Here is a 141,463-nt window from a genome sequence, read left to right as displayed (position 1 = left end):
AATAACAATTAGATAAAGCATAACTTTAAATTCATCACTTGCCAAGAATCCACCCATCATGCACCCTGCCAGTTTGGAGCCTCATCCCAACAATGCGGTTTGTAAAAATGTATGAATCATGGGTTGACCCAGGCCACCTTGCTACAATATTTGTTAGGCGCATTTGTGCATCACATATTATCTGCACATTTATTGAATGGAAATGTTTCCGATTCACATATGCAAATTCTTCTTCAGATGGCGCCTTTATAGCAATGTGTGTGCAGTCGTTCGCTCCGATTACATTTGGGAAACCGGCTATCGCTGCAAATTGCGTTTTAATGTTTGGCTGGTCAACTGCATCATATGGGAACCTTATATACCTGGCAGACATGCGGATGATCCCGTCCCATACCGCTGGCATTGCGTGGCTCAAAGACGACTGGCTTATTCCTGAGCGGTCTGCCAGTTCCCTTTGGAAAGAACCAGTTGCCAGGAAACCAAGTGTTGTCAGCACCTGCAAGGGAACGTGTTACAAAGGACGACCCTTTTCAGACTGATAAAACTGGCTGCTTGAGAATCAGCCAATCAGGAGCGTAAATGTGCCCAGCTCCGGCACGCGGAAGGAGACTGTTTAGTTTCGGTTTCGGGAAAGTTTGAAAGAGAGCGTTGGTGTTGAGAGACTGTGCAGTTTATATTTATATTTGTTCTAATAATGACGGTACTCATTTACAAGTGTCTAGAACTGTGTGCGTGCAACTACCAGTGACTATACTGAAGTTTATTGTTATTTTCACCTCAGATTAATGTCGAGGCATGTTGGTCATTATCGTATAATGGCGGAGCTTAATTTGCATTGCTAGTGGGTTAAATTCTTAAGAAAGCTGATAATAAATGGAGATTTAATCCGCAAGCCTTACATGTCTTAATTGAAATGTTTTTTCTCTGTTGTTCATGCACAAACATGAACAGAAACACTAAGCTTGACACAAGTTACAACAACGAACGAGCACAAGACAATAGACATGAGGGCATTAAATAGGGAAACTAACAAAGGATAATTAACAAGGGACAGGTGTGGGTAATGAAACACTGAGGGGAAGCTAACAAGGAAACGAGAGGGGTGGGGCCAGAGATGAGACCGGAGAGAACACATATTATGTCATAACTGACAATAATATGTTTTCTCCACACAAAACACGTGGACCTGTCATGATCCTGCCAAAGACACGATAAGGCAGGATCATGACATATATTGTATTACTGCATTTCTAAGTTTGTATTTGCATTTATTATAACACTGCATTTAAGTCATACATAACGAAACGTGGATTTCATCTTTAATTGTGTTGGTTTAATTATATACCTGTTAGGCATGTAATAACTATTCAACATTTATATAGAGAGTTTACATTTACTGATTTATGCCTGTACCTCTGTTTCAGAACCACACACATCTTCATATTTAAACCTTTAGTCTTCCCATAAGGCTCGTGTGACAATATATGTTAATTAATAAATAAATTGCTAATTAATAGCAATGCTTCCCACAGGTGGTGGTGCAATGGACTTGTAGAACAATTTGTTGTGTAATATTTACAACTTCACTTCATTGCCTGTAAGAGTCGCCAACGGACAAAAACAATGAGAAATGTAGGTACGCCAGACATGAAATTGGCTTGGAGGACCGCACATTCTTGCGTTAATTTCACTCTTAGTACATTCTACCGTGAGCGTGAAAGTTGGTGTACGCAAAGTTTTTGTGCGTACGCAAGGTTGATACATGAGGCCCCTGAACTCCAAACTGTCAGAATGGGAAAGAAAGGTGATTTAAGCAATTTTGAGCGTGGCCTGGTTGTTGGTGCAAGATGGGCCGGTCTGAGTATTTCACAATCTGCTCAGTTACTGGGATTTTCACGCACTGTAACAGCCCGGTTGAAGCATAAATGATTTAACTCATGCACTGATGTTGTACTGTCTTCTTTTGTTTTTATTACCCTTCTTAACTGCACAACACAGTAAGAGCTAGAATGACAGATAAACAAACATTGTATTACACAGCAACAAAATTAGTAAATTAATACTAACATTTATCAAAGGCATCAAAAAGTTACTCGTAATCAGAAACAAAACATAAAACCGTGTGTATATATGTTCTAAACTACCTTGTTCTCCTTTCCAACCAGGTGTAAAGGAACAATCCAAATTATAATTAAAACATAACTAATATTAATATGAATTAAATTAAATCAGAAAATGATATCAATCCTGGTTATTAATTAAAATAACTATAGGTTATTTACACACACAACCATTTCTAGGGTTTACAAAGAACGGTGTGAAAAGGGAAAAACATCCAGTATGCGGCAGTCCTGTGGGCGAAAATTCAGAGGAGAATGGGCCGACTGATTCAAGCTGATAGAAGAGCAACTTTGACTGAAATATCCACTCGTTACAACCGAGGTATGCAGCAAAGCATTTGTGAAGCCACAACATGCACAACTTTGTGGCTAATGGGCTACAACAGCAGAAGACCCCACCAGGTACCACTCATCACCACTACAAATAGGAAAAAGAGGCTACAATTTGCACAAGCTCACCAAAATTGGACAGTTGAAGACTGGAAAAATGTTGCCCTGCCCCTTAGTGCCAATTGGGCATCGTTTAAAATTCCACGGCCTACCTGAGCATTGTTTCTGACCATGTCCATCCCTTTATGACCACCATGTACCCATCCTCTGATGGCTATTTCCAGCTGGATAATGCACCATGTCACAAAGTTCGAATCATTTCAAATTGGTTTCTTGAACATGACAATGAATTCACAGTACTAAAATGGCCCCCACAGTCACCAGATCTTAACCCAATAGAGCATCTTTGGGTTGTGGTGGAACAGGAGCTTTGTGCCCTGGATGTGCATCCCAAAAATCTCCATCAACTGCAAGATGCTATCCTATCAATATGGGCCAACATTTCTAAAGAATGCTTTCGGCACCTTGTGGAATCAATGCCATGTAGAATTAAAGCCGTTCTGAAGGTGAAAGGGGGTCAAACACAGTATTAGTATGGTGTTCCTGATCAGTAGCGGTTTTAGGCACGGGCGAACCGGGCAGTCGCCCGGGGCGACATTTTTTCATGTCACATGGGGGGCGGCACCGGCACGAGCAGTAAAAGAAAACTCTGGGCCGCCGCGAAGGTTTTCTATTATCTATCATTCATTCATTCTGTGGGTAATCGGCAAATTGGCGCCCCTGCGTGATGAGAAGGTGCCGTGTGTGTGAAGAGTAAAGGGGCGCGCAGGGGACACCTCTAGCAGGGGCGTCACTAGGCCCTTTTTAGGGGGGCTTCAGCCAATACCAGTACGTCTTCGCTACAGTGTGTTAGTTGTTTTTTCTTCCAACAAAAATAAGCGATTAACACCTATGAAAACATACTTTAGAAAACGATCATGATTTATTTTATTTTACTTTTTGAAATTTAAAACATATTATTGTGTATCTCGGCATTACATTGTGCAGCCATGCCCAGAAATGGTTAAATACACACATCATTGTCTGAAAGCAACAAATGGCACAGAGAGAGAAACATCATGTGGAGTTATTTTGTTTTGTAATATTAAATATTTTTTTGTATTAAGTAATAATGAATCATTAGTGTATCATGATACATTAGAGTAAGAGTAGAGTAAAGGGATTTGTGTTTTATTTTAAGTAATTGATTTATAGAAGTGGCAAATTGATAATTCATGTTGTTATTTTTAATAAATAGAAATAAATATAGAACAGATTAAACATATTTCCAATAGACAATTACATCAATACATGTTTAGTCTATATTCTTATACATACACTTAACGAATACAATGAAATAGTGGATAGCAATAAGGTTAGTAGTATACAAACCTACCCTAATAGTCAAATAATATTTTTTTAATCATACCCTTATTGGGGGCTGAGCCCCCCTAAAATGAAAATCCTAGAATCGCCCCTGACCTCTAGGTGTTCAAACTGGACATGAATGAAGCGTTAAGCACGAGTGATTTACATGTTAAGTCAATGCAAAGACATTTTGATGACCTACTTGCGGTGCGATTCGCGCGAATGAGGCGAATTGAGCTTTCGAGTGACTTGCGCGAGTTGAAAAATCTGAACTTTGGCTAAAATTCGCCCTGCCAATCAGGAGCTTTCTCTAGTTGGGCCGTGATTATTTACATTAAGTCATTTAGATGACGCGCTTTTATCCAAAGCGACTTACAAAGAGTTCGAGGAGCAATAAGCGATAGCCTATGTCATACAAAGAGCAATAGTACACTAGGTGCTTATACAATGTTACTAGTTTCAACAAAAGCTAGACCGCTATCTGTTAAGAGAAGAGTGTAAGTCTACGTTAAAAAAATTTTTTATTTGTCTGTCAGGTATTCGCCGAAGATGTGCGTTATTAGGAAGAAATTATTATGACTTGGAGAGCGGCAGAAGCCCCTCCCATGACGCGAATTCAATTAGTGGGCTAAAGTCAGTCACACACCACCTCGACTTTCTTCCAAATAACGCACATTTCATCCATAATGCAATGAATACAGGCCTATAGTTCCTGCACATTTTAGTTTTTCTGAATTGTGTGAAATGGCTAATAAAAAATAAGTAATTCAAAACGATTATGGCCATGACTCGTTTCGTGAGTTGGGGGGGTTGGGAAATCTGTTGATTGTCGAGTGCCAAATAAACAGAGATGGACAGGAAAAGGCCAAAGCCATCAGGTGCACAAAAAAAACTGATTTGTGCAATTGAAAAATATAATTTTCTCTTTCACCTATGTTGTTATAAAAAATATGATGGTTGTCATAATTTTGTGTGTGTGTTTTATTTTTATTTATCAATTTATAAAACGCTCAAAGGTGGTCTCGCCCAGGGTGCAATTCAATGTAGAACCGCCTCTGTTCCTAATAATCCTTTAGGTGTGTCATGAACGTGTTGCGGGAACAGAGACAGAGGACCCAAGCGCAGACAGCAGATGAAGGGTTAACAAGGGATTTTAATAATAGTACAAAACAAACACCCACGAGGGAGTAAAACAAGAGAACAGCACGGGTAGACAAGAACATAAACTGACTACACTAAACTAACATACAACCGCTACTAACATTACACTACACTAGACTAGACTTACTTTAAGTGACCAGGCTGGAGACAAGTGCAACATCTGACACATAACAATGATCCGACACAAGACAGAAGACACTAGGGCATTAAATAGGGAAATAATCAAGGTGAGGACAGGTGCAGGGCATGAACTAATTAACAAGCAATAACGAGGAAACGAGAGGACGGGAACAGAGACGGGACCGGAGAGAGCCTATGGCAAACCAACATAAACCATAATTGCCTCTTTCCACATTAAACATGAGGTCCCAGAAGGGGAAAAACAAGGGAAGTCCAAACAAGGGAAGTCCAAACAAGGGCAGACAGGAACACAACCCGGCAGACACGAACACGAGAGCCAGCAGACACGAACACGAGAGCCTGCAGACACAAACAGCCATGCTCCGGGCTGGAATGGCCGCATGCACCGGGCGGAAATCCCCAGCTCCGCCAGGCGGGAATGCCCAGCTCCACCGGGGGGAATGCCCGGCTGCACCAACCTGGAATGCCCGGCTGGGGATCTTTGGCGGCCACAGGATCCGGCGGCTTCGACCCTGGAGGGAAGACCGGCAGTCTTGACCCTGCAAGGCAGTCCGGCGGCCTCGGCCCTGAGTGGGAATCCGGCAGTCTCAACCCTGAAAGGGAGTCCGGCGGCCCCGACTCAGGAAGGGAGTCTGGCAGCCTCTAACCCTGGAGGGGAACCCGGCGGCTTCGACCGCTGCCGCAACGACCCCTCTGTCCGCTGGGTCCTAATCTTGGTCGGATCATTCTGTCATGAACGTGTTGCGGGAACAGAGACAGAGGACCCAAGCGCAGACAGCGGATGAAGGGTTAACAAAGGGATTTTAATAATAGTACAAAACAGGAACAAAACAAACACCCACGAGGGAGTAAAACAAGAGAACAGCCAGGGGTACACAAGAACATAAACTGACTACACTAAACTAACATACAACTTAAGACAATACACTGGACTGGACCGGACCGGACCAGACCAGACCAGACTAGACCAGACTAGACCAGACTAGACTAGACCAGACTAGACTTACTTTAAGTGACAAGGCTGGAGACAAGTGCAACATCTGACACATAACAATGATCCGACACAAGACAGAAGACACTAGGGCATTAAATAGGGAAATAATCAAGGTGGGGACAGGTGCAGGGCATGAACTAATTAACAAGCAATAAAGAGGAAACGGGAGGACGGGAACAGAGACGGGACCGGAGAGAGCCTATGGCAAACCAACATAAACCATAATTGCCTCTCTCCACATTAAACATGAGGTTCTGTCATGATCCTGCCACTTTACTAAGAGAAACATGACATGATGCAGCAGAATCATGACAAGGTGAGTGTAAGTTCACAACGCAATCAAGCTACCAAACAACGGAAGTTCCCCCGACCACTAGGGGGCACTTTCGGCATGAAAAAGCTACGTCAGGTTGGGTAAGAGGTGCGTGTTTTGCTGGGTGGTTATTATGAATCACCGTATAGGGTTTAAATCAAACTGAGCTTATGAATACATACAATATATAAAAGTGTGCATACACACATATACATGTATAGTATTGGATGTTCAAGCAAACACATATGAAAAACATATGCACACTTTTTCATGCATACATATAAACGCGAGGCGTGCAAACACACCTATACAACATATATAAGGCTGTGGCCTAATGGTTAGAGCGTTGGGCTTGTGATCTGAAGGGCTTGTGATGACTGAAGGGCCCTTGAGCAAGGCACCTTACCCCTGATTGCTCTGCAGTAATGTGCCACTGTATAAAACTACTTGTAAGTCGCTTTGGATAAAAGCAAATGAATAAATATAGATGTAAATAAAAACTCTATGTACGGTGTACGGAAAGGGGAGGGGCAATGATGTATGGTGAAGAGTGCTCATCTCTATGTGGGTTATTCCAGAATTTCGAGTCTTCGAGATAAACCTTCTTTTATTTTAAAGAAGAAGCTTTTTTAAATCAGTCTTCGATAATAACACAAATTATATTAAGCTATCACCAAAAAATTATGCTTTATTTATATTTAGGATTTTTTTAATTGGCAAATATTAACTAAATGACTCCCACATCACCTTTTATTGACTGTCTCTGCCTCCTGATTCATACATTCAACTTGAATTATCACTAAATAATTAAGTCTAATTTTCAAATATTTTTTGTGTTTACTCTATTAAGTTATATAAACAATTGCATAGAATATAAAATTTCTGTATTATTTGTAATTTAATTAATAAAAAATAGATTTTGTGTCTGTCCCTACATTCTGGTCAACTCTGTTACCTCTGTTATAAAACAAAAAAAACCTCCAAAGCATTTGTAGAAAAAGCATGTGACTTGCACCAAGTGATGTCAATTCCTCTTGCGGGAAACTCTGGAAAGCAGTGAGGTATGTCATTATTCTTCTCTCAATAATTTGTACAAAATGTTTAGGATACATCAATAGTAGATTAATTATTTGTCAAATCTGTTATTGTGATATTGCAGTGAATCTTATTCACTTCTTAAAAAACGATAATGTGGCAAAAACTCATACAATTCTGTTTTTAGACATGCCATGTGGTATCTGGTTTGAGGTTAACATTTTGAGCTAAAGCACAAAATGGTGGAAAATGTCAACTCTGTTATCGTCAACTCTGTTAGTGGTTTAAAAAGTTTAACCCGAACAGAGTTGACAATGATTAACAGAGTCAGATGTACCCAATCTCATTTAAGAGTTGTGCATTATTTTACATTTATTATGGATTCTGGGTCACTGATTCTGGATTTTGATACATTTGTTATATATCATTCCAGGTTAAGGAAATTTTATTATAGGCAGATGAAACTGTCAGCAGCAGAAAGGCAACGGCAATACAGGGCACGGCGAGATGCCGACCCTGTAAGGAAGGCAGAAAATTAGCAAAAGGATAGAAAGAGATGGCACAAAAGGGAAAATGCAGGGCAGACAAGCAGAGTGGTTGATCTTGTTGAAAGGGAGAAAAGGTACAAACGCAGGTATTGGAAAGAGGCACAGCAGAGGTGCAGAGCAGAAAAGCAGAGACTTAGAGAGATGACACCATCACAAAGTCTTGAACCAGACCCTGAACCACGGATATCTAGGTAACATTAGGTCCAAGAGTCGATAATTCTATAACGTTATGTATGGTAAGACATAGGTAGATCAAGGGAAGTCAAGGTGAGACACTACAGGTGAATAGGGTAACATTTTAAAATAATACATATCACTATGACGTCCTCAGTTAATTATTTACACAAGTAAATACAAAAAATGTATTACAAGTTTTTGAAATTTGTATGTTTAATTATGCATTTAGACATTATCTCATAAAATATTCGCATGTTTTTTATACACATTTTAATTAATGGTGCGTTATGTCATTTTAGAACTGTATAGGGTTAGGGTAGGGTAAGGTTAGGGTTAGGGCATAATGCACATTTAAATAATGCTGTTGGGAAGTGTAAAGTTTATTTTGTTCACATTTATTTGAATAAAGCTGCACTGTTCTCATTGCAACTTGACTCAGTGGACATTATTACACTGGCAGAAAATGTTCTTTTTTGATCTTTTATCTATAGGTGGTCAACTCTGTTTTTAATGTCAACTCTGTTATGATCAATGTCAACTCTGTTTGTTTAAGGTTTGACTTAAAAAAATCATCATATGTGTTTTATTGTTAACAAATTGATCAGAATCTTATTAGCATAACTAGTATTCTTACTGCATGGAGTTTTAAAGGACTCCGTTAATTTTTAAAGCCATGCTTAGAGAAAATGCACACAATCTTGGCAACATTTCAGTTAAATGTGTTGATATTTTTATTCCAAAACAAAAAGTCTCTATCTTATTATGCTTAAAGTTGCATTAATGGATGAAAAGACACAAGTTCTCTTAGGGATGAAAGGTATTTAAATTGTGTTACATTTGTTTACTGTATATATTTGACACAATTTGTCTATAACAGAGTTGACAGATTTTTCTGTTAGTACATTGATGTAGAGGTCTTCTCGGGTCCAAAGATCTTTACCCGACCCGAAATGACCCGAATCACTTTTTACCCGAACCCGAGACAGACACGATAACGTTTTTATTTTAAAGCCCCGACCCGAGACAGACCCGATAACGTTAGACCCGAGTCCGACCCATCGTATATATTTTTTAAACCCGACTAGACCTGAATGTAAACCGACGTGTATTAATGAAATTGATATGGCAATGAACACGTTGATCCTCTTGTTTTGCTCTGGCAAATTGCGCAAACTGAGGCTAAATGGGTTGTGCCAGTTTTAGCTGAATCAAATCTAAATAAGTGACGACATAGCAACCACTCGCGCGAACATTCTGTCTCAACAATGTGTCCCAAACCGCGTAGTACTGAAATGTGCGCGTCTTTTAATATCTACTTCTGGTCGCCTGGTGGAAGTATGTTTTTCCTGAATACGATGGTAACTAGAGTGCAAACCCCTGCAGCGTTGGAAACTTCGGGATTTCAATTCTAAGGTGATTTCAGATCACCGCGACTTTCGGAAGATTTGCGTGGCTTTCAACCGATAGGCTGAGGGTTGGAGGAGAGTTGGTAACTACACGCACACACACAAGCAACGCGCTGTTATTGTACAGGATAGTTCGGGTCTTCCTCGGGTCAATTAAGCAAAATTTTTTTACTTTATATTACCCGAGACCAGAAGACACTAATAATATACCCGACCCGTGTCCGAAGCTCCCGTGAATCTTTTAGACCCGAACCCGCTCGGGTCTCGGGCCGGACCTCGGGTTTTCGGATCTAAGTGGACCCGTGAAGACCTCTACATTGATGTTCAGTATTCAATATATAAATCTTACAAGTTTAAGATCAGCAAACATTGAAAATGTTGAATTTAAAGTTCATTCTATGAAAATAAAAAAGTTTAACAGAAAAAAATTAATAAATTTTTTGTTTTCTTTCTCTACTTGAAATGTACCCGCAATTCTGGAATGACCCATATGCTTAAATGGACACACCTGTTTGGTGTTGAATGCAGGAAGTTATAAGTGTTTAATGCCTAGAGGGGGTAGGTTCCTAATCAAAGCTGCCGTGTCGGAATGTGGGTCAACGTATGCCGTGTTCGTGAGAATATTGGGGAGGGTAATTTGCAGCTTCGGGCTGACGTTGAACTAGAGTTTGGGTGGCCGCTGTTAATGTTTTCGACCAATGCTGCACGACGTTCGGTAGCGGGTAAGGGAGCCAGCAGTACATCAGGGTTTGTACAGGTACCCGTTTTATTCTGTATTGTGGGATTTATCATGTAAAATGTTTGATGACACGGACAGGTGGTAGTTTAGGATCAGAAAGTGAAGTGAATGTGAAGGTGTGGCATCAAATAAAGTTCGCAGATGAAGCAGGGCAGACAAGTTTTATCTACTGGCCCCAGGGGAAGCGAAAAATCGTCCCAGCACAGCATCATCCCAGCACCTCTATTGTAAAAGAGGCATGTGCACGTATGCGACCTGATTATGGTCTTACTAGAAGCATGTCAAGAAGATGCTTTGCCAGGGCAGTTGCTGGTAGCTGGATGAATAAGTACAGTATCAAAAGGAAGAGTTTGGGTCCGAATCTTCAATCTTTCCCCAGTCCCAATAATGGTTTATCATCGTTGTTGGATAGTGCAGATTTTATGTCGAGTTGTGCCCATCAACATTGCAGGGAGATGTAGAATTAAGACCAGTCGATGATGAAACTATTGAAGTTGGGGTGAAACAGATTATAATGAATGAGGTAGGACAGGAACGAGTGCCGTGACCCGTTACTGTTCCACTGGATCCATTGCAATTTAGTTTTGATTAGCAAGAAATATATGCTAAATACAGTGGTGTGCGGTGGACTTAAAAAATGAGGAGGCAGATTTCTACCCATGTAATTTTTGTTCATCTCTGTACTATTAACAAGTGCGTTTGTCAGTCATTTCAGTGTTTATGTGTGAAAAATTCCTTTTAATTACTACAAGTTCATTACAGTATGTACTTCTGATTTTTGTAGTTTTATATTTTCCCTGCTTTGGGAAAAGGTACATCAACACCACCTTCATCTTCCTCTGGTACTATATTTCCTATATAAGAATTACATCATTACCAGGGCCAGACGGAATCTGCAGACTTTTTTTGTTAATTCTGCGCAGAATTTTTTTCTTAATCTGCCGAATAGTTTTTATATTGTTTGAAATATGTTATAAGTTGAAAAAAGGTTTTAAAATAAATTTGTTAAAAGATTTGAGAGAATGGGCCTTTAAACCTTACAAAATAAAAGCATTTACAAATCAGCTGTCAAAATTGCAATTAAACCTAAATAAAAACGTTATCAACATGTTTTATAAACACCATTATTGAATATAGACCTACTTGTTTATTTATAATATACATTTAACATGCAGAATGACATATTTTTATAATGATAATCATACATGTAAATGCTGTTCACAGCTTTAAACTATGACGATCTCAGTCGTGTTTTTGACTACTTTAATGGATCTTTCAGTGTTACTGTCTCAGCACATGAGATGAAGAAGAAAGGAATTTATGTGGAAAAAAACATAAGCGCTTTAACAAACTTGTTCGCTCATTGCATTTGTAACAACCGCACGAATTATAGGAAGGTAGAGATCAACACACTCGGATGGCAGTTTACAAACAATTCTTTATTAAATATAAATAGTATTGCTCAGCATTTAAAACACGTTACCCCCCTTTTCTCGGGCACAGGCGAGGTTAGTCCACAGTCAGAACAGCCGCACACCAGGCAGGCACAGGGGGTACACAAGAGATCCGTTAATCCAATGGAGAGTTCACAGGTAGACGGCCTTCCGTTCAACACAGAGGATATCCAAGGACTTTACGGTATCGTCCTTCGACCGGCAGGATCACCCTCTACAGTCTGACACGAGTATTCGGATACCTTGGTCAGCAGCTCTCCTAACTCCAAGTCGTACACCTCACTATCTAACACAGGAAGCCCCCCACTAACTGTCTGTCTTCACCGCCGGAGATACTAGTTATCTCGAGCGGCCGTTTAACGTTTCCCCACAGGTGAGAGCTCGACCCAATCCTCCCGAGTAGAACTCAAGCCATGCTTAAATAATGATCCTCTCCTCGCGAATCAGCTGTAACCACTCATTTAATTAACCACGTCCATTCTTTCAAATTAAAGGGCGTGTCCATCACTCATACCTCAGGTGCCCTATTCATCACACTACCCCCCTCCCAGATGAAAGGGACTCGTCCTCGAGTCAGGCAGATAAATCATAGTCTAACAATCGGGCCGGTACCCTCCTGGTCCGCGAAGAACGTCCTTCTGCAAATCCGTGATTTATCCCAGAGTCAGGCCCCAACTCACTGAGTACATGTTCAATAGGTTCAACCCCACTAGAACTGTCACCAACAAGGCCTCCAGCCATATCCCCTGTAGGGGCAGGCCACCGGGTGGAAACAGCAGGCATCGCCACATCCAGCGCAAAACCAGGCCGAAGCGCAGGGTCAAGATGCCGTGCAGAATTAGCCAACAGCGTAGGGTCAGGAGGCAGTGCAGAATCAGCCAGCAGTATAGGGTCAGGAGGCAGTGCAGAATCCGCCAGCAGTGTAGGGTAAGGAGGCAGTGCAGAATCAGCCAGCAGTATAGGGTCAGGAGGCAGTGCAGAATCAGCCAGCAGTGTAGGGTCAGGAGGCAGTGCAGAACCAGCCAGCAGCATTCGATCCCTCTCAGCACTCTGCAATTCCGGTCTTCCTGCAAATAGATTGACCACATATGGCTTAAGACGATTAAAATGCACAACTCGCTCCAGCCCTTTTTCTTTAGGGGCAATTGTACTCTTGTATTGTAACTTTGGACACAGCCCCCGCTTACGTGCCTTATTTTTCACCCAGACCAATTCCCCTACGGTGTAAAACTGATGGGAAACTTTTACATCAAAAATTCGTTTCTGCCTCCCTGATGCTTTCAGTTGATGAGCTTTCACAGCCTCCACTACCGTAGACAAACTTTCAGCTACTTTCGTCACATAATCATTTGCAGACTCAAACCGTTCCGTCTCCCCCACTCCCAACACAACATCCACCGGCAAAACAATCTCTCGTCCAAACAGAACTTTATATGGTGAAAAACCTGTGGTAGCATGTGAACTACTCCGATAAGCCATCATAACTTATGGCAGAAGCATGTCCCAATTCTGCTGATTACTATCCACAAACAAAGACAGCATGGAAAGTAAGGTACGATTAAACCTCTCCACAATCCCGTTCGACTGTGGATGATATGCTGTAGTTCTTGTTTTATGCATCTGTAGCAAGCCACACAACTCTGTAAATAGCTTTGATTCAAAGTTCCGCCCTTGATCCGAGTGAATGCTGCGTGGGGCCCCAAATCTACACACCCACTCCTGCACCAAAACTTTAGCTATGGATGAGGCTTCTTGATTTGGAAGCGCAATCGCTTCTGTCCACTTCGAGAAATAATCCCCGATCACTAGAATATACTTATTCTTCTCTGCAGTTACAGGCAAGGGGCCCAAGATGTCTACCCCTACACGTTCAAAAGGTCGAGCAACAAAAGAGGGCTGCAAAGGGGCACGAACGTTCAGTGCTGGAGATTTACGAGAAGCACACTCCGTACATTCCCTACACCACCTCTTTACATCCTCAAACCACCCGGGCCAATAGAACCGGTCTTTCACTTTCGCCTGTAATTTTTGCACCCCTAAATGGCCACCCGTAGAAGAATTATGTAACATTTTCAAAACCTCTGGAACCATCACCTTCGGAAGGACCACCTGAATTTTTAATGCAGCATCTGTATTTAGAGGTGGTTTACGCACTAACCGCCCTCGCTCAAACTCCAACTGTTCCCACACGGGCAAAAACCCTCTCACTTCCACTTTAGTCTGTGCCTCAGTACGCCCTTCCTCACCCCGCAACCATAACTGTTCCACAATCTGTAAAACAACATCCTTCTTCTGCGCCTCCACCAATTCATCCTCAATCTCCCCCGAAGGAGGCGTTTCACATACCGCGCAAACCGAAGCACTAACCTCCAATGGTGAATCTGAAAACTCTTCACACTTGTCGCCAAATGATGGCAAGCGTGAAAGTGCATCTGCATTAACATGTTTTTTTCCAGGGCGGTGCACAATTTTATATTGGAAACTGGCCAATTGTTCAACCCATCTAGCCAGCTGTCCTTCCAGCCCCTGAAAATTATGGAGCCACCTTAAGGAACTATGGTCAGTACGCAATATAAACTCTTTACCCAGTAAATAATGCTTGAAGTATTTAGTAAATACTACCAGACTTAGTAGCTCCTTTTTCGTGGTGGCATATCTACGTTCTGGTTTCGTTAAAGCTCGACTAGCGTATGCCACAACCCGCTCCAAGCCATCCACCTCTTGGGACAACACCGCACCAATGCCCACATCACTCGCATCCGTGTCTAAAATGAATGAATTGTGCGGGTCAGGATACGCCAGAACTGGAGTTGTCACCAGCGCTGTTTTAAGCTGTAAAAATGCCCGCTGGCACTCATCATCCCATTTGAATTTCCGACCTTTCTCTGTGAGACGATGTAATGGTCGCGCAATTTCAGCGAACCCCTCAATAAACCGGCGATAATAAGATGCCAACCCCACAAAACTTCGAACTTCAGTTTGGTTCTTTGGTATCGGCCATTGTCTAACCGCATCAATTTTAACTGGGTCTGCTCGTATTCCCTCGGCCGATATAACGTGTCCCAAATAACGGACCTGAGTGGCAAACAATGCACATTTAGATGGTTTAACTTTCAGGTTCGCTTGACGTAATTTCCCAAGGACCTCATCCAACCGTTGTAGATGTTCCCCAAATGTTCTCCCAAAAACAATAATATCATCTAAATAAACAAGGCAAGTAGTCCACTGTAAATCAGCTAACACTAAATCCATAAGACGCTGGAATGTGCTCGGAGCGTTGCATAAACCGAAACTTAAAACATTAAATTCAAACAGCCCTTGTCGTGTTATAAAAGCAGTCTTATGTTTATCTCTGGCATCCACTTCGACCTGCCAGTATCCACTGGCCAGGTCAAGAGTGGAAAACCACTGAGCATGGGCAAGGCTGTCCAACGCATCATCAATACGCGGTAAGGGATACGCATCTTTCCGTGTTACATCGTTTAACCGCCTATAATCAACACAAAATCGAAGGGTCCCGTCTTTCTTTCGAACAGGGACCACAGGCGCGCCCCACGGGCTACACGACGGCTGTACAATTCCATTTGCCTGCATATCCTTAATATGCTCAGCCACTTCTTCTTGCAATTGAAGAGGAACACGCCGCGGGGGTAATTTAATAGGCTTCGCCTCCCCCGTCTCGATCTGATGCATTATTAATTTTGTCCGCCCCAAATCTCCCTCATTCATACTAAAAACGGACAAATTATTGTACAATAACTAACGCACTGCACGCGTTTCAGTCTGCCCAAAGCCCTTTCCATGCAAATTTAGCCGATCTATAAGCGCGTCCACAGAGAATGTAGGCTTATTACCTATAGCCACGTCTTCTCCCTCCACCACTACATCAAAAAATAACTTGCCCACTTTCATCCCACGTTTTAAGAGATGGGTGTCATCAGTGACATTAATTACGCGAATGGGCAGAATACCCTGCTCCACCCGACAAACTACCCTTGCCACCAAAAGGTCGCAGTGGTTATAAAGGGAGGAAGACGGTTCTAACATGCCCTGCAAACTATCAGACACCCCCTCCACCGCCCCTGTAATCAAAACTTCACTACGAGGTGGAACTGATGTATCCGCGTGCACAATCACATCACAGGACTGCATACCATTATTATTGCCTACCAAGAGGGCAATCTGTTTGCCCATTAACCGACAGCTCCTTTGGTCGAGGTTAATAATAACACCGTATTTTAGCAAAAAGTCAGAGCCAAGAAGAATTTCCTGAGGCTCAAGATCTGCCACAAGAAACTCTGCGATGACAGTTAGAGAATCAAATTGGCATACAGTTTGCCAGCGGCCCAAAATTGGCATCCTCCCCCCATTGGCCACTCTAACCACACCCTCATGCTGTTCAAGGTAAGCCCCACCATTCGTAATAGTAAGCCACCTCTGTTTCGGTATTATTGAGACTTGTGCACCTGTATCAACTAAAAGCTTGACGTCACACCCACCTAATTTAGCCGCAAGGTAAATCCCCGGTATGCCTTGGACCGGTGAGGCCAGCTGAAAAAAATGATCTTGCATTGGGGCAGGCACTCGGCCTATGATGCCTGCCCCCTCCCGTTTCCCTGTACATAAGGACAATCTCTCCTAATATGCCGATTACATCCACATTCCCAACAACCGCCTCCTAAAGATTGCGACTGCCTTTTCCCTACCCCACTAACAGTTGACGGTTCGATCATGTTATTTCTTAATAATGTGGGAACTGTCTCACAAAGTTGTTGTACAGATTTTTGTAATGTCTGCACCTCATTACGAAGTGTATCCACCACCTCCGTCAGCGCATCTACCTTACTTTCTGCCGCCGAAATATGTAACCCACGCACTCGAGCATCCGGGGTGATCGCACATTGTTCTAACCCCTGAATAAGTTCGAATTCGCTTGCAATATTTATTGCTTCTTCCAAAGTGATAGGTTTAATACTGCGTAATCGAATACGAGTCTCCCCGTTTCCCACATGTGCAATAAAATTATCTCTAGCCAATAAGTCCTGTGTGTCGGCACCTACAGAAGAGTACGCTTTCGTCACCAACCTCCGCAGCGCATTACCAAATTCACGTAAAGTTTCGTTCGCCAAGCGTTTACGTGACGAGAAACTAACACGATTCCATTCTGCGGTTTCGCATGGTTCAAAACATTTGCCTAAAGCGTCTTTTAACAGAACATAACTGCGTTTGGACTCTACCGAAAGGCCACTATAAATATCTCTAGCTCGCCCGGATAATAAAAGTGCCATAAATTTCAATTTCATTCCGTCATTCCAATTATTCACCACAGCCGCTATCTCAAACTGTTCTTTCCAATCAGACCATTCTCTACCCGTACCGGTGAAAGTCTCCGGCATAAATACCGGACGTGCCATAGACACGTTTGATGATGTAGCTGTGGTCAAAACCGAAGGTGCAGTCACATTTGCTGAGCTAGATGGGGTAGCTACTGCCCCTGACACATCCCGGTGCCCATCTCTACCCTCCATCGTCCGGCTGTTTTATTTACGTTAGGGATAAAATCCCACCGCTGCCACCAGTGTAACAACCGCACGAATTATAGGAAGGTAGAGATCAACACACTCGGATGGCAGTTTACAAACAATTCTTTATTAAATATAAATAGTATTGCTCAGCATTTAAAACACGTTACCCCCCTTTTCTCGGGCACAGGCGAGGTTAGTCCACAGTCAGAACAGCCGCACACCAGGCAGGCACAGGGGGTACACAAGAGATCCGTTAATCCAATGGAGAGTTCACAGGTAGACGGCCTTCCGTTCAACACAGAGGATATCCAAGGACTTTACGGTATCGTCCTTCGACCGGCAGGATCACCCTCTACAGTCTGACACGAGTATTCGGATACCTTGGTCAGCAGCTCTCCTAACTCCAAGTCGTACACCTCACTATCTAACACAGGAAGCCCCCCACTAACTGTCTGTCTTCACCGCCGGAGATACTAGTTATCTCGAGCGGCCATTTAACGTTTCCCCACAGTTGAGAGCTCGACCCAATCCTCCCGAGTAGAACTCAAGCCATGCTTAAATAATGATCCTCTCCTCGCGAATCAGCTGAAACCACTCATTTAATTAACCACGTCCATTCTTTCAAATTAAAGGGCGTGTCCATCACTCATACCTCAGGTGCCCTATTCATCACACATTGTTGTGTGTGAGTTTGCTGCGTCTGATTACGCGCTTCTTAAACCCAAGTTTTATGTGTAGGCTAAGCTTGCTTTTATCAACAAAAACATGTGATGCAATACGAACACGACAACCATATCGTGTGGACATTTATATAGACAGGCTGCTTCATTAGTGGTTTTTACTTTTGCTTTGCGTGAGGTAAAATTCGCTTGTTCTGTAGCCTATTTTAGAAACGATTACGATCTATTAGATTCGCTTGAGAAGTAGACTGTGGATGTCTTTGGAATCGATCACGTCATAAAATCATCAGATTGAAACACTACACAGCAGAGTACTTGATGCTTACTCTTCCGCGGAAATATGGTCCGCGGACGCGCATTCCGTCTGGCCCTGATCATTACCAATAGCATCAATTTAATTATTAGCAGTCCCAGAAATACTCAAAGCATTTAAGAGATCAAATCAAATAGATGTGACTTACTTTAAACTTGCTCTTATCCTGAGCAAGCCTGATCACAAGCAAACGTTTTTGAACAAATCTGAACCACGTAATATTCTGTCAACAATCGATAACTCCTCTGCCTCCGCCATCTCCGACACGAATCCTAAACTCCGATTAATACAACTAATAAAACCATTTAATTAACGTTCAATCTAATTTAGCGCCCGCAGTTTAAAATGAATGACGAAGACGAGCAGGAAGGCGGGATCTCGCTGATGAGTTAATCCAATCATAGCCCGTTGGAGGCATTGCCTCCTCTCACGTGACTTTTCTCCATTCTCTTCAATTACCCCCACTCAAACTCACGGCACGCTTTAGGGGTTATATGTAAAGTCAATGAGCTTAGAGGAGGCAAGAGAAACGCTGTCTCCCTTTGGAATTCTTTCGAGCGGGGGCGCTGTTTCACACTGTTCTACACGCTGATTGATCTCATATTTCGCTTAATACATTCTATCCGCTGTCCTATTTTATTTCTGAACTGTTAACAATATTCTCATTCGATTATTTTCGAGGGGGAGGGGAGGCACCGCCTCCCTTTCCTCCTCGGAGGAAACGCCCCTGGCTAAATATACCACCATGAGATGCTGACATTAGATATTATTTACCAGGTCTTTTGTATAACAAGTTAAACTATTCATGTTTTTTTAACCTTTTTTGGGGGTTATTTTGTTGTTCCCCTGCAAAGCTGCTTTGGAACAATGCAAATTGTGAAAAACGCTATATAAATAAAATTGAATTGAAGAAATAACTACATTGTTATTTAAGCATCAAGAGTTTTTTTCAGAACACGAGGAGGATTATGGGTGTACTGACAGAGTGTTACACGTAATACCTACTGGTGATGCAGCCCCAATTAGGGGGGGCGGTACAATAGAATTCCACCAAAACTGTATCAGGAAATGAAGGGACTTGTCGGATTGTCGCCGGCGTGATTAGTCGGATAGTCGGTTGTTACAGACAATCAGAGTAGTCTTCCAGCCGTGAGGCCTGGGAGATGACCCAAAAACCACAGCACAAGGTAGAAACTTGTTTCAGTCCAAGTGTTTTTATTTTGGACCGCGGTCTTGGCACACGTGAATCCACACACTTTACCCAAAAAGAATATAGGAAAGAAAACAAAATAAATAATTTAAACTGACTGAACAAACAAAAGAAAAAAACATAAGCTGTGAGCAGCAAAACCAGGCATCATGCTAGCCTCGACATCGACAAAGACATTTTGCTGGTGTGGGGGGTTTTCTTTGCCCCACTACCACACTCAACCAACCCTCCCTTTCCTTGTCTCACCCGCACTTATACACACTTGATTTCCCGCCCAAAATTAATGGATCGTACCATCCTTAGGGGTCAATAAACACTCTTTAACAGAGTTTGTCCATTTAGTTACACTTACACATCTTTATACGTTAGTACCGTGAACTAACGTTCACATGATGGTGAACTCTCTGCTCATCATCACAAACCCCCCTCCCTCTAAATAGTCACAACTTCAGGAGTGACGTGACAAGAAGTCTGCCATAACATTCAAACCCCCTGCTTTATACTGGATCTCAAATTTAAAAGGTTGAAGAGATAAATACCAACGCGTTATTCTAGCATTAGTGTCTCTCATTCTATTGATCCATTGCAAAGCTCTGTAATCTGTTTCAAGCACAAAGTCTTTGCCAATCAGATACTTCAGAGTGTCTAAGGCCCATTTGATGGCTAGAGCCTCTTTCTCAATAGTAGAGTACTTAGTCTCTCTGGGAAAAAGCTTTCTGCTTATGTACTGCACAGGATGGCAATTCTCTCCTTCACCCTGTAATAGTACAGCACCTAGTCCTTGTTCAGAAGCGTCCGTTTGCACCAGAAAAGGAAGATCAAAGTTTGGGCTCTGTAATAATAATAATACCTTACACAAACATGACTTAAGGTCCTGGAAAGCTTGATCACATTCCACAGTCCATTTAACTTTGGAAGGACTACATTTCTTTGTGAGATCGGTCAAGGGTGCGGCTCTGCTGGAAAAGTTTGGTATGAATCTTCTATACCAGCCTATCAGACCCAGAAATGACCTGACACTTTTCTTCGTTGACGGGGCAGCACATGATAAAATTGCCTGTAACTTGTCCACTTGAGGTCTTACTGAACCTCCACCAGCAACAAACCCCAAGAAAGAAACTTCCTGTTTGGCAATTTGACACTTTTTCGCATTCACCACCAGTCCGGCTTGTTGAATTCTTTCAAACACCTCCGTCAGCTGTATTAGATGCGGCTCCCATGTCTCACTGAAGATAACAATATCATCTATATATGCTGCTGTACAGTTGTCCAGCCCTCGTAGCACTTGATCCATCAAGCATTGGAAGGTTGCCGCCGCTCCGTGCAGACCGAATGGCATATACTTGAAATGGTACAATCCTGAAGGGACACGAAAAGCAGTCAAGTTCTTCGCTGACTCAGTCAATGGCACTTGCCAATATCCTTTACAAAGATCTAAAGTCGAAAGGTACTTAGCTTTGCCCAGCCGTTCGATCAACTCATCTACTCTCTGCATTGGGTAAGGGTCAAAAGCTGACACTGCATTCAGTTTTGAAAAGTCTACACAGAATCTTAACGAACCATCCTTCTTAGGCACTAGTACTACAGGACTGCACCATTCACTTAATGACGGTTCAATAATGCCTGCTTCTAACATCATTTGCACCTCCCCTTTCAAGGATGGAATCAAACGTGCTGGAACTCTACAATGAGTTTGCCTAATCGGCCCTGATGCCTGTAAACGAATGTTATGAGACAACAGGTTGGTTTTTCCTGGTTTATCAGAAAAGAGACCCTCTGGTACTACTTCATGGAAGTCTTTTTGCTGTTCTGGAGACAGGTGGGCAACTATTGGGAAAGTAGATTTAGGAGTAATAGTAAAAAAAATAGTTCCTCCAATTCCTCTCCGTCCTCCACTGTTCTGGCCCACAACTGTTCAGACCAAGCGCCTATTCTCTCTTTCCAAGGCCTCAAAAGATTAATATGAAAAGTCTGAGTCTTTTTCCTACGATCAGGCATGGAAATCTCATAATTTGTAGAACTTAGCTTTTTAAGCACTTCGTATGGGCCTTGCCACTTAGCCAAAAGTGAACTTTCACATGTAGGAAGCAATAAAAGCACTTTCTGACCTACAGACAGCGTTCTCTTCCTATCGACTGATCGTACCACCGTTTCTGCTGTTGTTGGGCTTTTGTCATGTTAGCGTGTACCAATTCGGTCATTACACTAAGCTTTTCACGCATCTTCATCACATATGACAAGATGTTTGTTTGCTCATGTGCATTATCTCCTTCCCATGCCTCCTTTAGAACATCCAATGGACCTCGAACTTGTTGTCCGTAGAGCAACCCGAATGGTGAGAAACCAGTTGAAGACTGGGGAACCTCTCGGTATGCGAACATCAAATACGGTAACCACTGGTCCCAATCTGAACCTGAATCAGACACAAACTTGCATAGCAATCATCATGTGGAATTAGTTCGAGATCATCTTCTACCGGTTTGGTTACCCTTTCAATTACTTGTGTACCTACCACTTTACCATAACGTTTCTGCCTCTTAGACTTTCTGTCTTTTGATAGAACATTACACGGTAAGTCTTTTAAACATTGCTTATTGCCATCCTCCAGCTGTGCCTGTGCTCGAGTTACAACCATCACCTCAGCAATGTCTTTCTCCATTTGTAAAAAATCCACTAACACGGTACATCTCTGCCGAGTATCACCGGATAAGGTGCCTTGTCGATAACACCAACCGTCAAACTGTAGGCCTGGCCTCTTATTACAATCACAACTTCAGGCTTTCGGCTACTCCTTTTCATCACCATGAATGCAACAGACTGTTAACTTGCCGTCCTTAAGCACATTCAATCTTCCTTAACATTCTGGTCTCACCAACGTCTGACTTGAGCCTGAATCGACCAATGCTTTAAACAACGTGCTTCCAATCTTCACATCAATTACTGTATCGGTATTCAGTTCGATCTCATTTAATTTCCCTGATGATCCAAGCTCATAACACAAACGTGTATTGTTTTGCCCCGGGCAATTAGCTTTTCTATGCCCGTTTGGCCACATGCATGACATATAATAATGGGCCATCTGCTGTAGCGGGAAACACCACCTGACTGCCTATTGTTACCAGACATTGTACTCGTTTGTAATATTCGGTTATTCACAGCCCCAAAGTTTTTCAGACCACCACTGTAATACCACGCAAGAGTATTGCCATCGTCTCGTTTGATGTACCGATCACCTCGCAGCCATGAATGCTTCCGCCATTTCCGCCGCTTGTTTACACAGAGCCGGACCGTTTTGCTTTACCCACGTTCTCACTTCCGGATTTAGCTCTTTGAGAAATTGCTCCAATACTATTTGGTCACCAATCTCAGCCTTGGTTCGTCGAGAAGGATTTATCCATTTCTCGTATAGGTCCTTGAGTCTTACATACAGCTCTCGCGGAATTTCGTCCTCGTCCTGATTGCACGCTCTGAAACGTTGTCGAAAAGTCTCTGGGTTAATTTCAAATTTGTCGAGTATGGTTTGTTTAACACAGTCATAATTGAGCGAATCACTTGGTTCCATAGCCACATAAACTGCTCTTGCTCTGCCCGATAACAATGGTAATAGATGCAACACCCAATCCTGTCTTGGCCATTTGCACGCTTGAGCAATATGTTCGAACGTTGTTAAATAGTGCTCGATATCCTCGTCTCTTGACCATGGTAACATTTTCGGGTTATTAAACGTTGTTGATGCATAATGCTGACTTTCAAATGCCGCTCCGTCTGTTCCTGCTGAAATAGTCGCATCACTTTGTCTCAGTTGTACCCTGGGACGAACCACTGGATCAGGAATTCCATCTGTGGCGACTGAGGAAACATTATCCCTCACGCCTGACGCTGCCTTTACCAGACGTTCATGTCTCTCTTGCTGAACCTCCGTCTGCAATTGTACAAATTGATGTTGAAGCATCTGATATTTGAGATTGTGACGTTGCGTCTCTTTTTCTAGTCGTTGCTCTCTTTGCTGTTGACTATGAAGAAAAGTTTGTAACATTGTAGCAATCTGCTCTGAAGTACTGCCTGACTCCATTTCGTCCTGCACAGAGCTCACTGCATCCAGTTGCTCAGCTGGTTTGCTGTCATCTTTACTCCTAGCTCCATCTTGTTTCTTTGATGGCACAATTCCCTTAACAAGACAATTGGTGGCATCCACTCGCACATACATACAAACGTCTCAGTTACGTATGTAACCTCCATTCCCTGATGGAGGGAACGAGACGTTGTGTCGACAGAATGGGGTTTGACTTGAGAACCTATCATCTCTGACTGACTTGAACAGGCCAATGAAAATTGGCGAATGAAATTTGCATTTGCAATTTTGCTGCATTCATTCACCTTTTGTGCTGAGGAGCCTGAGGATCGTGCCTCGACTGCTGCAGCAGGCGGCCAGCGTTGTGGCATGAAGGACACAACGTCTCGTTCCCTCCATCAGGGAACGGAGGTTACATACGTAACCGAGACGTTCCCTTTGTGGTTGTTCAGGGTACGCAGGTCCAAGATGGGGCGCAGCCCGCCGCTTTTCTTAGGGCTGTAAAGCCCGGAGTACATCTCGGCCAGAGGGACGAGCTCGATCGCCCCCTTTGCCAGAAGGGTAGCGACCTCTGCCCGAAGCACGGGAGCATCGACCCCTCCCACTGAGGTGAAGAGGATGCCCCGAAACTTGGGTGGGCGCTTGGCGAACTGAATCGCATAGCCGAGACGGATCGTCCTCTCTAGCCACCGTGCTGGTCTGGGAAGAGCCAGCCCGGCTCCCAGGGACCAAGACAGGGGAACCAGAGGTTCGATCTGCTTCATTGGGAGACCCCGGGGAGGAGAGCGGCTCTGCCAAGATGCCTACCTGGCGATATCGCGGCACACCGCACCGTCTGACTGAGGATGCTGGTGGCCACTGAGGGTAACACCCGACCGTGTGTCTCGCCGGGACTGCTGTTGTTGGGCTTTTGTCATGTTAGCGTGTACCAATTCGGTCATTACACTAAGCTTTTCACGCATCTTCATCACATATGACAAGATGTTTGTTTGCTCATGTGCATTATCTCCTTCCCATGCCTCCTTTAGAACATCCAATGGACCTCGAACTTGTTGTCCGTAGAGCAACCCGAATGGTGAGAAACCAGTTGAAGACTGGGGAACCTCTCGGTATGCGAACATCAAATACGGTAACCACTGGTCCCAATCTGAACCTGAATCAGACACAAACTTGCATAGCAATCATCATGTGGAATTAGTTCGAGATCATCTTCTACCGGTTTGGTTACCCTTTCAATTACTTGTGTACCTACCACTTTACCATAACGTTTCTGCCTCTTAGACTTTCTGTCTTTTGATAGAACATTACACGGTAAGTCTTTTAAACATTGCTTATTGCCATCCTCCAGCTGTGCCTGTGCTCGAGTTACAACCATCACCTCAGCAATGTCTTTCTCCATTTGTAAAAAATCCACTAACACGGTACATCTCTGCCGAGTATCACCGGATAAGGTGCCTTGTCGATAACACCAACCGTCAAACTGTAGGCCTGGCCTCTTATTACAATCACAACTTCAGGCTTTCGGCTACTCCTTTTCATCACCATGAATGCAACAGACTGTTAACTTGCCGTCCTTAAGCACATTCAATCTTCCTTAACATTCTGGTCTCACCAACGTCTGACTTGAGCCTGAATCGACCAATGCTTTAAACAACGTGCTTCCAATCTTCACATCAATTACTGTATCGGTATTCAGTTCGATCTCATTTAATTTCCCTGATGATCCAAGCTCATAACACAAACGTGTATTGTTTTGCCCCGGGCAATTAGCTTTTCTATGCCCGTTTGGCCACATGCATGACATATAATAATGGGCCATCTGCTGTAGCGGGAAACACCACCTGACTGCCTATTGTTACCAGACATTGTACTCGTTTGTAATATTCGGTTATTCACAGCCCCAAAGTTTTTCAGACCACCACTGTAATACCACGCAAGAGTATTGCCATCGTCTCGTTTGATGTACCGATCACCTCGCAGCCATGAATGCTTCCGCCATTTCCGCCGCTTGTTTACACAGAGCCGGACCGTTTTGCTTTACCCACGTTCTCACTTCCGGATTTAGCTCTTTGAGAAATTGCTCCAATACTATTTGGTCACCAATCTCAGCCTTGGTTCGTCGAGAAGGATTTATCCATTTCTCGTATAGGTCCTTGAGTCTTACATACAGCTCTCGCGGAATTTCGTCCATTTCGTCCTGCTCTGTGCAGGACGAAATGGAGTCAGGCAGTAATTCAGAGCAGATTGCTACAATGTTACAAACTTTTCTTCATAGTCAACAGCAAAGAGAGCAACGACTAGAAAAAGAGACGCAACGTCACAATCTCAAATATCAGATGCTTCAACATCAATTTGTACAATTGCAGACGGAGGTTCACCGCACCGTCTGACTGAGGATGCTGGTGGCCACTGAGGGTAACACCCGACCGTGTGTCTCGCCGGGACACAACGTGGGGTTGCCGAGCACCGTCCTGCGGAGGGTGTGAGACGGCTGTGAGGAAGACCCAGGGAGAGAGAAAGCTCTTCTTGTGAGAATGTGGGTACCAGGCCCTGAAAAGGGCCCGGCTGGTGTTGCTGGGATGGGGCAGGCACCGTCCCAGTCCGACCCTCTAGCGATGTAGTTGCTTGGGTCGGCCCTGGTGAACTCGATCTCCCTGGGTTCATCCCGTCAGGAACGCTTCTGCTTCCGCGGAGGTTGGTGACGGGATGGTGCTCTCCTCTTCGACGTCCTTCTCCGGGAGGCCGCCTGTGCAGGCTGAGTCTTAGTCGTAGAGGGGCGGGGCTGCTGGGCAGGATGTGTTTGATCGCCTCCGTCTGTGTCTTTACAGTCGAGAACTGCTGGGAGAAATCCTCGACCGTGTCACCGAACAGCCCACGCTGCGCGATGGGAGCGTCGAGAAAGCGAACCTTCTCAGCATCCAGCATCTGCGCAAGGTTCAACCAAAGGTGTCTCTCCTTCGGATGATGTCCACTAGTGTGGACATCATCCGATCCCGGGGCCCGCGCCGCCACCTTCGTCGCCCGGAGAGCAAGGTCAGTGGCAGTGCGGAGTTCCTGCATAAGTCCTGGGTCGGTCCTTCCCTCGTGCAACTCCTTCAATGCCTTGGCCTGGTGGACCTGCAGGATGGCCATAGCGTGAAGGGCCGAGGCAGCTTGACCCACAGCTTGTAAGCCTTCGACACCAGCGATGCTGAAAACTTACACGCCTTTGCCTTGGTCGATCTCTCCAGGTGGCAGCTGTCTGCGGGCACAAGTGTACCGCGACTGCACGTTCCACCTGGGGAACATCAACATAGCCCTTAGCTGCCCCGTCATCGAGGGAAGTCAGGGCGACCGAGCTAGTCTGACGTGCACGCGCCGAAAAGAGGGCGTTCCAGGTCCGACTGAGCTCATCATGCACTTCCGGGAAAAATGGCACAGAGAAACCACGTGTCCAGCCGCGAGCGCTGGGGAAGAGGCAGTGCGGTGCACTGCAGCCCAATACTCGCGGTTGCCCGGGAAAGCAAGGTTGACATCTCGACGTCCGCAGTGCGGGCATGACGAATCCACTAACGCTGCCTCGGCGTGCCGGAGTCCCAGACACTTGAGGCAGACAATTTTGTCCGTCCCCCTCCACAGCGGGACATGCCACGCTGAAGAAATTAACTCTTTTAGAGAGAAGCTTTGGAAGTTGCCGAGACGCCCAGGGGAAGTCACAGGAGAAGGGACAGTCCGCTGCACCACGTCGTAAGACCAGCAACAGTTGTAGAAGAACCGCGAAGTCGTCAGCATCAGGATGCAAAGGCTCCGAAGAACAAAAGGTGAATGAATGCAGTACGCCGGCTCCCTTTTATACCCGGATATCCGGGGTGGGGACCGGCATGCAAATTTAATTCGCCAATTATCATTGGCCAAGTCAGTCAGAGATGATTCTCAAATCAAACCCCATTCTGTCGACACAACGTCGAGAGACCGACAGAAAGGGAACTCTGCCTACATATACACCATTGAAACATTTGCACATGCATATAAACTCTGCCTACATACACATCTATAAAACACACGCACATACATACAAACTCTGCCTACATATACAACCATACAACACTCGCACATTATAAACTCTGCCTACATAGCATACACATCTATGAAACACACGCACACTTACCAATTATAATCCAGACTTAAGAAATAAAAAAAAATGAAAGACTTTAGTTTGCATGCATAGTGATTGCACTCAAGCTTGCACTGGTTACCTTTAAAGCATCGCATTAACTTTAAAATCTTGCTTATTACTGTGAGAGACCAGGCAGTCAAGGAATGAGGGCCATAGAAATATATTTCCAAAAAATATATATTTTACTGAATTCACAAAAATCATGTACAAAAGTTTAAAAAAAACAAGGAAACAAAGTCCAAATAATCAAAACAAATGTTAGGCCTATAAAAGAGATCAACATAACAAACTACAACTCCAACAACTGAGTATGTGTAAAGACAAACTGAACTGATCTCCATGCTAAACATCAGGGACACATTTACACAAACGGACTAGTCCACATTAACACATAAGGGAAGACAAAACCAACAACTTCACTCATACAACGAAAAAAGTCAATACCCACGCTAATTAAATGATTACACTATAATTAAGTGCATCTTATTAACACAAATAATAAATATAGGAAAAAGAACAAACAACTAGAAAAGAAAATACCAACACAATAATTAGAGAAACCCCCCCCCCCAGTTAATCTGCTGGTTGGTAGCAGCAAGTGGAACTAAAATAGCAGGTGAAACGGCATGCCGGCCCTCAATTTGTGCGGACCACAAACGGAACTAGCCGATCACCAGACGAAACTCCAATCATCCAGCCTTTAGCCAACACAGCGGTAACTTAAACTCAAAGAAAGAAATATTAATAGATGCGTGTACAAAGAAATATTAATAGATGCGTGTACTGCACCACACCAACTAGATTGTGTGCACTTCAACCAGTCAGTGATGTACTGCAACTAATAAATATCTTAATGAGAAATGCACAGTGTCTACGTCTTATTTGCCAAATAAATATATAAACAAACTATTGAAATAAAACGAAATACTAAAGAATGTGCAAGATAAATTACCTAAACATAATGAGTAATGGGGTTTGTAGGTATGTACGTGTGCAACATCACCGCTCACTGATGTGTGGCTACATCGGGGCCATCACATTACCTATAAAGCCCTGCATGGTTTAGCTCCTCACTACTTGAGTGAACTTCTCACGTATTACAGTCCATCACATGCACTACGCTCTCAGGCGTCAGGTCAGTTGGTACTACATAGAATTTCAAAATCAAGTGCATGTGCAGATCCTTTTTCTATCTAGTGCCTAAACTTTGGAACAGTCTTCCCTGCACTGTCTGGGAGGCAGACATACTCTGTCAGTTTAAATCTAGACTAAAGACGCATCTTTTTAATCTTGCATATGTAGCAGACTTCAAGTGGTAACCACAGGACACCATGGAAACACGACCACACGATGACTGAAGTGATGATACTCTATGTTGTTTATTCACCCTTAAACAGAGTAATGAGGCACAATGAGGGACATACCAGAAGGCCTACTCTCTCATTCCTCCGCTTCCCTGTTCGCATACACAATGCGTCTGAGCCCGAACGCTTAAAGGAGAAGCGCTATATCATTTAACATATGTAGGTGATGGTGCTGAATTACCCCACACAACAGAACAGCACTCATAGGAAACAAATGGAAATGAAATATCACATTTGAGAAATGAACATGAACTGCTCCCGGCTGGTTAGTGAATCATCATGGAAAGATTCCTCTTCATTTTCTCCTTCCTCCAGAGGCAGAAAGTTGGCTTGCAACATGAGGTTACGGTGTACCACCTTCTCTCGACCCGTACTGATATTCTTAACACGATAGGTGTGGCATCGCGGGTCTTTAGAAACCACCACATAGGGCACAGATTCCCACTTATCAGCCAATTTTCTCCGTCCTCTCTCACCCTTGTTGGCTAACAGCACTCTGTCTCCTTCCTCAATGTCGCATCCCTTTACCCTCCTATTGTAGAATTCAGTCTGTCGTTGCTGACTTGCACTAGCGTTAGCCTGAGCAAGGTTAAGTGCCTCCTTGAGATCATCTTTCATTTTTGCAACGTAGATGACATAGTCTGTGATATTTTCATCTCTTCCAACACTATGGAACATAACATCTATTGGCAGACGAGGGATCCTTCCATACATTAGATAGAATGGTGCGTAACCCGTTGACTCATGAGCGGTGCAGTTATAGGTGAACGTCAGAGTTTGTAACATCTGAGGCCACTTTTGCTTAACTCTTGGGGGTAAGGCTCGTATCATACTGCCTAGCGTGCGATTAAACCGCTCAGTGTGACCGTTCCCCATGGGATGGTAAGCCGTCGTCCTCGACCTCTTGACACCTGCAATCTGCATCAACTCCTGGATCAGTTCACTCTCGAAGTTTGCACCCTGATCGGAATGGATCCTCTCTGGGAACCCATAGATGCAGAAATATCTGTCCCACAGTTGGCGAGCTACTTGCTTGGCGGATTGATTGCTGCATGCAAAGGCGTGTGCCATCTTGGTAAAATGGTCTGTGATCACCAACACATCAACACTTCCTCCCCTGCAATCCTCTGCAGACCAGAAGTCTATACACACCAGCTCTAGAGGCCTGGTTGTCCTAACACTCTCAAGCGGGGCTCTTGCTTCAGGCTCAGGTGTCTTGCTCACCACGCAGCGCTTACAGGATCTGACATACTCTCTGACATCTCGCTCCATGCCAACCCAAAAGAATCTTTCCCTGGTCAAATGAAGTGTTCTGGCCTGGCCCTGATGACCAGCATTGTCATGTACACCCTGCAGGACTTGTTGGGTAAGTGAGGCTGGGACGACGTACTGCCAACGTTTCTTTCCTGTTAGCTGGTCTTTGCACACACGATACAAAACTCCATCCAACATTTTCAACCTCTCCCACTGTTTAAGAGTCTTCAGGATTTTTAGCGAATCTTTTGTCCTCTCGCGTCTTGATGGCCTCCTGCCTCGGGAGACATAAGAAAGAACTCGAGCCAAAACAGGATCTTCTGACTGTTTTTCCTGAAGCTCTCTCAGTGTAAATACTGGCAACGCACTTTGACCAGCTGGAACCAGATTGTGCACATCCTGAGCCAGCCAATAATGCACTTCTCCCTTTGGCCCTGCATTCCACTCTACCTGGTTTATCAGTATGGCCGACACTTCATCTGAGGAGAAAGAGGCACAGGTTGTCACTTGGTCAGAGAATGGAGGTTCGACACTCTGACCCATAGCACTGATTCTGAAAGCGTGCTGTACTACGTCTTCTTTAAAGTGATTAGCCTCCTCCAACAGTCTCGCGTAAGGTTCTGTTACCAACCTCCCACTTGCACGTCCTTGGACGAAAGGTTGTCGACTCATGGCATCCGCCACCACGTTCTTGTTCCCGGGGATATACTGGATACTAAAGTCATACGGTGCCAACTTGGCGACCCACCTCTGCTCACACGCATCGAGCTTTGGCTTTGTCAAGATGTAAGTTAACGGGTTGTTATCTGTCCAGACAGCGAAGGAATGGCCTTTCAGCCAGTGGCTGAATTTATCACAGACAGACCACTTTAAGGCCAAGAACTCCAAACGGTGAGCAGGGTAATTGCTTTGGGCACGTGAAAGGGCCTTACTTGCGAAAGCGACAGGACGTGCTCTAGTTTCTCCTTCTTGGACTTGAGAAAGTACAGCGCCCAATCCATCCAATGAGGCATCTGTTGACAGGATGAATGGCCGGTTGAAATCTGGGTGTGCAAGCACCACGGACTCCAAAAGGGCTGACTTTAGCTGATTGAAGGAATCACGCTGTTCCCTCTTCCAGTCATTTGGGTTCAACTTCCTGAAGGCAGATGACTTTGTTCCATTATTCTTTCGTCCCCTCGGTGCAGCGGTCAGTGCGAACAAGGGTTTAGCTATGCTAGAGCAGTTCTGTATGAATCGCTGATAAAACATGACCATACCCAGGAACGACTTAATTTTTTTTTGAGACGGTGTAACCCCATCTTCCATCATAAGATCCGTTTCGGTTATCGCTGTAATGGCTTGAACTTTGTCGGGGTCAGCCGTTACCCCTCTCTCATCAATCACATGACCTAGGAACCGTACACTCCGACGTAACAGGTGGCACTTTTTCGGGGCAAGCTTTAGACCATGGGTTCTCAGGCGGCTGAACACCAGCTCAAGCCTCTCCATCATCACACTCTCATTTGGTGCAAATACTAGAAGGTCGTCCAGGTAACAGAGTATGGTAAGGAAGTTCTGGTCCCCGAAAATGCCCATCATGAGATGCATAAAACTAGCAGGACTATTGCACAAACCTTGAGGGAGCCGGTTGAACTCATAGAGTCCCATTGGTGTTGTAAATGCAGTCAATGTTTTATCTTCCTCCGCCATCTCTATATTGTAGAATCCTGAGGTAAGATCCATAGCACTGAAAATGGCATTGCCACCAAGTGCAGCTAGACAATCTGCCTGGTCTGGCAAAGGATGGGCATCTTTAGTGGTCCGGGCATTCAGCCAACGATAGTCGACACAAATGCGTAGATCTCCGCTTTTCTTCCAGACGAGCACCAGCGGGGAGGCCCACTCGCTAGAGGATTTACAAATCTCAAGCTCCTCCATTTCTGAAAGAACATGTCTGAGCTTGTGATAATGTGCTGGTGGCACACGTCGGTAAGGCAGTCTAAAGGGGCGACTATCGGCAAGACGTATTCGGTGAAAGAAATCCTTCGCTTTGCCACAGTCTAGTTTACTCTTTGAAAACACATCCTCATATTTGCATATTAGCTGCACAAGTTGTTCCTTCCAATGTGATGACACCTCGCAAGACTCAACATCAAGGTCGCTTAAACCGAGTTTGCTCAGTCTTTCGCAAAGACTTGAATCAGGGAACCCACTGTCAGTGACTGCAATACCTGTAGCTTGGGTCATGACTTTCAGCTCATAACTGGCTAGATTCTGGGGACCGATGTCCAAATCCTCCAAAGCTACACAAGGGAAAACGTCAGCCAACTTGGTGTTCCGCCGCAATGTTATGGGCTTGTCTGTAGCATTCAGCACCTTGACTGGTACCCATCTGTCGTCACTCATGGATACTACCACCCGCCCAATGACAATGTTCTTATGTGGCTGTGACTTTACAGGTTCAACAAGGACAGCACTTCCCTCAGAAACAGGTGCTGTAGCAGGTAGCCGTCCCCAGACGAGGTGTTCCTGTTGAGGACACAGCACTACGGCTTGGGTGAGCTTGGCCGTTCCTATCTTGCTGGGCATTTCAGTGCCTTTCCACCGGTGGAGGCCAGACAACATGTCCAGAAACTGCATGATTTCTTCATTTCCTGAGCTTTCAGGTCGATTTAGGACACGCCAATACCCGTCTGTACTCTTCATCTGGCTGATGATGTACTTGATAACATTAGTCCCCAAGATCATTTCGTCTCGCTGACCAGGAACTACCAAGGTGGGAACACTAACTGCATGTCCATACACTTCAATTTCGAGCTGGTAAATACTCTCAGGCTGAATGCTGACACCACCGCAACCAACAAGGACGATATTGGGACGCATTTCAATGGGTGTGAGCACAACTCCTGCATCCTTCAGCTTGCTTTCGGCCTCCACATTCACGGTACAGGCCATTGACCCACTGTCAAGCAGCGCACGTAATGTAACTTGGGCCCCTGAAACAACAACATCGGTGTAAAACAGGCTGTCAGCTCTTTCCAACTTCATCACATTTTGATATAGGACACTTTTATCAGGAATTGCTTTGCAGCTTTCTTCATACATCAAAAGTTCATCTTTGCTGCTGAGGGTTTCACATTTCCTGCTCACATAGTCCCCTCCCCAATGCGAGCAGGATAGTTTTCCTGAGTGTCAGACATCATGTTTGGCTGGGAAGCTGGTTCTGTAACGCTAGGACAGTCTCTACACTGGTGTCCAACCCTCATGCAGACAAGGCACCGCTTCTCTCGCATGCAGTGTGAGCGAGTGGAGTGTGCAGTGTCCCCACAGACGCGACAAGACAGAAAGCGAGCTCCATGTGCTTGGAAGGGCCTTGAGGGACTATTTGCCGGCCGACTAGTCCGTTCAAGCACTCTCTCTAACATGCTGAGGACACGTTCTAATGCATCAGGATTGTCTACATTACTGGTTTTAGGATGACTACTTGGAGTGCATGCCGCGGCATTGATAGCAGTGATTTCACTTTCCACGACTTCAGTGCTAGGGACTGCGGTAGCTGCCGATACTTGCAAGGTGCGAGGCATAACTACTCTGGGAACTCTACAAGACTGACTTTCCCTCTGATGTTCATCAATAGCCTCCTGTATCTCTTCGACTGACCATTTGCTCATGGGTTTGCATTTAAATACACTAGACAGTTCTGGGTCAGGGCAGTTTCGTATGAACATCATGGCTACTTCTGCACTCATGTTCTCCATGTTACCCCCACTACGCTCTAAATGACCATTGGCTCGTTCAGCTGCTGAGTTCAATCTCACCCAATAGTCTACGGGGCTTTCCTTAGCTTTAGGCTGTGTTGCGTAGAAATCTGCCATTGGCAAAAGTGACACAGGGTGATCGCTAAAGTAGTGTCTCAACATGTCATAAATTTTCTCAATACTAGCTGGACTAGAAGAAGCTGTGCTTTTTAGTCCCACTTTGATTATATTTTTAGCCCTTCCTAGGAGGTGACTCAGGACGGTGTCAGCTTTCTCCGCTTCGGGTCAAGTGCTTTTCTGCAAGTACAGTTCCATAACATCTATCCACTCTTGAATTGTGTACTTGTCACTCATGTCTCCCTTGAACATGGGTGGCTCTTTGATGTCAGACCTCACTATAAGGTTGACTTTGGGGGATTCAGATTGGACCACATTCTTGGGCTCTGGTGGACTTGTGGGTAGCGGGTTGACTGCACTCTGACTGGCTAGCAAATGGCTGATTATGGACTCACCAATCTGACTACCCAACTCTCCTATTAGCTCTCGTAGCTGCTGTGTGACATTAGGGTTGGGATCATATGGAGTGGAACACGTTGGCTGTCCTAACTCTGGATGAGGATTTACTTCTGACTCTGACAAAGTACTTGGGAATAACAATTTTGGTACGGCCCCTGTATTCTCTCTAACACTATACAGACCTCTACCCCTCCCAGCAAATGGAGTGAATATATCAGAAGTGTCCCGACCTCTTCCGGCCATTTTGAATGGTACCACAAAATTAAAACCCTAATTAATTAGTTAACACTAATTTGTGAAATATGTAAATATGCAGTGGTTACAGATATGCAAAACACTTAATGAAAATATAGAATTTAAGAACTCTCTATCTTCAAAGGAACGTAAATGTGAATGTCAATGTCCAGTATGTGCAAATGTCCGATATGCACATGCGTGTACAGTGTACACCACGGTCTGGATTTAAGAGGAGCTTCACAGTGGACAGGTAAACACGTGTGTGCAAATGTCTGAATAACGTCACTTGAATATCTGCTGGGTAGATCCTCTGGCCACGCAGAACACGTCACAGCACACTGCTAGACCCCGGCGATCGGCTGCAGCTGACCACGTGGATCCGGGTCACGGCACCAGTTTTATGTAGCAGACTTCAAGTGGTAACCACAGGACACCATGGAAACACGACCACACGATGACTGAAGTGATGATACTCTATGTTGTTTATTCACCCTTAAACAGAGTAATGAGGCACAATGAGGGACATACCAGAAGGCCTTCTCTCTCATTCCTCCGCTTCCCTGTTCGCATACACAATGCGTCTGAGCCCGAACGCTTAAAGGAGAAGCGCTATATCATTTAACATATGTAGGTGATGGTGCTGAATTACCCCACACAACAGAACAGCACTCATAGGAAACAAATGGAAATGAAATATCACATTTGAGAAATGAACATACAAACATGTTATAAATTCACTTAAATGCACATATGAATGTACTTTAAACTGATTGCCGAACCACTGTGTGCACAACAAAATTCCCTTTCCACACAAACAGTTTCATTGTATGAAAATATACCACAAGGCATTTAGTATGAAATTAGCCCTAGTATATACACGGGAGATACACAACTATTAAGTTAAACTCACAGATTATATAGAAAACAGTCAAATAAATGATCACAAATTGAAATAAAAACATACCTTAAACAGAGTAATGAGGCACAATGAGGGACATACCAGAAGGCCTACTCTCTCATTCCTGCATTGACAAACGCACGTGTAAACGAGGCTCTAACTCGGTTAAAAGAGCAATTTTCAAAGAAACTAATCGAATCACACTGATATACATTATGACATGACCTCTTAACAGTGTTTTGACATCATAAATAAAGTGATTCCACCACAGAAAATCAGTCAATACAAGACAAATAAGAGAGAGAAAACCTACCCCCGCTTCCCTGTTCGCATACACAATGCGTCTGAGCGCGAACGCTTAAAGGAGAAGCGCTATAATTTCCTTAGGTGTCCCACTAATTAAGGCCCCACATACAACAATTGTTAGGAACTCTCGATCGGAACCATTGAAAATAGCACATAGAAAGTAAGTTTTGTTGAAGTTAACAATTTATATCACATTTCTTATTACACATAAAAAAAAATAAACTAATGCCTAAATTGACCGGCTACACATACACTACACTAAAATAATATATATATATTCCGAAGGTTTAGGATGCACTAGTTAGATCAACTGGAACCAGGAACACTTTCAATAACAACTGATGCATTTGTTGCATCAAAGAGTGCAGAACAGTACTCTACTCTCAGCCAGGCTTGTCTCATTGTTCCAAGGTTACTAGAGTGGGCAGGACACAGGACACAGTCCAAGGTTACTAGAGCGGGCAGGATGCAGTCCATGCCCAGAACTGACAAATGCTGTGATGCTAGAGCTGGTCAAAGGACGTGGCGACTCTACAAATTATTAATGATAATCTTAAATCTAATTATTTTTTTATTTTGCCTTGTTGTGCAAGCCCTGTCGAGCTTGTGCAGAGGCTGCAGCTTTTGCCAGAGGGGAACTGGAATCCCCTGGTTAGGCCTGGTTTCCCTCTAAAGTTTTTTTCTCCTCCAATGGAGGTTTAGGTTCCTCGCCACTGTTTGCATACTGTTTTGCACTGTTTGCCTGGCCGGGGGGCTGCTAGAATTTTATAGTTGTATTTAATTAACACTGCATATAGGAATTTATAGTCTGATATTTTACCTGTGTTTTGACTAGCATAACCTTATATGTTTTGCATAAAGTCAATGTTTCTTGTACAGTAGCTTTGTAACAATGAAAATTATAAATAAAGCTGACTTGACTTGGCAGTTTGATTTAAATCCTATGGCGCCTCATAGACAATTGTGATTTGGATATGCTATCAATTTCAGACGACATAACACACTACACAGCAACAGTAGTGCAATGTCAAAACCACAACAACCGATCAAGTGACTGTGGTGCTTCATAAAAAATTGTAAGTATGAAAAGTATTGTCTTCTATTTAAAATATGAAGTTTTCTGATTTGAAATCCAAACTTTGGAATACATTTTTGTAAACAGTACAGTAACAGTAATACTGCATTTATGTTTACATATATAACCCTATATGTCTTTAGACCAAAACATAACGTGTATAGTTTTCTTTCATTAGTTATTTGGCAGTGTTCAAGAACTATTAATCTGGAGGATTTCTAATCCAGATTGAGGTTGTGGCTGAAAATGACACATCAAAGATTTACTGGCAGCACATCATCTGAGTTTTGTCTGACCATAGAGGGAGCATCTAAAATTCACCCTGTCATTTCTTCAAATACTTACCACTACACATGTGAGTTATTAATCTATACTATGAATAAAGATGCGATGTCCCTATTCATGTGGGTAATTTTGTTTTTGTGGTCAATTACAACTATTGTGAGGTGAGAGTTAATCCACAGAGCATGCAGGTTTGAATGACTCTCACTGTCAAACTGTCATTTTAAATGTGGGAAAAACAGTAGCTCTTGTCACGGTTCATAAATCCTATGCCTCCTTCTCGTCTTGTGTTTGTTGTTTTGGGCGTGACAACTCATCAGTGCTCATCAGCTTCCAGCTGCATTCACTTTCCAACACCGGCTGCAGTTAGGATCCATGCTGTTCCTCGTTCCAGGTGCTCTCGGTCGAGATAAAGCAGGTCTTTGACCGGGCCGTGGCTGGGAGAGAGGCAGCAAGAGTGTTGGCTGACTTACGATAGGGAGAGAGATCTGTAACTGACTTCTCGATCTAGTTCCGAACCCTGGCGATTGAGAGCCAATTGAATGAGGAAGAGAAGTGGGACATGTTCCTGCATGGGCTGGCTGACCACGTCCAGTGAGAGATCTACGCCATGGTCGCACTGGCATTAAGAGTGGACGCGCGTCTATCCAGAGTCGAACGTCAAGAACAGCCAAATCGTCCTTCAGGATGATCCGAAGCTCAACGTTTCAGAGGCGGGGACACGGTCAACCCCATCTACAATCACGAACCCCTGCAGGTGGGACGAGCTCGGCTTTCCCGGGAGGAAATGGAGAGGCAGAGGTCCCAGGGCCTCTGCATGTACTGTCGAGGAGCAGGCCATGTTGCTTACAGCTGCCTGTTAAAAGGTCCAGCCCGATAGTAAGTATGAGGCTCCTATTGGGTGGAATCTCCACTGAGAAAACCTCATTCACATCTACTCTCCTTCTGATAAGACTGAGATGGTCAACTCACCGTCACGACTGTCGAGCACTTCTGGATTCTGGGCCTGAAGGTAATTTCATGGACCACACCTTTGCATGCAAATTCCAGATTCCCCTCAGACCCCTTACCCACAGGATTTCTGTACATGCTCTCAACGGCCATCTCACTCATCACTGAAGACATCACCCTCACCACATCAGGAAATCACACCGAAACCATCTCCTTTTAATTACTGGACACTCCTTGTGTACCCATTTTTCATGGACACCGCTGGCTCACACGTCACAACCCTAAAGTGGACTGGCAGCTGAAATCCTTGTCAGCGTGGAGCAATCATTGTCATGAGTCTTGTCTATTGTCTGCCTGTCCATCTGTTTCTGTTCCAATGTTTCAGGGGGAGGCAGTGGATTTATCTAACGTGCCCACGGAGTACCTGGACCTCAAGGAGGTGTTCAGTAAGTCTCGGGCTGCTTCTCCTACCCCGCATCGTCCCTATGACTGTGCTATAGAGTTATTGCCAAGTACGTCTCCACCTAAGGGCAAGTTATATTCACTCTCTACCCCAGAGAGGGAGGCTGTGGAGAAATATATTTCTGATTCTCTAGCAACTGGGTTCTCCGCCCTTCCTCTTCTCCAGCAGGGGCAGGATTCTCTTTGTGGGGAAGAGGGACGGGTCTCTGCGACCTTATATTGATTGCCGGGGACTGAACAGCATCACGTTAAAGAATACTTATCCTTTGCCGTTGATGTCTTCAGCCTTCGAGAGGTTGCAGGGAGCATCTATCTTCGCTTATCAGTAACGCTTATCATTTGGTTCGCATCAGGGAGGGGGATGAATGGAAGACTGCGTTTAACACCCCCAGGGGGCACTTTGAATACTTGGTCATGCCTTCCGGGCTGTCCAACTCCCCGGCGGTCTTCCAGGCACTTGTCAATGACGTGCGAGACATGGTCGATCAGTTCATATATGTTTACCTGGACGACTTATAGATTTTTTCTTCTTCTCTCCAGGAACACGTGCAGCACATCCAACAAGTATTTCAGAGGTTGCTAGAGAATGGGCTTTTTGTCAAGGCGGAGAAATGCGCTTTTCATGCGCAGTCTGTTCTTTTTCTAGGATACATTGTGTCGGTTGAGGGAATGCGCATGGACCCTGAGAAGATCAAGGCTGTGGTGGATTGGCCAAGTCCAGATTCCCGTAAGGCCCTACAGAGGTTTCTGGGGTTTGCCAATCTCTACCGCAGTTTCATTCGCAATTTCAGCCAATTAGCCACGCCTCTGACTGCCTTGACCTCCCCCAGAACGATATTCAGGTGGTCAGACGCAGCGGAGGCTGCGTTTGCCAATCTGAAGGGGTTGATTGTTTCAGCCCGCATTATCATAACCCCTGACCCTTCACGTCAGTTCGTGATGGAGGTCGATGCGTCAGATGTGGGGGTAGGTGCAGTGCTATTCCAGCGCTCTCCCTCAGACGACAAGATGCATTCATGCACGTTCTTGTCCCATCGTTTGTCCCCTGCCGAACGCAATTATGATATTGGCAACAGAGAGTTGTTGGCAGTCAAGTTAGCCTTGGAAGAATGGCGTCACTGGTTAGAAGGGTCGGGGGTACCTTTTATCATTTGGACTGATCACAAGAACTTGGAATACATTAGAACTGCTAAAAGATTAAAGCCCAGGCAGGCTCGGTGGGCTCTTTTTTTCGGTCATTTTGATTCTACTCTCTCGTACCGCCCGGGTTCCAAAAACATCAAACCCGATTCCTTGTCGCGCATTTTTGACCATTCCGAACGCACGTCTACTCCTGAGTGCATTTTACCTGAGATTCTATTTGTCTCTACACTCACATGGGAGATCGATTCAAAGGTCAAGACAGCCTTAGAAGGGGTAACGCCTTTGGCCCGCTGCCCACCGAATCGCTTATTTGTGCCGGAGTTGTGTCATCCAGGAGTTGATCGCACAAGATTTTTGGGCAAACAACGATTTTGGTCGTCATATCACACTAGATTTTGATTAATAAATAAATTAGCCTAAGACCAGCGAAATATTTATCAGGGGTGCTCTCTTCTTTGCCACCCCACCACCTGTCCGCTTGACCCAATCCCCTCCCATCTCCTTCAAGCCATATCCAGCACATTCACACCTGCTCTCACACACATCATCAACACCTCACTGCTCACCGGCACTTTTCCATCCACATTGAAACAGACCCACATTGAACCCTGTCTCTCTCCTCCCTTTTATGGCGAAAACTCTTGAAAGGGCAGTTTTCTACCAAGTTTCCTCATACCTATCCCAGAACAATCTACTGGAAGACAAGCAGTCTGGCTTCAAAACAAACCACTCCACTGATACTGCACTGCTATTAGTCACAGAAGCACTGTGGCTAGCCAAGGCGGATTCCAAATCCTTGGTTCTGATTCTGCTAGACCTATCTGCAGCGTTTGACACGGTCAGCAACCCTGTCATCCTTAGGAATATCAGGCTCTCCTCTCCGCTGGTTCCAATCCTACCTCTCCGGCAGATCATTCAAGGTGTCATGGAGGGGCTCGCTGTCCAATGCTCACCACATGATCACTGGGGTCCCTCAGGGATTGGTGCTTGGACTGCTGATTTTTCTATTTACATGACATTCTTAGGACCCATTATATGGGCAGAAGGTTTCTTGTATCACTGTTATGCTGACGACACCCAGATCTACATCTCGTTCCGCCCAGACGATACCACTGTAGCTCATATAACAGCCTGCCTAGATGACATCTCAACTTGGATGAAAGAGCATCACCTCCAGCAGAACCTGGCCAAGACAGAACTGTTCGTGTTTCCGACACACCCCACGGTGCAACACGATCTCACCATCCAGCTTGACAATTCTCCTATCACTCCCTCAGAATCAGCAAGGAACCTCGGAGTCATATTTGATTAACAGCTGTCCTTCAATCATCACATTGCAAAGACAACGCGATCCTGTCGACATGCCTTATTCAACATTAGAAAGGTTAGACCCTATCTCACTTATCATGCGGCAAAACTCCTTGTCAGGCCCTGGTAATCTCAAGGTTGGACTTCTGCAATGCTCTCCTTGCTGGTCTTTCTGCAAAGGCTATCTAACCACTTCAGCTGGTTCAAAACGCAGCAGCACGCCTCATCTTCCAACAACCAAGAGGGCTCATGTGAAACCTCTTTTCATCTCTCTCCACTGGCTACCGGTTGAAGCCCGGATCAGATTCAAGTCACTGATGTTTGCCTACAGGACTTTCACTGGATCTATGGCGACATACTTTCACACCCTACTAGTCAAGTCAAATCAGCTTTATTTATATAGCGCTTTTTACAATTTTCATTGTTACAAAGCAGCTGTACAAGAAAACATTGACTATAAGCAAAACATAAAAGGTTATGCAAGTCAAAACACAGGTCAAATATCAGACACACTATAAATTCCTATATGCAGTGTTAATTAAATAAGACTAAAATATTCTAGCAGCCTCCACGGCCAGGCAAACAGTGCAAAACAGTATGCAAACGGTGGGGAGGAACCCAAAACTCCATTAGAGGTGAAAAAAAACCAGGCCTAACAAGGGGATTCCAGTTCCCCTCTGGCAAAAGCTGCAGCCTCTGCACAAGCTCGACAGTGCTTGCACAACAAGGCAAAATTAAAAAAAAGTTAGATTTAAGATTATCATTAATAATCTAATAGCGGCTGAAGTTTTGTAGAGTCGCCAAGTCCTTCGTCCAGCTCTATCATCACAGCATTTGTCTGGTCTGAGCATGGACTGCGTCTTGACCGCTCTGGTAACCTTGGACTGCGTCCTGTCCACTCTGGTAATCTTGGAACAATGAGACAAGCTTGGGCTGAGACTAGAGTACTGTTCTACACTCTACCGGTTGATCTAACTAGTGCAGCCTAAATCATTGGAATATATATATTATGATAGTGTAGTGTATGCAAGATTAAAAAGATGCGTCTTTAGTCTAGATTTAAACTGACAGAGTGTGTCTTTTTCCCGGACAGTGCAGGGAAGACTGTTCCAAAGTTTGGGCGCTAGTTAGGAAAAGGATCTGCCGCCTGCACTTGATTTTGAAATTCTAGGTGTTACCAACTGACCTGACGCCTGAGAGCGTAGTGCACGTGATGGACTGTAATACGTGAGAAGTTCACTCAAGTCGTGAGGAGCTAAACCATGCAGGGCTTTATAGGTAACCAGTCCAAGGTTGACAGAATTGTAAGAACTTGAGCTGCCGCATTTTGGACCAGTTGGAGTTTTTGTAATAGGCCTGCAGGGCCACCACCTAATAGTGCATTACAGTAATCTAGTCTTGATGTCATAAAGGCATGAATTAGCTTCTCTGCATCTGATGGTGACAGCATATGACGTAAGTTTAGATATATTTTTTAGATGGAAAAACGCAATTTTACAGGTGTTGGCGACCTGGTTCTCAAATGACATAGTACTATCGAATTTATATCGACTATGCATTCCACTATTCGATGGAATGGCTGTGTTTCTTGAGGCACTTTTTGCGTATCATCAGCATAACAGTGAAAGCTTACTCCGTGTTGCTTTATTATATCTCCTAGAGGTAGCATGTATAATGTGAAGAGCAAAGGCCCTAAGACGGAGCCATGTGGTACACCGTACTGGAGTTGCGATTTGCGTGATACCTCATTGTTTATTGCTACATATTGAAAACGATCACATAAATACGATCTTAGCCATTTCAAACCTATTCCCTTAATTTTCGAGTCTATGTAGGAGCGTGCTGTGGTCAATGGTGTTGAATGCAGCACTAAGATCTGGCAGCACCAATAAGGAGATACAACCTCGGTCAGACACCATAAGCAGATCATTTGTAACTCTAATCAGAGCAGTCTCTGTACTGTGATGTGTGGGTTTTTTGACAAGGGGCCTTATAACAGCCACCTTAAATGCTTTAGGCACATGTCCTAATGTTAGAGATGAGTTCTAAGGAGGATCTATAATTTCTGGGAGCATCTCTTTCAGTAGATTTGTATGTATAGGGCAGGGGTCGGCAACCCAAAATGTTGAAAGAGCCATATTGGACAAAAAAAAAAAAAAACAGCTGTCTGGAGCCGCAAAAAATTAAAAGCCTTATATAAGCCTTATAATGAAGGCAACACATGCTGTAAGTGTCTATATTAGCTTTATTACCCCCCTAGTATCAAAATGATAAGTAGGCTACAAATACATAATGAGCATTCATGATTAAATGTTTATTTTCCCCTGCATTGCATCCTGGAGAGAATGACGCACCACGTGACTACTCTGCTGTACGATGGTGCTTTAGGTTTAACTTCCATTATAATTTTAATGTATTATGTTTCGTTGCATTGATGAAATTAAAGAAATACAATAAAGAAATCAGATTTTTGATGTCATTTTTACTTTAGGATTCGGAAAAACAACAAAATGTGCAACGTGCATATGCATCCTGTAATTTCAGACATCCCCATGGATATAAAATGCAGTCCTCTTCAATCCTCAATAATACAATACAATCCTCTTCCCCCAAACTATATACTGACAAAAATCAGTATCATCTGTGAACTGAACGTTTTCCCACGCTTTATTATCTCCCGGGTTGCAACAAAACTAGCAGCAGTAGTGGAGTTTGGAGATGCAATCCACTTCTTAAATTTATCTTTGCGCTCCTCTAATTTTCCACATTGGCAATGAAAGCAAATGATTCGGTCCAAGAACTGTTGAATCATCTGTTCTCCTCAACTATCTTTCTATTTTTCCCCTTGGGATCCATGACACACCCGCCGGTTTGTTTGTGTGTCTGTCAGCCACCGGTCTGGCATCACGCGCGCCGCCGCCGATCGGACAGAAACGCGTGTCGCAGTATATGACGTAAATCTTCGTTGACAGAAATGTTGAAATTAAATATTATACACATTTTTACAACGTTGAAAAACTTTAAGAATGTTTGTCATGTTTTTCCTCCTACAGAAATTATATTTAAATTTTCATATTTTTGAAAAAGCTCTAGGGAGCCACTAGGGCGGCGCTTAAGAGCCGCATGCGGCTCTAGAGCCGCGGGTTGCCGACCCCTGGTATAGGGTCTAGCATGCAATGCAGTTGATTAAGATGATCTAATGATTTTAGAGAGTTCATTGTGATCTAAAGTAGAAAATAATCAAAATTTCTCCTTAGGGGCGCTGGTAGTTAGTCGTTTGTTCATTGGGTTTCACTTCTGGTTGCATTTACTGGCAGACATCTTATAGAAAAGGACACGCCCTATTAAAAGGCCTGCATTATTAATCAGGGTAATCACCATTGGAGCAGTAATCTTAAAATAGAGAACACAAACTTTAAGAGAGGAAACAAACTCAAAGACAAACTAGCGAACACTCGAGGAGGACTGACCGGCCACTGGCATGGGCCCACACTATTGCCCCCGTGATATTCACCAGTACACGAGCCTAACAAAAGGGAAACACACGCACAGTGTACATGCAGCACCACATGCAGCCTGACGCTCTCCAATTTAGATGAGACCGTGACGTGGATCCTAACTTCGGACGAGGCAAGACAGCATAACTTAGCTAGAACGTCACTCACCCATAAACTGGGAGCAGACGAATCTAACTCCCAGTCTCGTTGAACAGCGCTCCTCAAACCACAGGACCAGAATGGACAAGGCAGGGCTCGGGCAGCACAGCGAAGGACAGCAGCAATCCCAGCGCAACCGAGGACGGCAGAATTTCCAGCACAGCAGAGGGTGACAGTAAGTTTAGCACAGCAGCGGACGACAGCAATGCAACAGAGGAGGAGATGAACCCACACAGAGTCGACAGCGGAACCGGCACATCAGCAAAACTTCAGGCTTCGACACAAGCAGACAATTATCCGTGCGATGATCGTGGTAACAACATAAACAATCCAGCAATGACGTGAGGACAGAGTTGCAACAACAGATTTCTCGGGGCCACAGACACACACCGACTCAGTTCCTTCGCTTTTTTGACAGTCTGTGATTTGACGTGGCAATCACCAGCGGCTGTCCATCTAATCAGCTGTGGTCCGGGCACCCAGAAGAACACGGGGGCGTTACCACACATTCCAAATCATGGTCAAACAACCACCAAAATAATAGCGTGAATAAAATAAAATCACAACAAAAACACAAACTCAAATAAGAAAAGAAAAACAAACCAGTGCCAATACACACAAGAAACACATGAAATAAAATGAACCATAATCTCTCCATATGACACAGGTGTACTAAAGTGTGTACATCACTTTAGGGGCAATAAATACAGAATGGGTGAAAGTAGCAACAATGATTACCTTCTTGAGTCTCAACCAGAATACAAAGCCCATGCAAACAACTGCTCCTCTGGTCTTATAAAGCATCTGGGAATCTAATCATGTGCACAAATCCGCCCCTAAGGAAATGCTCTTAAAGGGGCCCTGCCACTTTTCCCCTGCTACATACAGAATCAGAAGTCGCTGACGATTTATTTTTGGTTAATTTAGCCACTGTATAAAAAATAAAAACCGAGGGTTGTGCTGGTTTTCTTCTATTAGTGATGAAAAGTAGGCAGGTCTAAAAGTTTTTAGGGCTTTCCTGTATTTTCTAATACTATCCTTCCTTGCACTACGAAATACCTCTAATTTAGTTTTCTTAAAGTTGCGCCCCATTTTTCGTGCAGCTTTCTTTAGAGCCTGGGTGTGTTCATTATTCCACGGTGTCGGGCTGTCATTTTTAATCTTCTTTAAGCGCGGAGCAGCAACTATGTCTAGCGTTTCCGAGAAGATGGCATTACAATTTTCAATGGTAAAGTCAAGATCTACAAGTCCACTCAACTGGAATTTCTAGTGTAAACCACAATCCAGAATACCAAACAAAAGTCTTTTCGACGTATATGAATATGAAACACTGCAAATCACAAGACTCACAGTGATAAAGAGGCAAACACAGAATCCAGAGCGCGGTTTCCAGACACTGAACTAGGTGGAGCGCTGCTGTGTAATCAAACGGTTTGAAGATACTTAATAATTCAAATACTTGTTCAAGTCCTTCAAAGTATCATGCAAAACCTGTTTTATCTGATAGAGTGCAGCAGGGCGTAACTCATGGTAACATAGAGGTCAGGAGAGACATTGGCTTCTCATAGTATCAACAATACACGGCACTTAGCTCAACGGCGTCGAGGCTATGTCCACCGAGTACCAGCAGTAATAACGTCCACGGAGTTCGATCTACATTGGCCAATCCATAGAAGGGAAGGAAGGAGGCGGGAACCGGGGGACATTCAAACAATAAAACTTTAATTAAACATAAACAAACATGGAAGTTAAGACCGGAAGCCACCTCACGGTCGACTGCCGGCCATAAAACATACACACAAACTTAACACAATGTCCGGGCCCGGTCCTCTCTCGCCAACAGTCCTGCCGGTCGTCCTTTTAAGCTCCCGATCTCCTCCGTGAGAGATTCGGGACCGGTGCGCGCACAGCTGATTGCAACTATCACTCACGCCACGGCCCCGCCTCACGGCTCTCGTCGCGCCTTCCTCACCTCATACTCCCTAAGGGAAACACAATCCGTTGCAGAGGTTCTACTCCTTCTGCATGTCGTCACGCCGTGACATATTATCGCATGTTGTGTATTTAGTGTGTTCTGCAACGTGAGACGGCAAGCAGACCGTTGGTTCTGCCATTCTGTCTGCTTCCTGACCTGTGCCCCAGTGAGTCAAGTTTTAGCATTAAGACTATGTACCTCTTTAATATTATCTAATATACTAATATATACATATGTTATATTATTTAACTACACTCCTACACCCCAGCAAGAACCCTGCGTTCAGCAAACGAGTGGCGCCTTGTAATGCCTTCTCATAAGTGCACAAAATCCCTTTCCTTCTCATTCTCCTTCACTACTCCTTCCTGGTGGAACATTCTTCCTAATGCGGTCCGGTCAACCACATCTCTCACAAACTTCAAAAACACACCTCTTCTGTGAATACTTGACAGACATATGAAAAAAAGTACACTGACCCTCTTCTCTCAACAGGTAGTGGTCTGGCTTTTGTTGAAACTAATAACTTTGTATTAGTACTATTGCTCTTTTATGACATATCGCTTATTACTCCCAGAACTCTTTGGAAGTCGCTTTGGATAAAAGCGTCTGCTAAATGACTAAATGTAAATGTAGGTGCGTCTCGTTCCCTCCATCAGGGAACGGAGGTTACATACGTAACCGAGACGTTCCCTTTCTGTCGGTCTCTCAACGTTGTGTCGAACCGACAGATGGGGTTCCTATGGAAAACGCCACAGCACAATGTCGCATCACAATCTCTAGTGAAGCGACGGTGACTGGCCTAGGCGTGTTAGACGGGAGCGCTTGCGTGAAATTGTAACCATCCAGAGGGTTGGGCAGGGCGTCCCAGAGCTTTGGCAAAGATGAGAGGCACCTGCCCTCGGCCACCACAGACGGAGGCCTTGTATCTCTAATGGCGAGAAGCCGTCCAGTACCGTAGGGCCACTGGGGAAGCGCTGTTCTCTCAAGGGGGATATGCGCTAAGGAGACCACTTCGCAGCAGGGAGGAATATAGTGAAGACACCAACATGGTCTCGCCCGTAGGGGTGAACTCATGGTAGGCAAGTGCGGACTAAGGTACCGCTAGGTGGATGTCCACCTGGAGGAGGTCATGGGTCACCACGAGGGGGACCATCTCATGAGGAAAACGTCAGACGGAACCACCCTGTTGGGGGGTTACTACGTGTGGGGCACTAGGTCCGGTTAGAGCTATGTGATAACTCAGCTGATACCCGGCCATAGGAGGCAGGGCTGCTCCGCACAGTCCGCCGCCATGGAGTGCTTAGTGATGGATGGAATGCCTGTTCTTTGCTTGAGGGGAAAGAAGTGAGGCTGAATAAGTGCACTGACCCGCCCGGAAAGGGGGGGAAGGCGCTTTCGCAGGAGTACGAGTGGAGTGTGCCCTCACTGCCAGTGGGCAGGGGCAGTCCTGTGATCGGTATGCCGTCGTAACGGCGTCCACGATCCAGTGCGCCAACCTCTGTTTGGAGACAACCCTCCCCTTACGCTGACCTCCGAAACAGACAAAGAGCTGCTCAGAGCTCTGAAGCTCTGCGTGCGGTTTAGGTAGTGGCACAACACGCGTACCGGACACAACACGGACAGGGTTGGGTCTTCCTCCCCAGTGGGGAGCGCCTTAAAGTTCACCACCTGGTCCCGAAAGGGAGTGGTGGGAACTTTGGGCACGTAGCCAGGCCGGGGTCTCAGGATCACGTTAGAGTTACCGGGGCCAAATTTAAGGCAATCCAGGGATATGGGAAATGCTTGTAGGTCCCCTACCCTCTTGATGGAAGCGAGCGCCAGCAGGAGGACCGTCTTCATCGATAGGTGAGGAAGAGCGTCCTCCTAGGGGCTCGAAGGGGGGGAAGGTGCACGGACGGGCTGGATTCAGCCTTCTCACGCCCCTCAGGAACCTAATGACCAGGTGATGCTGCCCCATCAACCGTGATGAGCGGCAATTGCGGCTACATACACTTTCAGTGTGGACGGGGAGAGTTTCCTCTCCAGCCTCTCCTGTAGGAAGGACAGCACGTACCCGATCGAGCATTTCCATGGGTCTTCTCCGCGAGAAGAACACCAGGACGAGAAGAGGCGCCACTTAAAGGCATACAACCGCCTCGTGGCCGGGGCCCTTGCCTGTGTAATGGTCTCTACCACACCAGGGGGCAGACCACTCAGGGTCTCCTTGTCCCATCCAGAAGCCAGACATGGAGGTCCAAAAGGTCTGGTCTCGGATGCCACAACATGCCCTTCCCCTGCAACGTCAGAGGAATCGGCCAGGGGGGAGTTGTCATCAAGAGCATTAGCTCCGAGAACCAAATCCGGTTGGGCCAGTAAGGTGCAACTACTCAGACTTGATGCTCCTCTTCCCTGACCTTGCACAGGACCTGTGCAATGAGGCTCACTGGGGGGAAGGCGTACTTCCGCTTGTTCCGCGGCCAGCTGTGCGCTAGGGGATCCGTGCCGAGGGGGCTCTCGGTCAGGGAGTACCAAAGCGGGCAATGGGTGGTGTCCAGGGAGGCAAACAGGTCCACCTGTGCCTGCCCGAACCGCACCCAATGAGCTGAACTGTGGGGGTGGAGTCGCCACTCTCCCCGAGGCGTCGACTGACGAGAGAGCACATCAGCTGTCTGGTTCAGGTCGCCCAGGATGTGTGTGACACACAGGGACTTCGTCACCTGTTAACCCCACAGGAGGTATTTCAGGCTCTGAAATAATTTCAGAGGGACCGCTGGTTGCTTTCTGAGAAGGCTCAAACAGTTCAGCACTGACTGTGCACGCTCTAGGGTGAGTCGTGCCGTCATGGAGACAGAGTCGAGTTCCATACCGAGAAGAAAGGGAGCCCTGCGCCGGGGAGAGCTGGCTCTTCTCTCGGTTGACCCATAATCCCAATCAGTCGAGGTGCCGGAGCACCAAGTCGCTGTGTTTACACAACAGAACTCGTGAGTGTGCTAAGATAAGCCAGTCGTCGAGATAGTTGAGTACCCACACACCGCTCTCCCTGAGGGGAGCGAGGGCGGCTTCCACAACCTTTGTAAAGGCCCATGGAGACAGGGACAGACCGAATGGGAGGACCCTGTACTGATACCTGGGAGATAAACTGTCTGTCTCTTGCCATGGCTGTAATGAGACCCTTCAGAGAGACGAGACGGCAGGCTATTGAGAATCTGTTTACTGCAACGAAGATGCAGGTATAACCTTCTGAGGCAGGTAGGTCTGTCACAAACAACCACTACTAGGGACGCCAGGAAATGGGAAGGGGAAGGAATTCTCCTGTGGGCAAATGTAGCGACAGTGTGGGTCTAAAATTTCCAAATGGAAAAAGTGTCCATTGGGGTAAAAACAATTGTGACGGTATGTACACTGTATATACAGTATATATATATATTTACTGTACATATTTTTATATCTAAGGAAAAATACTCTGATTATAGTTTTGTCATGAATTTGATAAATTGTCAAGGTAAGTTTACAATATTAAGGTGAATCTAGAAATTACTCAAAATTTCAGGTAAAACATGGTGCAACGAAATTGTAAAAGTTTCGATCTCAGACAAGACATATCTGGAGGGTCAATCGAGACGATTAAATGTTTTTGTGGATGGAAAAAGCGGTTGATTTAGAAGAAAAAGTTAAAAATTACAGCTCGATTATCGTAAAATAGTGTGATGAGGTCCACATTCACCCTAATTACCAATCAAGGCAATAAGCCCGCTCAAGTTGTCAAAGGAATGAACACTTCAGACTGTGTGTTGGTACACAGCTTCAATTAATTTATTTAAGCCCAACGGCAAGATAACCACCTGACTCAGGCGGCAACCAAACATTTAACACAAAATCAAAACAAATAACAGATAGGCTGTAGCCAGCACATCGTGTCGAATGGACAAGGTTATAGGCAGATATAAAACAACCACCCTTGGCCATGATTAGTACAAGCCAAGAAATCAAATCACAGCACACATGTAATATCAACAGCACCAATAAATCCACTTTGTGTCTTCACTGCTATACACCACCCTTTAGTGGCCAAGGGGACTTTTAACCTAGAAATGGCGGCTACAGCCAAACGAACAAAACAAACAAAAGGAAAACAAAAGGAAAACAGAAAGAATAACAAATGACCCAAACAAATACTACAAGACAAAATCAACAGAGTTCAAATACTAGAAAACGAAATTCACAAAATTCAAGTAATGGGAAAAACAGTGGTCAACAAAACAAACTCCGATGACACTGTTAAAACACAATACACAATTAAAACCTAGCACTGTAACAATACACTCATTCCAAACAAACTTGGTGTTTTTGATAAAGCAAAGAATTCAAGTTAAGAGAATGTGGGGAATGATCAGAGATAACTATTGCTGAGTATTCAGAAAGGCCAACTAATGGCAAAAGTAAAGAATAGTGGACGCTAGAAAAAAAGAATGAATTGATGGATTAAAATAGCGCCATGGATCAACCCTAATCCATGAATACTGACACTGCGTTAGCCATAGCTGTTTGCTCTAAAATTGTCGAATTTGATCTATCTAACCATGGGTCCATAACACAGTTGAAATCACCCCCAGAATGAGATGATGAGAGTCTAAATTTGGGATAGAGGAAAAGAGGGAAGTAAAAAATCTGGGTTTATCCCAATTTGGGGAATAATATTTACAAACAAAACTGAAATATCAAACAATTTGCCAACAACTATAACATAACGTACCTGGTTTAAAAAGAAAAACAAAAAAGAAATCACTGCAAACTGAAACAAGAAAAGAAAGCAAAAAGGAATTAAGTAATAATTTCCCTCCATACAGGTATAAACAACATTGCCACAAACAGAACGCAAAAAACAACAGAACAGACATCCTAAACTCGCCATTGAAACCATCACAAGTTGCAGGAACAAACCATGGCACAAAGGGAAAATGTAATCGGTTACTAACGTAACCTCGGTTCCCTGAGATACGGGAACGAGTACTGCATAGCAGGACACTATTTTCTCCAAAGACAGAAGCTTTTCAATTACGCAATGAAAACTGCACGGCCATTGGTGTGAGAAAAGTAAAACTTTAAACCAATGGCAGCAGCAGGACGCTATGGGGAACCAATATAATATATAATCATGCCTCACTACAAGTGGAACGAAAAACGTCTCGGTTACGTCTGTAACCTCGGTTCCCTGATGGAGGGAACGAGACGTTGTGAGAGACTGACTGGGGTTTGATCTTGAGAACCTACCTTCTCCGAGATAATTAATTAATAAAACGCCAATGGGCTTGGCGAATGGCACGCGCACGCCAGTTTCCGCCCCGTGCATACGGGTATAAAGGAAGATGGCGGCGGTCATTCACTCACCCTTTGTACTGAGGAACCTGAGAGGGCACTCCCGTTCACTGCAGTGATTCGGTGCAGCGTTGTGGCATGAAGTCACAACGTCTCGTTCCCTCCATCAGGGAACCGAGGTTACAGACGTAACCGAGACGTTCCCCTTCAGTCGGTCTCTCGACGTTGTGAGAGACTGACTGGGGATCAATCTTAAACGCCACAGCGCTTGCACCGATATCACGACCTCTAGCGGAGCGACCCTGACTGGGCTAGCGAGTCCCAGAGTGCTACCGCGAGACGTAATCTTCCAGTCATATAGTATTGGTCATACCGAGAAGCCTCTACTGACGGCCTCACGGACAGTGGCGTACGCCTCTAGTAGCGAGGAGCTGTCCGGAGCCGAACACTGGGGAAACACTGCTCTCCTCTTAGAAGAGTGTGCTACGGAGGCCACATCCTACCCGGAGGGGAGGTACATGTGGAGACATGACATGGTCTCCCCGGCGGGGAGAACAACATGCGGAACGGTGTTAGCCCGAATAGGGGGACAATCCAGGTGGGATTACCACCGGCGGGGAGGTCACAGATTCACCAATCGGGAAATCCTGAGTGAGGAATTCAACACACGGGACGACCCAAAGGGGAGTCACTACGTATGGGGCACTAGTCCTAATACAGGGGTCTGCCTGAGCAGGGATGACTCTACCTGTAACGGACCTGGTTCTAACAGACGGCTCCGCCCAGTCTGTTACCAAGTGCAATGCTTAGTGATGGATGGAATGCCTATACTTCGCCCGAGAGGGGAAAGTAGGTAGGCTACAATAGCGCACTAGTCTCACCTGGTGAGGGGAGAAGGCGCTTTCGCAGGCGTACGCCCAAACCAGGAGCCCACCCTAAACGTTGGCGGCGTTTAAGGGATGTGCTGCAACTGGTTCCACGTGGAGATTGTAAAATCTCGTGAAGGTACTGGGCGTAGCCCAACCCGCAGTTCTACAATGTCTGCCAGAGAGGCGCCCTGTGCCAGTGCCCACGAGTGGAGTGGGCTCTCACCCAGCGGGCACGGCGATCCTGGGATTGGTACCCAGTGCGCCACTTCTGTTTGGAGACAGCCCCCCCCGGGTGCCGTCTCCCAGAACAGACAAAGAGCTGCTCAGAGCTTCTGAGGCTCTGTGTGCGGTCCAGACCGAGGCGCAGCGCGCGTACTGGACACAACACATAGAAAGGTTGGGTCTTCCTCTCCGGAGGGGAGCGCCTGCAGGTTCACCACCTGGTCCCGGAAGGGAGTAGTGGGAAGCTTGGGCTCGTTGTCGGGATAGGATCTCAGGACCACGTGAGAATTACCGATCCCGAGTTCCAGGCACCTTTGGGACACAGAGAATGCCTGTAGGTCCCCCACCCTCTTGATGGAGGTGAGCGCCACAAAGAGTGCATCTTTCATCCGACTGAGGAAGATTGGCAATACTTAGGGGCTCACCAGGGCCGTACCAAGGCCCTGTAGGACCCCATTAGGGTCCCAAGAGGGTACGGAGCGCGGCCAGGGTGGACACACCCTTCTCGCGCTCCTGAGGAACCTGGTGACCAGGTTGTGCTGACGGGGATACTTACCTGCGGGTCAGCACTGATCCGATCAGGCAACTCCGCGGGTTCTCCTCCCGGGGAGAACACCAGGACAATTGGCGCCACTTATAAGCGTATGACCGCCTAGAGGCGGGGCTCTAGCCTGTAAGACAGTCTCCCGGACCGCTAACGGGCAAGCCCTCGTCCCGTCCAGGGGCCAGGCATGGAGGTTCCAGAGGCCTGCGTTGGGGTGCCACAACGTGCCCTTCCCCTGCAACGGAAGGTCCTTCGTCAGGGGAATGGGCCAGGGGGGCTGTCGTCAGATCTACCAGATCCGAGAGCCAGGTCTGGTTGGGCCAGTATGGCACCACTCACCAGAACCTGATGCCCCTTTCTCTGACCTTGCACAGGACCTGTGCAAGGAGGCTCACTGGGGGGGAAGGCGTACTTCCGCTTGTCCCGCGGCCAGCTGTGTGCTAGGGCATCCGTGCCGAGGGGACCCTCGGTCTGGGAATACCATAGCAGGTAATGGGTGGAGTCCGGGGAGGCAACAGGTCCACCTGTGCCTGCCGAACCGCTTCCCACATGAGCCGGGCTGCACGGGGATGGAGTCGCCACTCTCCGTGGGGAGTACACTGTCGAGAGAGCGCATCGGCTGTCTGGTTCAGGTTGCCCAGAAGAAACGTGGCCCGCAGGGATTCACCTGCTGACTCCCAAGGAGGAGGCATCGGGCGAGTTGTGATAACTGCGGTGAGCGTATGCCGCCTTGCGATTGATGTACGCTACGGCAGTCGTGCTGTCCAACCGGACTAGCACGTGTTTGTCCTGCACGAGGGGCTGGAGCCTCCTCAGTGCCAGAAGGACTGCCAACAACTCTAGGCAGTTGATATGCCCACGCAGTCGGGGACCTGTCCACCGACCCGATACTGCGTGCCCACTTGCACACCGGACCCCCGCTCGGAGAAAAGGTCAAGTCTGACCAGGGTAAGAGAGTGCGAAGGCACTGAGGCGTTACCGTAATCCGCCTGGTGCCGGCGTGCCACGCCGTCCAGGGAACCCGACTCTGTAGCCAGTGCTGAAGCGGCCGCATGTGCATCAACCCGAGAGGGATTACCCCCGTCGAGGACGGCATGTGCCCCAGGAGCCTCTGAAAATTCTTCAGCGGCGTCGAGGGATTCTGACTGATCAACCTCAGACAACGCAGCACTGACTGTGCACGCTCGTTGGTGAGACGTGCTGACATACGGACAGAGTCTAGTTCCATACCGAGGTAAGAGGTGCTCTGCACGGGGGAGAGCTTGCTCTTCTCCTGGTTGACCCGGAGGCCTAGACGGTCTAGGTGCCGAAGCACAAGGTCCCTGTGCGTGCACAACACATCTCGCGAGTGTGCCAAGACAAGCCAGTCGTCAAGATAGTTTAGCACTCGCACGCCTTGCTCCCTGCCAGGAGCTAAGGCAGCCTCCACTAGCTTGGAAAAAACCCGTGGAGACAGGGCCAGACCGAATGGCAGGACCCTGTACTGATTCGCCCTTCCCTCGAACGCGAACCGTAGGAACGGCCGGTGTCGGGGGAGAATAGAGACTTGAAAGTACGCGTCCTTCAGGTCGATTGCCACGAACCAATCCTGGTGACGTACCGAGCCCAGGATGCGCCTCTGCGTCAGCACTCTGAACGGCAGCTTGTGCAGGTGCTTGTTCAGGTGCCGCAGATCCAAAAATGGGCCGCAGCCCCCCGCCCTTTTTTGGGCACGATGAAGTACTGGCTGTAAAACTCGGACGACATCTCGGTTATAGGGACGGGTTCGACCGCACCCTTCGCCAGAAGGGCGGCGACCTCCTGCCGAAGTACGGAAGCATTCTCTCCTCGCCCCGAGGTGTACAGAATGCCACGAAACTTGGGGGGCGCCTGGCGAATTGGATCGAGTAACCGAGACGGACCGTCCTCTCTATCCAGTGTGACGGGCTGGTGCGCTACCAAGCGCCCAAGAACCGTGACAACGGGACCAGAGGGACAATCTGCCTCACCGTGCCGGGGGAGGCTGGTTCGGTGGCTGACAGTACGGTCACCTCGCACAGGGGGGACCCCCAGGGAGGTTGACGGCTCTGTGTGTTTACCTGCTTCAGGCGGCCCAACGCAATGTCCAGAGGAGATTGCGGTCGGCGGCCCGATCCATCCCATACACCGTCTGGACGAGAGTGTTGTGGAGGAAAACCCAGGGGAGATTTGTCTCTTTGAGAGTATGTGGGCGCCGGACCCTGAAAAGGGCCCAGACTCGATGGAACGCGGCAGGCAGCGTCCTTTTCCGATCCGGCATTGGAAAGGCCGGGATTCGGGCCCAGTAAAATCTCCCCCTGGTTCGTCCCGTCAGGGCCGCTTTAAAGAGCCTCTTGGCGGGCTGCTGACGGGGAACAGATGCCCTCTTCCGCGGGGGTCCACCTCTGGTGGGTCGTCCTCTGGGAGGTTCCTTAACCGGAGGGCCGCCGCGGGAGGGCAGGGCTGCTGGGAACCAGACTGTGCCCGAGACCATGCCGACCTGTTGGCGGGCACGTTGCCGCGTGGCAGGATCTGTTCGATCGCCTCAGTCTGCCAGACCGCGGAGAACTGCCGTCCTCCACGGTATCACCAAGCAGCCCTGCTTGCGAGATGGGCGCATCCAGAACCGACGTTCTGGGCGCCGCTCACCTGCGCAAGACTAAGCCACAGATGCCTCTCTTGGACCACCATTGTGGACATCGACCGACCCAGTGCACGTGCCGTGGCCTTCGTCGCTCGTAGCGCGAGGTCTGTGGCAGTACGTAGCTCTCATACGAGTTGGGTCGAACTTCCCGTCGTCCAAATCCTTCAGGACTTACCTGAAAAACCCGGAGGACCGCCATGGCGTGGAGAGCGGAGGCGGTTCGTCCTGCAGCACTGCAAGTCTTCGACGAGTGTCGAAGAGCTTACGTGCTCTGGACGGGAGTCTAGGTCGAGCCCCCCCCAGTGGCAGCTGTCTGCGGGCACAAGTGGCCCGCGACTGCACGCTCCACGCGGGGAACGTCAACATAGACTCTAGCCGCCCCACCAACCAGGGAAGTCACAGCCACAGAGCCCTCCGGCCTGAAACGCGCCAAAAGGAGCGCATTCCAGGACTTGGCAAGCTCGTCATGCACCTCCGGGAAAAAATGGTAACGGAACGGGGCGTGGCTTTTGACCACGCCCCCGAAACCGCGCATCTAGCCGCGAGCGTTCCGGCGAGGATGTTGTTACACCCTGCAACCCGATGCACGCGGCTGCCCGGGAAAGCATGGCCGACATCTTAGCCCGAGTCTCCTCCGGAGCTCTCTTCCGCATCCGATGCCAGCAGGCAGCTGTCCGACGCAGCGACAGAGATAGCGTCATCATCCGTTTGCGAAGTCTTACCACTATGAGACGGCCGTCTGCCGCTCGTAGGGGACGAACCAGGTGAGCGTGAAGGGGTATAGATGGTCCGCGAGCGTGAAGCTGACGGAGCGACATCTATCGCGTCCCTAAATCACCCCCGCCGCTCGCCAAAGCGGTCAACCTCGCCGAAACGGCAGCTGAACACGCCTGGGAAACAGACGGGGTGGTGGCAGCGCTCGAAAGAACGTAGCCAACCGTGACCGCAACACCCTGATTGCTATGTCCGCACACACGGGACATTGCATCAGTGAAAACCTGCCTCAGCATGCTTGAGCCCCAAGCAAGTGACACAGGAATCATGGCCGTCAGACTCCGGGATGAGTCTGTCGCACCCAAGGATACAGCTACGAAACATGCTCGTAGCCGGAGGGACTTACCTCTTAAGGTCTGTAGCCTTCTGCCGAAACGCCCAGGGGAAGTCCACCGAAAGGAGAAGTCCGCTGCTCCGCGTCATAAATCCAGCAGGTTTTTCTCGAAGTCGAGTATCGCGTGTAGCATCAGCAAACACACAGGTTCCGAAGAACAAAGGATGAGTGAATGACCGCCGCCATCTTCCTTTATACCCGTATGCACGGGGCGGAGACTGGCGTGCGCGTGCCATTCGCCAAGCCCATTGGCGTTTTATTAATTAATTATCTCGGAGAAGGTAGGTTCTCAAGATCAAACCCCAGTCAGTCTCTCACAACGTCGAGAGACCGACTGAAGGGGAACACCAGTTAGTTCCGGAGCCTTGGCTCGGGGACAGGTATAGAACCATTTATTAAGAAATAACAGGAAATCTTGTACATCGCCACATTGGGATTATAAGGTTCTGTCTGCATTCTGAGCAAGTCTGAGTTAATGATTACGTTTTTGCATTTGTGTAAAGTTGTTTAAATAAGTTTAAAAAATCTCCAAAGCAAAAGCGAAACAAACTGTTTTTACTTAGCGTTTTTTGAAAAAACTAACTAACATCTAAATACAGTTTTGTCCAAATGGCCACTTTGTTTAGTATTTATTAAGAAATAACAGGAAATCTTGTACATCTCTCTCTATATATATATATATATATCGCCACATTGGGATTATAAGGTTCTGTCTGCATTCTGAGCAAGTTTGAGATAATGATTAAGTTTTTGCATTTTTGTAAAGTTGTTTAAATAAGTTTAAAAATCTCCAAAGCGAAATTGTGTGATAACGATAACGAAAGTAATTGTGTGATAACGAAAGTATAACTAGGCCTGAACTACTTGTTCTGAGCAAGTGTTGTTAGTGAACAGCTGTTAAACTGTTGCGTTGAATCTTACCCAGATACAATAGTGCCACTTTCTGATTGGCTATTGTGTGGCCTATTTCTTTCTTTTTAATTGGCTGATAAGTGGCAGGCTCGACTAAGAACTCCAGGAGCGACACGCTTGAGTCCTGCCCGGTTACAGAGAGAGAGAGGGAGAGAGAGAGAGAGAGAGAGAGAGAGAGAGAGAGAGAGAGAGAATTTAAATAGATTTTCTGCGTGAGAAATACAATGTGTGGCGGGAGTGCAAGATAAAAGACCGAAATGAGTGACTGTCACTTGGTGGCCCTGTATGTTGAATGATTGCACGCTTTCTGGTGATACCCGCTTTGCTGTGACAGCTTGCCTAGTGATGAAGAGGCCCTTGTTAATTATGTGGCTCACATTTAAAAAAGTAAATAATATGGTGACATGGGCAGATCATAACGTGTCTGAACTTAACATATTTATAGCTTGCGATCTGACTGAACAAAGATTTAGGAACACATAGGATACAAATATGTTTTATATTTTCTGTATTAGAAAGTCATTACAGATGAAGTGAAGAAGCGTTAAATAAGACAAGACAAGTCTAACCCTGTGATGACGAAGTTTTTAATTATTGTGAAATATTAGCCTACGTCTGCATCATGTCAGGGTCTTGTCTGCGTTTTGAACTTGTAACAATATAAAGTACAATTAATATTAAAAAAGGATAAGACGTTCAGTGAGACATTGAGTGAGACTATTGTGTTGCAAAGACTCTTTCTAATACTAGACGCTATACAATTGTGCTTTATAGGCACAACACAGTAACACTGCCATTTAAACTCAATCAAACTTTATTTATAAAGCTCTTTAAAACGACCGAAGTAGACCAAAGTGCTGTACAAAGAACAAAATGCAAGAAAAACAACTCATACAGCACAGACTTTCAATGTGAAATAAAAATTATGAACAAAACCTATTTAAACACAGCCTAGACATAAAAACAATTAAAAATAAACAAAAAGTCAACTCCTGGTGTTAACGGCCAAAGAAAAAAGATGGGTTTTTAAAAGAGATTTAAAATGAGTGAACGAAGTGGCCTGTTTTATCTGCAGAGGCAGATCATTCCACAATTTTGGAGCTGCCACAGCAAAGGCGCGGTCCCCTCTGAGTTTACGATTTGTTTTGGGCACCTGTAGGAGCAGTTGATCAGCTGTAAGAGAACGAGTGGGTGTGTAAAAAGGTTATACCTTATTTGGTTATAAGATGAAACCTAGACATATGATTGCTTGGAGATGTTTTCTGTGTGCTCTTCCGTACTCTATATAACATGCATCCTTTGAGAAAATAAACAGCTCTGCTGAGAACATTCTCTGAAAACATCCAAACAATTTATTAATTTGGTCTGGTTCTCTGAAGAGTGATCTAAGCACAGAAAGAAACCAAGAATTGGGAGTTTAAAACCAGGTATGTAATTCTATTGATGTGACGGCATGAATTTGTGTGTGTTTTGGGTTTTTATGTACATTTAAAAATAAAATGATGCATGTTGCATTACTATAGTAGCCTAATTTTCAAAAATCTCCAAAGCCAATGCGAAACAAAATAGTTTTATAAAGCGTTTTTAGGAAAAGCTAACTGACATCTAATTAAAGTTTTGTCCAAATGGCCACTGTATTTAGTATTTATTAAGAAATAAAAGGAAATCTGGTTTTAAGAATTAAAGTTACATGAAAAAGTGCGAATATATATATATATATACGTTTTTGCATTTTCGTAAAGTTGTTTAAATAAGTTTAAAAAGTCTCCAAAGCGAAAGCGAAACAAACTGTTTTTATTTAGCGTTTTTTGGAAAAACTAACTGACATCTAAATACAGTTTTGTCCAAATGGCCACTGTGTTTAGTATTTATTAAGAAATAAAAGGAAATCTTGTACATACATATATATATATATATATATATATATCGCCAAATTGGGATAATAAAGTTCTGTCTGCATTCTGAACAAGTTTGAGATAATGATTAAGTTTTTGCATTTTTGTAAAGTTGTTTAAATAAGTTTAAAAATCTCCAAAGCGAAATTGTGTGATAACGATAACGAAAGTAATTGTGTGATAACGAAAGTATAACTAGGCCTGAACTACTTGTTCTGAGCAAGTGTTGTTAGTGAACAGCTGTTAAACTGTTGCGTTGAATCTTACCCAGATACAATAGTGCCACTTTCTGATTGGCTATTGTGTGGCCTATTTCTTTCTTTTTAATTGGCTGATAAGTGGCAGGCTCGACTAAGAACTCCAGGAGCGACACGCTTGAGTCCTGCCCGGTTACAGAGAGAGAGAGGGAGAGAGAGAGAGAGAGAGAGAGAGAGAGAGAGAGAGAGAGAGAGAGAATTTAAATAGATTTTCTGCGTGAGAAATACAATGTGTGGCGGGAGTGCAAGATAAAAGACCGAAATGAGTGACTGTCACTTGGTGGCCCTGTATGTTGAATGATTGCACGCTTTCTGGTGATACCCGCTTTGCTGTGACAGCTTGCCTAGTGATGAAGAGGCCCTTGTTAATTATGTGGCTCACATTTAAAAAAGTAAATAATATGGTGACATGGGCAGATCATAACGTGTCTGAACTTAACATATTTATAGCTTGCGATCTGACTGAACAAAGATTTAGGAACACATAGGATACAAATATGTTTTATATTTTCTGTATTAGAAAGTCATTACAGATGAAGTGAAGAAGCGTTAAATAAGACAAGACAAGTCTAACCCTGTGATGACGAAGTTTTTAATTATTGTGAAATATTAGCCTACGTCTGCATCATGTCAGGGTCTTGTCTGCGTTTTGAACTTGTAACAATATAAAGTACAATTAATATTAAAAAAGGATAAGACGTTCAGTGAGACATTGAGTGAGACTATTGTGTTGCAAAGACTCTTTCTAATACTAGACGCTATACAATTGTGCTTTATAGGCACAACACAGTAACACTGCCATTTAAACTCAATCAAACTTTATTTATAAAGCTCTTTAAAACGACCGAAGTAGACCAAAGTGCTGTACAAAGAACAAAATGCAAGAAAAACAACTCATACAGCACAGACTTTCAATGTGAAATAAAAATTATGAACAAAACCTATTTAAACACAGCCTAGACATAAAAACAATTAAAAATAAACAAAAAGTCAACTCCTGGTGTTAACGGCCAAAGAAAAAAGATGGGTTTTTAAAAGAGATTTAAAATGAGTGAACGAAGTGGCCTGTTTTATCTGCAGAGGCAGATCATTCCACAATTTTGGAGCTGCCACAGCAAAGGCGCGGTCCCCTCTGAGTTTACGATTTGTTTTGGGCACCTGTAGGAGCAGTTGATCAGCTGTAAGAGAACGAGTGGGTGTGTAAAAAGGTTATACCTTATTTGGTTATAAGATGAAACCTAGACATATGATTGCTTGGAGATGTTTTCTGTGTGCTCTTCCGTACTCTATATAACATGCATCCTTTGAGAAAATAAACAGCTCTGCTGAGAACATTCTCTGAAAACATCCAAACAATTTATTAATTTGGTCTGGTTCTCTGAAGAGTGATCTAAGCACAGAAAGAAACCAAGAATTGGGAGTTTAAAACCAGGTATGTAATTCTATTGATGTGACGGCATGAATTTGTGTGTGTTTTGGGTTTTTATGTACATTTAAAAATAAAATGATGCATGTTGCATTACTATAGTAGCCTAATTTTCAAAAATCTCCAAAGCCAATGCGAAACAAAATAGTTTTATAAAGCGTTTTTAGGAAAAGCTAACTGACATCTAATTAAAGTTTTGTCCAAATGGCCACTGTATTTAGTATTTATTAAGAAATAAAAGGAAATCTGGTTTTAAGAATTAAAGTTACATGAAAAAGTGCGAATATATATATATATATACGTTTTTGCATTTTCGTAAAGTTGTTTAAATAAGTTTAAAAAGTCTCCAAAGCGAAAGCGAAACAAACTGTTTTTATTTAGCGTTTTTTGGAAAAACTAACTGACATCTAAATACAGTTTTGTCCAAATGGCCACTGTGTTTAGTATTTATTAAGAAATAAAAGGAAATCTTGTACATACATATATATATATATATATATATTTTTGTAAAGTTGTTTAAATAAGTTTAAAAATCTCCAAAGCGAAAGCGAAATAAACTGACATCTAAATACAATTTTGTCCAAATGGCCACTGTGTTTAGTATTTTTTTAAGAAATAACAGGAAATCTTGTACATGCACATATATATCGCCACATTGGGATTATAAAGTTCTGTCTGCATTCTGAGCAAGTTTGAGATAATGATTAAGTTTTTGCATTTTTGTAAAGTTGTTTAAATAAGTTTAAAAAATCTCCAAAGCGAAAGCGAAATAAACTGTTTTTATTTAGCGTTTTTTGGAAAAACAAACTGACATCTAAATACAGTTTTGTCCAAATGGCCACTGTGTTTAGTATTTATTAAGAAATAACAGGATATTTTGTTTTAAAATATTTTGTGCTCAGAATATATATATGTATGTATATCGCCACACTTTTGAATTATAAGGTTCTGTCTGCATTCTGAGCAAGTTTAAGATAATGTTTAAGTTTCTGCATTTTTGTGAAGTTGTTTAAATAAGTAAAAAAAATCTCCGAAGCGAAAGAGAAACAAAATGTTTTTATTTAGTTTTTTTTTTTGAAAAACCCTAATTGTTAACAATTGCACCTTATCGCCCCTAACCCCCAACCCCCCCCCCCCCCCCCGGAAAATTTCTACATAAAAATAAAATACACACACAAAATTATGACAAATTTTTTATAACAACATAAGTGAAAGAGAAATTTATATTTCTCAATTGCACAGAGACGTTTTTTGCGCACCTGATGGCTTTGACCTTTTCCTGTCCATCTCTGTTTATTTGGAACTGGACAATCAACAAATTTCCCCCGCCCCCCAACACTGTCACTCAGGAAACGAATCACGGCCATAATCGTTTTTAATTACTTATTTTTTATTAGCCATTTCCCACAATTCAGATTTTTTTTGCATAGGCCTGTATTCATTGCATTATGGATAAAATGTGCGTTAATTATTTGGAAGAAAGTCGAGGTGGTGTGTGACTGACTTTAGCCCACTAATTAATTTCGCGTCATGGGAGGGGCTTCTGCTGCTGGCTAAATCATAATAATTTCTTCCAAATAACGCACATCTTCGGCGAATACTTGACAGACAAATAAAAAAAGTACACTAACCCTCTTTCTCTCAACAGGTAGTGGTCTAGCTTTTGTTGAAACTAGTAACTTTGTATAAGCATTGCTCTTTGTATGACATATCGCTTATTGCTCCTCGAACTCTTCGTTTTGGATAAAGGCGCATCTGCTAAATGACCAAATGTAAATAAGCACGGCCCTACTAGAGAAAGCTCCTGATTAGCAGCGCGAATTTTCGCCAAAGTTCAGATTTTTCAACTCGGACTGCAAGTAGGTCATCGCGTCTTTGCATTGACTTAACATGTAAATCACTCGCGCTTAACGCTTCATTCGCGTTCGGTTTGAACACCCAGAGGTGAACTATCCCCTGCGTGCGCCCCTCCCCTTTCCCATTCACACGCACGGCACCTTCTCAGCATGCAGGGGCGCCAAGTGGCCGATTCCCCACACAATGAATGAATGATAGATCATAGAAATCCGATTCCGGAGTTAAATTTTTTACTGCTCGTGCCGGTGCCGCCCCCCATGTGACATGAAAAAATCCCGCCCGTGCCTAAAACCGCTACTGCTTAACAAGATGTGACAACATCTTTTGCACGTTTCTCCAACTCTTCTTTTCTCATTTTTCAGTGTCGTGGGCTCTCAATCACCAGTGCTGACAGCAGTGCCTCAGATCCCAACATGGACATTCCTCCTGGTATCATAAGTGAGTTTTCATTTCACATTGAATTTGAGCAGCATCAGTTTTTGCAAGCAGCATAAAGCATTGAATTGCCTTTAGATTGAATCACAATCTGAGAGTAATTGTAGATCACAGTAGACTGGAGTCAGAGAAGGACTGAAATAAATATTAAACATTGAATACAAACAGCTGATTCTTCCTAATTAAACTCATAGTCCAGTGTCTTGGCTACACATATAGGTTGTAAGAGAGAATGTTAATTGCAAACCCCACAGTGTCATTGCTATAGAAACCAATGGAAATGTTCCAGAAAATGAAAAAGTACCACTGGGCAAACTGAAAGAGCGAAGGTTATTAGTTTAGACCAGATTCTAATTTCAGTTTTGATACAAATGAACCCCCCTGAATTTAAAGTGAAATCCTTTGATCAAAACTATGATCATCAACATCAGAGTAATAACACCCACAGCAATGTTTTTCTTAATATAAGTGTTATACTTTATTTACCAAAAAGTGTTGTTACCAATACACATTTGTAGTTATACACATACCATTCAGTGGGTTGTTACATGTGTGTAGTTACATCAATATAAGATCTGCAGATACCGTTGCTTACTGTTACCACAGGTATGAGGGACGCTTATTAAACTTGAGACCCAGATTTTGTAGAAATTTTCTTAAATCTTGATTATAGGAGTGCTAAAAGAACATGGATACACCATAGAGAAAGAACTTGGAGGAGGATTTTCAGGAATCATGTTTCTGGTGAAAGACAAAGAGGGAGATCTTTATGTGATCAAACAGATGAATTCCAGAAATGTAAGCATTTACTAAAGTATTTGACCACAGAACCGATATCGTTTTCCTTCCAATAAGAGTGTAATTTTTAAATGTATCTTCCTTTTAGAAAAAGGAGCTGGATACTGTCAAAATGGAAGTCGAGATCTTGAAAACTGTAAACTTTGGATATATTGTTACATATGTGGACTCTTTTGAAGGTTTTTCTTTTTTTTACTGATGTTTTTAATTCCTAGTAATCACAATAGAGATTGAAGAAGGAACTAAAAACATCTGCATAAAGATAAAAATTAAGTTAAATTTTGATTAAATTATGAGTTAAATTATTTTCTGACTGGATATTCATTTATTTAGATGGAGAAGCAGGACGCTTTTATATTGTGACGGAGTATTGTGAAGGAGGTGATCTTTCAAAAACCATGGAAATAAAGAAAGAAGAACGTTATTTTGAAGAAGAACAGGTTCTTATGCATACATGCATACTGTAGATATTATTCTCTTACCAACCCATACATGACACTTTACAGAATGTAAGATTTGAAACCATTTCTTTAGTATGATTTAGTTTGCATTGCACGCAAATCATTCATTTGGATGTCTCCATGTGTGTAGATTATTACCTGGCTGGTTCAGATTTGTCTGGCTCTGCGGTATATTCATGAGAGAAATATTCTTCATCGCGATATTAAGCCTCAGGTATGCACCAATAAACCAAAATAAATCAGATCATGACATATCACTAAATCAAATCTGTAAGACTTCAGAGATTTTTGTTGCCATTGTAGAATATCTTTCTGACTGAACATCGTTACATCACTGTAGGAGATTTTGGAAGCTCAACAATATTGCAAAGGTAAGCAAAAAAACAGTAATATGAAGTGATGAATCAAATGAAAATATGTCGCCTTGGAATTATAAGGTCTCAGTATAGTTTGAGATATTAAGCTTTAAAGTTTTTACATTTCATATCTCAAAAAAATTATATGAGCAAGAAATCTATTTTATACATGAAAATATATTTTGGGACAGGTCAAACGCAGATAAAACCCACTGATTCTGAAAAAAATACTTTCTGTTTAGAATTATAAGTGTTCTATCTGCAAAACATTCATTAAAGCAAATGAATGTTCCAGTTGTTCCAGTTGTACATAAAAGGACGTGCTTATTGTTGTATCAATGTTATATTCGAAGAAGGTGGGACAGATCAAATGAAAAACATATTTATTGTTGTAACCAAGACTCTTAACGTTGGTGAATATTTGGCATTAACTGCATTATAAGAGTCTATGTAAACACATTATGAAGCTAACGCTGCTGGCTAGTGTTGTGTTGTTTAAAAAAATTAATCTCCTCAATACAAAAAATACTGTTGTTTTAGCTGCTCTGATTGATAAGAGACTCAATAAAACAGTCAACCTTGAGGTTTCTTTTAAACATTGTTTTGTGTTGCAATGTTTCTTCAGATATTCCCCGTCACTGAGGATCTGATACTGATTTGTCCTCTTGTGTGCATTCAAAGTGCTGATAGAACATCATAGCACTAAAGAAACTTTTAGTTTTCTTTAAAAAAAGTCACAAAATGTACACATAAAAAAACAAGCAAAATGTAAAGAAGTTGTCATAGAATGATATGTGAATAACTCAATTTTGACCAATATAAGATAGAACCTTATAATTCAAAGTCGGTGAATTATTTTGAATGTTTATAGTTTTAAATATACTATATTAACTTTATAGTAATAATTTGTAGTTCTGTTTGCATTGTTATTCCTTTGCAGAGCTGATGAATATGCTACATCAGTAGTGGGTGGAAAGCTCTATATCAGCCCAGAAGTTAAAAAGACAAGATATAATTCAAAGAGGTATGTTTTTGGACAACTGAATATATATAAAATATTGAAATTCAAATAGAAACAGGTATAAACAGTGAATGGTGCCATTGTTAATGACTTTGTTTTATAGACTAAATAACGGATTCATGTAGATTGAGTTTTATGAATTAAGCGCTTATCACAATTTTCAATTTGCAAAGCAGCTTTACATAGATTATAATAGATAATATAATATTATTATAGATAAATGAAAGAAAAACATTATATACTGTATAAATAAATAAAAAAATCTGGTGCCCGCCCATAACGATGCCTGTATAATTAGATTAGATTAGATTAAACTTTATTGTCATTACACATATACTGTAACAATCACCAGCTGGAGTGCCCTTGAAAACCAGCAGAGGGCACTCCACATCAAACTTATCATTCACTCACAAAACTACATCTTCCCGGACTCATCATCACTGATTACATTCACCTGTATCTCATCACCCTGTTAATCTCACTCTATATATACCATGTGCACTTATTCACACACTGCGTGCGAAGTCTTGTTTAGCCTGTCTGACATTTCCGAGCGATTTCCCTGTGTTTGTTCCTGCCGTGTTTTATCTTGGACTGTTTGTTATCTGATTCTCTGCTGCCTGCCCCGACCTCTGCCTGTTACCGTTTCTGATTTTGGATATACCCTGACATACCTGACGCTGTTGTTGATCACTGCCTGTTTGACCATTCTTTGAAATAAAGCTGCATTTGGATCTGACCTGCCTGTCTCGGAGCAGTTTCATGACATGTACAAGTACAGTGTAACGAAATGTAGTTTAGGTCTAACCAGAAGTGCAATTAGCAAATGCAGGATATACAGTGAATAAATACAGAACACAATTTTAGGAAAATATTATTCAGTGGGCATGGACTATGAAAATATTTTACAGTAGGTATGTTCTTTGACAATATGACAGTAGGTATGTACCATGAACAATATATACAGATGGCTATAAACTATGAACATTAATGTACAGGTGGATATGAACAGATAATAAACAATAGTGCAAGTGACTTAAGTGTGCATAAATTATAGACATTAGCTATTAAAGTAGGTGAATATGTGAGTTAATGCAGTTGTTGAAGTTACAGTGCAGCGGATGAGTTATGCAGCTATTAAAGGTACGGTGCAGTATATGAGTTAATGCAGTTAATATGTTGCAGTCCAGAAGATGAGTAAAGGCAGTAAATAAGGTTACAGTGCAGTAGATTAGTTAATGCAGTTATTGAAGTTACAATGCAATAGATGAGTAGATGCAGTTATGCAGTTAATAAGGTTACAGTGCAGTAGATTAGTTAATGCAGTTATTGAAGTTACAGTGCAATAGATGAGTAGATGCAGTTATTAAATTTACAGTGCAATAAATGAGTAGATGCAGTTATTGAAGTTACAGTGCAGTAGATTAGTAATGCAGTTATTGAAGTTACAGTGCAATAGATGAGTAGATGCAGTTATTGAAGTTACAGTGCAGTAGATGAGTTAATGCAGTTATTGAAGTTACAGTGCAATAGATGAGTAGATGCAGCTATTGAAGTTACAGTGCAGTAGATTAGTTAATGCAGTTATTGAAGTTACTGTGCAATAGATGAGTAGATGCAGTTATTGAAGTTACAGTGCAATAGATGAGTAGATGCAGTTAATAAGTTGCAGTCCAGAAGATGAGTAAATGCAGTTAATAAGGTTACAGTGCAGTAGATTAGTTAATGCAGTTATTGAAGTTACAGTGCAATAGATGAGTAGATGCAGTTATTGAAGTTACTGTGCAGTAGATTAGTTAATGCAGTTAATAAGTTGCAGCCCAGAAGATGAGTTAATGCAGTTAATAAGGTTACAGTGCAATAGATGAGTAGATGCAGTTATTGAAGTTACAGTGCAGTAGATGAGTTTATGCAGTTATGAAAGTGGTCCATTAGTGCAAATGAGCGTTCAGTATAATATTTCTGGTGTGCAAGTGAGCAGTATAGAGTGCAAATGATGCTGTGTGTGTGTAAACAGTCCGGTAGAGCAGATAACATGAAGTACTGGGACCCGTTTCAGAAAGCAGGGTAAGTGCAAACTCAGAGTAAGTTAACCCCAGAAAACGGGATACTCTGGGTTCCCCTTCAGTCGGTCTCTCGACGTTGTGAGAGACTGACTGGGGTTTGATCTTGAGAACCTACCTTCTCCGAGATAATTAATTATGAAACGCCAATGGGCTTGGCGAATGGACGCGCACGCCAGTCTCCGCCCCGTGCATACGGGTATAAAGGAAGATGGCGGCGGTCTCTCACAACGTGGTTACAGACGTAACCGAGACGTTTTCAGTTTCAGAACGCGAGGTATATCAAACCCGTGACCGCGGGGTAAGTCAAGACGGTTTCAGAAATCAAGGTATCTTATACTTAGAGTGAGTAAGCATAGTAACCTACTCTGTGAACCTAACCTGGTCAGGAGCAGGTTTTATTCCACTAACCCGAGGTTTGTTACAATCTCCGCCCCTTTTTAGAAGCGCGAGCGGTGTTGAAATTGCCTTCGCCATTTGTTTTTTCATTCGTTTTCCTTAATCGCGCACAAGTTCGTAACACAGACATTAAATGTCCGTTTATTCAGGAACCCGTAGATGAGGAAGCTGCATTCATTCAGAGAGAGTTAAATTTACGTTGGGAGAGAATATATGGTGAAGCCACGTTTGGATGTTTTATCGTATGCGGAGGATTCTTTATTTGAGCGGCACAGTTTTTCTTTACAGTCCATTAAATATATTCATAATCTGCTTCATCCTTACATCACAAACCTCACTCTTCATGGCTGCGCTCTTACATCTGAGCAGATTGTCTGTATGGCCTTTATGTGTCTTTGCTAATGGAAGCTTTCTATATAACACCGGGGATGCAGAACACGTTAGCAAGGCAACTGTATGCAGAGCAGTAAGAAAAGTGTGCATCGCTCTCAAGCACTTTATATACATTTGTGTTAAGTTTCCTTTGAGAACCATCAAAGAGGAGTTTCATAGGATTGCAGGTGAATGGTGTACGTCTTTCTGAATAAGCTGATCAAATAAATGTGCTCTTGCTGCCAACTCTAATAATTCAAATACCCTTTAGGATTTCCCAATGTGATTGGGTGCACATTTAAAAAGTCCCACTCGCCCCACTCTGCGCGGGCTTCGAACTGCCATCGGTCAGAACGAGAGACGGGCGCTCTAACCACGAGCCTAACGACCGCAGTCCTTATTATGTCTGTCGCTAGAGCATCTCTAGCTGGCCTCCATTACACATAGCTGGAGCAGGGGCAAGCATGGCCAGTTTTTTGTCTTCTATAGCCACAGTCAGTGGCGGCTGGTGAAAAATATTTTAGGTGGGGCTGTTTGTGTGTGGGCAATTTTTTTATTTTCATAGATGCGATTTCCTGCATTCTGGTGCATTTAAGTCCATGTCCCTTGCCTATACCAATAAAAGAATCAACCCAGTCAATACCAATGGTCTAAAAAGACAATATTAATTGAACTGCCATGTAAAAATCAAATCTCACAGGTAATGATAATGAACAAGTTACATTGCTCAGTGTCCAGATAGGAAAAAAGTGAAAAAAACAAAAACAAAGCAAGCATAGTTACATTACTATTGAGATCAATATTTTAATGGCAAATGTGTGTGAAATGTGGTGTGTGTGACTGAGTGAGTAAGAGAATGACAGCGAGTGTGTGTGTGTGTTTCAAAGTGAGTGAGTTGGAGAGATAGATAGAGGGTGAGTGTGTGTGTGTGTGAGAGAGAGAGAGAAAGAGAGAGTAAAGAGTAGAGAGAGACTAAGATATGGTGTCTGTGACAGATTTGTGTATGAGAGAGGTAGATGGAGTGAATGCGGGAGGGTGTGTGTGTGTTTGTGTGTGTGTGTGAGAGAGAGAGGTAGATAGATGGAGTGAATGCGGGAGGGTGTGTGTGTGTGTTTGTGTGTGTGTGTGTGAGAGAGAGAGGTAGATGGAGTGAATGCGGGGGGGGGGTGAGTGAAGTGCCTTTAAAAACAGTGGCGTTCTCCAGGTGCACCAACACACTCACGGTCGATTGAGGCCATAAGATCAATTAGACCCAGGAAAATGCCAGGGTTTCTGATGCGTCACTCATCGTGACCACGCAAAGCAAGTTCAAAGGCACCACAAAATTTCACAGCATCAATGATCTTTGACAAAATATGCTGATTCCTGTCCACCTCCTCGTTGTGCCTTCTTATGGCAATGCGGTGTCCCTCATCTAGCTGTGTGGCTATGCTAATGGCTAGCTTCACAGAGTTGTCCATATGCACTCTTGCCCGTTCATGTTTCTTAATGCGTTCTGACATATGTTTCAGGTCTGTCACCCCTGTCTGTGTCCACGAGCTATCACAAGCACTTGTTTTAAACAGTAAGCAAGGGAAGCAAAAGATTGCATTGGCGTAACCACAGCTAGTAAGCCAAAACTTTCGATCGAACCAAACTCGGGAAAAGGTTCTCTTGTAGGTTTTCTCCTTTTCTCGCGCCTGTTGGGTTATATTCACTTCTGGCTTGTCTGGTCCGAGTTCTTTTACAATTAGTTTTTCCGCTAATGTTCTTCTTTTGAATGGATACAGGTGTAGAGATTTAACTGAATTTGGGGCAAGATTAACTCCCACGAATACATTAATGCTATTCAACGTCGCCGGCGCCGCCATACTGCACTCGCACTCCGCTCTGAGGTAAATGTCCCGTGGTGCACTGCTCTAATCTTGGTACTACGGGCGATATTTTCAGAGCCCCTGAACCTTAAAATTAGACGACGATGATTGGCGAAATATAAACTTTTTTGCGTAGCAACCGGGGAACCATTGGCTTAAATTCCAGCACTGTAGGGCTGAGCGAACTGGAGCCCAGGGAAGATAGCCTATTGGTTACTACTACTACACTAACATGCAAATATCATTCTGGAGAGTTCTAAACACATTCTAAAGTAAAACCATTAATATCATGTAATTAACACAGATTATTTTTCAAAATGAGAGATTATTAAAAAAATACAATTAAAAAAAAATACAAATACAAATAAAAAACTGGCAGGGAGGTCGGCGCCCCAGCGCCCTCTATGGGCGAGCCGCTGCTGGCCACAGTGCTCGGTTCTCATATCCTCATAACTTTCAAGGCCAGTTTATTAAATATATCAAACATTTCCCAGTCAGGCATCCTACAAGCAAGAGCATTTAAACTCACCGGACTAAATGATGTTTTTATATTTTATTTTCAGCTGCTGCCATGTTCTTTTTATTGCAGAAGGATTGCACCTACATGACAAAAATCTTAGGTATATATGTGTTTATATATATATATATATATATATATATAATATCTCTTACATGTAAATGTGTATATATATACACATATATATAGTGCCTCCAATTCGACTGAAAGGAATTAAACGGAGCGCTTTTGGTCACGTTGCGTTGCCATGGTGAATCGTGTTATCTTCGCTCAATTGATGATGGCTTTTTAAAGCCGCGATGAACACGCGTAACCTAGAGTGAACTTACTCAGAGTGGATTGAACTGATTGAAACCAGCTGTTCTGAAACAGAAAACTCAGAGTAGCGATTATCTGAGTAAATCAACTCAGAGTTCATATTTTAACTCAGTGTTGCTTGAACCTCCTTATTGAAACGGGTCCCGGGTGTGTACAGTTCAGTCATGCATGGCAGCCCTGTAGTGGAATGTAAACAATGTTATAGCAACATTGAAGTTAAAGGTATGAGAGGTAGTGGAATCAGTGGGGGGCAGAGTTCAATAATGAAACAGCTCTGGGAAAAAAGCTGTTTCTTAGTCTGCTGGTTCTTGTCTGGAGGCACCGGAAGCGCCTACCGGAAGGCAGGAGAGTAAACAGTCTATGAGCGTCGTGAGAGGAGTCCTTGAGAATGCTGCGAGCTCGACGCAGACAGCGTTTCTTCTGGATCTTCTCAATGGGAGAAAGTGTAGTCCCTGTGATGCACTGGGCTGTTTTCACCACCCACTGCAGTGCCTTGCGCTCAGCAATAGAAAAGTTCCCGTACCAGACTGTGACACAGTTGGTCAGGATGCTCTCTATCATGCAGCGATAGAAGTTCACCAGGATAGTTGAAGACAGCTGGTTCTTCTTCAGTGTCCTCAGAAAGAAGAGACGCTGGTGAGCCTTCTTGACCAGGCATGAGGTGTTGGTGGTCCAGGACAGGTCCTCCGAAATATGAGTCCGCAGGAACTTAAAACTGGAAACACGTTCAACAGCCATCCCATTAATCTGGATGGGGTCGTGTGTTCCTCCTTTCGCCTTCCTGAAGTCGATGATCTCCTTTGTCTTGGAGGTGTTAAGGAGCAGGTTGTTGTCTGAGCACCGTATGGCCAGGTGCCGGACCTTCTCCCTGTATGCATTCTCATCGTTGTTGCTGATGAGACCAATCAACGTTGTATCCAGTGCCGCTGCTAGCCATTTTGGTGCCCTAAGCATAATTCCATTATGATGCCCCCCCACCCTGAAATTAATTTTTTTTGCCAGTTTTGCTTTTTATTACCAAACATATAACTCAATACCAATAACACAATAGCAGCATGACAGTATAAAACGTAAGAACACTAAATAAATAAAGTAAAATCTTCACAGCTTTGCTGACTTTATGTAGAACATATGTAGAATAGCCAACACACACTACACATTTGAAAGTGCAAACTTTTCGTCAGTAAACAGAATAGCAAAACAAAAAAACTTTCAATGTTTAACAGTAAAATCTCAATTCAGATTGCAAGCTGCACCGAAATTTAAGTTATAGCAACAAAGTTTGCTAACATACGTCAGCAAGTACGAGGCGCATTACGATTAGTAGCAGCACATGCACATTTCCCGAATTTAAGTTGATTAAAGATGGACTTACCTGCAAGTGATGCACGTGCATCATCTCGCAGTTTCTTCTTTTCTCTGATCTTGACTCCTGCTGTCTTTTTCGGGGCCATTTTCAAATAAGTTACCTAGGCTACTGTCTGTCAAACTGCGTCAGGCACACGCGCGATCAACCGGCGCTGCCGTACATGGGCGGTTGTGGTGTGGGGGGGTGATATGGGATTGTTCGGGTGTTTTTTTTTTACATATACATGGCTAAAATGTGCCTGCCTAATAATATTTCTATAGCCTAATGAAAAAAATATTTTTTTCGTGCCCCCTCATCACTTGGTGCCCTACGCACAGCGCGTGATGCACGTGGTGGGCGTGGTGGGTGCGGCGGCTCTGGTTGTTTCGTCTGTAAACTTCATGAAGGAGTTAGATCCGTTCACAGGCCTGCAGTTGAGTGTGTAAAGGGAGTAGAGAAAGGGGCTCAGTAAGCAGCCCTGTGGTACACCAGTGTTGAGGGTGATGGTGGTGGAGCAGATGTGGCCTAACCTAACAAACTGAGGCCTGTTCGTCAAGAAATCCATAATCCAGTTGCAGGTAGAGTTGTCAATGCCTAGGTTTCCAAGTTTGATGATTAGCTTGGAAGGGATGACAGTATTGAAAGCAGAGCTAATGTACAATTATGTTAATAAACCAGTATCTTACAGTTCCTTTTTTCTTTAGTTTTTAGGTCTACTTAAATTGAGGTACTATTTTTTTATGAAGTTAAATCTTTTTATAAGTAGCACAATTGTACTAGCACATCTACTTTAGCTTACGAAGGTAAACAATATACTCTGTTGTCAAATTATAAAAATATTACCACATCCCTGCACTGAGGCACAGGTCGTTAATTACCGGCACATCGTTATTGCGGTTACAGCTGGTTGAGTTCGCAAGGACACAACCACAACACAGTCCGCTTCCTGCTCGACAGCGGCTCCTAAGCCATCTGTGGCAGCAAGCTGTGGTGGTGATAGGCAGGGTCTTATGGACGTAAAATCTGTCATAGTCATTGCCACGGACCTTCCCGACCCCGAACCTGTCTCCTATGGGCGTCGTCAGACTGTCCCATAGTGGAACCACGCCACAGCGTGCAGAGGAAGAGAATTCAGTTGCAACTTCAGATGGCGACTATCTGTGGCTTTGGTGGTTCAAGAGAGACACTTTTGGCTTTACCTGTGCAGAGGCGAGATGTCAAGAAAGCAGACCCACCGTCAGCAGACCTCCAGGTAGTGGTCTCACAGGGACCACCTGGGGAGACTCAGGATGTCGGGCGCTGCTCCAGGCATATCATCGTTGACGAGCCGCACTGGGAAGGTACTGGCCACTTCCAGGACACGTCCCACCTCAAGATGTGCCCTTCTCGGGCCTGGTGCCTGTTTTTGTCTCAAGCAGACTCGCTTTCTCCCTGAGTGCCCATGGGATGCAACAGCCTCAACTCGACATTGCGCATGCCATTTCCGCAGCCCTCCGCACTCTCTATTCTACGGTGCGTTTGGCGGGAGGACTTAAGGCATGTACCTGCTGTGCTGCCCTCCACAGAACCTCCCCTCACGGGGGCGATGAAGCAGATCACTCGCTAGTTCCCTTGTCGCGCTGTCTAGGGGGCTGGTCACAGCTCCCCAGCACGTCACTATTGGTAGTGAGGATGATTTGTCTTGGCTATGCGATCTGTTTGGCCAGTCACCACGTCCAAGTTTCGCAACATTCTCTTACCTCAGTCAAAGGAAAGAACATAACCGTGCTTCGGGCCGAGGTTACCACCCTTCTCGAGAAGGAGCTGGGGTTACGGCCCCTACTTCGTCGTCCAAAATTAAGGTGGGGTTCTGAGCTTCATCTGCGGTGATCGCAGAAGCACACCCTGGAGTTCGCCCGACACCAGGGTTGGTTCGTGGTTATCGACCCGAAGACTGGCTTACTGGCCCATTTGTGAGATCTGTTGTTTACGCACAGGGACCTTGTGCATGGAGCACCTCTTGTCCTAGTATGGAACTAGAATCTGTTAACGTAACAGCCTGCCTCATGAGAGCACGCGCAGTCGGTGCAGTCAGTGGCCCCCTGAAACCCTCAGAGGGTCCTGGGCATATGGCCTCCTCGTTGGCAGTCATGACTGTACATTTGTACCTTCCATTTTGAATCTGTACATTTATACCTTCCATTTTGAATCTGTACAATAATGTATACATTCGGCTAGCAGGTCTTCTCTATCTGATTTTGCTGAAATTATGCTTTTTAATGTTGAAGCCGAATCAGTTGCTCACATTCCTTGTCTCAGTTGCTTTTGTAGCCGCTGAGAAGTGGTTGCAGTTGGTGACGATCGGCAGGTGTGCCACTCTAATTTCCTCCGTTTCCATGGCGACGCTGATTGAACCAGGGGTGACTCTTCACAGTCATGTAGTATTGGTCTTTGGTATCCGTGTGTCATTACGAGTACAAGTACATGAGCTTTTTATCGGGCCAAATCCTTCATTAAAATACATATTGCAAGTCATTCTCTATGCAATGTACATTAATGAAACTAAACTGAAATAAGTACTATATTAATAGAACTATGATAAAAAAAGCTTTAAAATTACTCTCAAATACAATGTGCTGTATCGTTACAATATTTAAGTAGGTTACACAATATTGTTTTTACTGTACACATGTGTCTTGTAATTTTATGTATTGGCTGTTTTAGTGACATATGGTCATTGGGATGGTTGCTTCATGATCTCTGCATGCTCGATGTATGGGTGAGTATTTTCTTATTTATTTACAATAAGTTCTGGTCTCATAGGAAATACGTACCTCTGTACATTATGTTTACATTAACGCATTTGGCAGACACTTTTATCCAAGGTGTCTTACATTACTTTATCTTATACATTTGTTTCTAAGTACAGTATGTGCTATCCCCTGGGATTGAAACCCACAACCTTGGCATTGTTAACGCCATGCTGTTACCACTGAGCTACAGGAAAGCTATACTGTACACTTTTTACACCGCACAAAATACGTAGCATCCGGTACATATTGCTAAAGTTTGAGACGCAAAAGTCCACTGGTGTCGCTAAAGATAAGTACTATATTGGTCTTCTAGAAAATGCGTGTCAGTGTCACGATTTGCCTCGATTTTATAAATACTTATTATTTGTACTTTAATAAATATTTTAGAGCACCTAACCCCACTCCTACCCTAAAACTACATGTTTTTCAAACACATAAACACGCAACAAGGTATTTTATAAAAACACAGGTATTTATTGCAGACACTGACCAAAAACACTATACAAACAGGTAACATTTCATTTTGAGTCTTCTAAGGTCATATGATATTGTTGTGTGAGCACAGCTGATTTTAATTGCTGACGGACCACTCAGAAAGTGCTGGACCCCATCTCTGCTGCTCCACAAGACGGTTACTCAAACTCAAAAGAAACATATATCAATAAAGCGAACTAAATTGTGTGCCCCCAACTAGTAAGCATGTTGATTTTCAATAAACTATTTGAAATTAAATAAACTGTGTATTCTAAATAAATATGAAAAAGTAAGTAAATGTGTGTAACTGAAATGTGAGCGAATGAGATTGTGAAGCACATTTACAGTTCACAAATGTGTGGCACTATGACGAGCCACCACATCTACCTACTCTATAATGTTACACTTTTAAATTTTACGTAAATGTAATGTTTTCCCAGCGTTTTCTTACCTTAGATAAATATAAACAGTGTTGGGAGAGATCCCCTATTTCATTCTAACATTCTAAGGAGGTGTACTTTACACAAACTTTATAAATAAACAAGGAGGAAGCATCATGTTTTAAATGTTTCACTGTTTAGCCATGTTTTTAGGATCCCTAAAAAACTTTTAATTTTGTAAGTTAACGTTAGGCTTCTTTAACAGATAGGATTGGTTCACAACATACATTGTTTACAGAAACCAGGCCTAACCAGGGGAGTCCAGTTACCCTCTGGAAAAAGCTGCAGCCTCTGCACAAACTCGACAGTGCTTGCTCAACAAGGCCAAACAAATAAAAAATTATGTAAGATTATCAGTTGTTCTTATAGCAGTTGAAATTTTGTAGTGAAGACGCGTGAAGTCCCTGTGTCCTTCTTTATCCAGCTCTATCATCTCAGCTCTTGTCAGGTCTGGGCATGAACTGCATCTTGCTCGCTGTGGGAACCTTGGAACAATGAGACAAGACTGGCTGAGAGTAGAGTACTGTTCTGCACTCTAGGATGCAACAAGTACATCAGTTGTTATTGGAAGTGTTCCTGGTTCCATTTGATCTAACTAGTGCAGCCTATACCCTCAGAGGTTTATATTATTTTATTATCAAACTGAAAGAGTGTGTCTGCCTCCCGGACTGTGGCCTAGTGGTTAGAGCGTTGGGCTTGTGATCAGAAGGTTGCCGGTTTGAATCTCAGTGCCAGCAGGTCATGACTGAAGTGCCCTTGAGCAAGGTACCTTACCCCTGATTGCTCTGCAGTAATGTGTAATGTGCCACTGTAAAAAACTACTTGTAAGTCGCTTTGGATAAAAGCGTCTGCCAAATGAGTAAATGTAGTGCAATTTCTCCTTAGGGGCGCTGTAGTTAGTCGTTTGTTCAGCGGGTTTCACTTCTGGTTGCATAGGTATAATATTTTCTCTAATAATAATATTAGACATATGTTGTCTAACTCCCATGGAGTTAAGAGTGTCTTTAAAAGCCATTCCTAAAGCATCTGTATCGTTATCTATATGGATGTTAAAGTCACCAACAACAAGGACTGCAGCTAGTTCTAGTTCTGATAAGAACCCACTAAATTCTTTGAAAAAATCTGTGTGGTGCCCTGGAGGCCTATATACAATAGCCAGAATAAATGTTAAGGATGTTTACACAAGGATGACCACAATTCTTCTATACTGCCACCGCCGTTAGCGCAAGCCTGTCTGCGTTAGACGCAAAAGCGGCTGCCATTAGATTCACCTTTCCCGCCCCGGGCTCTTGGCTCTCCAGCGTGAGGCTGCCTCCGCTGGCGACATAAGCGCTGGTCTCCGGACCACAATTCTTTGTCGCTGCTGCTGCCACTTGCTTCCAACCAGGGGCCCGAGCTCCCAACTAGTGCTCTGCAGCAAAAGACATCACCAGCAATGAAGCCTGTATCGCAGCAGCGACCGCCCCCGCAGGGGCCCGAAGTTCCAACAAGTGCTCTGTAGCAGCAGACACCACCAGCAATGAATCCAGTATTGCAGTAGCGACCGCCCCCGCAGGGGCCCGAGCTTCCATCTAGTGCTCTGCAGCAGCAGACACCACTCCCCAGGATGCCAGTATTGTAACAGCGACCGTCCCCACAGGGGCACGTGTTTCCAACTCGTGCTATGCCACAGCAGATACCACCCACATGAAGCAAGTATCGCAGCAGCGACAGCCCCAACGGGCCCTCATCCTCTCGTTTTTACAAAATTTTGGGTTGCACCTCCGTTACACCCATCATGGCATATTTGGGGGGGTATGCGTACTCCGGCGGCTGTCCAGCTCTATTTGCATTTGGGGGGTGTGTTCTGGGCTCAAGCCAAGCTCTATGCCTCAATGCCCTAACCAGGGTAGAGTGCTCCGGGTTCGGATAGATCCGGCGAGCTAGGAGCCCACTCCCTGCACAACACGCCAAATACGCATAACCTTCATGCCCATGCTTTAACAATCAATCCTAACAAGGAGCTGTTTATCGGCAAGGGCGAACTCGTGAACTCTTTAATATTATCTTTTGTGATCTCCGATTGACGGAGTCGAACATCATTTGTGCCGATGTGAATTACAATCTTACCGAATTTACAATTAGCCTGAGCCAGCACATTTAAATTTGACTTGATGTCAGGCACTCTGGCTGCCGGTAGACATTGATTATGGTGGCTGGTGCCTCTATGTTAACGTTCCGAACAAAAGATTCACCGATAACACGAGGCGCTTTCAGCAGGTTTCAGTCGGTGCGTCACTGAGTGACGCATGCAAGTAACAATAATAAGAGGAGAAGCCATAACTCACCAGGTTTAAAGAGTAATTCCAATTAACCAAGTTTGCTTGATGAATCTTAGTATATACGCTTAAAAGAGAAACAGTTAGCACAAAAGACAACTAGAAGGCGAGATGATATTTAACGGTGTAAACAGAAATGCTTATGCTATGCTAACAGCGCTGAGATAATAAAATATTTTGGTTTAAGAACTTCACCCAGGACAGGATAAGTTAGCAACGACAGTGATAAGTAACAATGTATACTACTAATAAAATAAACTAATGTTAAAGAGAGTTACAAACAAATCGATTCAGCCACAGTCAAGGAGAGAACAGGAAGCGGAGGTCATGATCTGTGAGAAGCGGAAGTCATGATCTGTGAGATCATGCGTCGAAAACATGCCCAAAATAAAATGAAAATGTTCCCATTTATACATTCGCGCCGCTTTATCACGTCCACTATGACGCATGAAAAAGGGCTTGACATTAACCAGATTCTTATCTTTTTTCCCCCTACTCAGGCAAATTATGAGCAGCGGGAAAAAGTTCATAAAGACAGCATGGATGGAATCCCCCCTTACATCTCTGAAAAATACTCAGAGGAACTACGAAAATTAATCAGACAGATGCTCAGCCATGACCCTAAGGAAAGACCTTCAGCTGAAGACATTCTAGCAAAACCATTCCTGAGGAATGCAGTAGACAGAAACATTAGTACTCCACGTGCACTGCAACGGAGTCTCATGAATTCCATCAATGCCTTTGATGAGGCCTACAACAATCACTATAAAGACATGGAGATTTTAGTTAGTGAATGGGGAAGAATAACAGATTTAATGGAGTCTGCACATTACAGCGCCACAGCAGGGAGTCTGTCAGGTTCAGTGATTGGAGCAGCTGGTGGAATCACTGCATTAGTGGGTGTAATTTTGGCACCTTTCACTCTTGGGGCATCTTTGATTGTAACTGGTGTTGGTGTTGGAGTAGGAGTTGCAGGAGGAGTAACAGGAGCTGCTTCCACCATTACTGATACTATACAACAAAGAGCATTTAGAGAGAGCCTTGAAAAAATTCAGCAGAAGTATATTTCCACAAGCGAACCAATTCTCACAACGCTGAATACACTGAGAAAGGAAGTGAAAAAAATCTTAAAGTTCAGTGATTTTTTTGTCAACTCTGTCGAAAACATACAAATATCGTGCAATTTAAGCAAAGGTAATGTTTTTTGTGCAGCACAACTCATGAATTTGGGTCTGTTGGCAAATATTAGCAGAATTGTCACTCAGACTGCAAGAGTAGGCCGAGTCGTAGCAGAAGCAGTCTCAGGTGTGTTAAGTGGACTGTTAGTCCTTCTTGATGTTACATTCATAGTGATGGATTCTGTAGACATACACCAGATGAGACAGGGAAATGTAGATGATCCAGAAAAGGTCAAATCCAGTGTTCTCAAATCCATTGCAGAGATGAGGAAAACACATAAGGAGCTTTGTCATGTTCAGAAGGAAATACAAAAAACAAGAGATGAACTAAAAGGGGCCGTGGTTATAGACAACGGTTTAAACAGTTTAAACATATAGATATGATTCGAGTCCTAAAATTGGGCAACATCTTACTGCTTTTATGGTTTTTGTAGAAATCAGGTATTCTGGAGTCAGGGGTTTTTGTGAATATATCAAGACAAGTCACTTTTATATGGTGTTTTTTACAGGACGAATTTTTTTAAATCTTTACAGTGATAGCATTAATATTATTTTATAATATTTTCTTTGATTATGAGTAAGCATTTATCAATTACTGTTTTTTGGGGCATGTTTTATAATCAGTTTTTGGTGAATTGTGGATAAATAAATGAGAGGTAACATGTAAATCATTCCACGGTAATATTGTGATATCCAAAAATATGAGAATATTCTTCTTCAGTCTTATTAATATACTTTACTATGATAATCATTTCTGTAATACTCGAGTGTATTCTTAATTGTTTTTGTGTTAACCATGACACACTGATTATGTTTTACAAATCATTTTCATCTTATTATTTGCTATTTCACTGACTTTTTCACTTACATTTTAAAAGTAAAATGAATATTTTCTAATAAACACAGTAATAAGTTTCTATGTTGTGTAATGTGTATTAGTGTTGTGCTAATGGAGACAGATCATGCATCACACATCCAACATGGAAAACAAACTGCAAGTAAAGAAAAAGCAGATGCTGAGGTGGATTGTTCCTATTCTAGGGAAATAAAATATACGCACAGACTCTCCACTGTCTAGGATCTTCAAATGCATAAAGGAAAATATGTGGCACATGAAAAATTGTCTCACCCTCCTCCCAGATGTGTACTGTATGATTTCCTTTGTTTAGCTGAACACAAAGTTTTGGAAATAAACATTTCTGTCACTTAATGTCCATATAGAATTCCTAAAATGGTGAAGCTTTAAAAGCATTTACACCTATAACAATAAAGTTACTCAAATATTCCTGAAGTGTCGACAAATCCTGGAAGCTTTCAGTGGAGCGCGGTAAACCGAAACACTTTGCAGTTTAATATTGCCCCTTCTGCCTATTGTGACCAAATAATTGATTTACACACATTTAATAGCCTCTTTCATTTCAAGCCAATACGTTTATTGCAAATTTATGTTATATAATCATTATATACCACCAGAAAATAAGCATTATATTCATATACTGTAACTAAATAGATTAGTCTATGTGGAGATTTATTTTTTTCTTGAGTTATTTTTAAGCCTTTACTGGCACAAAATACAGTGTCTCACAGACCGCATCAGGCACATCTGTGCTGCATCTGCATACTGACAGTTGAAGGGGAGGGGTTAACGGATACTCCAGCCAAGCTGTCATGGCATTTGAGATGGAATAAAGATTATGAGGGTACTTTAATATTAAAAAGAAAATTTCCCCCATTGACAAGCTATTCACTATAGATGCTTTACTATTTCATGATAAAATCAGTTTGACTTTAAAGGAAGTCTTGAAGAAATGTACTTGAAGAAAAGTTAATCACCAGCCTCCTGAGGGCGGTTTATGCTGGAATTCATGACATATCAGTGAATGATGAGGAGTGGCAGGATTTCTCAACAGTTTTGTCACATGGTGTGAAGGACCATTACCCATGTTCAAATTGTAATTCATGATGAAAATAGTGTGGTAAATCATTTAATGTATACCAAGTAATATAGAGAATCACAATGTACATAACAGTTCAACTGTAATTGCACATAAGACATATTTAGAATTTAAGACATTCTGTAAATGTGGGTTTTATGTAAGCATCAACAATCCAAATTTGTAAGGGAATAATAACACAATGTTTAGTCTTGTACTGCAGGGAAACATCTCATGTCAACTCAGACTATGTTGAGCTTGGTCACAATAAGGACTCGCACAGACTGGTCAAATGAAGAACAAACACAAAGACCCTGTTTGTCAGGACTCCAGTCAAGACTAGAAATGGGTTGTGTAGACACGGTGACATTCTGCAAGAGATTCACAGTCCCAGCGACGCCCATATCGACATCATCCGCATCCTTTTTACTTCTTTGAGCTGGATACTCACTAGAAGACATTAGAACAACAAGAGTCAAACATGGTAAATATAATAATGATGACTCAATTATTTATCACACAATTTTTTACCAATAACAAGGTCTTCATGATTACAGGTTAAGGCATTTTATACATTCATTTGTTTGCATTGATCCCCTGTTTAACACTAGTTTACATATGAAAAATCACTTACTATTTCCATAAATGTAGATTACCAGCTCCACCAGTTGTCATGAAGATGTCACGATTTTGAGGTAAATGCCTCACCTGCCATATTGTAGACTTATGAGCCTGAATTACAGAAAGCAAATGCATTAAACTAAAGAAAGTACGATAAAATATTCTCATATGTGAAAGAGACAGAAAAATTGAACATTTTAAATACAATCCTCCATTAAAACAGGGATCTTACACACATGTTCTAACAATGTTAAAAGATAAACTCAGTAGCAGGTTTAAATACCTTTTCAGACACTGAAGCAAAACCTTTGGTGGGGTGCTGAGTCCTCATGTCAAACACATGAAATCTTCCCTCTAGAGATGTTGCCACTAGTTTGTTCATGTTGATGTCTTTTCTGTCAAACTCAACACAGCATACCTGTCACAGAAAAAAGCTTTGGTCATTTGGAAGCCGCACTGTGTCTGTATCTACATGAGCCATCGCACCAAAACAGCTTGATGTTGTGAATACTGTTTGTCGTGTCTAAATGTTCCCTTATAATCATATTGGCCTGGCATGGTTTCTTCAGAAAAGGTTTGTTTTATGATGCTGATGATGGGGAGAATTTACATTTGTCTAGCTAATCAGTGCATCAAATTTTAAATGAAAACAAATGGGAATCTTCATTGACTATAAAAGTGTAGATTTAGTATGAAAACGTTGATGTGCCAGAGATGATGGAAATATTTTGGAAGAAACATGTAAAACTCAAAACACGCCCAAGTAATAAAGTTGTTACCCACTTACCCCATTTTTAATATTCGTCTCCCATCGTAAAGACATATTTCTTAGATCAAAAAGTTTGATGTCACCATTGTCATATCCAGCACATACACAGCGGTCTTGGTCATTGAAAGCATGACCTTAAAATAAAACAAGACAGTTAGTTTTATTTTTTTAAATAGGATATATGTGAACACATTTTTCAAATAGTTTACAATTAATATAAAAATTATTTAAAAGTTTGACCTTCAATATGAAAGCATATACACACCAAAGGCAACAGTCCAACAATCTCTCTTCGTTTCTCCCTCCCCTGGCTCCATGTTTGCCACAGGTGTGTCTTTTTGTCTGGGGTCCCAAACCTTAACTGTACCTGTTGGCCCGCATGATACAAAATCAAGATTAACAATAAATTAAAAACAAACAATCTAAGTGTCAGTACACTAGTTTACCGTCTCTACTGCCAGTAACAATTTCTGGGGCTCCATCACCGATGCCCAGCCCTCCCACTCCGTCAATGCTGTTTACGATCTCCTTGTGTGCTTTTACTGAGTATACAGGACAGTCGGGAACTTCAAGATTCCTTCAAAGCAAAGAGTGACACATTACTTTTGCTTTCTCTGGATGGCGAAAATGACCAAAGTTAACGACAAAAACCTACCAAACGTTAAGACTGCCATCAAAGTCTCCTGTGGCCAGATGCCTCTGCTGAAGAGATGTGGCCCCAAATGTTCCACATTTGATTGGCTTGGCCTTTTCTATCTGGAATATACAAGTTTTGTACAGGTTTTTAGTATTACTACGCCCTAGTATTATTAAAAACTCTGCCAGCTTTGCCAGAAAGGAAATGACTTAAGTGTGCTTTTCATATGAAAATATTCCATGGCCTTTGAAGATTTGCAAAATACATCAGGCGACATATACAGGTCTTTCAGGTGGCTATGTCTTTAGCTGACATCACGGCTGCATGATACAAACATACCTGTATACTGTTCATGTAAATGTAAGTTTATGTAAATGTCTGTCTCACCAGTCTTTCTGAATTTACCTAAAACTGTGAATGTAACTTTTTGAAAATAATAACATCATTCAGTTATTGCAAACCATTGCAATATGCATACTACACTATTCTGATATGTCTTGTATGAAGAAAGGGAGCACAAAACATTTGTATTCTTATTATATAATTCATTAATTAAGCTCTTTGGGCTTTTTGCAGGTTCTTGAAAGGCTACACAAAAATCAAGGATGTTTCATCTCTATACAAAAACGATTATTGATCATGTAGTATATCAAATACTTCAGTGTTTACATTAAAGGCTTAATACGATGAAAAAGGTTCTAAAAGGCGAGCTCGACGCAACCACACATGCAGCCCCACTGTTACCATGACAACCGATTGTTTGGAGTTTTCTAGAAACTCTACAAACAGAAGCAAAACTAACTTCACGAATAGACACGCAGATAAGTCTTTATTTGTTTAATGTGAAGTTAAGCAGCTCAAACCTCTTTGACAAGCTGCAGTTCCCCGTGTTGTATTTCATAGATCTGTATTACTCCTGTTCCTCTGGCCAAGTTTCCCATACAAACAAACTTTGCGCTGCACGGAATCCATTTACTCTCAAAAACAGTGTAGTTTAAACTTTTCTGGATGTGCGCTATGATTTGCGGTTTCTCCAGTGTTGTTGACATGTTTTTGGATTCAATTTAAACGAAAAATAAGGGAAAGTGAAATGCCTTGAATTGTTTTGACTGATCTACCTCTGCGCAGTGCGCTGTTGCGTTTCCTTCATTCAGGACCCTACCCTTCCACAATACATTGCTGCCCTTACCAGTAGCCGGATCTAAAAGAACTACAACGTACATTTTTGTAAATATTTTTTAGTAAGGAGAGTACATTTGTTTATTTTTTCAAAAGGGCAATCAACTGAACATTCACTGTTAACAACTAAAGGGCAGTACGTGAATATTTAAAAAATACATGGCACGATTCGGGCAGCAATACGGTCCTTTCGCTAACATGGAGGACGCCACATGTTCATAACAAACATCTCCGTTGAACTGTAGTGTTGTAAATAATATTTTACGATGGAGTCGCAAACAAACACAGCAGCTGATGTACATGCAAGTATGGACGGTGACGGCAATTCAGACGCATTTGAGAAGGTGAAATCAAAAAAGAGTCAGAAACGCAAGCGTGATGCGGGAGAACTGGACATGGACATAGGCGCAGTCAAGAGGCCGAGCTTCCCACCCATATCGGGAGATCAACTGAGGGTATTGATCCATATCAAACATTTTATACATATCGTTTGGTATGACATTAAAAGAGACCATGAATTATACGGAAATGGGAACTTGCGATCAAATCAAAGTTTCCACTTGTTCCCTTAAGTGCGCACGCGCGATGCTTTAAAGCATATTGCAACATATTAAAATGTCTTAATTGAATAATTGTAATAAGAACAATACATGTGTGTATTATAATAATAGTACAATTTTAACAATGAAATGGAAAAGAACCACATTTAATAGACTGGTGCGCAAATGATATTTGGTTTGTTAGATGCATGGGGACATTGATTCTCAGTGTATGACATAATTATTGTTTTTTTTATAGGGAGGTGTGGATGAGATGCGTAAAGTGCCTGTTCCTGCTCACCGTTACACACCTCTTAAGGAAAACTGGTTGAAAATCTTCACTCCCATTGTTGAAAACCTGCTGCTTCAAGTCCGATTTAATCTCAAAACAAGAAATGTGGAGATTAAGGTAAGAAAAGTCAATATGGCTTTGTATGATGTCTGAAATGCATCATATTATTGGTTCAATTTAACCTCTATTATTTAACAGACATGCAAAGAAACTCAGGACATCAGTGCTCTCACCAAAGCTGCGGATTTTGTGAAAGCCTTTGTTTTAGGATTTCAGGTAGAGGTGAGTGCCCGTGCAATAATCAGTTAATCCGAGCAAACACAACGTTTATGACAAACATATATTGAATATTACGACATCATCATCTGAAACGTACAGATTTTTTTTAGCTTCTGTGGTTCAGTAGTTTATATTTTTTAAGATTTGAATTTGGAGTGATGTGTAAAAATGTCCATTCACAGGACGCACTGGCACTGATCAGATTAGATGAACTGTTTTTGGAGTCATTTGATGTCACAGATGGTAAGTTATTATTAACCTGAACCAGGTCATCTTTTCAGATTTTTGTTTTGTGTCTAATTTTGCGTGTGTTTTTGCAGTTAAACCTCTGAAAGGAGACCATTTATCCAGAGCCATCGGTAGGATAGCTGGGAAAGGAGGCAAGACAAAATTCACCATTGAGAATGTGACAAAAACAAGGATTGTGCTTGCAGACACGTGAGTTATGGTAACACTTTGAAAAAAAAATGTATAAATAGCGTTTAATTATCAAATTGCCTGATCTGAATTGTTTGACGTTAGGATGATTCAATGACCTGGTGTGAAAATATAGACCATTAGTGTAAATACACCTTTATTACACTTTTTTTCTAATGAATACAAATATTATTGGCATAACTATTTAATTAAGATTTCATGTTTGAGCGAAAATTTCACTTTTTAAGATCTTTCTTCGACACCACCAACAACAGTTGGTGGTGTCGACATCTGTTGAAAAGCAGCATAAAAGTAGTCTTTAGAAATCTGACTTAAACTTTAGTCATCACAGTAGACTTGGAGCATAGTTATTTGTTTGGAATAGATGTGCTTCTAGCTGGTTGTTTAAGTTAATTCAGTTTTTTTTCTCCTCTCTACAGTAAGGTTCATTTACTAGGATCTTTTCAAAATATCAAAATGGCACGGACAGCAATATGCAACCTCATTCTCGGTTAGTAATCTTGAAAGTCTTAACTCATGTTGAGCTAACAGAAATGTATACTAATAAATAGCTTTCATTCAACTCTTAACAGGGAGTCCTCCATCAAAGGTGTATGGCAACATTCGGGCCGTGGCAAGCCGGGCTGCCGAGAGGTTCTAACGTGTAATCTACTCATGTTCATATTACACAGCTCATGGACGGAATTATTATTGCCGATTTCATTTTTGTCTGCCACACTGCCTTGAAATGCATCAAACTGAGCACAGATGGACTGCTTTTATTTGACAGATTCTTCAAGCCAATGGATAATCACTGATCCTTTGAATAAATAAACACAACAAAGAAAATGAAGTACGCTGTGACTCCAATAAGTTGTCCAGTTTTATATTTTTGTTATTTCATACAGAATCAAGTTGTCCATATCCCATATGATGCAGCATGCAGAATAGACATCCCAAATCTGACGTGTAATGATGTGGTACCCATTGCATTTAGCAAAAATCATGAATACCGTTAATACCACTATTTACGAAACAAAGGGGCAAATTACCACCTAAATTTAGCATGTGTTTTGAATAAGACTTAGTTACTCAAAAATTGATGTTTTTGCGTCTTTCAAAATTTGGCAACATGTATAATGTTTTATGTATATTTCATCAATTTCACAGTAAAGTGTAAACAATTGGAATCATTTAAAAATAGAAACATGCAGAAAGGAACTAGTTCAAGCAAGCAGAACAGAAGCTTCATGTTTGTCGAAGAGACCCAGTGATGATATGATCCGAGTATAGTTGATGTGCTATAAGCCATGAATTTGGTTAAGCTGCTCCGGTCATGCATGTAAACATTCAGAGTAACATTCAAACTAATGTTTTAGTAAGCTGTATTCCCTATATTGTACTTTATATTGTAACGCTCATAAATATTTCACTTGTAGAATGAGCTGACTGTATAATTGACCACATCACAAGGATTTCCTGCTCTGTATACATTTGGGTTCATAAAGAATATGAATGTGAAATCATCCATATGGTAATTCTCAAATCAAATACACAGTGGCCCCAAATAGTCAGACAGTTATGCCACATTAGATAAGAAAATATCATAGCAAATGCCATTATGCGTGAATGAGAATGTTAGATTCAAAATAGTGACAAAGTTGTTAATGTGATGATATATTTGCTGTGGGTACTCTGCAAAGACACATGTGTAAACTCATGGGTAATGGCTTCATAAATCCATCAAAATCACCATTTCAGAATATATTAATTGTTTTCAGAGGCCACAGGTTGTATATTTTGTTATCTAATGTAATGACATTTATGTCTTAAGCATTAAATGAGGGCATTGTGCTGCTGCTGCTGGGATTGTCTGGAGATTGTTGACTATTGAAGTAAACCAAATCATACTGTCTTGTTTCTACTGGACTGTCTCAAATCAGACAAGAAAAATGCACTTTCCAACAATATTACCATTTAAACATAAACATTATAACACGATTAATACAAAAACATGGTTAGATGCTAGAATGATAGAAATATCTTATATCCCAAAATGTGACAGAAAGAGGGAAAGCTTGCATTATTTCCTCATGCGATCAAACAGTTATCCCCAAAAGGATGGCGGTAGATTTCTTATTTCCACCAGGATTTATATCGGTTTGTCCTGCTTGGCACATCATACCCTACTTACACTTATTAATATCATTATTATTTAACAAAAAAAGAAGAAATCAAAATAAATATATTAAAAAAGAAGCATTAAAACAAAATAAATATGATCAAGCTAATGCCCTTTCCTCTTTAACTGAGATGCTCTTTCAACGTCCATAGGCCCAGAAGTGCTACACCAGGTTATTGAGCAGGTCAGTTCAATAACACTTACATGCTGGCTTCACATAGCTTCTATTTAGAAAAAGTGGCTTGATAAATACTTCCATTGAAATACACAGAGAGCATTTGCTGGATATCTTGAGCAGATAGTCAGAGATGAAGAGGGACAGCGGATTGTGTGGAGACCAGACCTGCTTACACGTCCACGACCATCTTCTTGTGTATATCAAGACCTCCAACAACCTGTGGAAACAAGTGGTAAACGCATGTTTCAATGTATTTATTAATGCCAAGTTAGAAAACATCAACCATCACACGTTATATATCCATAAACTAATGTCAGGAAATATGAATTTTAACATAGAGGTTTTATTTTGAAAGATTGTAAGTAGTCAAAAGCGCTTCCAATAAAAAACATATGCTTATTCTGTCATCATTTACTCACCCTCAGGTTATTCCAAACCTGTATGGTTTGTAGTCTTTGTTCTGGTTTGCAGTCTTTGTTCTGATGAACACAAGGAAGATATTTGGAAGAATGTCAGTAACCGAGCAGATCTCAACACCCATCGACTCACGTAGTATTTATTTTCCCTACTATGTCAGGGAGGAGATCTACTCGTTTACTGACATTCTTCCAAATATCTTCCTTTGTGTTGAGCAGAACAAAGAGAGTAAATAATGACAGAATTAAAATTTTTGGGTGAACCAGTCCTTTAAGGTTAAGGTCAGCTGTGCCCTTCAGCACCTTGCATCCTAAAAGCCTCCTAAAGATGTTCTTTTCAGCGGAGATCTATAAAACCTTCTGTTTAGTTATTTGTCTTACAGCGCAGAACTCCTCGAAAGATATTCTTCCATCTCCATCCTTGTCTGCATTGATGATGGTTTTATCCACTATCTGCTGCAGCTGAGTGTCCTTCAAGTTGTTGCCCACCATCATCTTCAACACCTGGAAGAGCTCTCCATTGGAAATATAGCCGTCCTTGTCCATATCATAGATTCTAAAAGCGACTGAAGAATATCCATAAAAACAGCAGATTAAAACCAAATGGGGCCCGTCAGCAGGTCCATATTAAAATACAATGCAGAGGTTTAGTTATCTACTCACAGCGGAGCTTCTGTTCTTTATCACCCTTCACACTAAACTGTGACACACCTTCTATGAACTCTGAAAAGAACAGATCAAATACAATAAAAATATGTGTATCACAAGATAATTCTGAAATTTTTGTCCAAACTACCATAAATAGATGTCATTTACGCCCCTTAAACAACATATCTTGTTCCATAGCATCCAAGACAGATAGGGTTTTGACAACATTCTCTGGTGGAAGTGTGTAATGTGTTTCATAACACTTTACATTATGGAGGTGAAATTATGACTCATATTTCAAATTTTAGATTCAAATTTTAAAAGAAGTAATGCATTTGACTCATTCTGTATGGGTCATTTGTTCATGCATGTTTGAGCAACATTGTTTGGTCTAACCTTTGAAATCCACCTCGCCGTTGCCGTCTGTATCGAATATTTCAATGACTCTCTGCACCAGCGGATTCTGCTGCAACTCGGGCAAAGACATGAACTCCTCCACACTGAGAGATCCTGAATTATCTAGGTCGAGTTTCTTAAATCTCTTTCCCAGCCTTTTAATCTCATCAGCATCGACTAGAGTAGAGACAGAGAACAGGTGAGACAACGAGAAAGAGACAAAATAAACAAATGAATGGACAGGCTAACAACTTCACCAAACAATCCATCACGTGCCTGAAACTTACACCATCGGAAAATGGTTTGACCATCCAGATATCAGCCAAAAGACTCTAAACTGTCTTAAACTAAAACTATATATAAATATATATATATATATATATATAAAATCAAACAATGGTACATTTAACAAAGTAAAAGTGATACACTTACATCCCGATGAATGACCTTTAGTTACAGCTGGCATTCTATTGGCCACTGCACTATACCTCTGAGCCATACTGATCCCACGTATCCCAGTGAGAGTATATAATACCACAGGAAAGCTTTGGAATATCATACTCTAATACTAACCGTAAGCTCATTCAGACTGTCACATGACCCTTCAGCTGGCCACCCCCCCTGAAAACTACTATAGCTGATGATGGTAACATGCAAGTGGGGGAACAACTGTGTGTTTAGACAAACGCACCATATATCTGGAACAACATATTTAATAAATAAATAAAATCCCTAAATGTTTTAAACTTATTTCATACAGTGCTCATTAATATTGTCCTATACAATACAATACAACACAAAAAATAACTGATTTTGCAATTATATACATTTACATGAGCTTGAATCCCTTAAAAATGTATACAATCAAGAAATTTACAGACACAGTACACTATAATTAAAATGTAGTGCAAATTCATATTAATGAATCGGAATAATATTCTTCCCCACAGGATGGCACTGTCTCAGATATGTACAACACAATTCCAACTGAAAAGCATCATCACATCATTCTCATGTGTTTGAGTAGGAGTTCAGGAGTGTTATGAGGGCACTTTCACATTTTAAGAGATAGTGTATTCCCACTAACTGGTGATGACTAATGCAAAGCTAGAGGTGGATGCATATAACGTCTGTTTTTATCCAACTTAACGACACCTTGAGTCAAGCGATCCTTTTCAAAAGCTCCACGCTGAGGAAAATGCAATATATATACTGCAGATGATGCATTTGTAAAGAGAAGATATAAGTCTCAATGTTTTTGATAAACAAGGATTCTATTAATGACAGACACATCCTAATCCTGCCTGTTCTTTTTTGTGATATTCAGTCTTCTATGAACATTATCCTTTTTTATGTAAAGAATATTCTGTGATATACGGAGTAAAGTCATTGTAATGATTAAAATAAGTGAAATTAATGACCGAGTCACATTTCATTTAGCTTTAAATAGAATTTATTCTGAAATAAAATGGTGGCCAGAAGCAAGTTGCAACAGGTTTAGTCACATACAGTTTCTCAAACTATTTGTAATCCACTCACTGGTAATCTCTGCTCGACAAGACATCTGGCCTTTTGCTCGATGTTTGATGGAAAATATCTCTATTTTAAGACCCTCTTATCACATTTAGTAAGTACAAAATTAGCAGTCACCAAAGGCCAGCCTTCAAATAAATCCATCTTATTCTGAACAAATCAACTTTTCACATGGAATTTGTACATATCACTGAACTAATTAGCCTCATCTCTTTCCTATGTCATATTAAATAATCGTACATTTGAAAGAAAATAGAATTTGCATCTTTAACATTTTGTTGACTTGAATAGAGAGACAAATGTTGCCCTTAACCTTTTCATGGGCATGTTGTTTTCATAACTAGGCAGATGTCTTGATGTACCTTTATTGTAATAGCGCAGAATTGGAGCATCGTGATATTTTTGGTATCATGAGACATGCACACGCATCGAAATCATATCGAGAGCCATGTCTCGCGTATCGTGAGGTACCCTGTAATTCCCACCCCTAGCATCTTATATTGCAGCATAAAGCATCAGTGACTCTGTGGTTATACATTCTAATAATTGTTATACGTACAAACTTACAGTTTAAACCCAGTTTATGAACCTTACAGCAACATATGGGGACTAAAAAGAATCATCGATTTAATTATTTAATTAAGATAACAATAGCACATGAAATGGTTGGCTAGATCACTTACAATATCTCTGTGCACATTCATTAACTCTAATGTCCCTATAGTGAGATTTGTGGCGATGAGTCATAAATATTAGACCCGATCGTCAAACATGAACAGTAAAATACAAGCTCTCTCAAAAGTGTGATAATTGCATTAGGTCAAAATATCTCTTCCATTAGTATAATGATCTTCTCTGAGGTGCTGATGTGCAAAGCCAAACTTGCCTTTAGTTGTACACAGGTTTTCTGCGATACTGAACTGTTTTTGTAGAAAGATAAATTAGGATTTTTAAATTAGTACATTTTTAAGATAAACTGCGTCTTAGATTAAAGCCGGTACAAGAAATGTTGTTTTTCTTGCAGAACGTTTGTACATTTATTTACAAACGTGCTAATAACAAATTTATAATTATAACGTTTCGCTTAATCTTTATGTGGTATGTAATATGCAGTATAATGTACATCGTGTCCTGATCACCCTAGTGGGTTTAGATGCAATAACTATTCATAGTTCAATTAATTAGGTGAATATACCATTTTTTATAAGATGTATATTGGTAATTGGCTACTTGCACAAGATGGCGCTGGTGAGCTTTTGCGACCCCGGTCGTATAACACTATCCAGTTGTTTTGGCTTAACAAAGTACTCAGCAATGTAAAGAGGCTCTGTCATATTGCTGATATATTACTTTCTTCTTTTTATCTAAAAAACACCCATATATGCCGGCCCAAAATATTCATATTGCTCTTCAACTACTTTTCTTTGAGGGCCAGATTCCAAAAGTATAAATAGGACGTGGGCCAGTTTTGACCATATCCTCATTTCTTCTGTTTTTTGTATTTCTGTTATTTATTGTATTTTATTTTTGTTGCCTTTACTTATAGGTTATATATTAAAACATGCCACAAATATTGCATCCAGTATTTGTGCCCTTGCATTATATTTAGTTAAAAGGGATATTGTCTTTTTAATTGTATTTTATAATCCTTAATTCCTTTCACCCAAAAATGAATTTGCTGTTGATTTACTCACCCCCAGTATCCCAGTACTTCCATAGATGTGGGTGGCTTTGTAATTTACAAGACATTTTTTATGAAGATATTTGGTTGAATTATTGAAATTCGAATTAATAAAAGTCTAAAATGCTAATACATTCAGCACAAAAGTAATCCCTGCCCCTTGACGTCAATCTGGCGTCTAATAAAAAGTGAATCAATTGGTCTGTCCAAGAAACTGAACGCTTTTATCATAGAGGCTATGGCTATTATAGCATCTTCGGTTGAATTCCAATAGCATGTGCACTTAGAAGGGCAGATCCTTTGACGTGCAAGTTCTGGAGAGAGATGAACAGCTGTTTTCATAAATATATAAGCAGTTACTTTCAAGGGCAGAAGATGCGTTGTGGAATGCAACCTATCGTGTGTGCACACTGACTACCTGTGGCCGTGGATTGCCGATTAAATAACATTAAGTCCTTGAACAGACCGATCAAATCGCTTTATAAGATATGCTTATACCGCTATGAGCTGTGGGAATTCCCTTTGGTATTGAGCGTTTTGGACTTTTAAAGATGTGTGTCTCAAGACATGCATTTCTTAAAGCACACAGTTCTTAAAGTCTCTCCACTTATCTGAAAGGTTCAGGCGGGCCAGGTAAAGATGATTGGTCGGCGGCATTTAGTCCTGCCACACAGTGTTATGCAACCGGAAATTAGTCTGCCGACCCTGGCGTCCCAAATGCTCCATCTTCGGCGCAATATTGTGCAACTAGCGAATAGACCTCTGCTGAGTATCTGTGCGTTTTTAAAGTGTCTAAGTACAGTATGCGTCCTCTAAAAACAACTTCCAACATAGTGCTCTTTATGTACGTACACTGCGCTTTTATTTAAAACAATTTGAGCTTCAGAAGAAAGTTTATGGACAGCAGTCGTAGCACAATGTTGTATAGTGCAGTACAGTAGAGAATGTGTTTAACTTACACAAAGTCACAACTTGTCTAAATGTAAATTAAGTCACACCTTTACAATCTACAATTATGCATGATACTGTCCTAACCAAACAGCCAAAAGCTGACATCACACAGATATCAGTGGGGCAAGACCTCAGGCATTCATATTATTAGCCATGAGGTCATAAGAACCCCTCTTAAGTGCCCTAAGGGGAACCCCCAGCAACAAGGGACCCCTGCGAGCAAGCTCAAGTTTATTTTGAGCGTTTACAGACTTGGGCTGTGCCACATGCCTGTATGAGCCACATTATTCCACATATGGTTTTGTAAGTAGGTCATTTGCATGAGCAAGCTGCCAGCTCTCAAACATTAACTCTCGCTCTGAACTATCACATGTATAGTGCCACTGTTTCAATGTCTTTTTATGCATCGTGTCTGGTCCATTTTTTCAGGTGCTTATGCGAGGCACAGAAGCAAATTATATTTGGGTGCTTCGATTTTATTTCCGTAGCAAGCACAACTTTATTTGTAATAAGCATCATTAATCTAGTGCAGAGCACTTCAACTCTGAAAAGTCATATGTGGCTCTTTTTACTTCTACACACATAAAGATAAGTTACAATGTAATGTTTAAAACATAGATGGCGACAGAGGGCCAAAAGTTACCAAGTGCAGCTTTAATTTATGCTGGTTTGAAAATGTATCATAGCACAAAATGACTGTATTGCATTAATTAATATATGACCGCATTGACCAAGGTCTGCATGCAAAATGTGTTCCAAAAAATTAAGTGCGTAATTGATGAGGTCGAAATGTGATAGTTTGTGACATTTCTGTGAAATGAACCAGAAGCTCCAATTATGGAAGTATATGTGCGTGTCTGTTTGCGCTACAGAAACAGAAAAGCGTCTGTCTTTGTTGATATAAAGAACAGCTGTCCTATATGTATGTCTGTGGATTGTTGAAGGGCTTGACTGTCAAACTGTACGTCTAAGACCAATGAAGTTACCGAACCTGTTCCGGCTCAGGGTCATTTGAACTGTTCTGTCATGCAAGTTTTATACAGCTAACGTGGTACAGAGAACATGTGCTGATGTTGGGTCAAGCCCCGAGGGTCCCAGAGCCTCAAAGCTCATTAAAAGCCGCGCTGGAGGCCCATAACGCTTCACACTGTCGGCTTTAAAACCACAACCTCATCTACAGAGATCATTTCTATTTCACTCTGTTCCACTTTGTAAAATATCTGGGGCTTGAAGTCCACGTGTTACATATCGGAGTTATCACCGGAATGGGATGCGATTGGTTAGATTAAACAAAGATTAACGGATGAGCTCTGGGACAAGAATTCCCTGGAGGCTGTCATCTTCTCTTTGTTAGTTTTGCATGTGTCAAATGTTTGCCTACATCAGAGAGAAGCGAAACTAATTCAAACAAAGTTTCGGCGATAAAATAAGCCTGACCACCTCTGGAGACCAGGTCAATTTTAGCTCACCACTAGCGATACTATTTCACATCTATGCATTTGGCAGATGCTGTCATCCAAAGCCATTTACAGCACATTGAAGGTACATGTATCGGTATGTGCGTTCCCTTGGCTTCGAACCCACAACCTTTGTGCTGCTAACATAACGCTCTACCAACTGAACTAGAGGATTATTTTTAAAACAACCAAACAAATGATTTTGAATCATATGTGTGTAAATAGGGTACACGCTTTATAGTACTTACAATGCGAGCACATTTCCAGGGGATAGCTTGCTTCATTTCCCTACAAAAGAAAAAAACACAAATTTTTAATATGTAGAATTGAAACCAAAAATGTCCTTGGTTGGCATTCACGTAACTTCAGTTAATAAACACAAACAGACTTATTCATGGACTGTGCAGAAACCCCAAAACACACAATGTTCCAACAATTAGATCTACAATAGGTGTTTCAGATGATAAAAACATGTGTAGTGTTAATGGTTCTCCAAGAAGAGGGTTGAGAACCACTAGACAGTTTTTAGTGGTCACTATCAAAATATAGTTTAAGAATTAGGACTGGGGTATAATTTTTACGCTTAGTTTCTCAATGAATTACGGTTAAATGCCACCACGTCCGAAAGCCAGAGGGCGCTCACTAGTTGGCGCATTCGCACGCAACATAAGCTTGTCAATCGACGTCACGGCGCATTGAATGGTGCGCCATCTTGGGAGGATGACTGCTAAAGCGTTCAATGCAGTGTTTTTTTTTTTGTTTGATTAGGAAATATAACTTGAGTTGTTAAAAACTGCAATAGCATTACGCAGAGTATTTCAGGAAAATCCCCTGGTTCTTTCACTTTCAATTTCTCAACTCGATTTCGAACGCAGCCGTAATGATTTTAGATCGAGCACTACTTCCTACTGATCAAAGAGCCGTAGTTCCCAGAGGAGCTGTGTATATAAAACACAGAATTGAAGCCTTTGCGATTTCAGAACCAACCTAGACAGGTATAATTTGTGTGAATCGCGATATACTGTATATCGTCACAGCCCTATCAAAAAAATATATATAGTCCCAATGTTTAGTGAATAAAGACCCCTTTCATGTTGATAATAAACTAATTTAGAGAACCATAGAGCAGAAAAAGACAAGTCTAGATTCTTTGGCTTTTGCTACTGTGTTCTAGGACATGAAACACTAAATGGCTCCATCCTCTGTATCTCCATCTGCTTTGATCTATTATTTATAAAGTTCCATTCAGTTCACAGGCTCAAAGGACCATATTCAACATAATACGACTGGTGTCACGGCCCTAGCACTGTGCACAGATGTCTGTCTATATATAATATAATGATAATCTGATTCCTAACTTCCGAACACAATTTCACAAAACACTCTGCCAACAGAAGCTACTTATGTAGTGAAGAAAGTCGAGGAGTTCTAGATTTTATTAATCACTAAACAACAACCGTTTCCTTTTGTAAATGCAAGTCTGACTGCTTGGTGTTGTGCAATGTGGGCTTTGTGGACGGTATCATCTGATCTGCAGGAAAAGGTTGATGCGCTGCATAGCCTTTTCTGATGCCCACTTTCTTCATTTCAGATACACAAGTAAGAATGCAACGTTAAGTCGACGTCTTCGACAAATATTTTGGTTGTCGAGTAGTTGTTGACTTATTGTAAGAGCCTGCATTATCGTGAATTGACTGCTATATCGCTGTGGCGCTAGTGTGTAATGCAGCCTTCCCCCATTGCAGAAGAAGAAAAGACCGCGAATTATGATGGAGTGCAAACGACTCTAAACTAGCAAGGCTTGGGAAAGTTTCACAAAACTTACAACCAAGAATGCTGTTGTGTTTAATACATGCAAGACAGAACTTGCATTTCACAGGAGCACAACCTGCATGTTGGAACACTTAAAGAGGGAACATCCCGGCATGAATAGAGGCGGTGATAGGTGAGTGTTCTCCAGCTAACTATCGGTAAATCCTTTTTTAGACAATGGAGTACAAATAATAAGAACAAACACTGTTGATGTTTAACAACAATAAGAACTTAGGAGTTAAGTATTTTTGATAGGACTGTTAATACCTAACACTATAAGGTATTATAGAGGTAACTGATATGAGTCTTATCACTTTTCGTTCCATATTCACAATGATTTACAGAAGGAGATGTTAGGAAGAATTATATCATATCAGTTACTTTTACTGTAATTAAATAGAGAATGTCTCTCTGTTTGTCAGTTCAATTTTACTACACAAATAATATAATTTTATAATAATTGTAATTGTTACTGCTGTAATGCAGCAGATTCATTTACTTTTGTGTATTTTTCTGAAAGAGAACAAAAAGGTAAACAATGCTTGGAGAGCATTTGTGTGTGTTTTTAGTTGGACAAAATCCACAAACTAATGTGTACCTGTATAGTTGGTTCAAAGTTTATTAAAACAACTATTTCAAAAGCTGATGTAATTGTCTGTCTATATTTATTAGTTAAAATATGAATAACTCAATGTTTCAATATTTGCTTAAAAGCTGAATAGTCTTTTAAAAACCTACTGATTAGTCGTTGAAATGATTGACGATTAATCGATTAATCGCCCTTATAATAGATAGCTTAGTCGATTATCAAAATAATAGTTTGTTGCAGCCCTATACACAAGTCCCTTTTTCTAACGGAGAAAGACAAAGTAAATTGGTGAATCTATTCTTCAAAAACAGCTCACATGTATATCCGGAGAATGCGCTACAGATGACAAGTACTTTTCTAATGTAAAATATGAAACATATACATTTCTGCATCTGTCATTTTAGGGTAAAACGTGAAATGCTTTTACCTCCCTTTTTACTTTTCAGACTGTATGTTAATAGGTTCTTCCTAACTATTCTATTTATTATACTTTGAATAGAGCTCTGCAATTGTAATGATTCTTCGTAACCGGTCCTAGAAACAGATCCCACTAAACAGATGTAACACAATATATGCAAAGGTAGAGCTCCAGTAAAATGGCATCTGAAGAGGATTTTAATATTTGCACTCTGTTATTAATATCCCTCTTAGACGAAAATAAACTTGATTTGAAACAATGATAATTCACAGCAAACCAACTGTCCATGATCGCGGATAAGAGGAAATTATCCCTTGCACAAATGAAATAAATAAACAGCAAGCTATATGGTTTTAAAATGAATTCCTGAATCATTAGTGGGCTCTTCTGAGATGTAAATGATTAATTTAGTTGGGTGAGTATTGTCTGTGAGCAAAATGCTCAGAAGAGTTCATAAATAATGCATTGGCCATTCAGAGTCAATTAGACTGCACAAAACACACCTCCTGCAATGAAAGGATACCAGGGGCGTCATGGACCCCTTTTCTTCTGAAGGGGGCAGAGTGTGCACAACACTCATACATTTAAAGCAATATTATTATACACTTTTAAGGTAAATCCATCAGGCTGGTGTATTTTGAGAATAAGTACACAATTTTGTGCTATAGTAGTAAAAGAGTCATTGCTTGCATACAAATGAACATAGAGCACAAAAGTAAAACCAAATAAAAGTGAAGCAAAGTGGTTGCCCTTTATTAAACCGCCTTTAATACAGATTTATTGTCCATTACAAAATCATTTAAGTGCATCTATTTCTTAATAAATGAAAAATGTAAATTCTTTATGTATTATTTAATATATTGTACATATTATGTTAACTAATATACCACTCGATGTAGCTCATTCTAAGGCAATACAATCATAACTTCATTGTGTACGATCTTAATGCACCTCTGAAGACATAGCTATGTATATTATATTGCATATCTGTCAATAGATCGTGCCAAAAATTACACACTGGACCTTTAAGTTATGTTATGAATTGTAATTTAAAAGCTGCTTATATAATGACACAATACTATAAAAAGAAAAAAACACAAACAAAACTCTTGATACTAAACTAATAGGAGGAATTCTATTCAATTTGTTTTAACTCACAAACATATTTTTAGCCATATTACTAATAAACAAAATGGTCTATAGGTGTGCAACCATACGTTTTGGGAGACCTGATAGCTTTTACATGGGACCCTTCTTTAAATTGATTTAGTTAGTATAGCTGTTTGAGCATAAACATCTGCCAAGTCGCAACGCTCAAAGTTCACAGAAAAGGAAGATATTTTAAAGACTACGATGAATGGCTCGTTGGGACTACAACAAACCTTTTCCTGGGTTAGTGACATCATGAATCCCAAAATGTACATTGACCCTGTCCCCTGTACACGGATATGGTAATGTGCGGGACATCTCGACACACGGTAAGCGGTAGACCAGTCACAAAAGACTGGCTCAGCTTGACCAACCAGAGTGTTTTGGAAGGAGGTACTTCATAGAACCAGGACTCAACAGCTTAGTCGTGAACGGACTTGTGTCCTTGCTAGATCGGACTTGGCAAGTTCAGACTTGGGAGTTTGAACTCGTGAGGATGCAGACCGGTTATATTAGAAATGGAACAGCAGAGTACTTGATGCGTCACTCAGAAAAAAGTGAAACCTAACTTTGCCATCAGTCAAAACGATTTGCCCAGGAACAAATAAGGGATTTATAAGAACAAAGATTGCCTGGTAGATATACCTCAAATTAATTCAATCTCATGTTTAACCACTATAGAGACATCAGAGCCAGCCGTGAGATTCAGAAACACTTGCCGACGTGAGGCTGCGTTAGGCGGTTACATGAGCTCCAACATTGTCTTGAGCTCAAATCACAAAAATCCTCCCAGCAACTTTTTAAATAGACGCTATCTTTATTAACCAACTGCAGATTTGAACTTTAAACACATACATTCTCGCCTAAACAACTAAACTTTGTGAAAAATAACTGTAATATTATTGTTTTACTGCTCCACTGCAGTTGCAGCACAAGGCCTGTCCGGATATATAGCACCACAAGTCACCCCCCAATGCATACTCGATAAAAGGGGCGGATCAAGGACACATGCAGGGATTTGAACCGTTCTTGTCTTGATCTGAACTTTGAATTGGAACAGAACTTGGGCTGCTACTGATGATGTTTCACAGATCCATTAGACAACAAGTACAGACAAGAACGCATATTTCGAAACGGCCCTTGTTTTTGTTGAATCGAGATGACGCTGTAAATCAAAGGTGAAATATGTAATGTTTCTTGGGTTTAAAATGTCAATATTTGTTTTTAGAATCCAGAACATTTTATTCATCTTGCTGCAACATTACAGTTTTGGAGTTTATAATATTATTATAAGTATTTTGAAATACACCATATCAGAAACAAGTCAATCTTGGTAATATCGTCAGTAAGAGATGTGACAAGGGTTCCCAAACGTTTTGGTTCGACAGGTTTAAACTATGTCAAGACCCACCGAAATATTTATAAATGTGCATTATTTGCGGTGCGTTACTGCCATTACTGCCATAATTATGATGATATAATCTTTTAAATTCTTATAAATTTGTACTATTATGGATGTTTGGTAAGTCTCAAAATACACAAGGTGACCAATAAGGTTAGGACATTATCCTTATTCATTTAGATTCGGCATCTTTAAAAAATGGCAGTGTAAACTCTAAGCAAACAAGGACAAACTGTATCATTCTCTTTAATGGTCAAGAACAAATAACCTAGAAAAGTGACCACAGGTGTGAACAGTCCCTATATCACTGCAAGTAACAAAGTATAACAAAGCAAAAATGTTTCAGGTGCACAGTAGACAATACCAACACATTTAGAAAGCGATACTGTGGAAATCCTACAAAAACAAATCACCAAATCGACTCAATTGTTGTGGTTTATTTTCAGAGGAAAACTGGATGAACATCGGATTTTCCTTCCTTCCATAGTTGCACTTGGCCTGCACACTGGGGTTTACAGGCATATATATATATATATATATATATAATGCATACACTATCTAAATAAATCTTTGAGGTGAAGCGCTTAATGCAGATTTTACATCTTAAATATGCAATGTTTACATTGTGAAAAGTGTTATATAAATAAAGCTGACTTGATGCGACAATGTGCACTTCTATACTACTGTACTGTTCTATAGCTACATATACAACAATATATGAGTCACGGCTTCAACTAACTAATCTCAATCTCAGAGGTGGCGTGAGAAAAATGACGAGCGTTCACACAGAAAAAACATTAAATGGGGGGAATCTCTTATGAAACTCTTGGCTCAAGCTCTTCTTTAATACCATAAAAAATGATAATGCATGCTATCTTGAATAATTTTGCAAGCACATAATGATAATCACAGAAATGATTTGGCTTTAACATTACACACCGAACAACATCACAAGCCCCCGGCCACCTCTAACACTGTGATCTTTCCTTTGTGCAATGCCTTTCCAAGCACTTGAAACCGTGAAACTGATACACTGAGCCATGTCGGATGCACACAGAGACATGCATAAAGCTTTTTAGCACCACAGTTAGCCATTACGTTAAAATTGTCACCCAGTCCCTGCAGGGTTCTTTTACAATATGTAGCATTCATAAACAGTTGCTCTTCCTTACCATTTTGCGACGGAATTGCCCCTCGGAAACGAACAACAAGAAATGACAGCACAGGTAAAAGAAGAAAATGCTGTTGTTTTGTGAAATAATGGCTTGTTTTGACCCAGCAGCAATAGCAGTTACGAGCTGTTTTGCGTCCGTATCCGTCGCCTTCACTGCAGCAGCGACGCGAGGAAGAGCCGCAGGGCGGAGAGGAAGGGAGGGGCGAAAATGACTCCCTGCAATTGGACGAGAGACCACAGAGGAGGAGCACGCAAGCCATGAAGGGCGGTCCTTTGCTACACTACATACGGGAACTTTTAGCCCCACCCACTGCCTTCTCCCACGCACAGACATTTGCATAGAAGCTCAGAGATGAGACCTCTTGCCTTTACTGTAGGTGTGTCGTTCTTACAATGCAGTACATTTCCATGCCCTAATATGCCGTAATAATGCTATTGTAATATAATATCACAATTATTAATTAACAGGTTTAGATGATTTTGACATTTGTTAGATATTTTCAGATATATTGGAAAACCGGCAATGGATTAAGAAATATCTTAGATTTCTTTAGTTTTATTCTTCATTATTAATATTGTTTAAAACAAGCATGTTATTTTATCTTAATATTTTTATTTGTTAATAAATGTCTGGGTTTTTTAGGTCTTTTAAGCCTTTGCAGTATCCTCATAAACAAAAGTTACGTCTAATTGTCTTACTGTTGTTTAAATAATCAAGTTATAATGAATATCTGAACTTGACCACCTTATATGAAGAATTATAGTTTTCACTATTCAATTGTACATATGACATTGTTAATATTTATGTCTTGTTTGTGGATCTTTGAAGTGTTTAGTCACATTTTTGGTCTCTTCTAATGTTCAAAGCTGAACTGTTTGAGATTTCAGAGAACTTTTAGACAATAACGTTTTGAAATGGTTTCAGCTACATTTTCAGATCAAGACTGGGTCTTGGGGTCCATATTGTGAAAGTCTTCAGCGCCTTCTGCTGGTAACCTTTATTAGTTGCTTTATTATGATGAAGGCACACAGATACAGAACAATCAAGGTTTATATGTACATCTCTTACTATGGCCACCATACCTACTGTATGTGAATACTTGTTTAATACTTGTTGTCTCTTGGTTGTGAAACAAATTAAACAGATGTAACAAATAAGACTTCTATGTTTGTTTGACTTAAATGGATTTCCTCTCATTCTTAATGTTGAAACAGATCTCATTCTTGGAATATTTTATTGTTTTTATTGATCAAATAAATAATATACAATAGTATATACAATTCTGGAAAATACAAAGACAAGTGGAAAAGTTATTGCACATATATCTCAATACATCTTTATAGTTTTTCATTATAAAAGACACTAAAGAACATATTTTCATTTTGGGTCACATTTCCTTGATCCTGTAATTGCATTATCATGCATCTGTAATAAAATGTGTAAAAGTAAACATCGTCTTCACAGGGTTTTAGAGTTAGACAACTGGTAAAGTAAACAAAAGACCATACAAGTTAAAGTGCAACCGTGTTGCATCAGTCATTCTTTTTCCTGCAACACCAAGACAGTTTCAACAAAACTCCCACATTCTATATATACAATTTAAACAGCAATGGATGCACCATTACACAATCAGGAACCGCTGATTCATTTTAAAAACAACGATTTCTGTGATTCAGCATTGGGGTTTCTTTCTCCGAAGTTTTATTAATATATGTATATCCCTGTTTCACACACAAAATTAAGACATGGTGGCTTGTGAAACAAATTTCACACATGTACGTGTCGACACACACGGTTCTGAAGAAGTTTCCTCTTAGGTGAAAGTTGAAACAGTTGTGACAAATGCTGTTAATTTTAGAACCAGTCCACAACCTTTACGTCTAAACCTCTTTTACAGAAACAGTTCTTTATTTATCCACATAAGGGTCCGTGTGTCATTTGGTTTGCACTCGTACTCGATGCTGTTAAAGCTGTTTCCCCACTGGCAGTGGTCTCTTTTGTTGTAATTGTAGAACTTGACCTGCCAGACAGTCTCAAAAAGGCCCACCTGAGAAAACTGTTAGGCGGAGAAATGACACTTTAGCATCACCTCTTGTTTTAACAGTCACTTATGTTCCTTTTCAGGTTTTCATTAAGAAGGGACATTCTACCAGAAATGTACATTATCTGTCCCTAGACTGTTGTAGTGAATATTTCATCCCAAAGGTTCTGTAAAGGACTATGTCATTCATTAGGTTCTCGGATATTTTTTTCTTTATTAAAAACACTTTTAAAAATCACAAATCCTGTCCCTTGTCCTCAGCCAAATTAGACCTACATCTTTCATAGTTTTGTTATGCTAAAAATTTTATTAAGAAAAAAAACTCTATCAATATAGCAAGTGTAAGTTGTTATCATTCATATCAATTGATTAAAACCTGAAATTATACATACTGTTTTACAACTGTCCGCGTGTTTTTGGTCAGTCCTGTCACGTTCACATAAAACTCAACATAAAATGTGTGCAACAACCTTTGGTTTGACTGAGATAAAGCTGACACTGATCATGGGTGAGTTCTGTCATTAAATTGCTTTTTTGTATGTTTTTTTAGGAGGACGAGCTAAAGTGTCAGGCCCTGTCAAGGTACGTTTCTGGTAGAATGTCCAAGAATATTTAGGCCCTAAAATGCTGCCTATGTAGATTCGTAATCTGATCAAAACACATTGAGTTTAGAGATGGGTTGGTGAAATAACTGGTCAGCATTTGAAACAATATTGTCTCACCTGTATATTGACTTGAACCGGCTGTCTCTCTCCACTTTTGGTGTGTGCTACTCCCTCAGTGTCATACATTCCAGTGTATACTACAGACTGAGGATCTTTAGACTGCTGTTCCAAAGGAAAAGTCACCCCACCAACAGTCATAGATCTACGAAATGAGACGTTTACTGTAGTTGTGAAAGAGTAAGAGATATAGCAGATACAACAATAAAAAAAACAACTAAGGCTACTTTAAGCCATTTTTGGTTAAAAAAAGTATCGAGCAGTGTAGACCGAACAACAAGAATTATGTCCTGGACCCCATGAGTTTTGGTAATGAACATTTTTCCCAACTTTATAAAAACATGTGTAACATAATACTTAACAAATTAAAACAAAAACAATTGTAATGCTTTTACTTTATGATTTACCTTAATAATATAGCCCACGAATCACTGAGAGCATTATACACCAGTTGTGCTATTGTACATCTTATGAGAAATGTGTAATAATACCATTTACCTTAATCTTTTTCATAATGTTCCTGTTTTTTATCATTTTTTTTTTCATTTATACTATGTGTTTTTTCTAACGTTTCTACAATTTGTTCTACAAAAGGGTGTTTACTGGTTTGAAACAAAGCAAAACTGGAAAAATCACTATAGGCTATATGAATGAATTCCCATTTCATAGAATGTCAAAAAAATTACCGCTACTTGTTTTTTGTTATATTTCATAATATTGACAGGGAATATTAACAATACCAAACCATTATACATAAAATGCAAGAATAAACACGTCGCATTCTGAATAAAAGATGACGATGATGCTGATGCTGATGTAGGCTACACTTACGTCGCCTGTACGGCTCCCGGTTTAACGACCACATCGATCTTGTATTTGGTTCCGGTCAATAATTTGATGGTTCTGCTCTGCCCGAATCTCGTCCCGTCGGACTTGAAGTAAACGGGTCCATTATTCGGAGTCGTTTTCAATGAGACACCTATTTTAATCAGCTGTGGTATGTTGTCGGCCATATTACAGACGATATAATGCAGAGAGGTAGAGACTGAGGGTCGAAATATCCGACTGAACTACAGCAGAGATGTGCACTCAAACCTCATGAACTGTTTCCGTACATAATCCTCTACACAGAGACAGTAATCCATGCATGAGATCAAGAGAGAGGAGGTGTAACACTGCAGATTAACATAATACAGCGTGTGTGTGTGCGCATCAGGGATTCAGAGAAAGATCAGCTGCTTAAACATCATGTGGCTCAATTGGAAGAACATGTCTGGTACAAAGGCTTTGATGGCAACACACACACTGATGTAAGAAGGTCTAAATTGCTTTGGATAAGGCTATCTGCTGACTTGATAAATGTTAATGTGTGTAGGGAATCGTGTGTTCATGCATTAACCCTCAAGGAGTTTGACAACCCTTCAATTATCGCTAGGTGATCCACCAGTGGCAAAATGGGTTTTGTTGGCTGTCATTTGTTGGCAGAAATAAAGAGGGGCATCATCCACCTAAGGGAATAGTGTGCACAAATACAGACATTAAAGCAATATTACAAAGGCCATCAATTAAAGTGATAGTTTTGAATTATGTCATAATTGACTCACCCTGGTTGTTTGAAATCTTTATAATTTTTTTTGTTCTGCTTAACACATAGGAAGATATTTGGAAGAATGTCAGTAACCGAACAGATCGGGCTCCCCATTTACTGCAAAAGTTGGGAAAATAAATACTATGGGAGTCTCAGTGTTCATCAGAACATTCATACAGGTTTGGAACAATCTGAGGGTGAATAAACAATGACAGAATGTTCATTTTTGGGTGAACTATACCTTTAAGAGTAATCTGTTAATCTGTGGACACTGTGAGAATTAAAATGACAATACCATCTGGCCACTATATGAAGTAAGGTTTGCTTATTTTAACTGACAAATTGATGATTGTATGTTTCCAGAGATGGGTACAACTACATCACAATGTATTTTGTTACAAACTCCAGAAACCTGCTGAAATTTACTTTCAGGGATAGTTCATCCAAAAATAAATATTCTGCGATCTATTACTCATCTTCAAGTTGTTAAAAACTATACATTTCTATAATTCATCAAAATATCAAAGCCTGTAACTGCTTGCAAAAATGTGACCTGCAACAATTTTATAGATATTTTTAGCCTTTATGAAAGAACGTGGAAAAAACAAGACAGCGGGAGAGAGAGAGGGCAGGACAAGACAGTTGGGTTCTCATGAAATAAATAATAGTTAAGTTAACAACGAGGCAAGTCTTCAAATTTCCACATTTAGAGTTGAATCTCCAGCCACATTTTTTAGATCTGTGCCCCTGCACGTTTTGTGAAAGATTTTAAGGATGTTTAACGTCACAGAAAACGTCTATTTTCACATTAAACAACTTGTTAGCACATGCCTCTTTTGCAAGAGCTTTAAAAATCATGAGTGTATTAGTGTGAAGTTATTGCACAAAAACAGCATTGAAAAAAACGTATGGATTCGGAGACATTTACACATTTGGCAAACGCTTTTATCCAAAGCAACATACATTGCATTGTAATATACATTTATTTCTGACTATGTGCAATCTCCTGGATTTAACCCATGACCTTGGTTTTGCTAGCGCCATGTTTTAACCACTATGGAAAGCTAACTCTATCGAATCGGAGACATGGGGGTTTCCATGGGCTGAATACATCATCATCAGTCAGTGCTGTTGAGTCTTGTAGCACATGAAGCCTGACTGAAGCTTATGCATGTGATCAAAATGTCAAAAATCTCCCAAAACTGAAGCATGGAACTGATAAGAATTTGTATACAATATTGTAGTAATGTTTTGCTTATGCAACTGATTAAAAGTTGCTTTAGCCATTTAAATATAAAAATCTGAATATGACAAAAAAACTACAGAAGTACTATATAACTTGGACATGGTGTGACTTGGACAATTTGGAGTGTGCTAATAAGACAAGAGTTGCCATGTGTCATTTAAAAACCACTTGTTGAAACACTTTCATTTGTTAATTCTCTTGCCAGCATTAGTATTTGAAGCAGCAGAAGAGTGTACACACTATCTTACTGCTTTATTTTGATCTTGACATTTTTCGTAAACTGTATGGGCTGGGTCACACATCAGTCACCGCAAATGTGCAGTGTGTGCTTCTATCCTTCATTACACATCTTACCCCTTTTAACCTCACTTCCTGTGAACGTATTGTTTGTTTAACTAAACGAGAGAACTATTTCTTCATGGTTTTACGATGAATAACCTTCACATCAAGTACCAATTTATGCTGGCTACTTGAATTGTTCTTTTGTGTCAAATAAATGATGTTAAATAATGTTCTTCAAAAAAAGGAAACAAACCGAAATGTTATTATTTGAATGAACATCACCAGAATGGGCATATGACATTTTACTATCGTTGATAAACACACACGAAAAAACATTCTTGTGTGCGTGTGAATTATCATCAAACATACAGTAGGCAGTATCATTTACTCTCTGACTCATTTGCTATGTGGTTTAGAATGAAGAGGAAACAAGATGACCATGAAGTTGTCTGCCAGGCAACATGCAACTTCCCTTTCATCAAAAACTGTCTATAGCTGTCAACAGACGTCATACACGTCAGAAATAGAAATTCTGCTGAAATCTTTGGTTCTCACATTCACCACTCCATCACACAGAAGAGAAACAGCTACTTGTAGTGTATAGTTATGGAACCCACAACGATTAGAGAGGGCTACTTGGTGAAAAAGGTAAGACGTGGCATTCTATTCTCCAGCTGTAGTTCTTTTTCTTTGATATCAGGGTTTCTAATATGGAGTATTGATAATTTTTCTGTTTTATCACATTGCGTGCATGTAAACTTGGTGTAATTAGCTAAACTCACTGTAAGTTTTATATACTGGTGACTTTACAACATAAAGATACTTTAGTTGGAATGACCACTAGTTCTTTTATCATGTGCTGACATTTTGTCATCATTTCCATTACCATTACTTGAGTAATATTAGGGAGAAGGGTTAAGACATCCTTCCCCTTTCAAAACCAGAATTTATACTTTTCAGGGATCCAAAATATAAGTAGGCCTATATAAAAGGCTCATTTTATCATATTTACAATTTATCTGTCAAATCAATGGTGTACATTTGCAATAAGGATCTGGCAATGGAAAGTGAAGTAAAATTTTGACCACTACTTTGCGTACAGGCAACAAGACAGAACTGAAACTGACAGAAATTACAGTTGAGCGCAACATGTTGTGTTCAGTGTTGGACAGCGAATAAACATAACAGCCACATCTTGATTTAAAACAGAGTCAAAGACTTTTCAACAGTGTTAAGTTTTTAGTGCTATGACATATAGGAATAGCCTACATGTTTACATTGTCTCTTTTGTGGCTGAGTCAACATAAAAAAATATTTAAAATAAAACAATTTGTTGCCTTTGAATAGGGATTAAAAAGGTGTCTCTGAGATCGAGTACTGTTAAATCAGTACATTATATAAAGCGTGAGTGGGTGTAGTATGCACATCTGCCATGTTTTCATTGTCATGTGTCCCGGATATCCGATAAACTTTGATTATTTTCCAACCGTGAAAATAACTTACTCATGTGTTGTTAATCAAACACAGTTTAACCACAAGGAATACATTTATTGGTACCTCGCTTACACCTGAAAAAGGATGCCATTGACATTTTATCAAATCTATTTACAATTATAAATCTTGTTTGATTGGTGACTTGGGGATGCTAAAGCAGTACTCTTCCTCTGCAGGGTACTGTGCTGAACACATGGAAAGTGTTGTGGGTGGTGTTAGCGGATGATGCCATAGAATTTTACAAGAAGAAGACAGACAGCAGTCCAAAGGGAATGATCCCTCTGAAGGGAGCAGCTCTCACCACCCCCTGTCAGGATTTCCCAAAAAGAACGGTGAAAAAATTGTGTCTGCTGAGGATATTCCTGAATTGATCATGATTTCTTGATTTTCTTATCATGCCCTTCATGTGTTTCCGACAGTTAGTGTTCAAAGTCGGTACAACTAAGAAACAGGAACATTTCTTTCAAGCAACCCACCTAGAGGAGAGAGAGCTCTGGATCAAAGATATCAAGAGAGCAATCACTTGTTTAGAGAGCGGAAAAAGGTTTGCCAGAAGGTCAACACGAAGATCTATTAGATTGCCGGAAAGTGTTAATCTGAGGTATTACCCTATAGGCCCTTCATGATTTTATTTACAAAACTGGAGAATATATCAAATAAGTGTGATTTTTTGGGGGGAAATCTAGTTATTTTGACATCAGGTCACTGTCATCATTATTAATGTTATATCTCTTGATAAACTTTGTAACACTTCACATTAAAGTTAACATTGGTAAACACATTAGTTTACCTGAACTTAACTGAAGATTTTTACAGCTTTTATTAATCTTTATTTAATACAAATACAGTTAATATGTACCTGTGCATTAACTATTGGATGCAACATTTGACTGTAATGTATTAGGAAATGTTAAAACGAACATGAACTAATATTAAAACGTAGTTTCTGTTCTTTAATGTTGTTTACTGATGTTTACAAATGTAATCGTATGTAAAGTGTTGCCCTTTTTATTCTGTTTTTCTGCAGTGCAATTTATGTCTTAATGAAAGATCAAGACACCGGGGTTAAAGAGCTGAAAGTAGAAAAGGATAAAAGGCTGTTCAATCACTGTTTCACAGGTACAGAGGAAATCCTGTGAAAACCCACGGTTTGATTTCTTACCCATCTTACAGCCTCACTGGCAAAATGAAAAACAAGTTTCATTGTTTGCCAATGATAGGCAGAACCTTTCAACTCAAAACTGAGAACTACAATTTTAAAGAAGTCGTATGACACGACCAAAATGAATCGTTAGCTTTAGATGTAATCAATGTGTATACACGATTTAACGTCCTTGTAACGTTGTATACTTGCCCCGCCTCTCTGAAACGCACAGATTTGACTCTGAAAAGCAAGGTGTGCTATATTTGGCCAGTTAACCAGTGTGTTATGATTGGTCAAATACTGCAACCGTGTGAAGGAAATGTAACGCCGCTTACCATATTTGGAAAATCATGTTCCTTTTCAATTGTACTGACAGGTACGCCCACCTTACTTGCGTTTACATTTGGGCGGTCTTGTTCAAATCATAGCATTTGATTTGTGATCTAACATCGTGCTTTCAATTAATCTAAATGACATCAAAAATATGACATATTTGATTGAATTAACCTGGCTTCATTGGGTTACACCAACAAATGTAATTTGAAGGATTTGATGCACTCTGTTTTATGGTATACAGCACTTTTTCAGACAGTTGTCTGTGCTCTATAGTACAGTAAATACAGGGAAATTACACTATTTGTGTCATGTGCATGCCATTAGAGACTTAAACTCTTTTTTTTAAAAAGCAATTGTTTCATAACTCTTCCACTGAACTGCTCCACAACCACACCCAGCCAAAACGCTATTGCTCAAAGGTTTTCTTTAGAGAAATTAGACACAGACTGAGGCAATTGTTGACATACAGTGAAAACCCATGGAAACTAATTTGAGAGAATTTAAGAAACAAAGAACTTTTCTTGAAAATTCTTCATTTTGCTATTTGTTTATTCTCATTGCTGTTTAGGCAGAAACAATTTTGCAGGTTAATACTATTTCACCCCTCACGGCTTGCCTGTGGTGATCTATTAACAGGAAACACAGTCATTGATTGGTTGGTTTCTGAAGGAAAGGCCAGGAACAGAGCCGAGGGCTTGATGCTGGCCACTGGACTGCTCAATGAGGGTTTTCTGCAGCCGGCTGGAGAGTTCTCCAAAGATGCAGCTGAAAAAGGAGCAGAATGTGCTTTCCTGGACCAAACCGATGCTCTTTATTATTTTGTAAGTACAACCCAAAATAAAAAATTTCAAACTTGATGGTTGGAAAATAGTTGCGTGTATTCTGTAACAATATAGTGAAGTTACATGCTAATTGCTGTATTCGTAACTTCATTCATTTTCATGATGCACAGCATTGCTGCTATATGTTGCATTCAAAATTAGTTACTTTTAAGGTTTCACTTCAGTTCTTGAAATTGTTTCCAAAGAATGCACCTGTCTATGTAGACAGAAAGCAGCCTGCTGGGTTTTGGAACAGAGCCATAGCATGTGTTTAGCACACTACTGGTTTTTCTTATGAGGAAATGTGTTGGAATCTAAGAAGTAATCTATGAAGCATGTGATAGAACAGAATTAGTGGGTCTTTTAAAAAAAACAGCGCTAATGTGGCGAGTCATCATGTTTGTTGATCTGCAGGCAGATAGTGGGTTCTTCTGTGAAGGTTACTCCAGCGATGAAGATGTGATTATGAAGGAGGAGTTCAGAGGTGCTATAGTCAGACAGGGCTGTTTGCTGAAACAGGTGAGAATCTGTGCTGCACCGACATGCAGTATGATGTGAAAATGTGCATGTGATATATACCTGCCAATATCTGCTCATATATCTGGGTATTGAAACATTGACAACTTAAAAACAACTATTCTGCTTATTTTTAAAACAAAATAAAGAATAACATTAAATTCATAAAATTATCACACACCAACACACTTACTGTAAATGCTGCGTTACAAAACATGAAAATGTATTTTTATTGTACTTCAGGGGTGAGCTGGACAAGCTTTCGTAATCTTTTTCTCCTTTTAGGGCCACCGGCGAAAAAATTGGAAAGTCAGGAAGTTTATCCTTAGAGATGATCCTGCTTACATCCACTACTATGATCCCACCAAGGTGAGCATGTTTTTGTCATCTTTAAAGATAGAGTTTCCTGTACTGTCTGGAGAAGTATTGAAACCTGTCTGTCTCTATGTGCTTAGGGTGAAGAAGATCCCCTAGGGTCCATTCATCTGCGTGGGTCAGTCATTACTGCTGTGGAACATGTGCCTGATGGTATGACATACAGACATATAAAATATACCTTGAATAAGTCTCTATGGATGAAAGCATCTCACAAACAAGGTCTTTTCCAATTACACTAATTTTGTCAAACTCAAAAAAATGTGTGGTTTGGAAGGACCATGAAAGTAATTTATTATTATTCATATTAGTGTGATGTGTAATGTGACCTCACCCTGTTTTTTTGTGATGTCATAAAATAAACTTAATGTTACGGCACCAGGATAGTAAAACATTATGCTTTAAAGTTTATTTCTCTTTTTTTTGACAGCGAAGAGACATGAGGTTGATGGGAATCTCTTTGAAATCATCACTTCTGATGAGATACACTACTACCTGCAAGCAGCTACAGCGGAGGAGCGCAAGGATTGGATCAAGGCTATCCAAATTGTTGCAAAGTCTGGAAAATAACTGCATTAGATTCACATGCACTTTGTGTTATGAGGAACAAAAACCAAACCAACTTATTTTAATATTCACAGTATTTTTTTAAATGTGCAGGGTTAACGTTTAAAGGTTTGATGTTGATGTTGTATTTAAAAAATTAAAAAATAAAACTCGATTTGTCTTCCAAGTCTGCACAAAACAGAAGGCCTTCTGACAATCATGTGACAAATTCTCTCACATTTAAAAAAGAAAAACGGACACCCACACATGGAGGCAGGATGTGGGCAGATGTTTTCTCACAGTTTCCAGAGACTGATATTGTAATGGCATTGATCTGTCCATCCAGAACTGTCAACACAGTGGAAATCTCCAATGTCCAGGAATATCCTGTTTTTATTTAAAGTAAAGTGACACTTCCTGTTTTGCATCTTGGGTTGGTCTTTTTTTAAAATGTTGCAACAGTCAGTCTAGATTAAAATAAACTGTCGTGGGGCATTATGCTCACAAGTTACTCAAGCCAAAGATCAAATCTTTTGGGTTCTTTTGGCTGTCTAGCACAGCCCGAATGCATTGGGAATTGGGGTAAATAAATTGCCCTTTAATGTGTTTTTGTGTTTGTCTGCGAGTTTCCTGCGATGGAATGACCATCTGTCCGGTTCTTTACTGCCTGAGGCCCAAGATGCGGGCATATGCTCCAGCCTTACCATCTGATAACAGCACTAAAGAATGATATGTTGTGTACAGTGTGCTGTCCTACATTAATTTATGTATATTGAAGCTTCTTTGATGTCAATAATTATTTTCTTCATTTCTTTTCGTATCGTGAAAGATGTTATTAAATGCTCAAGTTCAGACACACAAATGCACATTAGCATCAAATGTTTTTCTAAGATATATTGAAACTTAAGAGGTTGTAAGGAACCGAAAAGCACTCATACCGTGAATCTGTTTTCAATATACTTATTCTCAGCCTGACTTTAACTGTCACATTGACACCTACATTAACACTTTTTTTGCATGAGAAACTGTTACTTCCGTTTTTAAATGACTAAAATGAATAATAGACTGATCCTCTAAAAACTGCAATTCATTTTTTTTCTATACCATGGACCCAACATGGCATTGTTTAAACATCTCTTTTCAAACTTCTCATTTCAGACATTCACACCAATGAATGCTGCAAGGCCCCACAAACTGCTTCACCCATTACAGCAGATATGAGCCACCACAAAAGAAAAAAGGTGTTACCAATAACTAGAACAATTTTTGCAATAAACTACATCTGCACATGAATGCAGCAAAAATATTACTTCCATTGTTTTAACCTTTACAAAAAGTAGATTAAATAATATTGGAGACTTCTATTACAGTATTCTTCAAAAATATTTTATTTTATTATGGAATGTAGCTGTAGTACATCTGAGGCCCAATGGAGTGCGACAACAGGCTACCAGAGTTGACTAAATCATTGCATTAATACCAGACCTTTGGTCAGCTCCTCCAGCAAAGTTTTAGCTCTGATACAAGTCTGCATTTTAACAAGTCGCAATGAAATGCTGCACAAAAACCATGGACCGCGGAACGCATCTGAACAAGGGGGGGCCATAATTTCAAGTCACGCGGAGGGGGTGGGGCGCAAATGCATTGAAACAGACAATATTACTGATATATTAAATAACATTGCGGAGCACTTTATTTTATTCCGACACCACACAGTCACATCTACAGTACACACATGATGAACACGCACACATGTTTCCTCAGATTAACCCCTCTGATCCCACTTACATTCACACACAACAGGCCAAGCCTATTTACACATAAACGCACAGATGAAACTATAGCAAACACATAAAGTACATCCAGTCCACAACCACAACTCATCTTGCTGCCTTGAATCTAAATCAACATCATAGTCATTATCATCACAAGTCAAGACATTATTATCAGATTGATGTGCAGAGCCGCACAGACACACACTCACACCCACAAAACAAGTAAAGTTTTCCGCTCGTGTCACAAAATGTCAGCCAGTTAAAATCTTTGAACCACTGATATTGAACTGATCTTGCTTGTTGTGAAGACCCAGTCCCCTGTACCTTTTTGGTCTTCATAAGAACAGCAGGGTTTTGTGAGATCCCCCGCAGCACTCACTTGTACAGTGGCTGTCGGTAGCTTGGCTTGAAGCCGGAGGAGAGCAGCTAGCGGGCTCGTCTGAGTCTGTGGTGGAGATGGGCGCTCCGGGTCTGTTGTTGAGGCGACAGTGGAAGCTGGAGTAGTTTGCTCATTTTGTTTTGCCAGTTTATTTGTTAAAAATCTGACATTGACTTCTGTCCCTTCATTGTCGCAGCCTGGTAATGCCGCCAGGGGTTAAACAGGTGCCCGCTGTTAGCTCGCGACGATGCTCTCACATGACAGACCTAGTAACTACGTCGACGTAACGTCGTAGTTGATAAACAATGCACACTAATTTCAAATCAAAATGCAGTAGTCAGTGTGAGTTTTTTTTATCGCAGCAGTTCGTGAGAGTGAGTGAAGCTGTGTGGTGGCTAGTATTGTTTGGCTCGTAAAAACACGGATACAACTTAGGCTTTTATTCATATAAGATAGTTTGTCAGAGTACAAAAGTTGCCCGGGCCGTGGCCCCCCTGCCCCCCCCAGTTCCGCGGTCTATGGAAAAACAATGAATTGTGTTCGACTGTTTTTGTTCTAGTGAAGAATTATAGAGTTCATGCTTATGACACAAGAGGGCAGTACATGTCAATTTTTTTTCATAAAAATAGGAACTACTGCTTTAAATAGGGGACATATTTACTGTAAGATCAGGTTCAGATATGGGGAGTAAAATGTGTTAAATTACTACTTTGGCATAGTAAATAAATAAATATGACAATGACACTTTTAGTAGCCAAACTGTGGCAAATCCACAGGCAAACAGGTAAGAATAACAAGGCTGCTTAAGGAAGTGGGGATCAAAGGACATGCTCAACGGACTGTAGTCAAAGAACTTGACAATGTTGCTGAGAGAAGCAGCCACTGACTGTGGTTGAACCGGAAGGACATAATATTGGCTGCCAAATGACCACGTGATAAAATGGTGTTGTGTGTTGGAATGTTACGCCAAACGGAACCAGCGGCACTGAGGATGCATTTTCAGTGCCAGTGGGGCTAGAACAGCCTTAGCCAACGGGGTGGAGTGTATTATTGTGAAGAGGTTATGGTAATGTATTGTAATGTAATGCCATACAGGACCGGGGGCACTGAGCATGCATTATCGGTGTGGGCAGTCGTGGCCTAAGGGTTCGACAATCGGACTCGTGACCAGAAGGTTGCTGGTTCGACTAAGGTGCCCTTGAGCAAGGCACCTTACCCCCACTTGTTCCCCTGGCACTGCAGTGATAGCCCACTTCTCTGGGTGTATGTGTGTTCACTTGCAGTGAGTGAGTTCACTACTCACTGGACGGGTTAAATGCAGAGGTCACCATAGCTAACAATAGGTCACTCCACTCTCAGAGGACAGGTCTAGTGGAGGATTATCAAGAACCGGACCTGTGGTGCGGGAAGAAGAAGCCAAGTACGCATTTAGTTTCGATTTTCTTTAAGCGGGCATGACTGACACCAGGTGTAGAAAAGAGGCATGACTGACACCAGGTACGGACACCCTTTATACCCGATGTATAACCCTTTATTATATATAAATGTATTTGTAGAATACATACACAAACCTAATGTTTACTTTGGATATAAGGCTTGTGTCGTGGAATAGAAATCTCCCTATAACTCCCCCTGGTGGAGAACTGGCAGTATCTGCCCAGTAGATTTAGTGGTGTCAGGTAACCGGCTGGTGACGAATTACCATGATTGCGCTCTAAATAAAAAGGCAGTATTCAAATGGCTGGGTAAGTGTTACTTTTTGCATCCTGGTCGCCTGTTCCTAGTGGAGTCGTGTTGTTCGGGGCATTTAGTCTGGGTATTGGTCAATCAGGTATGTGAGTGAGTGAGTGAGTGAGTGAGTGAGTGAGTGAGTGAGTGAGTGAGTGAGTGAGTGAGTGAGTGAGTGAGTGAGTGAGTGAGTGAGTGAGTGAGTGAGTGAGTGATATGTGGTTTGTTTTCATATATTAGTGTATAATTTAAAGTTTGTTCCAGGCAGTCATTATACCGTGCTAGTGCAGCTAGAACCTGTACAGATGTGTTAGACTGGTTGAGCACGCAGTCGGAGGGACCTGCATAACAGGCTTGCGTCCAGCTGAGCAGTGTAAGCATATCTTCCCATTCATTGTTTGATCAGGTATGTGAATCAGTGTGGAATGTGATCTTATAATGAGTGATATGTAGAATGTGATTTTATAATATTAGTGTGTAATGTAAGGTTTGTGTCCTGCAGTCATTACACCTTTCAAGTGCAGCTAGAGGGATCGTGAACGTAGTCGGAGGGACGTGTATAACAGGCTTGCATCCAGTTATGGCAGTGCAAGCGTATCTTTAAGGGCAAGACGAACTGCCCCGGATTACGCTGCTGTTTTGTTTCTATTTTGAATGTTTTACTTTCATTAATGTTTTTGTTTTGTGACAATTTCTTTCAATAATTGCTATAATTTGGGTGCTTTGGGTTTCGTCCTTGGTTTCCCCCATTTGTGGTTGTAGACGAAGTGCTTCCCATTGAGGAAGTTCACTGATGAACCAGTAACTATTGATTTATTTAGTTTTGTTTGTGATTAACTGTACTTATTGTAAGTGCTCGGGGCTCCAATAGTAGAAAGGGTATTTTACCCACCTCTTTTTGGGGTGCAGTGTTTAATCCAAGGCTGCCCGTAGTGTTTACATTGTTTGTTCTTTTATGTACCTTTTCTTGGCCCGTGTTGGTAACTGTATTGGAAGGTACTTTTTAGTGACTGTCATAGGAATTGTATTTTAATAAAATAAACATTTGTTTTAATTTGCAGAACTGTCTCAGTCCTCTCTGGAAAGAACGAACCTGGGGTTTAGATTTCCTCTGAACACTATTATATCCTGGGGTGAAAGTCCTTAGGTGGCATAGTTGGCTACAGTTAAGCCTTTCCGTATCTTAATGTGAGGTTATCTTGCTCTCCGCCTCACCATCCCGCCACACTTGTTTGAAACTGATAGATGGATCCCCTGCTAAAACATTTCTGGACATGAACAGTGAAACTGATGTCTGTTTTCTTGGCAATGTGTGCGCACATGCTTTAGTTCTGCCCCAACACGTCCCGCATGTATTCGGCAGAGATGGGGACAAGTCACATATGGTCAAGTCCAAGCAAGTCTCAAGTCTTAACCATCAAGTCTCGAGTCAAATCTCAAGTCACAGTTTAGATAAATCAAGCAAGTCAAGTCAAGGGTTCACCCTAAGCAAGTCAAGTCGAGTCCTGATAAGTGTCAAGTCGCAGTACTAAATAAACAGGTCAATTTTTTCAATACATGTTTATTTTTGCACAGAAAAGATGAACTAATATACATTATGTATCTTATTCACATTGCTATATATGAATTATAAGCATATCTGTGTAACATTAATATTTGAAAATAAAAGTGTTGCTTACACAAAAGAAATCCAGTCTGAAAATACGGTTCTATGTATTTTTAAATGTAAGGAAAATCTATTGTGATGATCATTTGCCTATGTATGTGCTTAAAGTTTGGTTCCAGCAGCCACGCATTTTCATATGTTTTTAATAGACACAGAAATGGAAATACTTGTATCTGACAGAATTACTTAAGACTTAAGCATGTATACAGGCTATGAAGCTTATAAAATAAGTATAGTGACTGAAAATCTGCCTATTATGTTTTAAATATATGATTCTGTAATACTTGTGCTGTCCATTAAAGTGCACAGTAGGCCTATAGGAAATTTGCATCTAGTGATGGGAATCTCGGAGCATTTTATTGACTTCGATTTTGAATCTTGTTAATCAGAATGAATCTTTTTAATTTCAGCAGAATATAAATAAAATGTATGATAATATAGCCCAGTGATGAAGTTATGATGCTTAATCATCACCTCTGCGGTGGACGCGCAATAATGCACATTTCATACGTAATATATAATCTGAGAATATTTGTTTTCTATTTTAAATTGTTTAATTATTTACAGCACAAAACGTTTTGTTGATATTGTGAGTATTAAAAAATGCAGACAATTAACAGATTCGAACTTTGAAATTATTCTCGTCAGTATGACCGAAACGTTTTTAAAGAGTTATTTAAGTGCAAGTGATCGCACCGGCGCGTCCATCAGCCTGTCATGCAGTAGGCTACAAGTGAGCTGCTATTCAGCTCCTGTCCACTTGAACATGCGCGCATTTAATATATACATTAGCCTATAATTAATACAGAGAAGCCCTTCCTTATTTTAATGTTTTAAGAATATAAAAATTCGGCCTACGCCGTTATATAGCTAGAATTCTCAATTCATCTACTTATGAGATGAGATGTAGGCCTATCAGGGATGATCACATTACTAATAGTAAAAAAAAACAACCACGGCAAAATTATGACATACAGAAACGATTAATTCATTACATTAGTAATCGTTTTATTACACTGACTATAAAGAAATTAATTTCTTACCTTTCCTTGTGGTTTTTATAATGTCGGATGAAATTCGATGTTGTGGTTGTCGTGTCCGAAATACTTGCGTTGCATACTCTGCATCTGGCAAATCTTTTTTTATTTTCACGGTCCAGTTTAAAGTCCTTGTAGCTAAACGTGACTATTTGTGGAGCTCGAATGTTGTCTGCCATTGTACCGCCACAACTATTTCAAGCCGCCAGACGCATGAGCAGTTTCCTTTCTATCGTAACTGCTCTAATTGGCCGGTACACCTTGTTTGACGCGGTTTGAGTTGAGCAGCGTTAAAGGCACAGGCGCTGTAGTGTTGTTGAGTCTCAATAATTATTTTAACTAATTCCATTACTTTATATTAAAAGTTTAAGTCATTGTCGAGTCTTCCATTTAAAGTCAAGTCAAGTCTCAAGTCACTTGCTCTCAAGTCAAAGTCAAGTCAAGTCATTTTCTAACTTTAATCAAGCAAGTCCCGAGTCCTGAAAATTGTGACTTGAGTCCCCCACCTCTGGTATTCGGAAGTAATAGTACATCTGTATCTGCCATTTTTAAATATGATAAAACAAAAGATTGTGCGATACTATTCTGTAAGTACTCAAGATTAACATGAGATATACAGAAACTTTCTGAGTTAGGGCCGCTTTAAGGAAATACATTTGTGTGGGAATTTCATGCATTATAAATGGTTTAAATTATGTGCAATCCAGCACTGAAATTCAAGCCCTGTTAAATTTGATATTGGCTAATATCACGCAAGACACGAATTGGGAAATACAGTTCAAATGGACTTTGCTTTTCATTTGAAAAGGCTCACAACTCACAAGACATGGGAAATACAGTTCAAGTGGACTTTGCTTTTCATTTGAAAAGGCTCATAACTCACAAGACATGGGAAATACAGTTCAATTGGACTTTGCTTTTCATTTGAAAAGGCTCACAACTCATAAGACATGGGAAATACAGTTCAAATGGACTTTGCTTTTCATTTGAAAAGGCTCACAACTCATAAGACATGGGAAATACAGTTCAAATGGACTTTGCTTTTCATTTGAAAAAGCTCACAACTCATAAGACATGGGAATTACAGTTCAAATGGACTTTGCTTTTCATTTGAAAAGGCTCATAACTCAGAAGACATGGGAAATACAGTTCAAGTGGACTTTGCTTTTCATTTGAAAAGGCTCATAATGTTGTGGCTTCTGTCTTTTCTGGTAGCTGTCTGGCACGGGAGCGGTGTTTTGTTGAGCACGTGCTTGCTGTTGTTTCACGGCAGGTCACATGCTCAGTGTCTACGTTACTCGCCCCTCCCTTGTGTTTCGCTGTTAGGGTTTCCCTCTCACTGGTGATTCACTTAGTTGTCACTTGCGCACCTGCCGGCTATTTGCCCCTTGGCTTAATTTTCCCCTAGATTGTTTCACACCGGCTCGCCATTATTACTCAGTTGTTTTTTCCCTTTATTACCCTCCTGTGTCTCTTGTCCTTTGTCTGATGGTTGCATGTTATTTGCCAGCTCAGACTGCCATAGGTTTAGCACGACTAGCCTATCTAAACGCTGTAATATATTCTTGTAGAGTCTTAGTTTTGTCATAGCCAAGTCTTGTCACAGTTTTTCCGCCTGCATTTCCTCGCTGTGTTACTCACCTGTAGTCTCTGCTGCCCTGCCAATCTCTCCCTTAGTTCTCTGCTGGCGCCCAGGACCGCCCTCGCTACTCCACTCTGACCACCGAACCACAGATCCGAAGCGACACCGCCCACTCGCTGTATCGTCCGCCTCGGAGGCTGCGGATCTATTGATTGTTTATTTCCTCCCGCCGAGGAACGGCCTGTGGGTGTTTTTGTGGAAATAAACTATTGTGATTTACCCCGCATTTGAGTCTGTCCTTGTCTGCAATGACAGAACGGTCAGAGCAACTTCTCGACTCAGCGAATCGGATCCCTTGAGAGCCGCTCTTCAGCAACAGGGCATCATGCTAGGACAGCAGGCGTCCCGCCTCTCCGCCGCCGCCCAGGAGGTAGACTCTCTGCAGGGACAAGTTGCGGCGCTACGCCATCAAGTTTCCGAGCTTCTCCGTGGGTCCGGTCAGCCGGGGGAGTCTCTCCTTTCTGCCGCTTGCAGGGTCCCCGAGCGAACCAGAGCCGTTCGCCAACAGTCCTCCGCTCTACGATGGGGATCCCTGGGCTTTTTTGTCACAGTGCGCACTGGTTTTCGCGCTGCAGCGGCGCCGCGCCGCTATGCCACGGAGGAGAGGAGAATAGCATTCGTTTTGACTCTACTGACGGGGCGAGCGCGCGAGTGGGGAGTGGCTGTCTGGGAGGCTCAGGCTCCGTGTTGTCGTTCGTTCCAGGACTTCCGAGTGGAGATGACCAGTCTGTTTGACAGATCTGTGCGGGGAGACAAGGCGGCCGCGCAGCTTTCCCGAGTGGTTCAGGGAAGAGGAACGACCACGGACTACGCGATCAGGTTTAAGACTTTAGCCGCAGCATGTGATTGGAATGCGGAGGCGCTGCGCGCTCGTTTCCTTGACGGTCTTTTTTCCAGCATCACGGACGAGATCGCCGCACTAGACCCCCACGTGATCTGGAGGAACTCATCAATCTGTGCCTTCGCATTGAGAGCCGGGTCCATGCTCGGCGTCGTCCTTCCCCACCGTCCGGACGGTTTCGGGATGCCGGTTTCGGGGAGGGTTTTTCTGGTCCGTCCCATGTCTCGCCACCGGAGGCAGAGCCGATGCAGCTTGGGCGCTCACGTCTCTCTCCCGCCCAGAGGCAGCAATGCCTGCTGAATGGTCAATGCTTCTACTGTGGGAGGGCAGATCACGCGGTGGCACACTGTCCTGTAAAAGCCAACGCCCATCCGTAAAGCGGTGAGTCCGGGTGGGCGCCATCTCTACATCCTCTCCTGTCTCCCGCACACTGCTGCCGTTACGCCTGTCTTTCGGCCACGCCATGCACTCTGGGCTAGCATTGATAGACTCTGGGGCCGAGGGAAATTTCCTTGATGTCGCCGTGGCTCGGAGATGGGGGATTCCTATTACTGCTCTACATCGACCCATCTCGGTCCTGACGCTAGCGGGGCGGCCGTTCTCCACTATATCACTCACGTCACCCCTCACGTAAGCCTTTTTCTTTCTGGGAATCATTGTGAGAGAATTAAGCTGTACATCATTGATTCCCCCAATACTCCTATCATATTAGGGCATCCTTGGTTGTCACAGCACAATCCTCACATTGATTGGGCAAACTCTTCAGTCTTAGCGTGGAGCTCTTTTTGTCATGTGTCTTGTCTTGGTCCTGGCCCCTCTCCTGTTTCTGTGTCTCCTGTGTGTCAGGTTAGCGCTGCATATTTGACAGGCGTCCCGGAGGAAAACCACGACCTGCGGTCCGTCTTCAGCAAGCCTCGGGCTTCCTCCCTGCCTCCCCACCGTTCCTACGACTGCGCCATCGATCTTCTCCCAGGCACTTCTCCGCCCAAGGGTCGCCTTCATTCCTTGTCTGGTGCTGAGAGGGAGGCCATGGACAAGTTCGTTCGCGAGTCGCTGAATTCTGGACTCATTCGCCGCTCCTCCTCGCCGGCCGGTGCAGGTTTTTTCTTCGTGCAGAAGAAGGACGGCTCCCTGCGTCCTTATATTGATTACCGAGGTCTGAATGACATTACGGTAAAAAACAAGTACCTCTTACCGCTCATGTCGTCAGCTTTCGAGCTTTTGCAGGGAGCTCAGGTCTTTACTAGACTAGACCTACGCAACGCCTGTCATCTGGTTCGTATTCGCGAGGGGGATACATGGAAGACAGCGTTTAATACACCATCGGGACATTACGAGTATTTGGTACTTCCGTTTGGACTGACCAATGCTCCTGCTGTCTTCCAGGGCCTCATCAATGATGTGTTGGGGGACATGATTAATCGCTTTGTCTTCATTTACCTGGATGATATCCTAATCTTTTCTCCTTCTCTCCAGGAACACACCCAAGATGTTAGAGAGGTTCTCCAGCGGCTTCTAGAGAATCAACTTTTCGTCAAGGCGGAGAAGTGTGACTTCCACTCCGATACTATTTCGTTCCTTGGTCATGTCATCTCCCCCCGAGGCATTGAACCTGACTGCAATAAGATCAAAGCTGTCGCAGATTGGCCCATTCCCGACTCTTGCAAGGCATTACAGCGATTCCTGGGGTTCGCCAATTTTACAGGCGTTTCATCCGGGGGTTCGGTCAGGTGGCCGCACCACTCACAGCATTGACCTCCTCTAAAGTCCTGTTCTCTTGGAACTCTCATGCACAGGTAGCCTTTGATAAACTTAAGTCTCGATTTATCTCTGCACCTGTACTCTGTCTTCCAGATCCTGAGCGGCAATTCATTGTTGAGGTCGATGCGTCCGATGTCGGGATTGGCGCAGTTTTGTTCCAACGTACCAGTCATGATGAGAAAGTGCATCCCTGTGCCTTTTTCTCTCACCGCCTCAGCCCTGCAGAACGAAATTATGATATCAGCAATCGGGAGCTGCTGGCGGTTCGTCTTGCTTTGGGGGAGTGGCGGCACTGGCTGGAGGGTTCGACCCAACCCTTCTTGGTCTGGACAGACCATAAGAATCTGGAATATGTCCGTTCAGCCAGGAGGGTGAACTCGCGCCAGGCTCGTTGGGCACTTTTCTTTGGCAGATTTAACTTCACCCTATCGTACCGGCCCGGCTCGAAGAATGTCAAGCCTGATGCTCTCTCTCGCCTGTTCGAGGCCCCTGGGGGGGAGCCTTCCATTGATACCATTCTCCCTAGGGGGATGGTCGTTGGGGCTCTCACTAGGGACATCGAGCGGCGAGTGGCGGAGGCCGGCCGTGGGGTGCAAGTGCAAAAGAGGTGCCCAGCGGGCAGGCTATTTGTCCCGGTTCCGATGCGCTCGGATGTTCTCCAGTGGTGTCATTCCTCCAAGCTGGTCGGCCATCCAGGAGTCCAGGGAACTCTGGCGTCCGTAAGTCAGCGGTTTTGGTGGCCTTCGGTCTCCACGGATGTCAAACAGTTCGTGTTGGCTTGCCCAGTGTGCTCTCAGTGCAAGACGTCTCACCGCCCTCCCGCTGGTCTTCTTCGACCCCTCCCCATCCCCTCCCGTCGGTCTTCTTCGACCCCTCCCCATCCCCTCCCGTCGGTCTTCTTCGACCCCTCCCCATCCCCTCCCGTCCTTGGTCTCACATCGCCCTGGATTTTGTCACTGGCCTTCCCTCCTCCAAGGGGAACACCGTAATTCTCACGGTGGTGGACCGTTTCTCAAAGGCGGCTCATTTTATACCCCTCCCCAAGCTCCCCTCCGCCCGGGAGATGTCTCAACTGTTGGTGGATCACGTCTTCCGACTTCATGGCCTGCCGGTTGATGTCGTGTCCGATAGGGGTCCTCAGTTTACTTCCCGGTTTTGGAGAGAATTCTGTAGACAGATCGGGGCCTCTGCGAGTCTGTCTTCGGGTTTTCATCCCCAGACCAATGGACAGTGCGAGCGAGCCAATCAGGATCTCGGTCGGAGACTCAGCTGTCTGACATCGAACAACCCCCGTGGGTAGAATAAGGGGGTTTCAGTATCTCGTGGACTGGGAGGGTTATGGCGCAGAGGAGAGGTCTTGGGTTCCAACTTGTGACGTGCTGGATCGATCCTTGGTCTGGGACTTCCACCGGAGACAGGGTAAGCCCCCTCCCTAAGCGCCGTGGGGCGCTGGTGGGGGGGGGGTACTGTTGTGGCTTCTGTCTTTTCTGGTAGCTGTCTGGCACGGGAGCGGTGTTTTGTTGAGCACGTGCTTGCTGTTGTTTCACGGCAGGTCACGTGCTCAGTGTCTACGTTACTCGCCCCTCCCTTGTGTTTCCCTGTTAGGGTTTCCCTCTCACTGTTGATTCACTTAGTTGTCACTTGCGCACCTGCCGGCTATTTGCCCCTTGGCTTAATTTTCCCCTAGATTGTTTCACACCGGCTCGCCATTAATACTCAGTTGTTTTTTCCCTTTATTACCCTCCTGTGTCTCTTGTCCTTTGTCTGACCGTTGCATGTTATTTGCCAGCTCAGACTGCCATAGGTCTAGCGCGACTAGCCTATCTAAACGCTGTAATATATTCTTGTAGAGTCTTAGTTTTGTCATAGCCAAGTCTTGTCACAGTTTTTCCGCCTGCATTTCCTCGCTGTGTTACTCACCTGTAGTCTCTGCTGCCCTGCCAATCTCTCCCTTAGTTCTCTGCTGGCGCCCAGGACCGCTCTCGCTACTCCACTCTGACCACCGAACCACAGATCCGAAGCGACACCGCCCACTCGCTGAATTGTCCGCCTCGGAGGCTGCGGATCTATTGATTGTTTATTTTCCTCCCGCCGAGGAACGGCCTGTGGGTGTTTTTGTGGGAATAAACTATTGTGATTTACCCCGCATTTGAGTCTGTCCTTGTCTGCCATGACACATAACTCACAAGACATGGGAAATACAGTTCAAATGGACTTCAGTTCAAATGTGTCCAGTCCATGTTGTCTCACTGCCGTAGAGGATTTAAAAGAAAATTGATACAACGGATACACCAAGATAAACCAAAATAATGACAGAAACACCATAATGCCAGCACATTTTCGGTCACGTCAACAGTACTTGATCTGCTAAATGCAGAGAAGCAAGTAAACTGAAAAAAGAACATAATAATGGTTATTACAGTTCATATGCATTTGAATTGAAAATGTTTTTTCAGAGTTTTATACATCCAACAAGATTTGTGAGTCTGAAAACGATATGTTGTCTTTTATACTGTAATATAACTGTCACCATTTACTTATCTAATAAAATTAAAATGTTTCTTTAAAGATATAAAATGATACATGGATATATATTTTAGGAAGGGAGTCCATCACAAAAGGTTAATCTTATGGTAATGTTCAGTCCCATGGAATAAAATACAGGCAATATATTTGTGTTTCGATTCACAATATGAACAGCTGTCGACTTTTACTTTATAGCCTATAAGTTTAGAACGTAGAGAACGTTTAGAATGTTTAGAATGTGATGGAACGTTTAGAATGTGATGTTATCTGTTCTGGTCTCGGTTGAGCTTGTGTGTTAAAAGAAGTTAAATAATTTTTTATTTTTGTGTTAAATGTATATTATATTATAAAATATTTTAATTCTATTGCCTAAACAGATAGAGATTGCGCAAACGGTGTTAAAAACTGTCATAGGAATTATAAAAAACTGTGAATGCATAGGAAACTCAATGACACCAGCTGAGGACAAAAAAAAAATGAACTAATAATTGAAACAATGCACTGCAAACCAGAAACAAAAGGAGCACAATAGGACAAAACTAAACAGAAACATAAATCATATCCTGACAATTATCTCAAACAAACTCCATTTATTTATTTCAGAATAATTTTAAATGGGTTATATAAAGAAAAGCAAAATACTAAAGTATTATTTCCCACAAATCCTCTCGGTCTAAGTGCAATGATTGGTTAAGTGTGCAAAGCAATGCACAAAAGACAAACTGCAGGCTTGAAAGCTTTCACGGTTTTGTCATGTTCTGTTTTGTATTTCCTCATTTGTTCTTATGGTAAATATATATTTTTTAAAACAGACAGAGACAAAATTTGTTAAAAACGGATGGCAATAATAAAGTCAGATAAGAGGTAATAACAGATTACATCTCACTGCTCAACTCAAGTGGGGTTTAATTTGGTAATACTATCAAATTAATATTTTACATTCTCACATTGTTGTCATTTTATTATGAAACAGCATCTTATTCCTTAATGTTTAGACTATGTGTGAGTTGTTTTATTTACAGTAGTTAGTTAGGGCAGGGGCGAAGCCATCTCTACTCAATTAATATTTTTTCTCAAACCATCAATGCAAGCAACTTGATGCAAATCGGAAAAATATTTACTAAACTAATTCCTTACGTTCTCACATTGGATATGATCATGCCTGGTATGAATTGGCGTTGCAATGGTTTGAGTCCTACCTCTCGGGTAGGTCATTCAGAGTATCCTGGAGAGATGAGGTCTCCGCGTCCCAACAGCTCAACACGGGGGTGCCACAGGGCTCAGTGCTTGGACTGCTACTCTTCTCCATTTACATGACATCCCTCGGCTCGGTCATTCAGAAGCATGGCTTCTCCTATCACTGCTATGCAGACGACATAAAACTCTACTTGTCATTTCAACCGGACGATCCGACGGTCGCTGCTCGCATCGCGGCATGCCTTAGTGACATCTCGCTTTGGATGAAGGATCATCACCTGCAGCTAAACCTTGCAAAAACGGAACTGCTTGTGATCCCGGGCAACCCAAAGATTCACCACAACCTTGCCATTCAACTAGGCTCATCAACGATTACACCGTCCAGCACAGCCAGAAACCTGGGAGTGGTAATCGATGATCAGCTTAACCTCACAAGTCATGTTGCCAGCACGACCCGGTCCTGTAGATTCATCCTCTACAACATTAGGAAAATTAGACCTTTCCTATCGGAGCACTCTACGCAAGTCCTAGTCCAGGCTCTTGTCCTGTCCAAACTGGATTATTGCAATGCGCTTCTGGCTGGACTTCCTGCTTGCACAATCAAACCTCTCCAGATGATCCAGAATGCGGCGGCAAGAGTGGTCTTCAATGAACCGAAGAGAGCGCATGTAACTCCGCTCTTCATCAGGTTACACTGGCTCCCTGTTGCCGCCCGCATAAAGTTCAAGGCTTTGCTCCTGGCCTACAAGACCAACACCGGATCTGCACCATCGTATCTCCACTCGCTAATGCAGATCTATGTTCCTGCCAGATCACTGCGGTCTGCAAAGGAACAACGACTAGTGGTACCATCCCAAAAAGGAAAAAAGTCACTCTCCCGTACCTTCACTGGATCTGTTCCACATTGGTGGAATGATCTACCTGCTGCTACAAGATCAGCAGACTCGGTTGCCATCTTTAAAAAACGCATCTCTTCCGTCAACACGTCGCTGATTGAGTTTTTCCTAATTCTCTTCCCTTTCCTTCTTTATAAAAAAAATAAAAAAAATTACTAACCTTACTATTCTTAGCTTTTATACTGTGCTAGGCTTTAATGGACTAGTTTGATGCACTTATGTATTTTCGTTGCCTATGTTGTTATAATTGCTTCCAATGTTTCCTCATCTGTAAGTCGCTTTGGATAAAAGCGTCTGCTAAATGACTAAATGTAAATGTAAATGTGAATTGCTTATGATGACTCATTTGTGTCTTTTAATTTGTTTTGGTTGTTTTTAGATTACATCAAGACAAGCCTTTCTTCTTCATTTGCTTCCAAATCAGTAAATAAAACATTTAAAAATAATAAATTATAATAATTTATACTAGAATACTGTATATGTTTTCCACATCCAATGAAGGTATTAGGTTTTACACACATTTACATTACATTTGGCAGATGTTTTTCTATACATTTGATTCTAATTATCTGCAATCCCTGGGATCGAACCCATGACCTTGGCGTTGTTTGCACCATGCTTTAACTTTCGTTGGTTTAGCTGATTTTTCAAACACTAGACTGACATTCATCTCAAGACATATCTATGTGCCTTCAGATCTATACAGGCCTGTGCAGGTCAATTTTAATTCACAATTTCAGATGGATCTCAATTCGAATAAAATACTCACCTGTTCATAAGACATCAGTTTTACACAGATCTTGAATATACTTGAAACTACAGCGTGATTTGACACGCTCTGAATGCAATTCTAAAACGTGCATGCAGGTAGAAGGTAGATGATGTAAACTTTTCATGTTCAATCACAGAGTAACCTCATTTTTCTTCCAGTACTACATCAGCAGAATGGCAGAAAATTTCCAAATGCAGAAAACCCAAAAAGATTTGAGTCTGTAAAGGTGCTTTAACCAACTACTGAGATAAGGATTTTGCAACTTATGCAATGTACCTATTTTAGTATACATTTGCAAAAGTTCTAAGTCACAAATCTGTTTTGTTGAGTGAAGATTCATGTAAAAAAAGATTTAAAGAAATTTAAGACAACCTAACAAAATGTGAATCAAAATATAGGGGATGAATACTTTGCAAGTTACTGTATGTTTAAAAAAAATTAAAAACCATAAAAAAAATGGTTTTTATCACTACAACATGGTGCTGATACTCTCCAACTACAAAAAGAAAGGAACATCCTCATAAACAAGTTCAAGTCATACCTCTCAGGTGGGTCATTTAGGGTATCCTGGAAAGGTGAGGTTTCTAAGTCCCAACATTTCAATACTGGGGTACCTTAAGGCTCAGTGCTTGGACCACTGCTCTTTTCCATATACAATACATGGCATCCCTGGGATCTGTCCTTCAAAAACATGGCTTTTAATTGACATTTAGTCATTTAGCAGACGCTAGCAGAGTTCAGGGAGCAAGAAGCGATATATCATACAGGAACAATAATACAAATGGCGCTAATTCAAAGTTACAAGTTTCAAAAAAAGCTAGACCACTACCTGTTGAGGGAAAGAGTGAGGGTTAGTTTTTTTTCCATTTTGCTGTCAAGTATTCACAGAAGAGATGGGTTTTAAGTCGTTTTTTGAATGTTGTGAGTGATGTGGTTGACCTGACTGAGTTTGGAAGAATGTTCCACCAGGAAGTAGTTGTGAACCAGAAAAGGGGAAAGCGATTTACTGCCCTTATGGGAAGGCAATATAAGACGTCGCTGATTTGCTTGACGCATGGTTCTCAATGGGTTATAGGAGTGTGTGAAAGTATGATGGTGCAGATCCAGTGATGGTCCTATAGGCAAGCATTAGTGACGTGAATCTGATACTGGCTTCAACCGAAAGCCAGTTGAGAGAGATGAAAAGGGTTGTCATGAGCCATTTTGGAAGACCTTTTGGGCCGTTAGATGATCAGACTGTTAACAGAGCTATTTTTTGTGATCACAGCCAACACAAAGATTCATCACAACCTTTCCATTCAACTTGATTTATTAACCCTTACAACCAGGATAGCCAGGGACCTGGGAGTGGAAACTGATGATTAGCTAAGCTTCACAGATCATGTTCCCAGCACCACCAGTGATTTTTCACCCTTATGGGTCCCATTATTCACCCATTATTCACCCTCTTAGAGGTTGCCAGGTCATCAAACTCCATCAACACAGTTGTCTCTCCTGTCAGCGATGGCAAGCTCAGCCGAAGGTTCCTCAGATGGCAGATTTGCCCCGGAACACCTCCGACTGCTATGTCCACCCATTTACTTAACTTAAATTGTAAAAAGCGCTACATAAATAAAGTAATAGCCCATCTTTCAATTATGCAAACCTCACTGGCCAAATTACACAATTCTTTTCACTTAAATGGTGTTTCTATAATTAATATTGTTGCAAAGCAGAAAATAAATTTTAGAGCAAATACTAACTGCAGTCCTTTTCTTTATTTAGAAGATGACAGAGCTTAAAGTAATCTGTCTTTCTGGTGTCTTTTTAATAATAATGATTTAAGATATAGGATAGTGCCAATTACCTATTCTAATACACAATGGGCCAAATTTACTAACAGCTTGCGATTGGTGCCGGTATTCACTAAAGACACGCATTGAAAATTAACGCTGGAATGTACACAAAGCTCTTTTTGCCAGTTACCTGATTCTATGTGCATTTGTAAGAGTTTTCTCTTATGACGCAAACTTTATAGGAGGAGACTATTTAAATGAAATGATGTTTTATTAACAAAGTTCAGGAGGAGCACGTGCAGATAATTAACCCGGTTGGGTTTCAATCACAGTAATCACCTAACCAGCACTACAAATACCAAAGCAGTCTTAGGCCACCCTTAGGCCACGAAAAAAGTTTTATGTACACAGGACAACGTTATCAAAACAATCCGTGTCCGCAACAATGACTAAAACACTGTATTACGCTGCCACGCCAGTAGTTGGCGACATCACTTTGTACAGAAAAATTACCAGAGTCTCTGACGATTGATTGACGGTTTATTGGAAGGCGGACTTCCGTCGCTAAAGAGACCATACAATACAGAGTGCTGCATTTCTCCTCATTCATAGTGAAGAGAAGCGTGCACACATATACAAACACAAACAAACAAGAAGGACATTCGGCGGTTCCATCTACTCGTCCTCTCTGGTATGATCCATAAGCACCGTTTAAAAAGTCGCCGTGAATGAGTGTTAATGTTTTGCTGTAGATAAATAATTAGTCTCCGCTGGTGGTTATAGCAATGGTGTAGTAAATCTACACTTTGCTGGAGAAGCGTTAACAAACTATTGTGCAGCACCAAAATACCGTGTAATGGGTCCCCTAAAACGTTGTTTCCGTGTTAACGGACAGCCAAATCGCAAAAAATTGATTTGCGATTTCACTTGAAAACGGTTTTGTGTAAACATCCAAAAAAGTGCACTGATTTGCGCTGCTCTAAGTACATTTACATTAAAGCGACATGCTTTGCATTATACTATACATTGTATCTGGGCATGTGCAATCCCCTCAAATCAAACCCATACCTTGAAGTTGCTAGCGCCATGCACTAACCACTGAGCCACAGGAAAGCATAGATTGAGTTGGTCATTATGGGAATGAGGTATTGCGATATGTGTTTTTCAATATGTACATTGCCAGTAAATCACCCATAGAAATTTCCACTCTCTTTTAAATTTTGCCCTGTTTATTAAGTCTGGTCCTATGTGTTTAGTTTGACATGAGAGATGTATGCCTAGTAAGCAGTTAAAGTATTGTCCAGCTGAACGGCATCTACTAGTTTAGCTATTTTCGTTCTAACTATTCGCATGGGATAAGTATTATCTTGGGACATCCTGTGATTTAGACGTTTAGTTTGTATATACAGTGTACATAGGCTGTGTTAAAGTGCTTTGATATTATTTCGGGTGCTCTGTCATATGCATACCTGCCAACACTGTGGTTTTGATCGGGAGTCTCCCGTTTTGTTATTTCTCTCATGAAACTGACAGAGGGGCATCCCAGAACGCGATCGTGGGTCTCATATGCTGACAGGTATGATCAAATCGTTATAAACAACTAAATATAAACTGTATGCAAAGTCTTGCCATATGGAAAATATGTCTGTACATTTAAGTAAAATTACAGGCTTCACTTAGCCCAAACATTAGAGCTGTGATTTTGGGAAACATTGAATAAACATAGTTCATAGTTCAGTCGACAACAGCGAACATAGTTAACAATGCTTTTAGGAAACAAACCCCAGGAACATGTGAGCAAGAGGAATGTGAAATATACATTTAGCAAAAAAGTGTGCATAAAGTGTACTATAGCAAAATTAGGCCAGCAGATGAAATTTAGTTGACATCAACAGACTTCAATGAGCTGCAAATAACAAGAATAAAAGGGTATCTTCCTAAAAACCAGTAAATAACACAATTACAGAGTGAAAAGACCTTCAGTTCCCATATGCTTTTATCAGACCACATGCCATTACAATATAATGAAAGCAGAAAACATTCATAAAACAACATAAAAGAGCCCTGCACATTTAGCTGCTTCTTTACAGTATGTATGGCATGAACTAGTGAGTCTATGAAAGGACATGTGATGTCTACATTCATCACAAAGTTGCATTTATATTCCAGTCCAAATAAATACCATGGCTCTCCTTGCTGAGAAATGCATTAAAATTGTATTACTGTTACATAAAGCTAGATAATGTTACTTTTATTCACATATTCTGGTTGTTGTTTGTGTAAACGCATTGAGAAAGACACTTTCTGTGTGCCTCTAAGTGAACACTGAGCAGTCTTAGAAGAAAATGAAAATTGAAACAAATTGAAATATATGTGAGTTGTTTCCCTAAGACTTTGTATTCGTATATTTGTACGACAAAATTGTTATCTCCGGCAAAACATGACAACATCTGTTTGTGCTTTAAAAGGGAGGCAGGAGAGGTGGATTTAGCTGTTGGTTTTTCACTTAATCACTATACAGCTAAAATTCACATGCAAAACCTTTTTATACATGTTTTTCTATATTATGTGGAAAATAAAATCCTGCAGCCTAATTGTACTGCTTAAAGTATCTTTTTCCGAGCGCTGAAGAGGGAGCTTCTGGGGTTTCTCCAAAAATGAACCCAAATATAAATTAGACAAATGTGTTATTTGTGGACAATGGACTTTATGGTAAGAATATTATTACAATGCTATGATTTTAATAAGGATACATCATATTAAAGCATATTTAATGTCTAAGAAGAATAGATGAGAAATGGCATATGAGTTACTTAAGTTTCATGACAGCAAACTTTTATGTATTGACAAATTTCGGCGTATCTGAGCACAAGTTGGGAGATTCGAAAGTCTGGAGACAGGTGATATGTTTTCTCTAGCGAAAGAGGAGAGTTTGGCATTTAGCATAACAATGACATTCATAGGATAAATGTGATGATAACGACACAGACATACAGACATTTAATCCAGATTTGGAAACAATTATGTTATCAGTGAAAGAGCAAATCATTTGTCATTTGGGATTTATAAGACATTCATTGAAATGTTCATACAGTATTTGCTTTGTTCTCTGTAATAAAAACAGTCATAAATAAGTTTTTAATGATAATTAAATCTGCTTTTAGAGTTCGAACTCGTCTCACAGATATCTAACACATAAATAGGCACTGTTTCGTTTCTCTGTTGTTTAGGTAAGGAGTAGCCGGTGTGGTTCTTTTCCATCAGGTTTCCACATTTCAGAACAACTTAGCATCAACACAGACCTCGGTGAGCCTTTAATCTGAGCCACAATCGACCTCTGCCTCTGTGAAAGCCCATAATAGCCTCAGGGTTGCCCTTGTCTCTCTGTATGTGCATGTGTGTCTGTGTTTTTGTAAACTCCTCGGGGGATTGACATTGGACCGCTGTAACAAGGAGTGTTTGAGCGGGAGGAGGGGGCATTTAGTTGTTCTTCCACTTGTTTGCTGCAATCTTTCCACCACTCTATCAACATTATCCCACAAAAAAAGCACAACCCCTTATGTATATGTGAGAGCATAAAGAATTGACCCTCCCTCCTGTGGTTCAAATCTGTATATGACTCTTTCACCTGCTATACACAAAAGAAGATATTTTCAGAAACGTCTCAGTGGTGACAATGAAAGTCAGTGGGGTTCAATGTTCTTTAAAATTCTTCTTTTGTGTACTGCAGAAGAGAGAAAGCATACAGGTTTGAGTAGCAGAGATTTCTGAGATGGGCTCAAAATTTGAGATTTGGGCGAATAAGCATGTATAGCAACCACCGAAAATACCATAGTCTTATCACATTAACAAACTACATAGCAACCACCCGAGTCACTTAATTTCCATTCGAAATGTGTAACAAATCTTTCTGAAACTATTTTAGGAAATTCTAGTAATTAAATTATTGTGATTATTAATATATTAGTTAGATTATTATGAAGTATTGTTTCACATTCAGCGAAGTTCCACTCATGGGTCTTTCTCTTTTCTTCACATGTTTTTTAAAAGCAACGTCTCCTAATGACTACCTAAGTGACATTTCGGGGACATCGCCTGTAGGTCCACGAACACAAGCATTAAAAGCTACTTAACCTTATCTCGCTGTAATGAATGTGCTTTACACAAGCTTCAAGGTAACAACAAACCGCAATTACCCACACACATGTACCGCCAACACAAACATACACAAACAAATTTCCACTTGAGGGCCGTATTGTAGTTATTAACGGACGACACTGGAAAAGGTCTTTCTGTGTATCTGTCTGGCTGACCCTCATCTGTCCGAGACACCTTGAGGGATCTTACGAAAATCTAAATAACATAAGACCTCTCCTCTGTTTACGAGTCTTAAGTGGCACCTCCTCCCTTTTATCTGCAAGCATCTCCCTCTTCAGAAAAAATGTCCTAATAAGAAACCCTCCCGTAAGGAAATGATGTCGAGCAGTGGTCATTTATTTCCCCTGGCCTGCTGAGAGTAGAATTTAGCTGAAGGTGTCCCAGAAGTTAAACCAACTTCACAATATTATATTACACCGACCCTCAGGTTCACACAAATTAAAAGGGTGTTTCGACAGACAATTTCAAGCCGCGAAGAGGAATGACACTATTAATGGCGACAAGATGGCAACGTAAAACCTGACACCTTTATGAGACTGTAACCTCAACACAAGCTATAAATGCAATCTGGCAAAGCTCATTCGAAATATAAACATCCTGCAAATGGCAACCAGTTTTTTGTCAGGCACAAGATACAGGATCAATAAAATGGTTATTGTTACCTGTTTTTTCTCGACTGAATAAAAACACACTTGAAGTGAATTAATTTTGCGTAAGTGTCTTTGGGGTATCAAGTCAATGCTTTTTTTTACTGAAGTCTAAGTGTTTTTGCAACCCAGATGTGGGCTCAAGCCTGAAGGGACATCCCATAACTCATATTTGATTTGTTTTCACCCGGATATACCCATTAGGAAGTAGCAGCTGGTGAACAACACTAGTTGTCCTCATCTAAGCAAATAAACTCTCAAAACAGCCACAATTTAATCTGTACCTGAATGTATAAAATAATAAGGGCAAGTCCAGGGTTAGGGATGCAACATTTTACTTTATGGATGTGACACAAATGTATTTGTTACCAATGTACTGTTTATATTTTACAAAACCCTTGTGGATCAAGTTAAGTCATCAGAAATGATGCAAGCTTTCCTGTGGCTCAGTGGGTAGAGCATGGTGCTAACAATGCCAAAGGTCCTGGATTCGATCACAGGGAATTGCACATAGTCAAGTACAATACAATGTAAGTCGCTTTGGATAAAAAGTCTGCCAAATATGTAAATGCAGATCTAAGTTTTCTATTTCAAAAAAGCTAAATAAACATGCGTTATTGATATGACAAAAAGGACACAGTTTCTGGTTGACAAGAAATTGGAGGATTCTGTGAATTAACATTCTATTAACATTAACAAATGGAAAAGTGGTGCCTCTTCAGAGCTTATAATTTTTACTTTATTTTAATTTTCCTGTACTCACTCCACAGTCAGCTGTGGCCTAATGGTTAAGGCGTTGGGCTTGTGATCAGAAGGTTGCCGGTTCTAATTTCAGTGCCAGCAGGTCATGACTGAAGGGCCCTTGAGCAAGGCACTTTACCCCTGATTGCTCTGCAGTAAGGTGCCACTGTAGAAAACTACTTGTAAGTCGCGTCTGCCAAATGAATAAATGTAAATGTTCTTTAATCTCCCTTTTCAAAGCACCTCATGGCTCCTCAAAGAAATCTGCGATCAATATCAAATCAACCATACGACATTTATTAAACTTCTCTTATGTAGGCGCACACGTAACCGTAATTTCTCCCACAAAATAAAAACGCCAAAAAGAAGACATGCTACGAAAAATACAAAGATAGAAACATAGAAAAATGACGCAAAGCACAAAATAACAAAATGAGCCAACCAATTCTGTTGCTGTTCTAGGGCCAACAGAAGGTTGCAACAGAAAAGAAGTGCGTCATGAAAAAGAATGTGTTCAAAAGAACAGAAACGATGCCTTTTATATGGTTCTACTATGATAGTACATGACGTTCCAGATGTGAAAATTGCTAAGATTCTTCCAAATATCTTTATTTATGTTCAACAGAACAAAGACATGTTAATACAGGTTTGGAACAACCTGAGGATGAGTAAATGATGACAGAATTTTCATTTTTGGGTAACTATACCTTTCAGGTATTTCAAACATTTTGTTAGCTTCTCTTTTTTTATTAAACCCCATCAGCCAGCCAATGTCAGATTCATTGATAGACTCACAAGAAGTATATCTGAGCGATTATTTTTCCTATTGTCTATAACAGAGGTCGGGAAGATATTGACAGACAACTCAAAAACAGTGAAACAAACGAAACATCTGAGGCTGCAAAACAATTATTTCCATTACTTAAAAACAACTTACAGGTTTACATTAGGCCTCACAAAACAAAACAAAACAAAAAAATAAATGTAAAAACTTTACAGGTGAGGGGATAAACGAATGTCTAAACCAGTTCGTTCTGCTGATAGGAGTTCTAGCGAATGCCAGAATGGAGAAGGTGAAACTCATCATACAATGAGTGGGTTTCCAACCAGACCAAACGGTGCCAGTCATAATCTTCAACAGAGAGACCTGCTCCATTCAACAGAAGTACATTAATAATCTTTAAATCACAGAAGCGGAAAAGGCTCTACAGACATTATGAGAAGGTAAGCAAGAACTGAAAAGAACCTTTGACAAAGACTCTTTAAAACAGAGAGAGTTCTTCTATAGCATCTCTGCAAATAACTTTGTGCAGACAGGTCATAAAGCAAATGTTTACTGTTGAAGCAAGACCAAAAAACAGTATATTCACTCAAGTGAATGCAGGTAAGGGTATGGTTCACCCAAAAAAGAAAATTCTGTCATGAATTACTGACTCTCTATGTTCCAAACCTGTATACATTTCTTTGTTTGGATGATATTTCTGACGTTTCTGGGACATAATTGACTACCATAGTAGGATAAATTAAAGTAGTAGTTTAAGGGGCCCCATAACTTTTTTTATTTTCCTAAATTCCAAATTATATCTTATTTTGTGTTAAACAGAACCAAAGAAATGTATACTGTTTATTTTTACGACTATGGTTGTTAGGGATGCCCAAGAAAGGCCAATTGCTAACATTCTTCAAAATATCTTTCTTTGTGTTCATCATAAACAGGGAGAATGTTGTGTAAATAATTAGAGAATTTGCATTTTTGGATGAACTATCCCTTTAATTCTGAAATTCCTTTTTCTGAAAGGTTAGTCAGTGATAGTAAATAAATCAGTAAGAAATAACCCATCAAGTGTTTTAACAAATATATGGCAAATTAAGAAAAAATAAATATAAAATTAATAAAATAAAAAAGATAGACGGCGTGTAATTCAAGATCACAGAGCAGTCGCAGTTCTGTGTTATCATATGCTGTCTTTGCAGCTTAGCGTGCTGTAAGAAGTCAAATGCGTGCTTACATTGGGGGCCTTCGATGAGGCTACTGCTGACAGTTCAATAGTAAATCAATGAGAGAGATTAATTTTGAGTGACAGTAAAACTGATCAATCATATCTTTATTATTGATCATACATAAAACTGGTGCGCTTTGTTTTTTGTTTAGTTTCCGCCATATGTGAGGTTTTTCACCAGCAGTCTCGTAAAGCAGAAGAAGCACCCGAAGTTTGTTCAACCGCCATAAAACCTCAAAACGTCATTCGAAACAGCATGTAGCTGAACTTAATCAAGTCTCAGAAAAGCTGATAAATTGCGCAGAATGCCAAGGCTCCAAATGTCATGATTCGCTAACTGTAACATCTTATACAGTACATGCCAAATATGTCAATCATCTCCTGCATATTTAATTTCCCCAATATAAAACATTCTTCACTGCCCAAGAGGGGACGAGCGGCGGCAGAGCCGGGAGTGGCCACTGCCTGCCAGGGGCCGGAGCCTGGGTCAGTCCTCCCGAGGGGGAGGACCAGGGAGCGGAAGAGCCGAGAGCGGCAACCATCTGCCCAAGGGGGAGGACCAGAGGCGGGGGGGCGCTACTGTCTCCCTACCAGAGGAGCCCCCGCTGGCCGACAGGAGGCGCGAGGTCTAGCGCTCAGGGCCACCGCAAGGCACTGCGAAGTAGAGTACACCGGCTGGTTGAGGACCGAGCGGCAGCATGTCGGGGAACCGGACCATAATTGTTTTTTCTTTTTTCCTCTTTCCCCTCTCTCATTCCGGTCGCTCAGAGTGCTCCTGTCTCCGTTCTGTCGTCTCGTCGGTGCATACCCCGAGGGGATAGTTCCGCCGAGGCTGCACGACACCCCCACCCCCGAGGGTGGGGGGGGAGCAAGCGCAGTCTCGGGGTACCCCCGGCCTGTGAGGGGCGATGGGGGTATGTAGCGAGGTAGGCGGGACGAGAGCCGGGATTCGGTGCGTGAGTTTTAACGAGCGACAGCTGTACGCGCACCGGTCTCGTATCACGGAGGAGATTGTGGAGCATAAGAGGACGAGCGACTGG

At 41.9% G+C, this 141,463-nt stretch overlaps 6 protein-coding genes across 7 annotated transcripts; 3 read left to right on the top strand and 3 right to left on the bottom strand.

The window, feature by feature from the left end:
- Positions 1–61,962: 61,962 nt before the first annotated feature.
- Positions 61,963–82,034, top strand: LOC306903292 (uncharacterized protein). The gene is made up of 10 exons (XM_079472346.1): positions 61,963–62,123; positions 64,337–64,412; positions 65,083–65,207; positions 65,296–65,386; positions 65,541–65,647; positions 65,799–65,882; positions 65,972–66,039; positions 66,965–67,048; positions 76,619–76,673; positions 80,440–82,034. Exons 2-10 carry the CDS (start codon positions 64,388–64,390, stop codon positions 81,493–81,495), a joined length of 1,695 nt encoding a protein of 564 aa, XP_079328472.1. The 5' UTR covers positions 61,963–62,123; positions 64,337–64,387; the 3' UTR covers positions 81,496–82,034.
- Positions 82,035–83,088: 1,054 nt separating this feature from the next.
- On the bottom strand, positions 83,089–86,251 carry dnaaf10 (dynein axonemal assembly factor 10). The gene is made up of 8 exons (XM_079472703.1): positions 85,942–86,251; positions 85,097–85,197; positions 84,888–85,018; positions 84,707–84,808; positions 84,460–84,575; positions 83,956–84,090; positions 83,686–83,783; positions 83,089–83,501 (listed from the first exon to the last, which is right to left on the bottom strand). Exons 1-8 carry the CDS (start codon positions 86,125–86,127, stop codon positions 83,294–83,296), a joined length of 1,077 nt encoding a protein of 358 aa, XP_079328829.1. The 5' UTR covers positions 86,128–86,251; the 3' UTR covers positions 83,089–83,293.
- pno1 (partner of NOB1 homolog) lies at positions 86,205–89,651 on the top strand. Its single transcript, XM_079472704.1, has 7 exons — positions 86,205–86,712; positions 87,056–87,205; positions 87,287–87,370; positions 87,550–87,610; positions 87,688–87,805; positions 88,225–88,295; positions 88,378–89,651. The coding sequence occupies exons 1-7, from the start codon at positions 86,524–86,526 to the stop codon at positions 88,443–88,445; spliced, it is 741 nt and encodes a 246-aa protein (XP_079328830.1). The 5' UTR covers positions 86,205–86,523; the 3' UTR covers positions 88,446–89,651.
- On the bottom strand, positions 88,640–104,011 carry ppp3r1a (protein phosphatase 3, regulatory subunit B, alpha a). Of its 2 annotated transcripts, XM_079472706.1 has the most exons (6): positions 103,769–104,011; positions 97,475–97,514; positions 91,605–91,781; positions 91,224–91,283; positions 90,942–91,126; positions 88,640–90,361 (listed from the first exon to the last, which is right to left on the bottom strand). In XM_079472706.1, exons 1-6 carry the CDS (start codon positions 103,769–103,771, stop codon positions 90,314–90,316), a joined length of 513 nt encoding a protein of 170 aa, XP_079328832.1. In that variant the 5' UTR covers positions 103,772–104,011; the 3' UTR covers positions 88,640–90,313. The 2 variants fall into 2 exon arrangements, with proteins under 2 accessions (XP_079328832.1, XP_079328831.1); XM_079472705.1 differs by lacking the exons at positions 97,475–97,514; positions 103,769–104,011 and adding an exon at positions 92,037–92,263.
- A 1,651-nt stretch (positions 104,012–105,662) lies between these two features.
- cnrip1b (cannabinoid receptor interacting protein 1b) lies at positions 105,663–107,547 on the bottom strand (the record flags this gene model as incomplete). The annotated part of the gene is made up of 3 exons (XM_079473668.1): positions 105,663–105,827; positions 106,535–106,679; positions 107,366–107,547. The coding sequence occupies 3 exons, from the start codon at positions 107,545–107,547 to the stop codon at positions 105,663–105,665; spliced, it is 492 nt and encodes a 163-aa protein (XP_079329794.1).
- A 2,517-nt stretch (positions 107,548–110,064) lies between these two features.
- plek (pleckstrin) lies at positions 110,065–115,057 on the top strand. Its single transcript, XM_079472774.1, has 9 exons — positions 110,065–110,298; positions 111,321–111,476; positions 111,564–111,745; positions 112,172–112,263; positions 113,261–113,445; positions 113,860–113,964; positions 114,247–114,330; positions 114,417–114,489; positions 114,767–115,057. The coding sequence occupies exons 1-9, from the start codon at positions 110,257–110,259 to the stop codon at positions 114,904–114,906; spliced, it is 1,059 nt and encodes a 352-aa protein (XP_079328900.1). The 5' UTR covers positions 110,065–110,256; the 3' UTR covers positions 114,907–115,057.
- The last annotated feature ends 26,406 nt before the right edge of the window (positions 115,058–141,463 follow it).

This window comes from Barbatula barbatula, assembly GCF_947034865.1.
Source record: "Barbatula barbatula genome assembly, chromosome: 14".
NCBI classification, from domain to species: domain Eukaryota; kingdom Metazoa; phylum Chordata; class Actinopteri; order Cypriniformes; family Nemacheilidae; genus Barbatula; species Barbatula barbatula.
This window is presented reverse-complemented; position numbering and strand designations above follow the sequence as displayed.

Coding starts and splice junctions, on each gene's coding strand:
- LOC306903292 (XM_079472346.1), top strand. CDS start 64,388: ATGGACATTCCTCCTGGTATCATAA. Junction 65,387..65,540: donor ATATGTGGACTCTTTTGAAG/GTTTTTCTTTTT, acceptor TCATTTATTTAG/ATGGAGAAGCAGGACGCTTT. Junction 67,049..76,618: donor ACAAGATATAATTCAAAGAG/GTATGTTTTTGG, acceptor TGGCTGTTTTAG/TGACATATGGTCATTGGGAT.
- dnaaf10 (XM_079472703.1), bottom strand. CDS start 86,127: ATGTCAACAACACTGGAGAAACCGCAAATCATAGCGCACATCCAGAAA. Junction 85,198..85,941: donor AACTGCAGCTTGTCAAAGAG/GTTTGAGCTGCT, acceptor TGTATATTCCAG/ATAGAAAAGGCCAAGCCAAT. Junction 83,502..83,685: donor AATCTACATTTATGGAAATA/GTAAGTGATTTT, acceptor AATGTCTTCTAG/TGAGTATCCAGCTCAAAGAA.
- pno1 (XM_079472704.1), top strand. CDS start 86,524: ATGGAGTCGCAAACAAACACAGCAGCTGATGTACATGCAAGTATGGAC. Junction 87,206..87,286: donor CAAGAAATGTGGAGATTAAG/GTAAGAAAAGTC, acceptor ATTATTTAACAG/ACATGCAAAGAAACTCAGGA. Junction 87,806..88,224: donor AGGATTGTGCTTGCAGACAC/GTGAGTTATGGT, acceptor TCCTCTCTACAG/TAAGGTTCATTTACTAGGAT.
- ppp3r1a (XM_079472705.1), bottom strand. CDS start 92,163: ATGATATTCCAAAGCTTTCCTGTGGTATTATATACTCTCACTGGGATA. Junction 91,284..91,604: donor CGGCGAGGTGGATTTCAAAG/GTTAGACCAAAC, acceptor TGTTCTTTTCAG/AGTTCATAGAAGGTGTGTCA. Junction 90,362..90,941: donor CTTTCGAGGAGTTCTGCGCT/GTAAGACAAATA, acceptor TTGTTTCCACAG/GTTGTTGGAGGTCTTGATAT.
- plek (XM_079472774.1), top strand. CDS start 110,257: ATGGAACCCACAACGATTAGAGAGGGCTACTTGGTGAAAAAG. Junction 111,746..112,171: donor CCGGAAAGTGTTAATCTGAG/GTATTACCCTAT, acceptor GTTTTTCTGCAG/TGCAATTTATGTCTTAATGA. Junction 112,264..113,260: donor GTTCAATCACTGTTTCACAG/GTACAGAGGAAA, acceptor ATCTATTAACAG/GAAACACAGTCATTGATTGG.